Consider the following 124183-nt stretch of genomic DNA (forward strand, 5'->3'; position numbering starts at 1 on the left):
CTTGCAGTGCAAGGGCTGCTGGGGGGGGCTATATCAGGCAAACAGCATTTTGGGGCTGGGCTGGGCTCTGCCCATGCTCTGTGGTCTCTGTGTCCCAGGACACAGACGCGGCTGGGGCTGTCCAAGCTCTCAGCAGCCTCATGACAAAGCCTGGTCTCTTCCTGGGAATGGATGTGGCCCTGTTTCATCATCGGAGAGAGGTGTGGGGAGTCCTGGGGTGCCCTTCTCCAAATCCCCTCTCCCAGCTTGGTCCTGGTCCAGGCGTGTGCTCCCACCTTCACGCCCGCTGCAAAGAAAGCTGCAAACCCTGCTAGTCCCTAACTACCATCATCTTCCTCTGCTTGGCTTTGCAGCCCCCCTCTTCCTCTGCCAGCTGGTTCTGGGATTATGCTGTTGGCTACTATTTGCTGGAGTTTCTGCTCTGGATCAGGTAGGAGCTTGCTCTGGGCAGCGGCTGGGGACAAGCGGGCTCGGGGAGGTTTGTCCAGGGTTGGCCTCATCCAGCTCTGTTTTTCTGCATCTCTACATTGAAACTTGTGTTGCTTTGCTGGGAGTCCTAGGGAAGATGGCAAGGGAGGACTGTGATGCCCGTCCCCAGGGAAGAAGGAGATGCTTGTTCTCTGAGCAATCTCCTGTGCAGGAGCGGGTCTGGGCTGGGATTGATGTCTGGGGCTGCACTGCCCTCTCGTGTGCACAGAGATGGAGCAGCACGCCGAGGCGGCGCGGGTTTGCAGCTGCAAGGGAGCTTTTTGGGGGCTGGTGTTGGCTGTGGGCATGTCCTGAGCACCAGGGTGGAGAGAGGAGATCTAGGCAGGTCCTGGCTGAGAAGCAGGACCCTGGTGGCACAGGAGAGCTGGGCTGGACTCTCTGAAGAGGGAGAAGAGGGACTGTGGTCACTTAGGTCTCTGCCAAGGGGTCCACCATGACACTCCACCCTGTCCCCAGTAGTTCTTGTTCCCCCAGTGCGAGGATCACAGTGCACAGCCTGGGAGGTGCTGAGGTCTCAAGAGGGAGGGAAGATGATGATCGAGCATCCCTTTCCTAGCTTGCAGCAAGAGGAGGAGGAGGGAGCGGAGGGCGAGGGTACAAGGTCCCAGATCAGGTGGGGTGAGCACAGGCGAGCTCCCGCAGGGCTGCAGGACCCCACTGGCTCCAGCACCCTTGGAGGATTGCAGCGTTGCTGCTTTGCTTGCATCCCCTTGAGAGGGCATCCCCTTGCCCAGCATCTCCGACTGTGGCTTGTGGCACCACAGCTCACAGCCTGCCCTTGGCAAAGCCCTGGGCAGCAGCTCTGGGGTCAGATCTCACCTCCTGCTCTCTCCTATGCAGTACCTTCGTACCCAGCTTGGTGTGCTGGATCAACCGCTTCTTCTTCTGGCTCCTCTTCAGTTCCCGGGTGGAGAATATCGCCATCAGCTACAAGATCTTCAACTACGAGTGTCGCTTCAAGCAGCACGTTCAAGACTGGGCCATTCCCATGTAAATCGTAGAATCATAGAACCATTAAGGTTGGAAAAGACCTCCAGGATCACCAAGTCCAACCCCCAACCCAACACCCCCAGGCCTCCCAAACCATGGCCCCAAGTGCCACGGCTGCACGGTGTTTGAACCCCCCCAGGGACGGTGACTCCCCCACCTCTCTGGGCAGCCTGTGCCAGGGCCTGACCCCTCTGGCAGGGAAGGCATTTTCCCTCATATCCCATCTATACGTCCCATGATGCAGCTTGAAGCCATCTCCCTGTCCCTCCCCGGCCGGGCTCAGTGCCCAAATCCCATGCCATCCCCTGCCCGTGCTCTGCCCCAGCCTGGAGCAGAAGCAAAGCCATGGAGAAAGGGACCTGTCTAGGAGGCACCATTCCTATCTGCAAGCTTAGCACGGGGACCCTTCTGCATCCCCACCCTGGGGTACCAAATCCATGCCACACCACGTCTTGGGGTTTTGTGAGCCCAAAGCCATGGCAGGGATGTGCTGGGACATACCAAGCCATTCCCTGAACTAGCATGGGGTCAGGGATGGAGCTGTGGAGGTGGGGATGCAAACCTGAAGGGAGCTGGTTGTGCCCATGCTGGCATTAATGGGCTGGGGGCTTCCCCTGGGCAGAGAGAAGACGAAGGAAGCCTTGCTGGAGCTGAAAGGGGCCTTAGAGAACAACCCCAAGATGGTGGCTCACTACCCTGTGGAGGTGCGCTTTGCTCGGGCGGACGAGATCTGGCTGAGTCCCTGCTTCCAGCGAGACAGCTGCTACATGAACATCATCATGTACAGGTGGGCCACGTCCCCGTTCCACCCCGCTCTCCTCCTCCTCTTCCTCCCCAGGGCAGTGTGCTGGTGCACTGGGGGCTGCACCCAGAGAGCCGGCAGCAGCAAACGCACATCTCAAACACACCAACACCAGCTCTCAGCTGGCACTGGAGAGCTGGACCGAAGGAGCTCCTGCACCTTTGCCCGCTCACCCCTATCAGACACTTGCAGGCACCAAGCCAGAAGGAATGGGGTGGCCTTGGAGCACCCTAGAGCCACCCACCCTTGTTTCTCAAGGATGTTGTCCTACATGAGGGTCCTCTGGCCAAGTGCTGGTGGCATGCTGGTTCCCGGAGGGTTTCCATCACCCGGTGCTGGTCAAAGAGCCCATGATGGGTCCCTGGGGTTGCCCTTCTCCCCAGGTGGGGATTTTTCATAGAGGTTTCCTGAGTGCGCAAATCCCCCCACAGACCCTGTTAATGCCCTCCCTGTCTGACACCCCCTCCCAGGCCCTACGGGAAGAATGTTCCCCGTCTCAACTACTGGCTGACCTACGAGGGCATCATGAAGAAGCACGGTGGGAGACCACACTGGGCAAAGGTACTGATGGCCCCGCTCTGGGAAGAGAGGGTCTGCAGAAGAGCGTCCCTTCCCCTTCTCCATCGTGGCTCCTCAAGGAACGGGGGGTTTGCAGTCGAGTGGGGGTCAGAGAAGGGATCCCACATCAGGCTGGTCCCAGAGGGAGATGGGTGCCTTGAGGAGATGGTGTTCCCCTGTTTGCTACCCCCTCTGGGCACGTAGATAAGGGGGTGGAGGTCCCATCACTTCTGCAGGGGTTTCCCATAGCACATGGTGGTGGGGATCCGGGGCCAGCAACACGTTCCCCAGTGATGGGCAGCCCCCCAACACTTTTGCTTCTTCAGGCCCACAGCTGCACCCGGAAGGACTTTGAGAAGATGTATCCAGCCTTTCCCAAATTCTGCTCTGTCCGGGAGAAGCTGGACCCCACAGGGATCTTCTTGAACACCTACCTGGAAAAGGTGTTTTACTGATGGGGGCTCATCCAGGGGATGGAGGAAAAATCAGCCATCACCCCCAGTTCTTGGGACACGCCAAAGCTCATGGTCCTCTGTGGTCACAAGGTGCTGCACCCCCAGCTCTGCCCTCATCTGTCGTGACAGCAGGCAGCAAGGGCTGGCCCCACGGGCAGGGGCACGCTCTGATCTCCGTGCTAACGGGGCTCTGTGGTGCCTGGAGATCTCTCCTGGAAACCAGAGGCTCGGGGGGGACCATGTCCCTGACCCCCCAAGACCTGTACAGCCCCAAGTGCCTCCTGTCCAAGCCAACATCTCAATAAAGACCTTTCTTTGAGCGGAACTTATCTAAGCCTGTGCTTTCAGCCTGGGTGTGCGTCTGATGGAGGTGCCCAGCCTTGGGTACCGGGGAAGGGGCTTGATGTCCCTGTACAGCCCCACTGCGGGGGTCACGGCTGGGCGCAGAGACCAGAGCCCATTGCACAGCCTGGGGCTGGTGCCATCCGCATCCGTGAGCTCAGGCCATCTCCTGAGCAAGCGCCGGGTTTTGCCCCTGGGGCCGGGCAGCCCCGGCTGTACAGACGCCTGGGGAGCGAGGGGCTGGGGAGCAGCTCCCCAGGGAGGGACCGGGGGGCTCTGGCCGACGGCAGGTTGAACACGAGCCACCAGCGTGCCCTGGCAGCCAAGGGGGCAGCCGTGCCCTGGGGGGCACCGAGCCCTGCATCGCAGCCGGGCGAGGGGGGGATTGTCCCGCTCTGCCCCGCGCTGGGGCGGCCTCACCCCGAGCGCTGTGGGCAGCGTTGGGCGCCGCAGGACATTGGGGGTATAAAGGTACTGGAGAGTGTCCCGAGGGGGCCGCGGGGCTGGGGAAGGGTTTAGAGGGGAAACCGTACGAGGAGCGGCTGGAGTCCCTTGGGTTGTTCAGCTGGAGCAGAGGGGGCCGAGGGCAGCCTCATGGCGCTCTGCAGCCCCCTCCCGAGGGCAGGAGGAGGGGCAGGGCTGGTCTCTGCTCTCTGGTGACCAACGCCAGGCCCCGAGGGATGGCAGGGAGATGTGCCAGGGGAGGGTGAGGCTGGGCATTAGGGGAAGGTCCTTCCCCCAGAGGGTGGTGGAGCCCTGGCACAGGCTCCCCAGGGAGGCATCACGGCACCAGCCTGGCGATATTCCAGAAGCACTTGGCCAAGGCCCTGAGAGACACGGTGTGAATTTGGGGTGTCCTGTGCAGGGACAGGAGCTGGGCTCGATGGTCCTGGTGGGTCCCTCCCAGCTCAGGGCATTCAGTGATTCCCCTCACAGCGGCATGCAGGCAGATTTTGGGAGGAAGGGGCTGCCTGCCAGGTTCACCCCAGCCTGGCTCATGTTGGTGTAAGGGAAGCCACGCACGGGCAGATGCGCTGTGCCCTTGCCCAGGTGGGACTGCAGCTGCCCCACGCTGCCAAAACTTGCAGGAGATGCTCCTCAGGATCCGTTGGGGTGATGCTCATGCTCCTGCCCCTCCTCTCCTAAAAACCATCCCTGCTAGGCTGAGCTGAACGGTGCCGGTCTGAGCCCTGTTGGCATCACCAAGAAATGGGGAAGGGGACTTGGGTTTCTCCAAAGGAGCGGCAGGATTCCTCAGGATGGCCAGGACAGATGGACACCAAGTTGATAATGCTTTTAGAGAGACACCATCGCAGCACCATGCAGCCTCCCTGCCCTGCAGGGGCGTGTAGGAAGTGAGTGCAAGATTTTATGGGAGAGGAGAGTGACACTTATCCCCAAAACTTGTGGCACTGGTTGGTTTGACCCTCTCCCACTCCCCGCAGCTTCACAAGCACCATGGCCTGGGTGTCTGGTGGCATGGCCAGGATTGCTGGTGTGCAAGACAGAGGATGAGGAGCACCAGCAGTGATGACTCTGGGGTTGCCCTTGATGGACGATGACAACCCATTCATGGGCAGATGTTCTTTGACTTCCAGAACCATCGGCTGGCGCCAGGGTGGGAATGCTGCAGCTCCTGCATCTTACGGAGCCCAGGTCACTCAAGGCAAGATGCTGGAGTCATGTCCAAGGTCATCTAACAAACCTGGTGGTCCAGCCATGTTTGAGCAAATGGATTAAGGAATGCGGGAGGAAGGTTTCAGCGAACGCCTGGGTGTCACTGCTGGTCCCCAGGAGCACCAGGGGTGAGACAACAGGGAGATGCTGGAAAAAGTGCATCATCTCGGGGGAAAAAATGCAGGCGTGGTGGCTCTTCCTTGTGACAGGTCTGGTGGTGTCTCCCAGAAGCTGGTTGTTCGCTGGTTTCCAGCCCTTGGAGGCGGGTGGGGGGTAAGGACTGCAAGTTTGGTTTCTAGCTCTCAAATTTATGCACGATCTTGAACGTGCAACGTGAGGGCAACCTACAGAGGAAGGTCGGTTGTTTTTTGAAAAGATAGTTTAAAAGTGGGAAGAGGGAGAGGGTGAAGATTCAAAGGAGTGAGCTGGCCACCTTCCCAGGAGGAAGGTTTTATACAGCCTCAGATTTTGCTGCGGTTTCGTTTCTGCTGTGCAAGAGGGGTTTCTGACAACTCTATAAATCTGAAGCTATGAGGTTGCATAAACTTATATACATTTCAATTTCTTTTGTCATGGGCTTCTTTTGTGGTAATGCTTCGTCTTCCTATCTAGTTAATATTTGAATGACTGTAGTTTGTCTAGATAATATGCCTGATTAATTAACACTGGATTTATTGAAAGTAACTTTTGGGAAGATTTCTTTCCAAGGACACGGTTTAAGTCTCTCAGCGCCTCTATTGCAGATTGTTGGGCTTGGTTTTCTTAGAGAAACTTGAGCCTCATTAAACCCAAGAGACTCTTTGAACTCTTGGAAAATTAAACTGACATTGTTGTCTCAGAACTCAGGCTTTCAACCACGGGTGTGCTGCATCGAATGTTTGTTTAGCTTGGTGGTGTAAAAAGGCAGATGCTATTTTATATTTCTCCACAAATTCTTTCATGATTTTCTCTGTATAATCATGTCGCTGGAGTATCCACAGGTTCTACACCAAGTATTTTAGGTGAAAAAAAGTCCAATCAAAATCACTCACAAAAAATTATACACGGTATAAAAGAGCAAATATAATTCCAATTCTAATCCTAATCCTAATTATATTTGCTCTTTTATTCTTTCTAATATTAGTCCAGGTTTAAAGTTATAATTCTCTGTTATCTCTAGGACTACTGTGATTAGCGGCACACATAAGGGTAGCGGCGTATCCAGGATGTGACAATTATAGAATAATAGAATCATTTAGGTTGGAAAAGACCCTTGTGATCATCTAGTCTGCCCATAAACCCAACACGGCCAAGCCCACCACTAAACCATGTCCCGAAGCACCACATGTCTTTTAAATACCTCCAGGGATGGTGACTCCACCACCTCCCCGGGCAGCCTGTGCCAGTGCTTGATAACCCTTTTGGTGAAGAAATTTTTCCTAATATCCAGCCTAAACCTCCCCTGGAGCAGCCTGGGGCCGTTTCCTCTTGTCCTATCGCTTGATATTCAGAAGAGACTGACACCCACCATGGTCTTGCTTTATCTCTTTGCAAGGAAGTGTCTGTTTAAAATTAAATTTCACATCTGCTCTGGAGTCTCTCGTCAGTCTCCGTGTCTCCAGCAAGTCCCTGCTTTCTCCCACTCTGGTGCATTAAATCATGCACCCACCAGTGGAGCTGCCCCTATTCCTAAGGACACTTCAAGGGTAAGCCTGCGAAGAAGCCAGAAACGCAAATCATCATAAAAGTCCTGCTGTGACCCCGGAGGAGGCAGCGGTGATGTCCTTCCACGTCAAGGCAGTGAGGAACGTGACGGTGCTCCTCCCTTCCCTTCAGGAGGATCTTGCAATGTTATATTTTCCTGGAGCCACCATCTTCTGACCTGCGTGCAGCCCAGTTTCCACTAAACGATATCACCCCACCACCCACTTACGGTCACCCCTGGTTTGGTGCTGGTCTATTAGGACAGTGGGACGAAGACTCAGAAAACGAGCTGAGTTCAGGGGGATCCTGCACCGCATCCTCTGTCACGGTGAACATCGCTGGGAGCGGGTCCTGTGATTCTGCACCTGGTGCGTGGTGGTACCCCTGGCGGAGAGGAGACCCAGACAGTCACTCTTAGCATCTCCTCTCTGTCCAGGGATGCTGGGAGTGTGGCCGCCTCCTCCAGCAACCCCAGCCCAGGACCCCCCTGGCTGGCTGCTGGAGCCCAGCCCAGCGACCCAAGGTCTCTGCCCCAGCTGAGGGATGCTGCTGCGGGTGCTGCTTTCCCGTTTGCAGGGTCAGCCAGCGGCAAAGCTGAGCCCGTGTCCGAGACACACGCACAGGACACCCTCTGGGATCGCAGCCACATATATGTTTGCGGGTCCCTCGAGCACCGGCATGGCCCCCCTGTCACCCCGGCGCCCCTGCCCGGATCCCTGCATCCCCGAATCACCGGCCGGCCCAGCTCAGTGCTCACTGCAAACCCACAGCACCCACACACTCGTCCCATGGGCACCCCACGCTTGTGGGTCCACCTGGGTACCAGCAGGGACCACCCCCACCTGCCTGATACCCCCACCCAGACCCGAGGCTGTCCTGCTCGTGGCTGGCTTGAGGTTTTCTGGTGAATTCACATGTGCACCCCAGGTGCACCAGGACTGGGGGATACAGGGACTGGGATTGGGGGGATACAGGGACTGGGATTGGGGGATACAGGGACTGGGATTGGGGGAATACAGACACCAGGACTGGAGAGATGCAGACACTGGGATTGGAGGATACAGACACCAGGACTGGGGGGATACAGGCACTGGGACTGGGGGGATACAGGCACTGGGATTGGGGGGACGCAGACACCGGGACTGGGGGGATACAGGCACTTGGATTGGGGGGATACAGACAGTGGGGGCTGGGGGGATACAGACACTTTGCTCCCCAGCGTCTGGCACCAGACACCACACTGCCCCGCTCCAGCCACCAGTACAGAGCCCCTCACTCACCTCATTCACACTGGTCCCCCCAGGAGCTGGTTTTGGGGACACACATTGTTCCTATCCCAGTAGCTGGAGGTTAAAGACTCCCACTCACTCCAGTTGCTGCACAGGGACTCCACTGGCTCCAGCATCTGACGGCATGGCCCAGGAGCACCCACACCCCTGGTCTGACTCCAGTAGCTGCCCCCAAACCCACTCCCACACAGAGGTCTCACCAGTAAGTGGCACTGGGTCCTTGCAACACAGCATAGTGGATGAGATTTAGGGTTTAGGCTTTGAAGGCATCTTCCATGGCTGGCATAAAAGGGGAATTTAACATAAACTGAGGCGTATTTTTTTTGATTTTGTGTCTCTCAGGTAGCTTCGTGTGCAAAATGGGAGGCAGGCGCCTGAGATTTGGTGATACGAATGTTCCCCCTGAGCTCAAGGGCTTTTGTTTCTAACAGGAGCAGCTGACAGACAAGGGGGTTGGTTAAATAAGTGCTTTCCCAGGGCTGTCAGAGACGATCTTTGGTTGGCGAAGCCTCTAGAGACAACTAGAGAACTGATGCACTAATGAGAAATTCGCTTTCACCTGAAAAGGTGGCAATGCTGATTTACTGAAAGCTGGAAATAAATGTGCAAGAGAGGCCAAAATCCTGAAGGTGGGGAGGATGAGGCTCTGAAGGGCTGTGAGTATGGAAAAGCCATGGTGCCTGCTGACCCCGAGGAGATGCTCGGCTTGGGAGATGCCTCCCTAAGAGGGAGACACAGATCTGCAGACACAGCTCTGACCCTCTAACCATGCCTTCCCTCCAGATAAAAAGATGCAAGAAGATCTAAAGGGCATTCTGGATCAGTCTGTGGAGGAGCTGTCGAATTCACCTCCAAACAGCCTGCCTCGGACAAGAAAGGGGATCGAATACCTCGAGTGAGTTGTCAGATGTTTTTTTTCCCGAAAGGCCATCTTTTGGATTAATATGAATTCTCCATGAAGTCTGGCCATTATCTAGCAGCTTCTGATCACTCTGAACTCTCCCTTTGCTCTGTGTTTGTGTCCAGTTTGCCTTCCTAGCCACCTCCGCTTTAATTCTCCACTCTATATGCAAGAACCATAGGAGGTAACTTGGTGGTGGGGACGACCCCTGATTCAGAATCGCTTAATAAAAAAGAACCCACGTCAGATCACTCTGCTGCAGGATTATATTCGAAAGGAAGAGGTTTTTGTGCGTGGTGAAGCAGCCGGCTCTTGCCTCAGCTCTGGCTTTGCAGCATTGCACAGGGTTGCAGTGTGGAGCAACCTCACTGCTGAAGTAGGATGGGAAGAAACTGAGCTTTAGTAGGAAAGCGAAGAGGTGCTGGGGGAGGTGGGTGAAGCAAAGAGGTCCATTACGTTGTCCTTAGCGCGGATCTGGGGACAAGACGTAAGCGAGCTCCTTTGGTACGTGGTTCTTTCAGCTTCCGAGTGACTCCATAGCTCTGCACAAGGCTGATCTCGCGTACAGGTCAGCGCCCGGCAGTATTGGAAGGGGAAGATGCTCAACAAGGAAGAAACAGGTGACTTTGAGGTTTTCTCTCTGCGTGCAGCAGGCAGGGATGCTGCGCAGGCTTGCTGATGAAGCTAACCCTGTGGGAGGAGTGGGAATAGCACCTGGGTTTGGACAGGTCCCTGGGAATTTCCTTTCCTCTTCCTCCTCCTTCCTCCATCCTTCAAATTAGTGATTAAAAATAGCGCAGGGGCAAGAGACGATCCCTTGAGCACAGCCTGGCCTTGCACCCCCACAATGCTTCCTCATCAGAGGCAGCGTATCTGGAAACCTTTTGCGTTCCCCAGTTCCTGCACAGAATCACAGAATCATTAAGGTTGGAAAAGACCTCTAGGATCATCAAGTCCAACCCCCAACCCAACAATTCCCTGTCTCCTAAAATCATTCAGATGTCCCATGTTGAATCCAGAGCATTCCTGGGCTTGCACCTGGGCATTGTACCATGCCAAACACCTTGCACTGCTACTGGGTACTGAAAATGGAATTGCATTAAAACCACCTGAAGCATTTTTGATGTTGCTTTTGCTAAAACCCTTCTGGCTTGGCATGGGTTTTTGCCTTGTTCTCTCCTCTTTGGAAAGCCTGTTCTTCTCTTTCATTCCGCTCAATGTTGGAGTGCTGGCCATATAATTATTCTACTACCTTTTCATCCCAATATTATTGCTTTCCCAGTCCTTCAGAACTAGGACCCATTGCTATAACCAAGATGAGACCTTCAGCATGAGCCTGCACTGGCTATGAATTTATCCGGTCCTTTGCTCATCCACAAAAATCTTTTTCAGTACTTTTTTTTTTTCCCTCATGCAATATCCCATCCCCAAGGTGATTATATAGTTCTGTGGGACCAACCCTAGTCCTGGTGGTACCCACATCCCCACTACATTGGACCAGTTCTTGCGCCTACGTGGTTATGTGCTAAACCAGACCAGGCGACTGGTGTGGAAGAAGGCAAATCCTTAAAGCCTTTCTCGAGCTTCAGGATCTCCCACGAGCCTTCTCAGGCCGCTGTTTGTGAAATGCTGATGTCCCAGATGTTCTGCAGGAGGAAGGAGCTTGCTTGGGGTCTTCTAGAGGTGTGCTGCCTCCTCGCACTGCTAGCTCCACCTTGCTCGCACAGTTTCAGAGATCCCGAAGCTGAAAGAGTGCATCCAGGTTTTTTATGTAGAGCAGAAAAGGAACATACTGATGGATTATGTGGCAGAGGTTTTGGTCATTTTCTTACTGATTCAGAGTCTCCAGTCCAACCAAGATGCACAGATCTGTCCAGAACAACCTCAGAGAATACCACTATTTTCCCTTTGCTGGGCAGGTGGGAACGGCTCCAGACAGAGGAACAGTTTTCTTCTAGGTGTTTCTGAGCAATATGTCCCTGGGCTGGGGGAAGTGGTGGGGGAACTGGGGCAGCACTGGTTGCACTGGTTGCGGGGACACTTGCAGGGTTATGTTTATATTGCATCCAGCGCGAGGTGTTCACTGATTTCTATCCCTGTTGTCCATTTACTTCAGTACCAGCATGTGAAAAAAAGCCACTTGACAGACTTAATTATGCAGAAGATCGTTGATCTGGAGGAAGATATTGAGAAATGTTTTATACCTCCCAAACAGCCACTCAGCGAAGACGTAGGTTGCTTCATCCCAGAAGTTGCATAAAAGGAGTATCCACAAGAACCTCAATGTGACTATAAAGCAGTTTATTTGGAACCCTAGAATAATTTAGTTTGGAAAAGACCTTTGGAGGTCTGCGGCGATGGCTAACACCAACACTAGGTCTGGCTGCCCCAGACGTTGTGCAGGTAATTTTGAGGATCTCCAAGGTGGGAGTCTCCGCTGGGCCGGGTGGCATTGGTGCCCTAAAGCCAGCCAGCTCGGTGGGATGTCTCCCATCCTGGCTGGGTGGAGAGAGGGCTGACAGGGGAGATGGGGGACCTCAGTGCGCCAGTCCCTGGGTGACCTTGGGCAGACCGCTAAGGTGTGTGCCAGACCCACACAGCCACGCAGAGGGGACTGAAATGCTCTCGTTCCAGCAGCAGATCCTCCATAGCCCCTTTCAGCTGCTGCCCAAGGCTAAAGGCACCGTAGTTCAATGGAAAAACACCTCCCAGTGCTGAAAGTCTTCTCCTGCACAGGTTTGCTTGTGCCTAAGCACCGGCAAGTGGCATTCCTTTGCTTGCCCCTGTAGGAAGACTTAGCTGGGTGGCAGCTGGCCCTGGCAGGAGGCATGCTGGAGTCCCTTGCAGAGTCTTAGAAGTCTGCAGATGTGAAGACCATTACTTGCTTTTTCCTTTCTGAATTGCCTGGAATTTGAATGCAAACTCCACTGAATGCAAAATGCGTTTTGGATGCGCGTCCTCGGGGCTGGGATGAGGAGCTCTGCTCCCTCCTTGCACAACTTCCCCTCGTTCGACGTGGTCGAGGATGACCCCCTCGAGCAGAGTGAGAGCAAGCCAGACTCTGTAACTAAAGCAGTGACCTGGAAGAAGAGGGAAATGTGTTGCCGGATTAAAGCCCAATTCAGATGCAACAACCACGGGATGAAACACTGCAAAAGCACATGGCAGCTTTACGGCTGTGGCTTTGCGGTGGCTGCTGCAGAACGTGCTGAGACACGATGCTTCCTACGCCCTTGCAAGGCAGCCGTGTGTGCCGAGGCAGGGCATTGCTTCCTCTGCAAGGCCAGCTGCTAAACATCGGTGCTGTGGCTGAACCCCGGTGGGCAGCTCAGCAGCACCCAGCTGCTCGCTCGCCCACCCCTGGTCAGATGGGGGAGAGAATCAGACATGTAAAGTGCAAAAACTCCTGGGCTGAGGTAAAATGAGTTAACCAGTTATCACAGGACCCTGAAACCCATGAACAAGGGGGTGGGGTGTACACGTCCCGGACCTTCGGCCAGAAGAGGGTCATCAACGACTCCCTGGCTCAGCAGATCTAAGAAAAACATGACATGACTTTTGGAAGCATATTTGGTTGAGAGATTCCTTTTCCTGCGTGAAGTCAAAGGGTGCAGAAAGGGGCCTCGAGGTGCCACGGCTCATCCCCTGTCCCACAGCAGGATGGAGGGTCCAGCCCGTTTCTGATGGGTTTTTGTCCAACCTCCAGTATCAAGGACCTCGCAGCCTCCCTAGGCAACCTGCTCCATCACTCCCTGAACCCTTGCACTAGAGAACTTCTCCTAACATCTAACCTGAATGCCCCAGTCCTTTTATTCCTCAGGGTTATGGAAATAGGCTGTTGCCTTCTGCTTCTCAGTGTCCTTCCCTGTGTTGGAAGACTCTTGTGTTTCCCCTCAGCCTTTTCATGGTTGAACAAATCCCAATTTTCAGTCCTTCCTTGCCTGTCCCCAGCGTGTCTCCAAGGTGCGTTTCCCTGAAGCGCGGTGCAAAACCTGGTGTTGCTCCTCCGAGGAGAAAGGCTTGTGCAGTGGGATGCCCTGCTCCAGGGTACCTTCTCACCTCGTACACACCCTGGGGCTGTCACCTATTTTTATATCCAATGCTCTATCATTGCCTTGCTGCCCTTTAAACCCTGCTGCTGCCGGCCAGCTCTTCCCCAGGCAGCATTTGCAGCTCGTGTGCGTGGCTCCACACGTACCTGCCTGGCCGGAGAGCGCCCAGTGCTATTTGCCTTCCCGCCACCTTATACAAAATCGTATTTTCTTGTAGCCAAAGCCAAACTGGTTGGCGTGAGTAGCCCAATCCAGCCAGCCCAGCGTCATCTTTGCTTGTGAATTAGCCGTATTTGCCCGCAGAGGGGATGGAGTGAGGTCGCGCAGAGAGCAGTTAGGAGGAGGATTTAATGGGAAGGTGGGACAGACTGTGGTGCTCAGCTGCAAGGCTTGGGCAGACAAGTGTGTTGAGCAGCACCTTGCACTTGGTCAGTCCCTTTTACCCCCTTTTTTCCCCATTTTCTCTTGCTTGTTCTTCCCCGTTCACGTCGATCCCTCCTAGTCCCCTCTCAAATAACTCACCCCAATTAAGTTTTCCCTAATTATTTTAGTTTTACTACATGCGTACCCAAATTTGGTGTTTCTCATATCTTTACCTACAATATCTGGGCCTTGTAGGGTGTTGCTGATATGGGCACCTGGTCACTGACGCCTTGCAAGACTCTGCTCCACCAACGGTCCCCCAGACTCCTGTGGGGCTCCCAGTGAAGTTTGACCATCCCCCTCAAGGACCCATGAAATTTTAGGGTGATCTCTAACTTTGGTCAGCTTCTCCCTTTCCTAGGTGTCATGTTCAGCAGTTTCTCCTGCCATGCCCAGCAGCTTCTCATGGTCTGTTCAGGTGGCAGCACCTCAGACCATAGCTGCCTGCCCACGTATGTTCACACCCTTGGCACCAAGCATGGTCAGCAGATATAAAACCAGAGATAGTTTGTGCTTCAGACAGCTTGAGATTTGCATGGCAGACAGGAAACAGAAAGATGGGGACAGAAAAGAGAGACGCTAGAAGACGGTGAATAACAACAGCTAAAATGAAGACTAGTTTTCATCCGGTCACTTGCTTAACCTGAAGGTCACTGTGCCTCCTGCGGCTCCTGGTTGCCCAGTGTCCAGCAGACTTGGGGGCAGGGAAATGCCACAGCACCCCAAAATCTGCACCCATTGCATGTTGTGAGTGACTTGAAGTCCATCAAGTGGGACATGAACGTCATCCCAACCTCTGTGTCCTGGAGGAGACCTGCTCAGGCCGTTGCCGCAGGACCAGGAGAGCTTCCTCCAGCCAAGATGGACCAGGGTAGCACTTGTATCTTCAGGTTTTAGAAAGGGACAATTTGTGCCCAGCATTTGCTCCTTTTCAAATAATAATAAAAAAGTAACTAAGGCCACATCCTCAGTTGACTATCAAAAGGAAGTTTCCACTTTCTGGGACCGTGGAAATCATGCTGCTCGGCTTGCTTTGTCCCAGCCTGCATTCCTGTGGCTTCCCCTTGGCTTCCTGCTCCATCAGGGTGGGGAGACAGTGGATGACACCTTTTCCTCTGTCCTCAGTGAATTTATGATCCCAACAGGATCCAGATGGGAGCCAGGTCCGCACTGAAAGCCTGCCCACGCAGCAGCAACTGCAGAAAGCCAGGATGAAGTAGCCGGTGGTTGACATGAAATAGAAGCTCCGGTTCCTTCAGCAGGAGGTACGCTCGCCTCGCGAGGGGAGAGGGACGGTGCCTGCGAGGGGCTGTGCAGGCAAGAAGGAGCGCTAGAAGACGGGGAAAGCGCAGCCTTTGTAGGACCTGTTGGGGTGATTAGTTCTGTTTCAAGGTCCTGTAGAGGTGAGAAAGGGAGATATGAGATGTTCCACCTTGACTTTAGCAAGCGTGGTATTGAGGAGGGTGTGGAGTCCCTGCCCTTGTTCTTGTACCCAGGCATAAAACTTCCCAGCTGGACATTAGACTAGACTAGACCAGAATATTTTCTGCTGGAAGGGACATCTTCCATGTTAAATCAGAGCGCAATGGAGAGGTGATGCCCGCCGGCACCAGCTGTTCCAGCCATCTGTTGAATGCCACACTTTCATTTAGCTCGTCTTTATGAGGCTATTATCAGGTTGATAGCGTAGATCATATTTTTATGACTGAAGTGATGGTGGCAAACATTTGAAGTTATTCTTGCAGACAGACTTCATTATCAGGGAGACTGAAAGTCATCGTCTAGAAGGAAGCAGGAATCTACCACTCCCTTGCTGCATCCCTTCAAAACGACCGGCTGCCGTGCTATAAAGGTATGACCAGTCACCTCCTCTTTTCTTAATTTTATACTGAAGGTACTTTTGATTTTTAAAGAATAACCCCAATATAGGCTCAGAAGAAGAGCCCGGGCTTACAATCTGCCTGTTGAAAGGCTGGGAAGGAATCCACAGGGCAAAAGGATCACTTGGTCATCAACTCAGAGAGATTTCTGAAGTCCAAAGTAGGTCATGCTCAAATACAGAAAATCAGCTGCCTGTTTTACCTTAATTCACTAATTCTTGTAAAGTAAGGAGGTTTTTTTTCTAGAATTAATTCATTGTGATTTGTCTGTCTTCAAAGGATTTCCCTCATGTCTCCTTTAGCATCCTGAAGTAGTAAGCTCATGAATTTGTTAGTGCCTTCCTCTCCCATCGGTAGGTGGCATACTCAGAAAATGGAAAAGTTAAAAACCCAGAATCCAGAAGTCTGAGGTTTGCTTTAGGGGGACACCTTAATTACTGGATTAGTTAATTCTGAAAGTGGATTGCTGGGCCAGTTAGCCAAGCCTAAGCTGGAAAGTGTCCCAGAGATGGGTCACCTGCGATACAACGGTGTAAAGCACTGCATTTTCCTTTCCCAAACCACACCACCGGCTCTCCTCCCCTTGGGCATCTTGGGTCTGGATCTGAGTGTGACAGTCACCACTTCAGGATCACAGGGTCACAGAATGCCCTGAGCTGGGAGGGACCCACAAGGACCATCGAGCCCAGCTCCTGTCCCTGCACAGGACACCCCAAATTCACACCGTGTCTCTGGGGGCCTTGGCCAAGCGCTGCTTGAATATCGCCAGGCTGGTGCCGTGATGCCCCCCTGGGGAGCCTGTGCCAGGGCTCCACCACCCTCTGGGGGAAGGACCTTCCCCTAATGCCCAGCCTCACCCTCCCCTGGCACAGCTCCCTGCCGTTCACTTTACTGACAGCTGCCGCCAGGCAAAGTGGAGCACAAGCCTACAAGAGGATGCAAACCATCCTCAGCAAGAGTATAAAGAGAGAGTTGGAAAGGGGACTGTTTGAAAAAGTGCAGGCGAGCATGAGAAGGCGCTTCCAGGACCTGAGGGTAAGTTGTGCACCTTCTTGTTCCTTGGGAACTCTTTACAGCCATTGGCAGTGTTTGGGGGTAGAGAGCAATGGCTTAAAAAAGGATCTGGTGAGCACATGCGTGGTAGTGTAAAGGCATCTCCTTGCAAGACGTTGGCATCAGGAGGATCTCATGTACACTGGGAGGCCACCGCTGGCATTGCTTTTGTGGCAGGAGTAATCTCCGGTGGTCCCCAGAAGCATTATTAATGTTGTTAATCCATTACGGCTGCTCACCGGTGTCAATCCAGCTTAGCTAAAGACACTGATGTGAGTCTGAGCCACATACCTAAGGGTCTGCCCACAAACGTCTAACTTGACTAGCAGTTTTTATCCATAGTTGGCACCTACATCACTCCTATCCTCAAATTAGTTAATGATTTGGGCTTTAGAGTAGCTCAAAGCTGCTGCCTCTGCATCTCAGAGCTCCTCAGACCCAGCAGGCAGTAAGAGGGTGGTCTGGGGGGCTGGTGGGGTGAAAGCCTCCTGCTCATGTGCTCGGCCGTGTGATGGCTGCAGGTGGAGATCACCAAGAAGGAGAAGGACTTCAATGTGCTCAGCCTTGCCTTTTGGCCACGGACCAACTCAGCAGCGAGCTGCCAGGTACGGTCCCAGCGCACGGGTTTGGGGGGGATGTTTCGTGCAGTGCCTGCGGCCCCCAGTCCTGCACCCTTGCTTTGGAGGTGCGGCAGGGACGGGCTACAGGGCAACAGGACCTCCCAGCTGTGGCAATGCCCAGAAGCTGCCCGCTCTCATGCAAGTCGCCTTTGTCTTGCCGTGCTCCAATTCCCAAACCTTTAAACACCAAATAACCAAGCCCCGCAGGAGAAATGAACTCAGTGAGTATGGTGGATCATTTCACGAGCAAGGAAAGGTGACAGGTGAACCAGGTGTCCTTAATGGACTCCTTTTTTTCTTTTTTTCAGACTTGCAGAATGAGTTCTTCTTCACCCATTGCCGTTCACGAGAACCAGAGATGCTTGGAGTGCTGCAGGGATCATCTCAGATGATTCGGTTTTATTATTCACGTCGGTGACTTGCTCTCTTTACTCCTTGGGTTCATAAGCAATCACCTCAGGTGAATTCGTCCCCCCTAAAAAAGCATTTCCAAGGTATTTGGTATGCATTTTATGATATTGCATGAGTCCCGTGCAAAGCCCAAGCACCTTTGCCCTGCATGCCATGATGAGTCCCGCACCCTTCAGCACTGACCCTCCATCCCAAGGTTGCTCTGACCTTGACTCCTCGTGCTGGGTATCACCCTGGGCCGTGGGGTTGATGCTGTCCCAGGAGGAGCAGGATCAGGGTGTCCGTGACTCTGACCAGGCTATTGGGGTCCCCCCAGCTATCACACCTCTGTGCTCCTTCATGCTTGTGGGTACAAGCCTTTCACCCTATAACCCACCATGCTCATGTGCCAGATGTATCCCGATTTTATCTGCTTATACCTCTTTTGATACTTTGGATTTTGATAGTAAAATAAAAATGTTCAGAGCAAACCTGGAGGTATTACCATCCCTGGAGGTATTTAAAAGACGTGTAGACGTGGCACTTTAGGGCAAGGTTTCAGAAGCCTGGGGGTGTTGGGTTGATGGTTCAACTTGATGATCCTAGAGGTCTTTAACAACCTTAATGATTCTGTGATTCTAAACTTGCTTATACTTAGCGTGCTGCCGTGAAAGGCACGCTTGGATAAAACCAGCCCCACAGAGCTGCTTGGGAAGGGCTTGCTGCTGCAAAATGACCCGATGAAATGGGTTTGATGTTTCCAGAGGAAAGCAAGGCAGAACCTCTGGGGTCTTCAAAGGAGAAATGGCACCAGAAGACAACCAGCCTCGCAGGGGGGTTTTAACAGCGAGGAGAACACTGTAATGGTGAAGGAAAATCTCCTGAGAGATGGAGAAATATCTGGAGGGAGCACTGAGAAAAAGCTAAGTGGGGAGGACAGGAGTGCAAAAGCAAACACAGGGAAAAGCTGTGCAATACCTTGTGGAAAAGCTCTGTTGTGGGAAGCGTGTGCCCATTGATCATTAACCTGCTGCAGCGTCGTGAAAAAGCGCCTGTGTCGAGTTTCTTGTTTGAAATCCAGGGCAACTTCTGTACAAGCTGTACAAGCAACGGCCCCAGGCTGCGCCAGGGCAGGTTTAGGTTGGGTGTGAGGGAAAATGCCTTCCCTGCCAGAGGGGTCAGGCCCTGGCACAGGCTGCCCAGAGAGGTGGGGGAGTCACCGTCCCTGGGGGGGTTCAAACACCGTGCAGCCGTGGCACTTGGGGCCATGGTTTGGGAGGCCTGGGGGTGTTGGGTTAGGGGTTGGACTTGGTGATCCTGGAGGTCTTTTCCAACCTTAATGACTCTATGATTCCGTGATTCTAATTAGTGTTAAGGCTGGTTATGGCCCTTCAGTCAGAGCGGGATGCTGTGCCCAGGTATGGCGTGGGGGTCCTGACCAAAGGCCCAGCCCCAGGGTTGCTTTGGAGAGGAGAGAGTTTAGCAGGTTGGCTGTGGCCGGCTGGCTGTGCTCTGGCCAAAAATCAGCCCTGGTCAGGTTTAGTATAGCCCTAGAGCCCTGTCTATGGTACAATGAGAAAGGAGCCCATGAATGTCTTTTTTGGGGTGGGGGCACTGCTGCATGTGTAATGTGGGAGCAAGTGACGGTTGAGCCCCTGTGAGCTGGTTTTGCTCCCTTGGATGCTTCCCAGGTGGGGCACCAGCCTGACCCAGCTTTATGCTCACTGAAAGCAGCTCCAGGGCTGACCCTGCCTTCACACCTGGGCCAAAAGCCAAGCAGCCAAATTGCTGGGGGGGCCCAAGCTTCAGGCATCCTGGGGTGGGCTTGGAGGCAGTGGGGATGCTTGGCCATGGGTCTTCTGGACCCCTCCAGGCTTGTCTACATCAAGGAGCAAGCCTTCTCCTGGCTTTTCATCCTCAAATCTTGCATATCTTCACCATCCCCCTGATATTCATAGGGTATAAAATCATTTTCCCTCCTCTGCTGCTGATCCAGCACCCCAGGGCAGCTGTGCTGGAGGCTTCTGAGGCTGACAAAGCTGCCCTGTGCTAGGACCAGCCATCGAAGGGGTGCGTGGTGAGCACTGGTCATAGTCCAGTGCCTGAGCAATGACACAAGTGACATCAGCTGGAAAAATGCCTTAATTACCTTCTTTTTCTCCCTCAAGCCATTCCTGAAATACAGACGTCTTTAAGACCTTATCACTGCGCCTCTGAGTACAGATGGGTTGTGGAAAACCAGGGGCAACCTGGGGATGGTGAGGACTTTGGGACGGGTCGACTGAAATGGCAGGGGCTCAGGGTGAGAGGGCAGCCTGTGCCATCATCTGCTCTGCTTCTGCAAGCGTAGGAGGGGACTTCCCCAGGCTTCTGCCGCCCTCTGCCCTGTCCTTCACACCAGCTCCTGTCAAGTTATTCTGCTTTCACTCACTTGCAGATTTCTGGAGGGTAAAGCTTTCCAAGTTTAACCAGCTGCCAGGACCTGAGAAGTCACAGCATCTTTTAAACCTCATTTCTTAACAGAGGAATTGGTTTTTTAGAGTTTCTCCGCTTTGCTCAAGGACAAAGCATGTCATCACCACAGGGGAGTGGGGATGGGATGCCTGCACAAAGGTTTCTTCCCCCAGATATACCATTCATTTTAGGGAGCTACCCTTATGGCAGCGTGTCCATCATGCCCATCTTGCTCTGCTCTTTCTGCACTTTCCTTAAATGTCCAACACAAACCACAGCCAGGAGCGATTTGCCTGGCTAGGGGGACTTTGGGGCCGACCCAAGGTTTGCTATGGCCTCCCCCCTTGGGCAGAGGCTGTCCTCAGGGATTATGGAGACCTGAATTCAGCTGTACATTTCCTTTTTTTCCTAAAGAAATCTGGGATCTTGATATGGGCAAAAAACCTGGAAGCTTTGGATCACAAATAGGACCGATGTCCTCTCCCGTGCTCGCTTATGGGGATGGAAAATCCTCCTCCCCAGTATTTGAAATGTCGCTTTTTTATTCTGTTTCAGAAATCTCCAGGCTAAGAGACTGTGTCAGGAGGCTCTACCTGAAACCTGATACAAGATTATATGGAGGAAATTCTTGTTATTTTCTCCTTGGTGGATGTCTACAACCGCCTCAGGTACAACGTGGTATTGGTTGGGCGTAGTCTCCGGCAGAGCTGGGCTCGTCCTGGCAACGGCCTCTGCACGCTCAGTCTTTCTCTGATCATTGAGCTAGGTAGCCAACACCCTCATCCTTCTCGGGAAACAAATGCAAAGCCTTTCCTCGTACATTGGATTGAGCTAAACAGGGATTTATTGCATGAACAGGGACAATTCTATTGCTTTCCCCTCCGCAGTCCTCGTTTAACTTTAAGCTGCCCAGGAGTTTCCAAGGGAGAAAAATGCCAGGGCACATTGGCATCGCACCAGGCAGCTGTGCCAAGGGTTGTGTCATCCTGCTCTTGCAGGATCAGCCCCTCCAGCAGGAAGGGCTGGGTGAGTACGTGAAAGTTGAGATCCAGGCGCTGAAGAAGTCAGGTCTTTGCCCACATGGAAGTCCCTCTCTCTAACAGGGTGAAGTCTGCAAGAGGTGCATGCAAGAGAAACCTGGACAAGATCTTCCTCGTGAGCAGCACAAGCCTGATGCTTTCTCTGAGGCTGGATAAGTTGATTTTGTTTCCTGTCCTGCAATTGCCTTCACCATCAGCTCAGTTTCTATCACCCATAGACATCACTGACAAATTCCTTGAGGTCTATGAGGACGAGACAGTATATTCTTGCTGCCTATTCAGTGTCACGATAGCTGGGCAATATAATTTTGATGTTCTGTAAAGCGCAGGGATGTCAAAGAGATTCCATGCCTAAAGCAGGAGGTCAGAGACCTGCCCCGGTTGCTCCACAGTTACATGCCAGCAGCATTAGCCAGGTCTTGGGAAGTCTTTAGGTGGTGCTGCCAGGAGCAGGGAGTTGAATTCGATGATCCTTATGGGTCCCTTCCAACTTGAGATATTTTAAATGCACTAGACAAAGACGGTCATGAACAAGGCCATGCCTGATTTCCTCCCACCCAGTAGCAAGTTCTTCCAGGGCTCGTTCTTCAGCAGGACTCCTGGAAAGAGCAGGACTATTGCAATGCCAGGACGAGCTCGGAGAGGGGCATCACACGTCCCTACAGCTGTATGCTCTTCTTCAAGGAGATGGTGCTCAGCTGGGGACAAGTATGAAAATGAAGGCAACCCTGCTGGTTTCCTCTGCAAGCTCCTCTGGGCCTGGGTTTTGTTGGGGCTGGATGCTTGGCTTTCTTGCTAAAGCACTGGCTGGGGCATGGGGCAAGGCATGGGAGACCCATCATCTGAGCTGTGCTGGTGCTTTGGGTTTCTCCTACAGCCAGTGAAGGGAGAGGCTCTACAGGAGGTAGTTTAAGCCCTACCTGTTTTAGGGCAGGATGAATTATCCTGCAGAGATCTTTATTTTGTGCTCAGGAAGGCTGCTAGTGGCCAAAGGAGGCTGCAGGAGGATGAAGCAAAGGCAGAGGGTTTCTGGCTGTCCTCTCCATAGACTGAGACAAGCAGGAATGACCTGGGGATCCAGGTGCAAAAAGATAACGATGAGATGTATAAAAGGGCAGAAGAAGATGGGGTTTCTTTTGTTTTGGTTTTTTTTTTTCCTGGGCAGTTACATAAAAATTGCATTGCCACCAGGAATTTTGACATTTTTTAAGTCACCACTTGTTTTTTAGTAGAAGAAAAGCAACAAATGCGCTAATTCTCTTGCTAAAGCCAAATAAACACAACAAAGCAATATCTCATAAGCCATGCTTTTGGCTTGGCAGGACAAGATGACCCAACTCTCATCCTTGATAAAACAACTCTAAGAACAAGAACTTTTTGTGTCCCGGTACATCTTGTCTTCATTCCCTCAGTAATACACGGATCTGGTGAAATGTTTACTGTCATCTAACCTTGCCTGGTCTCTTCTCAAATACCCCGACAAAACTAAGCTTGGAAACTCTTCTGCAGGCAACCTGGTCCGGGAAGCTCAGGTCTTTCTTCCTCCCCAAGAAACCTAATATTTCATGACGTTGTTGAGTTACCGAGCGAACTAAAACGCTCTCACCGTTATTCATTTACTTAGGCAAAGCTTGTAATTGACTTATGTGTCTCAGCAACTCGCTCGTCTCTCCCCCAGTGCTTCTAATCTTCCCACAGCCAACATCACCCAGCCTTTCTTTACCTGGAAAACCAGGACTGCATTAGCAGTGCAACATAGAAACCACAGCGGCGTTTGCAACCCCATCCTTTTCTGTTCTGTGTTTTACATGGGTTCAGACAGAGTAAGAAAGAAAATTACTATCTTCCTGTCTCCCGTTCCCCAAGGAAAAGAAGAAAGTTAATTCATCTTGTGTCTTCTGGTAAAAGAAACTTGCCTTGGCCGGCAAAGAATAAAACATCAATGATCAAATCCTCAGCCTGGGTTGGCCTAGGGGTAGGATCCGAACATTGATCTAGAGGCACCGTCAGCGGCACCCCCGATCTGTGCCAACCCCTTGCATTGGAGCTCCCCTACCCTGCTGTCGCCTCAATCCTCCCGTGCCTGGGAAAGCAGTGACCCCAGGAGAGATGGCGAGCAGGGGGAAGCCCATCATCCTCCTAATGGTCAGTCAGGAGGCACCTCTGATAACCAGTAGTTATTGATTCAGCATTGGGCGCAGCAGAACTGGGTTTAATGCTGAGCCACAGTCAGCTCCTGCTTCATCCCTGGGGCAACACTAGATGTTTGTGACACGACCTGCTAGAAGGTAATGGAAAGTAGATGGGAACCCCAGGTGACCAGAGCATGATGGATTTGGTCCTAAGCTTGAGAGCTAATAATAATACCCTGCACTGCAAGGAGATCCTAGCTGTGTGGCCGGGTACGTCCAGCCCAAGATACAAACTCAGCCTTTAGAAGTCTGTGCAGTACATGCCTTTGAGGCCATGCTATTAAAACACCGGTCAAGTCAGCTTGAAGACACGTTCATTGTTATTACGGGCACCTGGAACTGGAAAACTCACACATGCACACAAATTTCTGCCCGCTGGCCTAAGGACACCGCCAGCATGCCTCGGTGTGGGGGGGTGGGAGCATCACTCAGCTGCCGCAGCCTGGATCCCTGTGCACCGTTTGGCCTGTTGGCCAGAGACCACTGCTCTAGCGAATGTCTTTAGCGGTGTAGGTGCAGCCCAATATCCCTCAATTTTACCGTCTCATTCTCCGTAACGACCTGGTGTGCTCCGCCTGCCCCCGGGCTTGGAAGTGTTCGGATTCTGCTGGCAAACGAGGCTTTGGAGAGATGCTGGTAAACACATGACAATGATTCCTGCAGACGAACATCATCATGAAAGCCCTTGAAAAAGAACTTCTGAGAAAGAAGAGTATCTATGAGTCCCTTGTGTTTTCCATCCGCAGTTCCTTATCGCTGTGTTATGAAGGTAGGACTGGTTCTCCATCTAATTCTGCATCCGCCACTCTGAGTTTGCTTGTCTGGCCCTGGGGCACGTTTCCCCAGCTCTTGCATTGGGTCTAGGTTCAGAAGCCTTTAGTTTCACTGGCTGAAGGAGGATGTGTAAATTCATGCCTTTGGGTCATGTGTTCGGTGGGTGACAACCTTATTTCCAGAGAAAATGTTTGAGTTCCAAAACCTACTGCATAAATCCCGTGTCTTGTTGATGCTGTTGTCCCATCCCTTGACTGTCAAACCACATAAACCCATCATGCTTCTCTTGTGGGTCAACTGGAGGCTCTTCATCCCCCAGATGGAGAGGGGCTGGGGAGGAGAGACCTTGCCAAAGGCTACTGGGGAAAGCTGGAGGGGAAGCGGAAGGGGGTAGCTTGAAGGTTTTGGTGTTGAATAAAGGAGGTTTTTAGGTTGGGAAGAGGTGGAAATCTTCCACCGGCTGGTTCCCGGGCAGCATGGCTTTAGCATCAACAACAGCATGTTGATGTTTCCCACCATTGCAAGAGAACCTGCTCAGATCAGCGGGAGGGAGACACATGAGCGGATAAAAACCCATCTGGAACAGGACATTGAGGTGGAGGTAGAGAGGGAGATGTTTGAAGAAGCAAAGGAGAAGATGAAGAGTCAGTTCCAGGATCTGAAGGTGAGTGATGCTTCAAAACCTTCTGTTGTCAACCTGGAAAGTGTGATAGACAAATGAATGGCTGGATCCGTGGCCACTGCAGAATGATTTTAATGCTTGGTGAAATTTTATGGCCTGGCTGGGAGGTAAGCGCTGAGATGACAGAGCGATGGTGCGAGATGCAGGTTGTTCTGCGATGTTATAAATGTGACAGTCTTTGGAAACTTCAACGAGAAAATGAGCTCTTGATCAGCTTCAGCTGATTTTTGTTGGGATTCAGTTCCCTCGTTGTCCCCAAACCCAGCTTTGCCGTCCTTACTTAACAAGCAAAATTACAGGTTTCTAGGTAGTAATTTCCTAGCTTCGTCCCATCCTTTCGTGATTTCTGACCTCATAGGAGCTCTTCTATCACCTCTGGCCATTCCGATCATTCTTGTGGGTTTAAACCTGACGGGTTTAGGCTGTGATCACACACACCAAGACTCATCGCAGTTATTGGAGTGAAGTTCCTTTACATTGGCCAACAATCTGGCACGCCAGCTTGACCGGAGATGATGTACACCTAGGCGGGATGTAGACTCACCTAATAAACTCCGCATCTGCTTTGGGTATGGAAGGTCAGTTTTGATGCTTCCCCAGCAGGTTTTTTGGGTAAGGATCATAGAATCATTAAGGTTGGAAAAGATCATTAGGATCATCAAGTCCAACCGCCAACCCAACACGACGTTGGTGTTGCATGGTATGGGCATGGTACGCCCGGGTCAAAGCGACCGTCACTACCTTAACAACCTTGGCACTCCCAGCAGATAATAGTGCAAACGGGGGGTTCCTGGCTCCGTCATCTGACGCCTGACGCTGTCGTCTCCGCCATCGCAGGAGCACATCACCGAGATGCTGGAGAAGGACTTTTCCAACATGCTCAGCCTCGCCTTTCATCCGTGGGACCGACTGGTTGGGCTGCTGCCAGGTAAGGTCCAGCTTCTCCTCTCTGGGATGAACGTGGTGGGTGGAAGAGGGTTTGGGGACAGGCCTAGAGGGCTGTCTTTTTCCACCATGTATTCCTAAATAAACAGCTGGGGTCCACGACCGCTGAGCACACTTGCATGTTCCCATTCATTTCTACTGAATCTGTTATCATTTTCTTCCCCTTCTCCAAAAAAACAGAGGCCAACAGCTAAATCTGTTTTATTTTGCTCTTCTCCTTGCAGCTCTCCAGAGGAACACCGAGAAATCCAGGCTTTGCCAAAATCCCTGTGGCAACTGGACCAAAAAGACCTGCAAGAAGAGTCTTTCTTTGCCTTTTTTTTTAAATAAAAAAAGTAATTTTGGGGGGCTTCTATCATTAATTGCTTTTAAGCAACCAGTTCATCGCTTTTCTGTGTTGACCATCATGCAAGCGGGAATTTTAGAGACGTTATGGGTTAGATTCAACAGCTTAAACGCAGGTTCATAAGAACCCAGGAGGGTGCAGATCTCTTCTAGGTCCCATGTCACATCTGCCAGCCCCTCACGAAGGGGCTTCTCCCCACGCTGGCCTCGTTTGGAGAGCACTGGAGCTGCCTCAGCTGCTTTGTTAAACATCTTTTAGGAAATAGGACAATAGATGACGTGTGTGAGTTTAATTGCATTTATACTAGAAGTTAGTCGTAACTTGTGCATAGCTTTTTTCCTCTTTTTATAAAGGTAAATCCCTTTTTTCCTCATGCATTTCAGTTTCCCAGTAGAAACCAGCAGGGCGAGACTCACCTATGCCTGAATCGAACCCAGAACCATCCAGTGGCGTGTTTATTGCATGGTGTACGAACCAAGAAGGCTGCAAAGATGCAGCACTCTGCTGGAAATTACCTGAAATTTAATAGAATATTGACCTTTTTGGATTATATGTGGCCGGTTTGGATTTTTTTTAATGCAAAAGAAGTAACCAGGCAGGTTGGGTGTTTTGTATTAAAATGAAACCTTGGGAATACTCTACAATAATTGCCCTTTTTGCCGCAGCTTCGGTTTCCCTGGGGCAACTTTTGCAGATGTTTGGCCAGGCCGGAATGGAGCATGCTTTGATGGTGCTTTGTCCCAGACCTTCGGGGTGTCTTTGGTAGCTGTCCCAAGGGGTCAGGGGTGGCTGTGAGGGGCGGCTGCCACAGACTCACGTTGTACCGTGGTGTGAGGAGACCTGCAGCCGTGTGGTCGCGCCCCTGGAAACTTTCATCCTGATGGAAGAAGTGATGTGTGTGTCCTCAGCATGGTACCACGGCTGGAGATGCCCCTGGGCAAGGAGCACTGGCCTTTCTCCCCCCAGGTCTTGCCATCCTTCTTCCAGGTCTAGGTCTTGGTCCCGGTATGTTTATGGCTTCCACAAAGGTGTGTTGCCGAGGCCTGTCTGATGGCACCTGGGGGTCCAAGTGGCTCATCGTGTGATGCAGCATGCTCAGCTCTCCTGGCCCCGTCAACCCTATGGGTGGTGAAACAGCCGTGAGCCAGCACTGACCCCACCGTCCCGGGCTGTCCAGTGCTCGCTCACACCCATGCACACCCACCCCAGGGAGACAGCAGTCACCCTCCTGATGGTGCCACTGGGCCAAGCCAGTCCCCCTCCCACCCTGGAGAGAGAGGCTCCTGCCCCCGGGATGCTCCTGCCCTGGTCCCGAGGAATGCTCCTGCCCCCGGGATGCCCCTGTCCCGGTCCCGAGGGATGCTCCTGCCCCCGGGATGCTCCTGCCCCGGTCCCGAGGGATGCTCCTGCCCCCGGGATGCTCCTGCCCCGGTCCCGAGGGATGCTCCTGCCCCCGGGATGCTCCTGCCCCGGTCCCGAGGGATGCTCCTGCCCCCGGGATGCTCCTGCCCCGGTCCTCCCGCCCCTCCCCAGCTCCTCACGACCGGGGGTGGGGGGGCGAGGCCGGCGAATGGGCGTCGGGGGCGGCCCCGGGAGGTGGGGTGGGGGTGGGGGAGGGCATGGGGAGCCCGGCCCCCCTCCCGTTCCCCGCCTACAAAACCGTCCCGGCCGAGCGGTCCTTGCTCACAGCCTCTCGGCTCCGCAGCCGCCCCCACGCATCACCCACCCGCGGGGACCGCCCCCCCCCTCCCCACCCATGGGAGACGGCCCGGGAGCGGCGGCCCCTCTGCGCCCGTGGGGAGCTGGCGGTGAGGTCGGGGGGTCCCCTTGCTGTCCTCGCCCCCCTGCCCCGGCCACCATGGCGCAGCCCGGGGACTGAGCGAGGAGGTGGAGGAAGGACCCACGGGAAACTCGCTGCCGCGTGGGTCCGCCCAGAAGGTGAGTGGCATCGCGGCGGGGAGAGCTCAGGGGATTTTCCGTGGGGAAAGGGGACACGCAGCTCCGGGAGAGGGGAGGCCCGTGGGGTGGGCGCGGGGGGACCGGGGTCTCCCCAAGCATCCCTGCGTGGGCAGCCGCCACCCACGGGTCCTGCCACTGCCCCCCTGGTCCTGACTCCCCCGTGCTGCGAGACGCCCCGGTTACACGGGTGGTGTCTCCCCCGTGGGAGTGGGGCTGGGGGCTGGGGATGCTGTTCCCAAACAGGGAGGCCCCTGCTCAGCATGCTCCCAGCTGGTGGGGTGGGGGGGAGGTGGCAGGAGCTGGGGGTCCCCACGGAGCACAGCACCCATGTGCTGACAGCGAGGGGTGGCTGGAGCTGAGGCAGTAGCAGGGGTGCTGGGGATGAGTTTGGGAGCGCTCAGCAGATCCCACTTAGAGGGTGAGTTTAACTCCTTCCACACCAGAGCCCTGCTGGGGGCTGATTCCCCATGGCCGGGGATGAAACAAGTCCTGGGGGGCTTGCATGCATGCACTGAGCCCCCATAGCCCCAGCGCTGGGGAAGGACAGACATCCCGGAGCGGACACCAAGCAGGCTGGACATCTGCAGGGCACGTGGTTGGGTGTGGGTAGGTGGTAGGAGCCCCTTCTTGGCCAACCAGCAAGGGGTCTGTGTTGGTGGTGAGCTGCAAACACGCAGGTAGGACTAGGTGGTGGTGGCCTCGTGGTCCTGCTGAGCTTGTCCCCCAGCTTCTCCCTGCGTTTGCGGAGAGGATCTGACCCTTGTCTGGGGCACGGCCAAGCCCAGCCTGGGCCATGGGCAAGTCAAGAAACCGCACGCCGAGCTGTGGCGGTCAGCTTTGCCAAGCGAGAGCGGAGGGGGTCCCTTGGCGGCAGGTCTGTGTCCCCTGCACCAGCCCACGCCATGCTGCACTGGACCATGGTGCCAGAGCCATGCAGGGTACAGGATTAGCCAGGATCGGGCCCTTGCCACGTCAGGATGGCCACCGAGCACCATCTCACGTGCTTGTTCTGCTCCACCAGCAGCAGGAGGATGGAGAACAAAGCCATGTACCTTCACACCTTCAATGAGAGGGAGAATGGCTCCATCTTCGAGGAGCCCTTCGAGGGAAGGAGCCTTTCCAAACTGAACCTCTGCGAGGACGGTGAGTCCACGTGCAGTTTGGGGGGGGGTGCTTTGAACCTGGTGGCAGAAACCTGGAGAGCTTCTGGGGGGCACCGGGGGACTTGGATCGCTCAGGGAGCAGCTGAGTGATTTGGCCCCACAGAGGCAAAGGTGTCTGGCCTGACTTCGGTGCTCAGCTCCAGCTGTGGGTCCCGGGGAACCAGGGCAGAGGAGCAATCCCTGCCCCAGGAAGGGAGGGTGCCTTGGTGGAAGTAGCACCATGATAAATGTGTGTCCCAACCAGAGCGGGGAAATTCTCCCCTCCTGCTGGCACGGCCTCACTGGGAGAAACACTCATGGAATCCCATGGCAAGGAGGTTCCTGTGCCTCCTCTCCTGTCCCCGCTTTCTGTTCCGACACAGGGATGACAGGGCCAGGGCACCACGGACCTCTCAGGGTGCCCAGGATCTCATTTGGTTCTGCCACTGATCAGGGTTGCGCTTCAGGGAAAGTCACTTTACTTGCTAGAGGTTGATTATTTTTTTTTTTTGCATTTTTTGGGGTTGTTTTTTCCTTCTCTAAGCCTCTGGGTCTCTTGCACGTGGTCTTGTCCAGAGGTGCCATGCAGTGGGATGGCAGTACCGGGACTGTGCACGGTGGGACCCGCTTGCACTTCCCATACACCATAGCTGGCCTCTATCTCCGCTGTGGACCTGCTGAGCTCTTTTCCTTAGCTCTCGCCCCATAAAACGCTGTCTGTGTTTCACCAGCTCCAGGTTTGGTCCCCAAGCAAACAGCTCTGATGAGTTTTTCCCCAGGCCTTTGCAGCCCTGCTGGGAGAGACCAGGGTGGTGGAGTTGGGTGCTCAAGCAAAGCTCTGAGGTCCCCTTCGCTGTCAGCTTCGCTCAGAGACCTGTGGGGCTGCTGGGGAACCCGGTCCTGTTCTGAGCAGGCTTCCCAGCACTGCTGTGCCCCACCACAAGCATGGGATCGGTGTGATGGGGGACTCACCTGCCTGCTTTTGGGCACGTGGGACATCCCTGGGATGTGATGGAGAGCCCTGGGTGTTTCCAGAGGGCAGCCCGTGTGCCAGGATGGGCTGTATCCGTGTCCTGAGTGAGCTGGGAACGCCCAACCCTGGCCAGATTGCTTTTGGGTCCTTGCACAGGCTCACGGTGCTTATTGCAAGAGATGTGATGTTGCCGTGTGGGTGTCTTCTCCTCCCCTCCAGCTCCCGGGATGGGGACAGCTTTGAGTCCGGAGGGCGAATTTCCCATCCAGGTGAAAGCTGAGTCTTGACGCCCTTCCCCATGTCACCCTGCGAGGGACCCCCTGCTCGCCGCGGCACGGCTGCTCCTGCCTCTGCCCACCTTCCTGCTGCCGGCTGGTGAAATCCAGCAGCCACCCCACCTTCCTGCAGCAGAAAGAGGGGCAGATCCTACCCACGGGCTGACCCTGTGCTCTGCCCGCGCCGCAAACGTGGCAGGGGGCCGGCGGAGCCCGGAGGGAGCGATGCTGGAAGAGATGGGAGGGAAGGGTTGGTGTCTTCTAGGGCCAAGGCCACCACCCCTAGCAGAGACCTTCCACTCACACGGAGTCATGGCAGGGAGGGTTCAGGGTTTCTCCTTGGCTTTGGTATTTTTGTGGCAGGTTGCCCTGGATGTCTCAGGGCAAAGCTGCTCATCCATAACTCGCCTCGATGGAGAGCTGGTGCTCCAAGGAACCTCATTCCCACTGGTGAAGCTGCTGGAAGGAGACTTGTGGGGCTCTGTCTGGTCTGCAGCCACACAGGGCAGGGGCAAGGTCAACCCTGAGAGCTCCATCATGAAGATGGGACCAGCTGAGTCCCTCCTGGGCTCGTGGAAAATGCTCGGCGTGGGGCTGAGGGCTGGTGTGGCCGCCTGTTGCTTGCCATGACCCCCAGGAGAGCGGCCCTGGACCTTCCCCCAGGGCTCGGGGGACGACAAGTCCTGGCTGCTTTCAGCCTCCCACCTTCTGCACCCCCACTGGCGGGGCGGGCCACAGCTCCAGCTCCCCCGGGCATGGGCAGGGGGAAGAAATATTTGCTTTTTCCCTTGGTTACTGGCCGGAGCCCGCCCGTGGGCTCCTCGGAGCGGGTGTTGTGAAAAGCCTGCTTACGCAGCTGCGGTCCCTCCTGCTCTTCCGAGAGCAGCAAAGAGGAGTGGGTGGTTCGGGGCTCGGGGCCAGCTCCTCCCGGAGTCTCCCAGGACCTGATATAAGTGTTAATGTCAGAAAAATATTGCAGCTTTCCTCATTCTGAAACCCTCGGCTCCATCTGTTTGGCCGGTGACAGCAAATGGGAACCGCGTGTGGGTAATGAATTGCAGATGGAGGGGTCCCGGAGGAGCGGCACCGCCTTTTGCACCTGAGCTGGGGCGCCTCGAGCACCCCACATCCCCGCGGGATCCCCTCTGGGTGTCAGCGAGCCTGACCTCAGCGCTTTATCATTTCAGAGCCCCAAAATGGAGCGGAGTTAAACGATACACCCAGCGTAACCCTTCACTGGCTGGAGGCTTTTGCAAGCCTCTGTGTCTTCCAGCGGGACAGACACACGGGCTGTCAGCTGGGGAAGGGTAAGGGTGCAGTGGGGAGGGGTCCCTGCCAGGCTAGGGATACCCCAAACCTGCTGTACCTCCTCTGGCACACCAAGTGCCAGCTTGGTCCCCCAGGGAGCTGAGCTCCTGCCCCATGGCTGGGGGGTGGGATGCGGTGAGGTCCCAAAGCCCAGCAGGGGTGGGCTCGGCTGGAGGTGGGCATTGCTCATGGCCGTGGGTGAGTGTGATCTCCTCCCCAGGTTTGGCTTCGAGGCCATGATTCACCTGCTTCACCCTTTCCGCAGGGCTGGTGCAGGCTCTGGAGCAGTGCTACGCTGTGCCTCGGGGCTTAAAGGGCAGAAAGCAATGGGATGGAGGCACCCAAATGTCAAGGGCGTGGGAGTTTTGGACTCTTCCTCCACCTTTTGTTGGTGTCTCCCTGGAGACATCTCAGATCAGGCCAGGGGCAAAACTTGGCAGCACTAGTTGACCTGGCATGAAGTTGTTGGTTCTCAGCTGCTTTCAGAAACCTTGTGTTTCTGCAAGGGTTCAACACAAAAATGCAGGCGCCCAATGCCCTGCACCCCATCCCAGCAGCACGCGGTCACCCAGAGAGCGGCGGCATCAGGCTGAAGCATTACTGCAGCCTTGGGGCTGGGGACCGAGGGATGCGGGGTCTGTATCCAGATCAGGCTCTGGCTTCCAATTAAGACCACGACCTGGCCCAGATTTCAACATAAAGCTTCAGCTTTGAACATGTGCAAAGCCCAAAACCAGATGACTTCTCCCTGCCGCTGGGCTCATGGCACGGGAGCCTTTCCTCATCTTTCCTTGCGCTTTCCTCCTGGCTATTTTATTCATAAACACCCCCTTCCTTCACACGCAGCTCTTGCTGCTCGGGGCTCCTGGCAGTGTCCGCGAGGAGCTGGATCACAGCTGGCGCAGGTTTGGGCAAGGGGGGGCTGTCAGGGATGTCAGGATCTAGGCATCTTAGAATTGTAGAGTGGTTTGGGTGGGAAGGGACCTTTAGAGGCCACCCAGCCCAACCCCCTGCCGTGAGCAGGGACACCTTCAGCCAGAGCAGGTTGCTCAGAGCCCCGTCCAGCCTGGCCTTGGGTGTTCCCAGGGATGGGGCATCGACCGCCTCTCGGGGCAGCCTGGGCCAGGCTTTCACCGCCCTCAGCGTGAACAGTTCCTTCCTTCTCTCTAGTCTGAATCTCCCCTCTTTCAGTTTAAGACCATCACCCCTTGTCCTGTCTTCCCCCATCCCCTCATTGCTGCCTGCCTCCTGCCTGGCAGGGACAGTCGCAAGGCTGCAGGCAGGGAAGGCAGGGGATGGGGTGATGGGTGGGAGCTGGAGGGGCGACAGCTCAGCAAGGGTGGGTGATGCCGATGTTTCCCTACCTGGGATCCCCAGCAGGCCCTTTGCACCCCAGCTCTGCCCATACAGGAGGGGAGATGTGTGCATGCTGCAGCTGGGCTGCCTGCCCCCAACCCAGACCCCATAGCACCAGCATGGGCAGGATCAGGCCCGCCCCTGCCTACTGCATTGCTGATGGTGGCCCGGCTGCATGCGAGCCTTCACCTGGGAGCGTGGGCTTGTGCCAGCATTGATGGTCCCAACTCAGGGAAAGCCATGCGGATCCAGGGCATGCAGAGCTGTGCCTGCACCCACAAGGGTGCTGGCATTATATTTGCAATATGTTTTCCCAGTGGGAGGTGGAGCCCAGGCGGGTTGGGTGCATCATGCTCTCCCTGACACCTCGCTCTGTCCCCCAGGTCCCGGGAGGAGGATGAAGGCAGCAGGACGCTGCGGCTGGCTGGGCTCCTTGGCAGCACTGAAGTATGCTGTGGTGGGACTCTACCTCCTCGTCTTCCTCATCCTCGTCGGGGTCTTCATCCTCGCAGGTAAGGGCTGAGCCTGGGTCCTCCCTCCGTGGCGCAGCGGTACCCCAGGGTGATGCTCCCCCGTGCAGGAGCTCGGTGCAATGTGAACCGTGTGTGGCTGTGGGCATGGCATCATGCTTCTGCTGCAGAGGTGTTCGGGAGGGTTTTCCATGCCATCCAGGGGAGGAAAATACGGGATCCAGGAGAAGCGGGGTGTGGAGGCGATGCCTGCCTCGGTTTGCAGCCACCGGTGGCTGCAAACCGAGGCAGGCATCGCCTCCTCACCATGTTTCCAGCTTCATGGGCACAACGACCTGAGCCCACACCGGCTCCATTCTGCACGTCTGGAGTGGTTTTGATTTAAGCTTTGAGGCTGGAGTTGCTTGAGGGTCCAAGCATCATGTGCTGGGGATGGGGAGGCTCAGGAGCTCCATGTTCAAGGCTCAGACCATTCCCGTCACTACGTCATGGCTGCTGGGTTGGAACCAACCCCCCATTTTGCTTGGGGCAAGGATAAGCCCCGGCTCCATCAGCGATGGAGATGCATGCCGGGTGTTATCCTTCCGTGGCACATCCCACAGGGGTCCTGCCTCCCTTCTCCGGCTTTTTGGTGAGCGCAGGGATGGGAAAGCTGCTCGCAAATGCCTGTAATTGCTCCGAGTCCCAGCTCATCCCTGCATACACATCCCATGTGGGCCACGTCGCCGCCAGCTTATTTTCCCCCTTGGCCTGCTGGAAGCCGTTTGGGAAGATGCCTGGTTTAACCCACAGTCCCAGTACCCCATCCTTGCACCCATACCCCCCCGACCCGTGGTGGTCTCTGCAGGGTGGGGGGGCTTGGATGGATGCCTCAGCGGGCACAGGTGAGCAATGCCACCGCCAAGGACCAGCTCCTTGCTTCCCACCCACCTCCTTCCCGGCTTTAACCCCAGCATCCATGGAGGGTAGGGATATGGGGGACCCCCTTTCCAGCCCCAAATCTCCACTAGCTGCTCTCGAGGGCTGGGCAGGGCTGAGCGCTGCCCCCGCACCATCCGTTCGGGATGATTTGCTGTGCTTTGCCTGTGCCTTGCCTGCTGCAGGCAGCTGGGAGGGTGATGGATTTCCTGTTTGACTCCAGCTGCGGGAATGCCAGCACCATGAAGGCAGCCTCTGTCTTTTGCAAAGGGTGGATTTAGTTTTTTCCTGGGCTGGCAAAGGGACAGAGAAGGTTTTGCTGGAATTTTGAAGCCTCTCCCACTTATTTCTTGCATTACATTGTTTTAATGTTGTTGTTGGCCTGTGAAACCCTGAGCGAGGGATGCCATGAATTGTGCAAAGAGCTCAGGACAGGCGCTCTCGTCCTGGACTGAGATACAGCTGCTCACCCGAAAGCAGCTCCAGCAATAACAATAACATTATGGCATCAGCTGACGGCGGGGAGAGCTGGAGGTTTACGGTCATGGGCATCTTCAAAGCCCCACCTCCTGGAGTCCCGTGACTGGCAGGATTTCAGCTTTCAGTAAGACCCCAGTAAAAACCACCTTACCCCCCCTGGTTTGTGGACCACAATCTTGGAAAAGAGAGGAAAATGAAGAGGAAAATAATCTCTTCCATTATTGCTTTCTGCTTGTCTTGAACTTTAAGCCAAGCCTCTGGCTTTGGATGTAGCTGACTCAAGCGCTGGAGCCAGCTGTGCCGACGGCGGGTGCCCGGAGCCGTCTTATCACATCCAGGAAAACCACAGGCTGGTCTTGCAACATAGTGAAGAGACCGCATCCAGCTGGGAGCCTCGCGCAGCCCAGGGGGACAGCCCTGGTGGTCCCTGGCTTCAGGTGTCTGTGGCTGAAACCTCAACGTTGGAGCTGGTGGTCCTCAGAGGATGAGGACTGGGTGTTCATGTGCACCCTCAACCATGGAGGGCTGGGTTTTTCCACGGAAAATCCCACTTTGTGCTACTGGAGACCAGACACCAGCTTGCCAGAGCTGAGACTTTCTGCCCAGCATCCCTCGTCACCCATCAGAGGGGAAGGTGTGCAGAAAGAACCAACATTTAGTGAAGTAGACTTGCTTTCACCTGCTCCTTGGGCCGGGGAGAGCCGACCACGATGCTGGAAGAAGAATGTCACCGATGCCATCCCTGTCCTCCCCCAGCAGCAGTGAGGTCCCTGCTCAGAGCAGGTCCCACCTGGGACGGATGAGTGCTGGGTGTCCAGCTCATTCCAGACCCGATGCTCTTTGGAGAAGGATGTGGAGCTGTGATACCCCCAACTGCTCCCCGAAAAGCAACTCTCACCACGCTATCCACTGACGGGGGGCTGTGCCCCTGGTCCATGCCCTCCACTGCCAGCATCCCTTCATCCCAGGGCCAGCAACGCGGAGCAGGGATGCTCCACCTGGCTTGCTCTGCTCCTTCCCATCCTGGCCATGGAAAAGGAGGAAAAATCCCAAAGGGGAAGCGCGTACGCATGCAGACACGCACAGAAACATGCATGTGCGTGCAACCACACACAGGCCCACCCCGTGGGGCTGGGGCACTGCAGAGGAGACCACCCCCCTGGAGGTAACCCCCCAACACGTGCTGGTGTCCCCGGCACATGAACCTCATGGTTTTGGCGAGGCAGCTCCCCCAGGCATCGTTTTGAAGCCAGCTTGGGCAGGTGTCCTGCGACTCACAACACGCTCCATGGAAATGGGTTAGAACATGAGTAAACTGCTAAAAATACTGTGAACCACCTCAGAGCTGTGGAAACAGGATGTATTCAGCAACTGAGCCGGGGTGGCTTCAATGCAGCCTGCTTTTAATATCCTCTCTTGCAGGCCTGGCAGCAGTTTTCTGGCTCCTGAGGATGCACACTCCCATTCTCCCTGCCCCCCCACCCACTAAAAAGGTACCTAGCCCAAGGTTAGGACTTCACACTTGGCTTTTTTGCAAGGTCTGGGTTAAATCCCAGCCACCTGCGTGCTCAGACCTGCATTTTGGTGTTGGAACCCAAATCCCCGCCTGGCCCCACGCCCGTGCACCCCAGGCACCCAGCCCTGAGCTGCTCCGCAGTGAGAGTCCAGGCAGGGCTCGTTGGGACGCGGCGAAGGAGCCAAGTGCCTTTGTGTGGGCATCTGAACCATGCATATGGATGGGCATCCAACCTGCACCCCGTCTCCATGCTCATATTTGCACTGAGAGTGACCATGTTTCCACGCTTGGTACCCCTGGGTGCCTGGAAGAAGCACCCATGGAAATGAGCACCCTCCGTTTCAAGAGCTGTAGCCCCAAAACTCATGCTCTGAAGATGGTGGTGGATGAGGGTGATAGTCCCAGCCCCACGGCCAGCCATCGTGTGAACGCTCCCTGGTCAGCTCCAGCGCAAACACCTCCCGCTCCTCGTGAGCTGGCTCCAAAGCAGGTCTGTGCCTGCAGCCAGCATCTTCCTGGGACACGGAGCAAACCTACGGTGCCGAAAAGCTGCCGGCAGCGGGGCCCTGCGTCCTTGTGGTGTGCGTGCTTGTCCCCTCTGCAGGGCTCCTCGGGGACAAGTCACATGAAAGTTATTAGCAGGAGCGTGAGGGCACAGGTCACATTCCTCGTCAACCCCAGCAAAGCGGTGGATTCCGTCAAGGCTGGATTACCTCTGCCAGAGCTGATGGCCTGCAGGGACAAAATGCTCCCCTGGAGCAAGCTGGGAGGAGCTGCCTGTGGTCCCCGTTGTGCAAAAATGTGTGTGTGTGTGTGCGCGCACAGCTCAGGGTGCATGTGCACAGGTTGCAACGCGGATGTGCAGCGAGGGCAGGTGCGCGCGCGCACCTTTGCATGGAATCATTCAGGTTGGAAGAGACCTCCAGGATCACCAAGTCCAACCCCCAACCCAACACCCCCAGGCCTCCCAAACCATGGCCCCAAGTGCCACGGCTGCACGGTGTTTGAACCCCCCCAGGGACGGTGACGCCCCCACCTCTCTGGGCAGCCTGTGCCAGGGCCTGACCCCTCTGGCAGGGAAGGCATTTTCCCTCACACCCAACCTAAACCTGCCCTGACGCAGCCTGGGGCTGTTTCCTCTCGTCCTGTCCCTGGTGCCTTGGGAGCAGAGACCAGCCCCCCCTCACTCCAGCCCCTCTCAGGCAGCTGCAGAGAGCGAGAAGGGCTCCCCTCAGCCCCCTCTTCTCCAGGCTAAACCCCCCCAGCCCCCTCAGCCGCCCCCCAGCACACTTGTGCTCCAGACCCTGCCCCAGCCCCGCTGCCCTTCTCTGGACACGCTCCAGCCCCTCCAGGCCCTTCTTGTCCCGAGGGGCCCAAACCTGAGCCCAGCATTCGAGGTGGGGCCTCCCCAGGGCCGAGCACAGGGGCCCCATCCCTGCCCGGCCCCTGCTGGCCACACCAGTGCTGACACAAGCCCGGGGGCTGGTGGCCTCCTTGGCCACCCGGGCACTGCTGGCTCATGCCCAGCCGGCTGTCAGCCAGCACCCCCAGGGCCTTCTCCGCCGGGCACTTCCCAGCCCCTCTGCCCCAGGCCTGGGGCGCTGCCTGGGGTCGGTGTGACCCAAGGGCATCACGCCGTGTGCGTGTATGTCTGGGGTAGGAGCACAGGGGTTTCTTGCAGACCTTTTCTCCTTCAAACACTGGTGGGGGCAGCAGCCAGGAAAATGGCATGTCCCCGAAACAAATAGCAGGAGGGAGCGTCTGCTCGCGGAGCCCTTCGGGGACTGGGTGCCTCTGTACGTGTGCTGTGCACGCGTGTGCCGCGTGCGTTCGGGTGCGTGCAGGCCCTGCGTGTGCACGCGTGAGCTGTGTGCTTGCATTTATGCATGTGCTCCAGGCTCTCAGCAACTCTGTGACTCACCAGCTCTTGATTTCAGGCAAAGGACAGAAAGCGAGGAGGGTGTCAGTGGCCCACAATGCCCACGTTCTGCTCCTCTGGCTCAGCCCTGTGCCTGCAGCCCTGGCCCGCCGCTTTGCCTGCTGAGCGGGGCAACGTCCATCTGCAGCAGGATTAGTCCATCCTACCAAGCCAGCAAGTAAAAAGTTGGAGGCAGAAGATGTGGGAGGCGGGAGAGCTGCTGGCACGCACAGGCACGCACAGAGCAGCCCAAGGCTGGAGGTGTTGGTGCTTGGAAGCTTCCCGGCGTGGTTTTGGCTGCGGGATGCGCCGGAGCAGCCTCGGTTGCTCTCGGGTTGGTGGCTGCGGTGCCAGGGCTGGGCACAGGAGAGCTGTGGGGATCCCAGCTAGTTATTGGAAGTGATTTATGGGAACGTGGGGAACTCTGCAGGCTTTGCCACTAACCGCAGGTGCAAAGGGGGAAGCTTGCCCGTGCTTCCCAGCCCTCGGCCTCCGCAGGACCTGCAATCTGGGTTATACCTCCTTGCGCTGGCCACACAGGCTTGCTTGGCTGCTTTCCCTGTTGTGAACCCCCACAGGCAAAGGCTCCCCCGAGGCGGTGCCAGCTGGGTGCCTGGCACAGCAGGGACAGGTGATAACTGGTGACATTGAGATGTTCCCCCTGCGGTGATGCAAGTGACAAGCAGGGACATGCAGAGGGGACCAAACAACGTCCCCATGCCCCAAGAGGAGAGCTCTGAGCTGGCACGCTGCAGCCCAGCCTGGGAAGCTGAGAGTCCAGTGGCAGGATTAATTAATGGGGGCTAATTACTGGAGGAAAGATGCCTTTAGTGCCTGGAAGATGCTCAGCTCCTCTGTTATGGCACCGCCAGCCCGTGGCAGAGCTGGGGGGGGTGGCTGCTCGCCCCCACGGTGCTCCCAGAGCCCCCTCTCTGGGCACAGTGGGTCCCCCCCGGTCCCCTTGCTGGGGCACCCAGCACCACCACTGCCAGCGGCCCCGAGCCCGGGGGGGGGCTGAAGCCCTTCGTGTGTGCGCGGCTGCTTTCACCCTCTCCTTACTCCTGCGATTTTAATTCAAACCAAATGGTTTCGCTCAGTTTCTCCTCCGTGGAAATGAGGGGGTGAGCTGCCAGGCCGGTCCCACGCCAGCCCGCGGCGTCGCGCCAGCCAAAGCCCAACCACGGCTTAAAGAACAATGGGGATTATTTTATTTTGTTTTATTTAATTTTTTTAAATCTCATTATTGATGTGGGTTTGGTTTTGAGTCCCCCACCCCAGGCTGCGTTGGAGACCTAGCGTCGATTCAAGGCGGAGGAAGAAGATGATATTCCCTGCCTGGATCAGTGTTTTTGGGGCGCACCAAGGCGTACACCCTGGTGACGGGCTCCAGGATCATGCTTTACCGGGTGCTACTGGGCTTGCTGGGCAAAGCGTTGCTGGAGCAGTGCTAGGAGCGGCTGAGAGCAAAAGGATCCCCCCTGAATTTCCAGGTTCCCCCTCCGAACCCCATCCCGGTGCTCTGGGAGCTGGTGCGAGGCCAGGAGGGGTTTGGAGTGGGTGCCTGGATGGCCAGGAGCTCTCTGCCACCAGGGATGCCGAGGGGCAAAGGATAATCCTGAGCCGGGGCGGGTTTCCTCCCTTAGGAAGAGCCCTGGCCACCCCCGCGTGCGGGATGCGGTACTTGGAGGCTGAGAGCAAACCGCACCCAGAGCCGTGGAGACCTGCCAAGCCAGGTCTTACAGAGCGAGGGGCTGAGCTCAGGCCCAGGATCAGCGGCCGGAAGGGAAACCTGGTTGTTAAAATTAAAATTAAAACCTCAGTGGGGGAAGAAGGAGTTTTAAAGGTCTGGTTTTTTAGGAAAGGGAAGCGGATGCTGTTAGCAGACAGTCCTCTGACCAGAGGCAAGCACAGGCCAGGCGAAGCCACGAGGCGGAGCTTCGTAGCACCGTGATCCATCTGGCAAAGCCCAGAGCTGCTGGGAGCCTTTGCTGTCCTTCCTGAGGAGGTGCCTCCTTCTCCAGGCCTTCAGCAACCAACCTCCTTCTCCAACCATGGAGAAAACCATGGGGCCAAAGAGGGGCTGATGGGATGAACCTTTTGGGGTTTGAGGTGGGGCTTCCACCTTCAAGCACCGAGGAAGAGGGGGATGTCCAAGTGCTCCAAGGGTCTCCTCCTCCAGTGTTGCACATCTCAGAAGGGTCCCTGCCTCCATGGATGGTTTCTGATGTCCCCTCCTCTCCATCCCTTGCAGTCTCCAGACCACAGACTTCCCCCGAGGACCTGAAGGCGCTGATGGGGAACGTCAACCACCTCAATGAGAGCTTTCGGGACATGCAGCTGAAGCTGCTGCACCTACCTCTGAAGGGGGACATGCTGGATCACATCTGGAGGCTCCAGGACCTCCTGCAGAACCACTCGGACTCCTTGTTCCTCATGACAGGGTCACTGCAGAAGCTGGAAGGGCTCCTCTGGAGCCTGCAGACCCAGGCCAGCCAAACTGACAAGGCAGTGTCCAACCTCTGGGACAGTTTGACCCAGCAGAGCGACGCGGCTCAGCAGGAGATGTACAAGCTCTCCGTGGAAGGCAACAGCAGCCGGCTGCTGCTGCAGCACCACGACCACCTCCTGGGCCACCTGGGCAGCAGGGTGGAGAGCCTGAGCGACCAGATGACGGCCATGAATGGGGCCATGGACACCATGAACAGGACCTTCTCCTACGACGTGAACATCCACCATACCCGCATCCAGGACCTGCAGGTGTTGATCAGCAACGCCACCGAAGACGCCCGGCAGATGCGCCTCATCCACATAGCCATGGAGGAGCAGCTGAAGCACGAGCTGGCCATCCTCAACAACGTGACGGAGGACCTGCGGCTGAAGGACTGGGAGCACTCCGTCGCACTGAAGAACATCTCCGTGATACGGGGTAAGCCGAGCACCTCTTGTATGCAGCTCCCTCGCTGGTGCATGAAGTTGTGAGGAGGGGGGTGGCCTCGGTGCTTTGGGTGGTGGTGGAAATGGTCCCTGTGGCATGGGGATGTCCTGTGGGGATGTCTCAGGTACTGTTTGGTGTATCAAATCCACCTGGCATTACAGTTTAGGTGTCTGCAGTGTTCAGAGGTCTCTATCACCTTAGACTCTTGGACTCTCCAAAGGCTCCTCCATCCACATTAGGAAGAAAGCTCCCACGGTTCCCTCAAATATGCCAGGAAAACCTCCGCCAGGTCCCTCCTGATGATGAAAGTGAACCAGACCGAGCGCAGCAGGGATGGTGGGATTTCTGCCCTGATTTGCACCGCAGTGATCAAGCAGAAGGCTGCCCCCCAGTACCCTCAGTCATTGTCAATCACATAATCAGCTTTGCTGTACGTCCCCTTTACTTCATTTCCCCCCTCCCATCTTCTCCTCCTTTACCACCCTCAGTGCCTCCCAAATCGTAGAATCATCGAATCACGGAAGGGTTTGGGTGGGAAGGGACCGCTAAAGGCCACCCAGCCCAACCCCCTGCCGTGAGCAGGGACACCTTCAGCCAGAGCAGGTTGCTCAGAGCCCCGTCCAGCCTGGCCTTGGGTGTTCCCAGGGACGGGGCATCGACCACCTCTCGGGGCAGCCTGGGCCAGGCTTTCACCGCCCGCATCATGGTGAAACAAAGAACCCATCCCTGCTAACTCTTGACCGTTGACTCTAGTTGTGCTGATCCCCTTTTCTTGGTATTTATATGGTCGCCTCAGTAATCCCCACCTCAGTCTGCTGAGCATCCACTCCCTTTTTCTCAATTATCTGCAAGGTCCAAGCATTTGTCACACCATTATCTCATGAGCGTAGCTGTATGGCCAGGGTTCACCATCTGCTTGGACATTTCTTCCTTTCTGATGTCAGGAATTTCCAGCTGTTTTGTATCTCTTGCTGCTGTGGGATCACCTACTTCTCTGCACCCCACAGCACTAGATCTCCTAGGAGAGCCCAGCTCCAAGGGGACCAGCTCAGGTGGAGATGCCTACACTGGAGAAACCCACGTCTGCTGTGGTGGACCCCAGTCTGGTTGCCTGATGTAAGGGGTTCCTCTGTGCTGCACCAAGGCAGAGGTGGCTTTTGCTCCAAAGATCTTAAAGGCTGAAGTAGGAGAGGGAGTGAAGGGAGCTGCACTCCTTGGGAGCAGCTTGGCTTCATGGGATGATGGGGAAGGGCTCTTCAGGAACAGGGGCAACTGAACGGGGCTGTGATGGGAGACAGCAAAGTCATGAGCATCTTCATGATTTATGGCACAAGAGCAAAGGGGGAACCTGATGAAGTGGTGGGCAGCAAGCCCAGGAGAGGCTCAGCCCACATCCCACCTTTTCACCCAGCCAGAGCTTCTTGCTGCAGGACTTTGTGGAGGCAGAAACCCAAGCAGGTCCAAAAGGAGCTAGACAAATTCACGCAGGACACATCTGCGGCTGTTAAATGCCATGACCTGATCACAGTCCCAGTGAATGAACTGGCCATGGGAGGGGGAAAAACCATGAAGAAACACAGAAGAGCCCAGCGCAAGCTCTTGGGGGCAGAGCACGAGTTGGGGGGCTGTTGCTGTCTCACTTCTAGGCTGATGGTTTGCATTGGCGGAGATGCAACGGGCTGTTGCTCATTTCTGGTGCTTCCAGTTGAAATGCCAGATGGGGAAGGAAGAGGCTGATGCCAAGGTGTTTGCTCCCTCAGGCTGTCTGCTCAGCCGAGAGGGGACAGATGTGCTTTCAACCGCAGCAGCTACATCTCCCCACTCAGGCCAACCATCACCCTTGGGTACCAGCAGCTCACTGGGGTCATTTCCCTGGTCCTTGGGGGACGTTGGCTCATGAAGCCTGGTTTGGGGCTGCTGGGACCACATTGCACCCACTGCTTTGAGGTTTTCACAGCTGCCCACTGACCCCCACGCCCTCTCTTCCCCCCACTGCCATGGGGAGGACATCACCCTCTCTTGGATTAAGCCACTGAGGAAGGGGACTGTCATGGAGCCCAACACCCATGCGCCACGTTACTCCAATGAACATGAGCAGAAAGCAAAACAAATCCCCTCCCAACAGTCCAGCACCTGATTTTTCAGCTGCTCTGACACATTCCTGGCAGCCCCCACCTCCCTTTCCCCCCCTCCCTCCCCCCTCCCCACTTGCTGTCGGCAGCGATGGGTCATAGATAATTTAGAGCCTTGTGCCCAACTGGCTTTACCCCAGCCCCAAATCTGCTTGGATGAATCCACTGTGCTTCCAGGTGGATTTGCACCAGCAGAGCCAGTCCTGGGCCATGCAGGGCTGCCTGCCTGGGGGTGCATCTTCCTTCCCCCCAAGACCTTATCTACCCCAGGCTCTGGCTTTTTTGAGGCTGTCTGCTGGTGATGGCTGCTTGGGGAGGTGCCCCGGGCTCGTCTCCAGCAGCTGACCATGCCAAGCAGCTCACATGTCTTGGAGAGGGCTCGGCCTCGCAGCGCCGAGGGGCTTTGGGTCTTAAATAACGGTATCACCGGGATGGGGGGATGCCCAGGATCATCCACCGCCCGCCCGGAGCCGCTTGCACAACTCGCTGGGTGGGATGTGCTGGCTCGCAGCAAGTCTGGCGGGGTGATTGCAACGGTCCCATCTGGTTGTCAGATCCGTGCATGTCATGAAAGTCCTCATCCTGATGGTTTTGGAGGGTTTTTCCCCTCCGCTGAAGCAGCAAACAGCCCAGCCCTGTGCAGGCGGGAGGGCGAAGCAGGGGTGCATCTGGGCTGGGGTTTTCTTTCCTGAGTGCAAACCTCAGACACTGTGGGGTGGGGACCAGCTTGGCATGGTGTCTGCAGTGCTGCTCGGCCTCTCCCAACCACCCCTCCCAGTTCTCCTCCATCCTCCACTCCAGCTCCTCCCTGTGTCCCATCCCACCAGCTGTCCCTGGGGATGGGATGACCTCTGCTCATGGAGCAGCCTGGATGTATCCAAGAGGAGATGTTCAGGTGGCTGATGGACCACAGGGCTCAGTACTGTGAGCTCTGAAGGATGAAGGCCAAAACCAGGAGCCAGCAGACAGGATCAGGCCTATGATCTGCCCATCCCCAAGCCCTGTTTCTAACCCCAGGCATTAGGGAAAGGGAATAAGGGACAACATGTCTCTTCCCTGGTGTGTTCTCCCAGCCTCCAGCTCTTACAGAGCAGATGAGATTGTCTGTTGCCCATGGTCATCCTCCATGAAACTTAGTTCCCTTCTTATCCTGTCCATGCCCTTGACCTCCCCGATGTCCCATGGGATGGTTTTCCGAGGTGGTGGAAGAGATGAGATGAGATCATATAATAGAATCACAGAAGGGTTTGGGTGGGAAGGGACTGCTAAAGGCCACCCAGCCCAACCCCCTGCCGTGAGCAGGGACACCTTCAGCCAGAGCAGGTTGCTCAGAGCCCCGTCCAGCCTGGCCTTGAGTGTTCCCAGGGACGGGGCCTAAGATGAGATGAGACAAGACGAGATGAGACGAGAAGGTGGCAGAGGACTGGGGGTCTGCAGCTGGTTTTTAAGGAGGAAGGGCAGCTCCAACCCCCATCCCACCGAGACGTGCCCTGAGCAGGCAGCTCCCATGTCCCTTCCAGGGTTAACAACTGAGGTGGGGCCCTAGTATGGATTATTTCCCAGTGTGCCCATAAAACCAGAGCAGATGGAAGTTGTCGGAGCTGCCCCCGCACAGGGGACCTCAGCCGAGCCGTGCTGGAGCCGGCGTGGGGGAAGCAAGACCTTTCGTGTCAGCAGTAGTTTTGCTCCAGTGCCATTGGCGTGGGACCCCTTCCCTTCAGAGAGGATGCCTGGGGCAAAGTCAGGGTGATGAAACAGGAGACCTTTCCTTGGTGGCTCCCACCGCAGATGTTTCCAGGGTTGCTTTTAGTTTTGCTTCTGGTGGGAAAGCGTCTGTTTTGTTTAAGCAAGTGGTTTTCAGCAGCCCAACCTTTAATGTGCTGGGGAGCAGGCGGGGAGGGAAGAACTCGACCCAAACCCAGGAGCACGGCTGGGTCATGCAGAGTTTTCACTGCTCATCCTGGGACACCTGGGGCCTTCAGGCAGGAAATATGCGGGTAGGAAAACCCCTTTGCCTTGTCACTCCCACTGCTACCCATCAAATTCACTATCACCTCTGTACAGCCATGGATTTCTGGCAGGCTCTGCTTTCTGTAATGCCCTGTAGGCTGAAATTAATGGTATCAGTATATTTTAGTTTTGTACTTCTACATTCTCCATTAGTTCCTTATTTCAGATGGGGATGGGTGATACGGGGCAGCCCAAACATACCCACATTATTCCACTTTAACAAAGTGGCATGACTTGACCGTCCCTCTTACTCTTTTGGGGCACTGAAAATCAGTGGCTGTACTTAACACCATCTATTTATGCCATCAGGTGCTTCCTATTGCTTATTTATTTGCCCATTAATTCAGCTTTTCAAACTCCAGCAGGCAAGTAAGCGGATTTAAGTATATATAGTTTTACCATGAGGGCGGTGAAAGCCTGGCCCAGGCTGCCCCGAGAGGTGGTCGATGCCCCATCCCTGGGAACACCCAAGGCCAGGCTGGACGGGGCTCTGAGCAACCTGCTCTGGCTGAAGGTGTCCCTGCTCACGGCAGGGGGTTGGGCTGGGTGGCCTTTAGCGGTCCCTTCCCACCCAAACCCTTCTGTGATTCTATTTAATGGCTGTTGTGTAACACCCGTCTTTATTGCTGTGGGGATGACAACTATTTCACCAGCCATGCCAGCACCCTCATACAGTGCACACCTCGCCTGGATCCTGCCCCACATCCCATTGTGGAGCAAATCTTGAATGTTACTGGGCCTTCTGCATCGTGGAGAATCCCAGCTCTCCTCCCCAGGGCCAGGCAACGTCCCTGCTGTGTGTGGTTCCTCTTTTTCCCCCCCACCAGAAAATGCCTCCTCATTGTACTCAGCCCTCCCGGGCGTCCATTGTTCTTCGCATCCTTTTGTTTTGCCAACAGGAGGCATTTCCCCAGGGCCTAGGGCCCATCCCTGCATTCCCTCAGCGCCCAGGGATGTACGTTGTCCAGGGAAGAGGAAACCCAGGGCAAGCTCATGCAATATCTCCCCATAGTCCCCTACCAGCCCCGACCATCTCCAGCTCGGCCGTTTCCTGAGCTTGCTGTGGTTTGTCTGCTCAGGAACCCGTTAATTCCTGCATAATATTTGCAGATCCTAATTACCCTTTCATTAGGATTGCTAAACAGCCCCCCTCTTCCTCTCCTGATCCTTTCACACTCCCACGTCGCCTGTAGCCGCGGCTGGTTGTTTGCTTTCGGCACAACTGCGAGTTTATGGCTGTTGGGGTTTCTAGGAAAACAGCGTTTAACAGTTTCCAATTATCACCCTGGCTTAGTAGGACAAAGACCGAATGACCCCTCCAGGCCTCTCTCTGCCCTCTTTTCTATCATCCCATGAGTAATTTTTTTTTTTTTCTGTTCAAATTCTTTCTTCCAATTGATTTAGCTCATAATTGTTTTCAGCTTTGCGGACTTGGCCCTTCGCAGGCTGAGGAATATAACTCTGTTCCTGGGTTGAACTTTCTGCTCGCTCACAAGAGTTTACACTGAAAAGCAATCACCGATGGCTGGTTCCTGATGAGATCAGTGATGCAAATCTCCTCCTAAAGGTTCATCTCAATATTTCCAGAACACATTTTTTTGTTTTCTTTTTTTCTTAATGTTACTTCACTGGAGATGTCACAACTTTGGGTCAAAAGGGAATTCCAGGAGGTTGGAATTTTCCCATAGAAAATTCCTCAGGTGGAAGCGCAGGAGCTGCAAGGCGACGTTTTCGGGCACACGAGACCGGTTGAGGGAGTTGTGTTTGGCCTTTAAAATCCACAGGTCACAGAAGGCGGCTGCTGGCAAGCTCCCTCGCTGTCACCTTGCTCCTGTCTGCGGGGGTCTGTGTTTGTGAGAGGTCCCTCAAACGATGACGGCCGGTGAAGGGTGGGTGGGTGCGCGCACCCACGCATCTGCTGCGCGGCTGCAAAGCTGGAGTGCGATGGCCGCATTCCAATACCTGTTGTGTTTCAGGGCCACCAGGACCCAAAGGAGACCAAGGCAATGAAGGGATGGAGGGTGAACCTGGTCTTCCCGGCCTGCCTGGGCTGCGAGGTGAGGAACAACATGTCCAAGGTGCCCATAACCCTGCAGGCCTTCACCCAGAGTCTGTAGAGTCAACGGGATGACTCCTGGTGACTTCCCAACATTGGGACCCTTGGGACGTCCCTTGCACAAGCCTTGAAGAACAACAGGATTAACGTGCTGCCCCATCTCCTGCCAGACTGCCAGTCTTTAGGGGCCAAAAGTCTCTCTCATCTCCCAGCGGGCCTCAGGACAGCAAGAGCCGCAAGGGTCCGTCACCTGCAGGTTGATGCCCCCAGGCTCCTTTGACACAGCCACCCAGCTCAGGTTTGTGCAGGAGCTGGCCACCGAGCCGTGCTCACTAAATCTGAGCCTTTGCAAGGTGCCGGGGCTGGCCCCGCTGCCTGCACCCTCCCGGCAGCACACAGGGACCCGGCGCGGGGTGCCTCCAGCCTGGCAGAGGGGACTTGGCCACCAGCTGCAGCATTGAGGCTTTTCATAGGACACTTTATTTAATGTCAAGAATGTCAATTTTTTTTCCCCTTCTTAATTCCAACCATTGTTTTTGAGAGAAATTCAATTTAAAAACCCACAGAAGACACCCCCCACCCCGAGAAACAAGGCTCGGCTTGAGCCTGTTTCTAATTTTAAGCCAAACTTAGAAATACTGGCTTTGCATCCAAGAGCCGGGGATGGCACAGAGGCGATGGAGGATGCCCTTTGCTGAGGACTTTCTGTCCCCAGGAGGCTCTTTCCCACTGAGGATCCATCCTGCCTGGGACATAGACCTCCCTCTCCATCCCAGAGGATGTCCAGCCCTGCCTTCACCTGGACAGCTAAAGCCAGACCCACGTAGGACTATCAGCGCCAGAGTCAGGTTCAGCTCCCCAGCCCCGTGCATCTGAGCTGCCAGTATTAGGATGGGCTTAAAACCTCATATTTTGGTACCCCATTTCCCCCTGCTCCCCGGCGGGCGGCAGGACCAGCCAAGTTAGGCAGAGCCAGCCTGGAAACTCGATCGCTCTCTGAAAGCCCTTCTCAGCGCTGGCTGCCCGTGCTTGTTTCACCGACAGCTATATTTTTTTGCGTTGACAGATTCATGGCTGTTTTTCTTGGGTGTAACAAGCATCAGAAATATATCGTCTGGCTTGTTTCCTTTTTTCTTTTTTTTTTTTTTTTCAGTTTTAAACAGAAAACCAAAACAACCTCTGGAGGCTTCACCTTCGGGAAGAGCTGCTGAAAGGGCCACTATTTTTAGGTCTTTCTCTGTCTTGCTTTCTCTGGTGCTTTTCTGGATGTGGTTACGGCACCAGCCCTTTGGATATGAGAAGGTCAGGTTCAGGTGCAGCCAGGCGTTGCGAAGCATCCCTGGTAAATCCCCTTTTGCACAGCACATCTGCCATCCTGCCTCTGCCCCAGCTCCTCTTCCCAAATACTAAGCCAGGTCCTAACACGCTGCAGGATCCCCCCTGGGCGGGAGGCGAGGTTTTGCCCGAACACAGCAGGGAAAGAATTAAGCCCCAGACCATGTCCACTGGAGCTGGTGCCCAAATTCCTCCTGGCAGCTTTTTTTCCTCCTAAACCAGTGGAAAATATTGACTAAGTTTGGAAAAGCTCTGCCCAGGAGGGGCGCAAGGCGCAGTGCCAAGGGAAGCCAGGGCTCCCTCTGTGTGGGCAGGGGAGACCAGCGGCATCGTGCCGGGCAGGGGGTCGAGCTCGGATGCTGGAGGAGCTCTATCCGAAGGGCTTCTCCCCCAGGAGCTTCAGATCTGACCCAAGCACAGGCTTGGGCTGAGTCCCTGATGAGTCAGTTTGGTGGGACCACCCCTGAGTCCCACCAGAGCCCACCACCAGCACAGGGGTCCCTCCCTCCACCTCCCCTGGCCTGCATGGACGGAGGTCACCTCTGGGGCTTGGACGTGACCTGTACGAAGGAAGCCCAAGTTCCCAGACTGAAAACCCTGTTTCCTACCTCCTGGAGGTCAGGGGTGCTCAGATAAGGAGTTTTAATCCAAACCCTGCTCAAATAAACAGCAAACCCGCCTGGTCAGTGTGCACGGATGCAACGGACCAGCAGTTCGTGCTGGCCACATCATGTCTCCTTGGGTTCTCTGCTCCACCCTGGATCCTGGCCTTTCCTCCTTGGTCTCCAGCTTTGGAGCTCAGTTACCTTATTCTGAGCCTTAAGATGCTCTCTGGGTTAAATCTGTCCTGTATCCAGGGGCAGGTGCAGAAGGAGAAGGTGGGCTGGACTCTCAGGTGTCTCCTGATGGTTCCTGACTTCTGGCAAAGAACCAGAGACCACCTGGCATGTCTGCTGGCAAGCAGGACACGTGTGTGTGCGCGCACACATCTGGTTTGTGTAGGTCTCTGCTGCGACAGGGTAATTTTCATAGAATCACAGAATCATTAAGGTTGGGAAAGACCTCTAGCATCATCAAGTCCAACCCCCAACCCAACAATACCATGTCTCCTAATTTTTTGCCTCTTTGTCCTCGCTCCAGGGCTACCAGGGGAGAGAGGACCACCAGGACCACGTGGCTTGAAAGGGGACCAAGGAGACCTTGGTCCTCCAGGTCCAGTGGGAATGCGGGGATTCAAAGGTAAGGACCAGCCTCTGCACATGCTGCCGGGTGGGTCGCCTGGTCTGGCTGGGCTTGCTGGGCAGCAAACTGGCTCTGGAGACCACTGGCACGAGGGGCAGAGTCACGGGTGTGAGAGCGGTGGGTCGCCTGGCTTGGGACCCACCTGGAGCTCCTGGGGGTGGGGAGGAAACCTTGCTGAGCCGGGAGCGTGCACACCGAGACCTTCCCACCACGGCACAGGAGCGGAGGGAGTGCGGGGACTGGAGGGAGAAGGGCAGAACGACTGGGTCTGTGATGCTCCTCAGCACGGGCAGCGCCGCCTGCACCAGGCGCTCACCAGAGCCCTGCGGGGACCTGCCCGGTGGCCCTCCCCTGCTTGCCTCCGCCGGTGTTTTAGGAATAGCCTTGTGTTTGTTTTCTGGCGACCTTTTCTGGCTCGCTGTGGTTTTGCAGCGCCTCACCACACCCCGGCTGAGAGCAGGGGGAAGCTGTGGGTGTGGGAAGTGGCCACGCACCTATTTAGCAGGACAGATCTGTCCCAGCAGACCTTTTAAAAGAAGTTCCGTGCCACAACCTAAAACAGGATGGATAATCCCAAAACGTGCTCTTTTTGCCTCAAAATACCATGTGGGCAGGGAGGAAGAGCCCAGCCCAAAGAAGCAGCACCTCCCTGGGCAGAGCCAAAGGGGCCCAAAACGGTGCGCTCCCCTCATCCCATGCTTGTGGGTGATGCCGACCTGGGACGTGGCTACACTGGCCACCAGGACCTGGGCCCGTGGCCACAGAGCAGACTCTGGGTCTGGAAAATGCCCGGACCCCTGCAGGCAGCGCTCCGGGCAGGGGGTGTTGCTCTGTTATTTGTCTTACAAGCTCTTGCTTTCGTGCAGCGGGCGCCTTGGGTGAATTGCACGTGTGAAAGCTGAAGGAAAATGTCCTCTTAAATTGTCCATTTAATCTGTCCATTTAATTATCCATTAAATCTGCCCATTTAATGCCCTCTCTCTCCTCTATCTGCAAACTTGGCATCGAGCTGGCCAGAATTGGTGTCAGGTTTTCCGGTATGCCCTCCAAAGTGCTGGCCACAGCCAGGGGCAGGGGTTGGGGTGAGACCCCCATGTCATGTCTGATGGCCCATCCTTTATGTGTGGTGGCCATCTCCTGTACCTCGCACACCACCAGAAAACCTCTTGTTGTCTACGAGCAGGAGTACGTCTTCCATCCCTCTCCACTTCATGGTGTCTTTAGGAGAAGGACCTTTCCTAGGGACACACCATCCCAGTGCCAGTGCCTCCCAGTGCAGCCCCAGGAAGCTTTAGGTCCAGGCAGAAAGGAGATGCAGGAGATGAGATGCTGCTGGTGGCCTCCCTCCGTAGCGAGGGAGCAGCATGAAGCTCCCAGAGCTGCAGCCCAAGGCAAGAAGGTCTCCTGCAGGATTAGCACCTCTGCTCTTTCCCTCAAGCCATCGCTGCTGTCATCACTTGCCTTACTGACATGATGGCTCCGTTCATCCCACCGCTCTCCCAGTCACCCCAGTCCAGGCACAAGCTGAGATCCTGGGGCCCATTAGCTGCTGGAGATGGCTCTCCAGGCCACGTGGCTGGTTAGATGATATTTATGCAGTGCTGTGTAGTCTTGAAGAAGGCTGCTGGGTGCTATTTCCATCACCCCATCCCATCTAACTGGAAGACCAGGGTTTCTGGGCTGATGCAGCTGGGACAAGTCTCCGTTCTCCGACCAAGGCAGAGGCTGCCGGGGGGACACAGAGCCCTACGTACTGCAAGAATAAAGAAACCAGCATGTCATGCTTGTTTTCCAGCGCCACCTCTTCCGTTTTTTGGAGGTAACTCTGGCCTGCAAGATTGCAATATCGTGTTGTGGGGGTGCAGGACTTCATCCAAGCTGCGGGGTGAAAATGCTAGTCCTGATGCTGCAGGAGGTCAAACCAACCCCTGGGTACGTCCCTGGCACGAGCCTTGCACAGGCGTGAGCGCTGCAGGGACGGGTGCTAACGCAAGGGAGATGTCGGTGCCGAGATGTTCCTGGCAGCGCATCAAACGCCAAGGTCTGCCAACCAAAACCACAACGCGCTTTGGGACCGCGGTTTCCTTTCCTCCCCCGGAGCAGAGGAAAGTGGGCTTTTCTCACTGGCCGGTGCCAAGCACTCATTAGACAAGCAAATTATCCCAAGGAGCCTGGGCCAGTTGAATAAAGGTTCAGTAGAGGACCAAGACTTGATGCCAAGATTTTTTCTGCAAAGCGCATCCCCAGGGGACATATCCCTTCTGGAGAGAAGAGGTTGATGGGCTTCTGCATCACATTTCCAGCCCTAAGACAAAGATGTTAATAGCTGCTGTGCTGGGCCAGTGCTGAGATGTGTTAACAGACCCCGCGGTGGGCATCACAGCTCCAGCAAGGAGCTCTCCGGAGACACAGCGCAGCAGATGAAGCCTTTCTCCAGTGCTAACCAGCCCAGGAGGTGGTGGAGACCACACCCAGCACAGCCCCTGCCTCCAGGGAAGAGCTGTGGCCGTGCCACAGTAGTAGAGCATCAACCCCCACAAGCGTGGTGACCCTTCCCCAAAGCAAGTCTGCATCTCCAGAGCCCTTGCCTGGGGAGATGAAGCGCTTCTGCTCTTGGTTTTGGGAGGCGATGGGTCGGATGGCATGCCAAAAGGTCAGTGGATCTTTGCCATGTGGTGCATTGCTTCTACCTATCATCCTTTCAGTGGTGTAGAGTAATCCCCGTATCTGAGGAGGCCTCTTGTTGTGAAGAAGATTCATCTGTCTCCAGGGCTCTACCTGCCATGGCCTTGATGCACCCGCTTCCTCATGCGTTTCTTGGAGGCATCCTTGGTTTGGGGTGAGGATGACTCTGCAGCAGCAAGGCCATCAGGCGTTCCCCCCGGGGGGGTGGCCCACCCCCAGGTCCCACCAGAGCCCACCGCCAGCACAAGGGTCCCTCCCTCCACCTCCCCTTGCTGGCCCATGTGGATGAAGGTCAACAACTCCATGGCTTGGATGTATCCTCTACAAAAGGACCCCAAACTACAGCCCCCATTTCCCACCTCCTGGAGGTCAGGGGTGCTCAGATAAGGGGGTTTTATCCAACCCCCTCTCCAGTAAATGGCAAACCATGCTGGCAGCAAGCACTGAATTTCTACGGTTTATGGGATTCTCTGAAATTTATAGGAAACAGACACTGAGCCAGGCAACGGTCCAAGCCCAGGCTTTAAGTAAGGGCCTGTTTTTCTGCAGCACTACTCCTACATATCTGTAATGACTTTCTTCTGAGCACAGGAGAGCTATCGGTTCCCCGGGAAATGCAGCCTGTCCTGGGACGGGGGGCATCTGGGGCGGATGAGCCCCCTCACCAAAAATTCTGGGTCAAACCATCTCACAGAGATGGGCTGACCTGCTCGAGGGAGAGCTTTTCCTCTCCTCAGCAGGGTCCTGAGTATTTTCCCTTGTTGATATTTTCCTATCCTTGATGCATTTTCCCTCAAAATTGCCCCAGTGGAGTATTATTTTCCTCATTTCCAAATGGGGAAAATTATTCTGGAAAATAAGCGTGTATCAGTCGTCTTCTTCACTCTTCCATGGAGAACATCATGCAGGGAACATGTTCAGGAGGAAACAGCAGTGAATGAGCCAAGGTAGGGATGGGTAATTTATAGATAAATTCAGGGCAATAAGAGAAGTCCCCTTCCTAAACACCACGTGCAGGCAAGGAGGAGTTTTTGGCCTGTTGCTGAAGGCAGAATATGTTTCTGCGTGTGAAGATGGGGGTTTGGCAGCTTCTCCTGGCGTTTGCTCCAAGACCATGGTGGTCCACCTCACCCTACAGACCCAGGAGCTCTTTCCGCCCTCCTCCATTGATGTCCTCTCTGATGAGCTTTGCAGCTTTTGTGCGCTGCCTCTCTCATCGGCGCTGATTTTCGGAGCAGCGATGATGTCCAGGAGCAGGACGTTGGTGGGGACCGAGCTTCTGCCATGGGAAGAGCTGAGGGTCACTTGTCACGGCATCTGTGCCAAAACTGCGTGCGCAGTCCAGAAGAAACAGACCAAGATGCACCGATTCTCCCGCAGCGGGAAACGGCCGAGCGAGACCTTGGCGCTCGTTGGGTGAAGGCCCTGTGCAGAACCTCATGGCAGGACCAGCGGTGATGCCAGTAAGGGCTCTCCTGAACTTGTGGGCTCTGTCCCAGCCCCGAGGCTTTCTCCTTTCCAGCTCACAGGGGCTTTGTCCCCAGCCAGGGATGCTCCTCAGCCATGACACCTCAGGGGAGCTGGGCTTGACCCCAGAGTGGCGCCAGCAAGCGGTGCCACCGAAGGGGCTGTCCTCTCTGCTCACCAGAGAGCTTCTGCAGGGAAAAGAGGGATGGGAAGATGGGAAAAAGAGAAAATAAGAAGAAAAGCCTTCCAGGAGAGCGAGGAAATGAAGGAGCTTGGAGGATTGCATGGGAAAAGCCAAGGCAGAGAGGGAAGGATAAGGCCGAGGGGATGGGATGTGTTTTAAAGCACCGGTGCGAATCTGTTGGCATCATCCATAAAACGCTTCTTTCTTTTAAAGGGTCTTTCCTCAGCCAGATGTCTATGAAGCTAAGAAAAAAAAGACCAAACAACAAAATAACCCAGCTTATGCCTAATGCAGTAGCACAGGTCGGGGATGGGGAGGAGAAGGACACCTAGAACGGTGAGCTTTTGGTTAGACCCACTAACCCATCCCAAAGCAGCATCAGCTCCGACCATGGGCTCTTCCCCAGCAGCGTTTGGGATGGGTCCAGCCACAGAGCCCATTCCACCAGCTCCTCCTTCCCCATCCATAACCGGTTCCTGCTCCTCAAGAGGCTCTGGACCCATTTTTAACAGTTCAGCATCTTTAAGCTGAGCCCATCTGCTGCTTTTTGGAGACAGGGGTGTGCTCTGTTGGCTAATGACACCCACATCAGGGCTCCCAGGCGGGCAGCACCTGGCCCTGGGGCTGTGCGGCTGGGCGTCTCGCCCTGCCTGGGCCAGGAGCCCCTGGTTTCCCCCACAACATTCCCAGCTGCTGGAGACGTCTCACCACCGGCTTCGCTGCCTTCTGCCAGCCGTGCCTTTACACAGCATCATCAAATCACAGAAGGGTTTGGGTGGGAAGGGACCGCTAAAGGCCACCCAGCCCAACCCCCTGCCGTGAGCAGGGACACCTTCAGCCAGAGCAGGTTGCTCAGAGCCCCGTCCAGCCTGGCCTTGGGTGTTCCCAGGGATGGGGCATCGACCGCCTCTCGGGGCAGCCTGTTCCTCTTGCAGTGGTGCAGTACAGTTCAATTTGTGACGAATTTTTTTGCCTTGGTCTTTTCCTTAAGTATTTCTAACCATTTCTGATAGGTGAGCTCTCCCATCATTAAAGTATTTCCTTTCCCTGCAGCATCTGCATCAAATGCACCCCCCTGCATTTGAGGGTGCCAGAGCAGGGGCACAGGCTGCCCAGAGAGGCTGTGGGGTCCCTTCCCTGGAGACATTCACCCCCCGCCTGGACGCGGCCCTGTGCCCCTGCTCTGGGGGTGCCTGCTCACGCAGGGGGTGGGACAGGGTGAGCTCCAGGGGGCCCTTCCAACCCCCCCCAGTCTGGGATTCTTTGATCTCTAAAGTCCCCGACTTGTCCCAGTTGCTGTCACCTCCCTGAGACCAGCAACGATACAGCAGTTGAGTTATCTACCCGAGGAGTTTCAGCCCACAGTGTTTCTGCCCAGCACAGCCGATACATTCCTGTTCCTCCAGCTCCACCTTTCCACCTTCACCTCTCTCCGTCGTTCCTATCGGATGCAGTCCAAACGCTGCAGGGAGAGCACCTCTGCTCTGGAAGAGCCGGGTTTTTGGGGACAAGCACAAAAGAGCCATAACGGTTGCTTTCCAGCCCCCTTTTCCTCTGGGCTGGGGAAGGAAGGTGGCGGCGAGCATGGGCTGCCCCAGCGTCCCAGTACCATCACGTGCCGGCGAGCAGCATCTCTGGCCTCCCTCCCGCTGCTCGGGGGGCTGTTGTCATCTGGTTCCCATCAGCGGGGCAGGCTGCAGGCAGCTTTCCTCCATCTGACACAGCTGCGGCTGCCCAGGGGAGCAATCCCATCTTCCCAGAGCCTCCAAGTTAAAGGGCAAGAATTTCCTGCACGCTTTTTTTTTTGTTTTATTTTATTTTATTATTTTATTTTATAAGAAATTTCTGAGAGCGTGTGTGTTATTTGTTGTTCTTACACGGAGACAAAAGCGGAGGACATGTCGAAGCGGGGCCATGCTGCAGGGCTGGGGCTTGCCTGGAGCATCGCGGGCTGGAGCAGCCCCCCAGCCCCTTCCCTCTGCAGCCTCGGGGCGAAGCCAGGACCAGCAAAGCCAAGCCTATGGCCCCGCTCAGGATGGTGTTTTCAGTGGTGCGCACCGCAGGAAAACACGGCTGCTGCCTGCCAGGAGCAAAGCCGGAGCGTGGGCAGGGGTTAAGGGAGATGGTGGGGTGCAGGCAGAGGCAGCCCATGCTCACGAGAGGTGGGGAAAGCCAAGCCATGACACAGATAATTATTGAGCTCATTATTTTTATATGGAAATAGGCGTGGTTTTAAAGGCAGTCTGTTTACCCAGCTGGCCTGAGCCCCCCAGCATCGTTGCCTTTCGATGGCTACAGGGTTTGGTTCAGCAGATCTGCTCCTGAGGAGGCACCAGCTGGGTGTGGGACAGGGCGATGCTCCATCGAGGCTGCGGGAAACCACATCCCTGTCCCCAATCCCTGCAAAATGAAGCTTTTTTAGCCCTAAATAGTGTTTTTTTAGCCCCAGATTCAGGGTTTGCTTTCCTTTATTCCTGCTCCGCTGCTGCCTGGCAGCCAGGGCTCGGCTGTTCAGGGTGGGGGGCTCCATCCTCCCTCTGCTACGGGACGTGCACCCCAGGAGGACTTTTGAGGGATTCCCTTCTCCCATCCTTACCCTGCACCCCGAGCAGGGCGATATTGCACACCCCCAGCGCCCCCCAGCGAGGGGGCACCCAGGGCAGCCCCCCACTGCAGGTGCAGAGGGCAAGAGCCACTTTGGGCATGAAATACAAACCCAGGGAGCAGCTGGAGCCGCCTGGGATGAACATGCACGAAGCCATGTTTTCCCAGGGCTGGGCTGGTTTTACATTTAAACAGAAGCTTCCCAGGAGAAGCCGGGGGAGTGAGAAGGTGGGTCCCATCATCATGCAGCACGGCCAGGGGGTCAAAAGAAGGGCTTTGTGCCTCAGTTTCCCCAACTGATAAAGCCCTCCAAGAGCTGCAGACACACAACATTAGCTAAAAGCAGGATATCCAGTAAAAATCTGATTTTAGCAAGATTTATTCCCTGTGCCCTTTCTTTTACCAGGTGACCGAGGTCCAAAGGGAGAGAAGGGGGACCGAGGCGGCGGCGCAGGTAAGCGCTCACTCGCGGTGCGCCGGGCAGGGTTTTGGCGGTGTTCGGGGGGTTTGGAGCCCGCAGGACAAATGCCTGCGGCAAAGCAGGCAGGAAAGCAGTGGTCGCTGCCAGGACAAGGCTGCTGAGCCCCGTCTCGGGTTTTCCTGCCTGGGCAAGGAGGTGGGAGGGATGCAAGGACCAAGGATGCTCAAGGAAAGTGGTCATGGTGTTAAGGCAGAGCCAAGCAGGGGGAAGCGCCTTGCTCTGCAGCGCCAGGAGCCCTTGGTGTGCGAGACCCCAGCCAGGCTGACGGGGCTGGATTGAGGATGCCCGAAGCCTGCTGGGACTTTCTGCGCCCCCCTTCTTCCCGGGGAACAAATAGGATCAAGGTCAGGGCTGAGCTCGCCCACCCACGCAGGTGTTTTCCCAGCAAAGAGCATCACCACCGCCCCGGGGATAGCCCGGAGCTGGCAGCAAGAGGGACGAGGGGCTCAAAGGACACATCTCTTCCACCCATCGCCCCGTGGCAGGATTGGCCCAAGGAAGCGATTTTCCAGGTCTTAAAGATGGAAATGCCCATTTGGATGGAGGCACCCGGGCCACGCCGCGCTGCCGACCGCGGCCGTGCCTGGCGGCGCTGCCGTTGCTTCGGGATTCCCTCTGGGGCCAAGACCAGCACGTGCCCGCCCATCCCCAGCGTTGGCAAGGCAAGAAATGCCAGGGAATGAGCCCAGGGCTGGCTCCTGCCCACCGTCTGCTGCGCTACAGCTGTGCCGTGCAGGGAGCTCGTCCCTGGATCCCTGGAGATGCTGATGGTTTCCTCCAGGCTTTGGACATCATCCCTCCCGCCTCAGGCACCCACGCAGGGGCTCCAGGTCCATGCCGCCGGCCACCACAACGCCCAAACGGTGCCAAGCAAGAGCGAGGATGCAGCAGGGTTAGAAGGGGAGCGGCAGCAGAGGCGGCTGGGAGCACCACAGCGGGATGCACCAGCACCCCAGCAAGGACCGAGGACCCCAGCCCCCTCCAGCCGCTGCTTGGTGGGCGAGCACAGCTCGTCCCCATCCGCAACCTACAAATGACAGGGTATAACACTATTTAATTTCCACATTTCCCCCCTTGGAAACTTGATGTTCGCATCCATATTCCCAAACCAGGGGGACCCGAGCGGAGCAGGGGCAGCGGGAGAGGGCGGAAGGGGAGCCCAGGGAGCCAGGGGCAGATGGTCTCCATTACCAGGGGGGAGATGCTATCTCAGCCCAGCTGCAAAGAATCAGGCCCTTGTTTTCTCGGCCACCGGGGGTTATTTCTCCTCTTTAGCTTTTCCTTTCTTGTTTTGCTCTTGTTTTGGGAGCTGGGCAAGGGGGGAGGTCAGGGGCTTTGGAAGTAATTGCTGCAGCAAAAACAAATGCACATGCACAGGATGAGAAAGAAACGACGCTTTTGGGGTTTATTGTGTATGTTGGAGAGGGAAGGGGCCAGGGAGCTGCTCTGAGATGGACGAGGCCGGGCCATTTCGCAGGCAGGGGGTTGCTGCAGGCAGAGAGCAGGGCTGGGATGCGCCTGCGCTGCTCTGGAGCTGCAGCCCGGGAGGGCCTGATCCTGGACAACCTTCTGCAGCACAACGAGGTGGACAATCTGGTTTTGGTGCCAGTGCATCTCCTGATGGTTCCGCCGGCTCCCCGGGGCCAGGACCAGAACACAGCCCTGATTCCAGCTGCAGATTTTGCAGAGTCCCCAGGGCCCGTGGGCGCTGAAACAGCCCTGGGCTGGGCTGGGCTGGGCTGAACTGGGCTGCGGGGCTGTTTCGGGCAGCTGGCACTGGTTTGGGAGGAGACTTCTGGGTTTTATTAGCTTTTATTAGACCTCTCAGCAATGCTTGTTAGAGGCTAAGTCAAAGGACTGTGGCCAGGGCTCACGCGGCTGAGCTCTGTGGCTTTATTAGCAGCCCTCACCCTGGTGATTAATGGGAACATCCCGGTGGTGCCTGGATCCCTGCCCCGATTGCACATCTCTTCCCCTCCTCGGAGCAGGGGTCGTTGTCCTCCAGCACGCACAGGCTCTGATGAGCATCCAGCGGAGAGCCAGGGCGAGGACAGACTCGCAGGAGGGGGAACGAGGACATTGGGACGAGCAGCTGGCTTCGTCTGGAGATATGGAGCTGCTCCTGGACAGGATGAGCAACCGGCTGATGTTGGATATAGGGAGCTGGTCCTGGATGTCGGGTCACCTGCCTGCTCTCCTGGCACCAGGGAAGGCTGGCGGCTTTGGAGGCAGAGCTGGATGGTTTTACAGAGGGGATTACTGCCTGCCGGGGGGCTCCAGCTCCCCGCCTCGGGCTCGGTCCCCGCAGCCGTTTAGCTATTGCAGTGCTGGCGGCCAGGGCGGTCGAACACGTGGAGCTGGGAAGGTGGCACTGCGTGGCTCGCCACCTCGACCTGAGCAGTGGAGGAGAAGTGCTGGACCCCAGGTTTTCCTGGCCGCATCCCGCCTGGAGCAGGGCGGTTGGGCTGGCTCCCTAGCAGGGGACGCTGGTGCTGGACCCGGCACAAGCTCGGCTTGGCAGGAGCAGCTCCCCTGGCAGCTCTAGGCAGTGTCCAGAGCTCCGGCACATGTGTTCGACTCAGAAGAGTCACTTCATCCAGCCCTCGGATGACACCACCCCTAGGGTGAGCCAAGGCAGCTGCCTCGGCAAAGCTGCACAACGGCTGGGAGGAGATATCCCATCCCAGGGACCGGCTGGGTTTCATTACCAGGATTCGTTGAAGACAACAGTTGGCAGCATCCCAAACGAGACCCTCGGCTGAGCTGTGATGCCACCTCTCCAGGTCCATGGCGGAGCTGTGCAAAATACAAGCGAGATGGTTCAGGGACGGCACAGGATGTTTCCTGGCTCCTCTGTGAACCCGGTGCTCTGCCCAGATCCAGGAAAACACGCTCAGGGTTTCCAGCCCCCTTCTTGAGCCTGACCCTGAGTGGGACCTGGAAGTGGGAGATGGGTCAGTGCCGAGGCCAAGCAAGGACTGTGCTTTCTGGAGGTCATTGGAAGAGGTGGCCCTGTTCCCACTGGGAGTGAGCCAGGGAAAACCCAGAGCCTGAAACATGAAAAAAAAAACCCAACAACTTTTGTGCAGGTCCCAGCCAGGCAGCAGTGCCAAAACCCGTTGCATCTCTGTGCAGCAGGTCCCAAACACTGCTTCGGTCTTGAAATGTCCCGTTAACCCTGCACCTCCCAGCTCTGAGAGCCTGGGGCAGGCTGGGACCCTGCTTTGCCCACCTTGGCCAATGTCGTGGTCACCAGCTTAATTGGCCAAGGTGCCAGAAGAGACCTCAGCCAAGCACGGCTGCCTGCGACTTCCCACCACCACGGAGTTAAAACAGATGTTGGACCAATGTCAGATTTTACCCGACTCTTGGCAAATCCCTCCGCAATGGTCACCTCTGGGTGAGCCGGAGACCTTTTGGGCTCATCACTTGAGAAGCTGCCATGGTCCGTGTACCGGCCAAATCACAGACGAGAAGGTTTTTGTTCCATTTTACATTGCTGGGGCTTGGCTGGCAGCTGTGGTTGTGGTGGTGTGGAAGTGGGGCGCAGCCCCCTGACCCCTTCTCCACCAGGGACCAGCATGGGATGAGCTGGAGCGTTGACGGTCATCAAGGAGGAGACCTCAGTCTGCCTGGAAATGCTTCACGCAGCAATCCAAACCCCATTTATCTTCGCGTTTGAGAAGTAATGTCATCGAGCATTTCTAATGGGAACGTGTGTTTTGATGGGGGGGGGGGAACCAACCCAAACCCAAACCCTGGCTTTGAGAAAATGGCTTTAAATAAAAATCTCCGAGCAGCTGCAATACAACCTTTCTTGGGGGAGCCCAGCTCCGCGCTCGGCTGCCATCCCAGCCCGCGGTGAGTCATGGAGCGAGCCCAGCTGCCTGACAGCGATTTTTCTCCATTCAACCCCTTTCTCATCCCAAATAATGGGATTTGTGGTGTGTTCCGCTCGCTGGGTTTCCTTGGCTGGGGGCGGAGGAAGAACTGTTGTGGTTTGGTTCTTCAGTTCTTCAGTCGTTCCCCTGTCAGACGAACCCCCCCGACCCCCCGCCCCCCGCCTCTCCCTGGCTGAAGAATGAAGGATGACCATGCTGGTCTCGCCTAGTGGGAGGGTGGTGATGGGGGGAGGAAGGCTGAGCAGCCACAGACAGGCAACTGGGAGCACAGGGATCAATGCCACAGTGGGGAGGGCGACAAGCCACATCCCCCCACCCCAGTCTGGCATTTTGCACCGACATGAGCCTCCCCTTGCCATCCCCTCAAGCATGAAGTCAGGGTCCACCTTGGCAGCGTGGACTTGGTCTGGCGTCCTGTGTCCAGGCTGAAAGACCCTCCTCACCACCTGCGGCCCCCTTTCATAGTCCCTTGGGAAACTCTGTGCCCTGATTCTGCTGGCATCTCACTCCTCCTGTTGGTTGCTCAGGTCTCTCTTATCGCAAGCCTGAGCTGTCTCCATTTGGTCTCACCTTGATGGCTTCAGGACCAGTCCTTGCTCGGTGCCTGCCCTCCCCGCAGCAGTTTTAGGCTGCAAACAGGTTGCCCATCTTAGCATGACCATTGCAAGGCTCAGCCTCCCCCAGCGAAGCCCTGGGTTTGATGGGGACCCCTCCAGCACCGCACCCAGCAGTGGTGAGATGTCCCCAGGTCTCCTGGAGGTGCATCACCCAGTGCTTTCTGCAGCCGCGCTCACCACGGAGAGGGCAGGGAAGGTGGTCCAAGGCGGACGAGGGACGGCGCTTGGAGATGCCACCATGCCCTCTCCGACCTCCCTCTCTCTCCCCACCAGCAGCTGCCGAGGAAGAGTTGATTCGGCTGGTGAACGGCTCCGGCTCCCACGAGGGACGGGTGGAGGTCTTCTACGACCGACGTTGGGGCACGGTGTGCGACGACGGCTGGGACAAGAAGGATGGAGACGTGGTGTGCCGGATGCTGGGCTTCCGAGGCGCCGAGGAGGTGTACCGCATGGCCCGGTTCGGCCAAGGTAAGACCCTTGTGGGGTCCCCTCCCCTCACCCAGCACAGATACCTGAGGCCAGCCCATAAATAAACCAGAGACCCCCAAAAATGTGCCTGGAGGCGTCCGGCATGGCCCCCACAAGCAGGACAGGGGCTGTGGTGGCCTGAGAAGCTTCAGTCTGGTCGAGCACCGGTTTATTCAGCACGGCCAGCCCCGGGTGGCTCCAAATATTTTGGCGTTGGCTTGCAGGACTGCGTGCGAGCACATCGCTGGCGCTGGCCCAGGCGGCTCCTTCCCCTGCCCCGGCTCCCTCGGCGCGCACGCCCTGCTGCACGCTGACTCAGCACCGGAGAACCGTCCCTGGGCTTGTTGTTTTTGAGCGAACTCTTTGGGGTTTTTTTCAGCCGGATGTGACTTTTGAGATCTATTTTTCTTTTTAGAATAACAAAAGGGAAAAACAAGGAAAAGCTTTTAAAAACAGAGGGGAAATGTCAGGAACACTTTGGAGGGCGGAGGGGTGGCCTTTGGCCCCAAACCGTTGGGTTGGGGTGTTTCTGCCCAGACCAGCTCTTTCCACGTAGGCTTTTTAATTCCCTGAGTGCTCGCGGCCGCTGAGGAGATGATGGCTAGCAAAAGCAGGTAGCCACCGCTGCCATCATCTAGCCATGAACATGCCAGGTGGCCAGACCTTCTCTGCAAGCACCCTTCCAAGAGTTGGCATCCTTCACACCAGCCTTGGGAGACCACAGAGCTTGTTTCACTACCAGTGCCTTTGTTGCCCACGCCTGGGTTTCTTCCCCCTGTCTCCCACCTGGGTCCTCTGCCACCCCCCGAAGGTGGGACAGTGGCTTTGGGGTCCTGGCATGCCATCATCCAGAGCCTGCGCTGGGGGAAAGGCTTGGCTTGGGGTGTCCCAACCGGGAAGAGCTGCTGCTCCTCCTCCCGTGACCCCCTCGGGAGCAACGAAAGCACCCAAATCCCCCAACCCAGCAGCCTGCAGATGCCCAGCCGATGCAGACACCCAGCCCCAAAGGTCCTGCCTCACCACGGTGCCACCTTTGGTCATCCTCGATGGGGCAGGACAACCCTATCGATGCCCCATCGAGCGTGGTACGTCCAGTGCCTTGCCACGGCCACAACCCCCCACATGATGGGGGCTGGTGTCTCTCCCGGGGTTGTTTCCTCCAGAACAAGGATTGTGCGTCCCCAGGGGCTTGGTAGCCCCAAAAATCTGGGGCTACCCCAGTGCCACGTGCTAGATGGACTGTGCTGCACCTGGCTCCTGTGTGGACAGACAGGGGTCTGTGTTTCCATGGGGTGAATGGGGAGAATCATCAAATCACAGAAGGGTTTGGGTGGGGAGGGACCTTTAGAGGCCACCCAGCCCAACCCCCTGCCATGAGCAGGGACACCTTCAGCCAGAGCAGGTTGCTCAGAGCCCCGTCCAGCCTGGCCTTGGGTGTTCCCAGGGATGGGGCATCGACCGCCTCTCGGGGCAGCCTGGGCCAGGCTTTCACCGCCCTCAGCGTGAACAATTCCTTCCTTCTCTCTAGTCTGAATCTCCCCTCCTTTAGTTTAAACCCATCTCCCCTTGTCCTGTCGCTGCAGGCCCTGCTAAAATGTCTGTCCCCTCCTTTCTTATCAGCCCCTTCAAGCCCTGAGAGGCCGCAATAAGGTCTCCCCGCAGCCTCCCCTTCCCCGGCTGCACAACCCCAGCTCTCCCAGCCGGGCCTCGCAGCAGAGGGGCTCCAGCCCTCGGAGCATTTCTGTGCCCCCTCTGGCCCCGCTCCCACAGCCCCGTGTCTGTCCCGTGCTGAGGAGCCCCGAGCTGGAGGCGGCGCTGCAGGGGGGTCTCACAGAGCGGGGCAGAGGGGCAGAGCCCCCTCCCTCGCCCGGCTGCCCACGCTGCTGGGGATGCAGCCCGGGGCACGGCTGGGGGTCTGGGCTGCGAGCGCACGTTGCCGGCTCCTGTCCAGCTTTTCACCCCCAGCACCCCCAAGTCCTTCTGGGCAGGGCTGCTCCCCACCCCTCCATCCCCCAGCCTGGGCTGATCCCGGGGGCTGCCCCGACCCCTGTGCAGGGCCCTGCACTTGGCCTTGTTGAACCTCATGAGGTTCACAAGGGCCCATCGAGGTCCCTTGGACGACCTCCCGTCCCTCTAGAGCACGTCAACCCACCGCTCAGCCTGGGGTCATCAGCAAACCTGGCTCCCACCACAGGCCATTGACGAGGATAGTAGATAGCGTTGGTCCCAGTAGGGACCCTGAGGGACACCTTGCGTTACTATAAATAGTGCCCCTGGAAAAAAAAAACAAACAACCACAAAGATAACGGAGGGTTTTGCCAACTGGGAGGCTCGGGCTGGGGACCGGACCCCCACCCCATCCCGGAGGCCCCAACCCCGGCACGCAGCTTTGGTTTGCGACGACGGGGAATTAGGACGCGCCATGAGAATTCACACCGAGCGGGAGAGGCTGGGATGGAAAAATGTAAAATTCCAAGAGTCATTATTTATTCTCGCGCGTGGGGCGTCCCAGCCAAATCGGGGCACCCGAATGTGGTTTCACAGGGGGTGCTTCTCCCCTCCAAGCCTTCAGGGACACCCCGACAGGACTAATCCCCAGCACCCACGTTACCAGTGACTGATCACAGGAAAACTTTGCAAAGCAACTCTATTTTTGCAGCATTCTCGCTGCTTTCCTATCGATCCAGACGTCCCTGGAGCCGGTCTTGCTTGAATTCCTGATCTCCGACACCGGGCTATGCCGGGAGGGTCTCAAAGCCGGTTTGGGGGTGGGGGGCTATAGGATGCTGCCGTTATCTCGCTTGTCCAGGGGCATCCTTCATCCCCCACGGACAGCTTGAAGCTTCCAAGAAGCAAAATCCTTATTTCTAGTCCATCAGTTTGTTTTACTTAAGCATGAAAAATACAAAAATCTCCAGTAAATCTCCAAAACCTCTTTACAATACAGCGTTTAATGTGAGCGAATATAGATTTTACCAAAATGAATACGCATTCCTATTAAGAAGGATCGATACAATAGTTAAGGGAGGGAATTTTCCTAATGGCTTTATCCTGGTGATGCAGCGATGCCCGTGGTTGGAGGGGATCCACCGAGGCGCCGGTGCCGGTGCCGCTCACCGCGTCCCTGTTTTTGCAGGCACGGGGAGGATCTGGATGGACGACGTCTCCTGCAAGGGGACAGAGGAGAGCCTTCTGCACTGCAGCTTCTCCAGCTGGGGCAAAACCAACTGCGGCCACGCCGAGGACGCCGGCGTGAAATGCCTGATGCCGTGATTTTGGGCGGGGCGGGGGGGGAGATGGCACCCCCAGGCTGGCTGCGGGGGTCCGGGGAGGCTCGGCCCACCCCGTGGATCTCACCTGTGCTTCCTGAAATGGTTTTATTATTAGAGAAATAAATGCCTTTTTATTATTCTCTACCCTGCTGGTGCAGCCACGCTCGGAGGGGGTGGGGAGGGGTTCAAAGAGCAATGGGGATTCATGGGGGTCCGGGGAGGGGATGAGGGGGGGACTATAAATACAAACCCTGGGTCTGGCTCCCACCCACAGAGACACCCTCCTCCCAGGGCTTGGGGACCCCTCTGAGAGCCCCAAAGGGCTTGGGGACCCCATGAAGGTCCCCCAAAGGATTAGGAACCTTGGTGAACCCCAGAGATGCCCCCCTCCATGACCTGGGGGTCCTGCAGAGACCCCCCCAAAGGGGCTGGCAATGCCACGAAGATCCTGCCAAGGACTTGGGGACCCCACAGACCCCCAAACGTCCACCCCCAAGGGTGTGGGGAACCCACGGAGGCCCTTCCCCACAGGCTTGAGGACCCCATGGAGACCCCCACATGGGCTTTGGGGACCCAGCTGCATGTTAGGGATTCCCCGAAGGACTTGGGGGCCCCAAACAGGCTCCCCCTAAAAGCCTTGGGAATCCCACAGAGACCCCCCCCCAAAGTCTTGGTGACCCTGGTGCCCACCCTGGAGCTCCGAGGACCCCTCTCAGATGCCCCCCAAGGCCTTGGGGACACAACAGACCCCCCTAGAAGCACCTGGGGACTTTTCCGCCCCCCCAAAACTCCCCCTCGGAGCTTGGGGACACCCTGAGGCCCACCCCGACAGCGCCCCTAGACCCCGCCCACACAGCCCCGCCCCCGGCCTGACCACGCCCCCTCCTCTGCGTTTCGCCATGTTTGTCCGCGCGCGGCCGCTGTAGCGGAGCGGGGCGGGGGCGGGGCCGGGCCGGGGCGGGGCCGGAGCGGGGCGGGGGCGGGGCGGGGGCGGGGGCGGGGCGGGGGCGGAGTCGGAGTTCCCGCGCGCGCGATTCAAACAGCGGCGGCAGGTAACGGTTGTGGGATCGGTTTGCGGGTAATTGGGGATCTCCGGCACTTCCAGAGAGGGCGCCCAGGGGTGCTCCCCTCACCCCCAAACCTGGGGTCCCCCCTCGGCCCCAGGGACACACAGCCCCACCCCCAGAGATGGCACCCGGGGGACCCTCCTTCACCCCAAACCTGGGACCTTCTGCCACCCCCAGAGATGTCACCCAGGGTGCTACCCTCACCCCCAAACCTGGGGCTCCCCTCGAACCCAGGGATGGCACCCAGAGAACCCCCTCACCCCCAGAGGTGGCACACAGGGACCACCCCCCTCACTCCCAGAGATGGCACCCAGAGGTCCTTCCCTCACCCCAACCCTGGGACCCCCCTCATCCCCAGAGATGGCATCTAAGGATGCCCCCCTCACCCCCAGAGATGGTGCCCAGGGACCCCCCTTCACCTCAAACCTGGGACCCTCTGCCAACCCCAGAGATGGCAGCCAGGGGTCCTCTCCTGCCCCCACCCAGACCTGGAACCCCCCCCTCACCCCCAGAGGTGGCACACAGGGGTGTTCCCCTCACCCCCAAACCTGGGACCCCACTCACCCCTGAGATGGGACCCTCAGCCCCACCGTGCCCTGGTGCTGAGGGGGGGGGTGGGGGTCCCTGTCCTAGTGGGACCAGCCTGGGGACACTCCCCCCGCCCCCAGCTCCTGCTCCCCAGTCCTTCTGAGCGGTTCCCCCCAGCATTTCGGGGGGGCGGAGGTGTAATAACGTCCCCCCTCTGCCGTAGGCGTCGGGACGGTTTGCAGCGATGGAAACCTTCAAGTCTCACAACAACCTGTCCCACGAGGAGAAACCCGGTGAGTCGCGTTCAGGTGCGAGCCCTAAATCTTTCCAGAGGGGCTGGCGGGGAAAGCGGGTGCTTTGCTGGGGGGTCAAACCGGCCTCTCAGGGCGGGTGTCACGGTTTCACCCCCGTGGGCAGCTCAGCCGCTCGCTCGCTGATCCCCCGTGGGACGGGGGAGAGAATCACCAGGGTAAAAGTGGGAAAACTGGTGGGTTGAGATAAAAAACCAGTTTAATCGGTAAAGCAAAAGCTGTGCGCGCAAGCGAAGCAACCTCGGGAATTTGTTCGCCGCTTCCCATCGGACAGGGGGGGTGTTTGGACACCCCCGTCCCGTCTAGCGGTGACTTGGGAAGGCAAATGCCATTGCTCCGAATGTGTGTGGTCCCCCCCCTTTCCTCCTCTTCCTCCCCAGCTTTCTTGCTGAGCGTGATGTTGGACGGCATGGGACGTCCCTGCTCTCAGGTGGGGTCCGTTGTCCCACCTGTGTCCTTTCCCACCTCCTCGGGAGAAGCAGAAAAGGCCTTGACGCTGTGTGAGCGTGGCTCAGCAATAACGAAACCATCCCTGGGTAACCCACAACGTTTTACTCTCACATCCAAAACCCAGCGCTGTGGAGAAAATCAGCTCTGTCCCAGCCAAACCCAGGATAGTTGCTCAGCCTGGAGAGTAGATGGGACCAAAAAGCTGCGCCTAAGATCAGGCTTGAACGTAAAATGCCGCACAGCATTCACAGGGAGCTCTCCTGGGTGAGGAGCCTGCTGAGGGCGGTAGTGACAGCTCAGTGGGGCTGGTGTTTGGTAAGGAACTGGGGCAGGGGGTTGGAAAGGACCTTCTCTAACATCTGAAACTCGTTCTGCACATAGCACGGCACGTGTGGGAGAGCGGTTTGTAATGAGAGAGCATCAGAGCTCCTAGTGAGAATCATGGAATCGTTAAAGTTGGAGAAGACCTCCAGGATCACCAAGTCCAACCCCAACCCAACACCCCCAGGCCTCCCAAACCCTGGCCCCAAGTGCCACGGCTGCACGGTGTTTGCCCCAGCCCCGCTGCCCTTCTCTGGACACGCTCCAGCCCCTCCAGGCCCTTCTTGTCCCGAGGGGCCCAAACCTGAGCCCAGCACTCGAGGTGGGGCCTCCCCAGGGCCGAGCACAGGGGCCCCATCCCTGCCCGGCTCCTGCTGGCCACCCCAGTGCTGACACAAGCCCGGGGGCTGGTGGCCTCCTTGGCCACCCGGGCACTGCTGGCTCATGCCCAGCCGGCTGTCAGCCAGCACCCCCAGGGCCTTCTCCGCCGGGCACTTCCCAGCCCCTCTGCCCCAGGCCTTGCACAGGGAACCACAGAATCAAAGAAAGCTTTGATTTCTAAGAAACACTTCCCAAGAAATCAAGGGAAGCTGCGAAGCTGCTGCTTGCTGTTTGATCTGCTGCATGGGGCTGGGTTTCTCTTTTCTTTTTAGACAGGGGGCCAGTTTCCGTCACTATCCCAGCCTCTCCCTTCATGCAGAAGCTTGGATACGGCACTGGGGTCAGCGTCTACTTGATGAAAAGGTATGTGTGAGAGCGCAGGGGCGAGGCGGTGCTCCGGAGTGGGGCTTGGCATCCTTTTTTTTCTTCTAGAATAATATAGGGGATGGAAAGCGATTGAGCTCTGAGCAAGAAAGTGCCTCCCGCACCCCTTCAAATGGGCGCGGGCTTGTGGAAGGGCTGTGGGATTTCCAGCTTTCCCACGTGTGCTGGATGCGTCGGTGCTGGGAAGGAGCCTGTTGTTTTGGGATGACCCCATCAGCCATTCCCTAGCCTGGAATTGAGGTGTTTGGGGGATGTTCCTGGCTCTTTTTTGGCCTCCTGGGCAAGCTGCTTCCTTCCCTGAGCCTCGGCTCCTCCACCTGGAAATGAGCATCGATACAGCCTCCTTTTCTAAAACGCTTGAAAATTCAGTGGAGGGGCGCTGTATACGGGCGAAGCGTTGCTCTGCACCTCTGCGGTGTGCACATTAGCAAACTTTGGTTTATTTTAGCATTGGTCTTTATTAATTCCACAAAATGAAGGCGGGTGCTCTCCAGAATAGCTCCTCGGTGACCTGTGCAAGCTTTAACCGTGGTGCCGCTTACAAAGAGAGCTGAGACGTGTGGGTTTTCTCCTGCAGATCTCCCAGAGGTTTGTCTCGCTCCCCTTGGGCTGTGAAGAAAATTAATTCCAAATGCAACAGGAGCCAGCAAAGCATCTATCAGCAGAGACTGAACGAAGAAGCCAAGATCTTGAAAAACCTCCAGCACCCGAACATCGTGGGTAAGTTTCCAGCACAGCCTGCGCCGCTTAAATTGCAAACCGAGATGTTGGAGCCAACTCTGGAGCCAGCTGATGGCACACGAGGCTGCTGCTGGGTTTCTCTACCCTCCCTGGCTCTGGGCTCCTCTCAAACCGAGGGCTGGGGGCTACAGACCTCCTCGGCTGGCTCTGGAAGTCTGGAGCCCTGGGGCGTGACAGCTGGGAGAGCGCACAGGGGGAGAATCACTGCGTGCTTCCCCATCCTTACCCTTCTGAGATGGGTTGCTGGGCTGCCTGTGCCTTTTGTAGGATCATTAAGGCTGGAAAAGACCTAAGATCAAGTCCAACCCCCAACCCAACACCCCCAGGCCTCCCAAACCATGGCCCCAAGTGCCACGGCTGCACGGTGTTTGAACCCCCCCAGGGACGGTGACACCCCCACCTCTCTGGGCAGCCTGTGCCAGGGCCTGACCCCTCTGGCAGGGAAGGCATTTTCCCTCACACCCAACCTAACCCTCCCCTGACGCAGCCTGGGGCCGGTTCCTCTCGCCCTGTCACTGGTGACTTGGGAGCAGAGACCAGCCCCCCCCTCACTCCAGCCCCTCTCAGGCAGCTGCAGAGAGCGAGAAGGGCTCCCCTCAGCCCCCTCTTCTCCAGGCTAAACCCCCCCAGCCCCCTCAGCCGCCCCCCAGCACACTTGTGCTCCAGACCCTGCCCCAGCCCCGCTGCCCTTCTCTGGACACACTCCAGCCCCTCCAGGCCCTTCTTGTCCCGAGGGGCCCAAACCTGAGCCCAGCACTCGAGGTGGGGCCTCCCCAGGGCCGAGCACAGGGGCCCCATCCCTGCCCGGCTCCTGCTGGCCACACCAGGGCTGACACAAGCCCAGGGTCTGGTGGCCTCCTTGGCCACCCGGGCACTGCTGGCTCACCAGTGCCGAGTACAGGGGCACTGGATAAGACTTTTGCTACACCATTATGCAAAACACTGCAATTGATAACTCCACCTGAAGGATATTGTTTACAGACAGGACTAAAACGTGGAGGAAGAAAGATTTACCTGAGACCCGATTACTTAAGCCCATATGCACATCAGTCTTTACCTTTGTGAAATGGCCCCTGTGAGACAAGGGCTTGGCTTTCCCAAACGTCCCCCTGCTCTTTGTCTCTTACCTCTGCAACTGGAGATATGGGCCCTGCAGATCTGCTGCCGCTCTCCTCCCTCCTTTCTCCTGCAAAGATCGGGGTGAACCTCCCCGGTGCGGGGTGCGGAGGTGACCTGGGAAGCAACAGGGTGGGTGTTTGTGGGCTTTCCTGGAGGAGGGAGCTCCTTTACCTTGCCCAGGTCTCCACGGACATCCCTGTGGCTTCACCTCGCCATGTAAAGTGTGAGCCGGGTCCCCCCGGGATGTGAATTTGTTTGGGGTTGTTGCAGCTCCAAATGCTGTGATTCCATCGGGCCGACGAGCCCGTGGAAATGCTGGTGGCTGCTCTGGCTCTCTAACAAATCGATCTGTGTTGGAAGGTTACCGTGCGTTCACTGAGGCCAACGACGGAAGCATGTGTCTGGCCATGGAGTACGGAGGAGAAAAATCTCTCAACGACTTAATCGATGAGCGAAGCGCAAAAGGGTTGGGCGCTTTCCCTGCTGCCACGATTTTCAAAGTCGCCTTGAGCATGGCGAGGGGGCTGAAGGTACGTTGAATGTCCTGCGTGGAATCGCGTACGCTGGTGACGCTGGAAAAATAAATGAATTAGGTGTGCGAGAAGGCCCCGCCGGCAGATGGAGAGCAGATGCTGTGACGCTTTGTATAAGGCCTTGGTGGTTTGTTTTTACCAGGGTGCTGGACAGACTCAGGTGAAAACAGTCCTGAAATTTGAGATTGAAGTAATAAAAAAGAGACACAACAGGGTTTTTGTCACAAATATCCTGCTGCCCTCCCCTGGGGCTACCTGCTGGCCCTGCTCGCTAGCCGGCTGCTGGCTCCTGCCTCCTTATTGCTGCGCCAGGCGGCTGCAGGAACCTGGTCTTGGCAGTGAAAATGCATAGCCGATGCCCGTGGCTGCCGGCTGGTGCCGCTTGCGTGCCTCTTGTCGCCGAGCTGCGGCGTTGTCTTTAGGGGAAAAGGGGAAATGGAGATGGTCTAAATCACAGCACGGCTTCTGAGCCTCCCCCCGGGCTGTGCCAGCCTTCAGGGTAAAGCAGAGGCTGCCCCGGCAGCGTGTCCTGTGCTGTTGCTGCCGAGGCGACGCAGCTCTGAGCTCCCAGGAGCTTGGCCGTCAGCTAATGCTCACGCTTCGCCCCCCGCTCTCAAGTGCTCGTTGCTGGAGGCGCTTCTCGCAGCCTTTCACTAAAAGGCTCCAAAACTAGGCCGGGTGGAACAACGTGCCCTGCATTTTTTACGTGTTACAGGTAGGTGTTGACCCATCCTCGAGGTTTTAAGGTTAAAAATGTTAAACATTAAGAAGTTGGTGCTTTGTGGTCCGAGCCCGATGGTTCTGCCTCTCCGTAGCTGTATCTGTAAGCAGGTGTTGATGGCTCCTCTCTGCCTTTTAGTATCTTCACAACGATAAGAAGCTGCTCCACGGAGATATCAAGTCTTCAAACGTGGTCATTAAAGGCGACTTTGAAGCCGTCAAGATCTGCGATGTGGGCGTGTCCCTGCCCCTGGATGAGAACATGACCGGTAGGTCGGGAAGGGGACCGGGATGCTTGGTGGCTGCCGGAGTCGGTTCTGGGAGCCGAGCGAACGCGCTGACCCCTCCGTGCCCGGGGAGGGAAGGGCTGGCTCGTGGTTTGCACCCTGCGTGGGTGAAGGGGATCTCTGGAAAGCCCAGCTTTAATCTTCCAGCCTTGTGACGTCCGTCTCGTGCCCTTCCACGCTCGTACGTTCACTCCCGTGGGCAGCAGCGCCGTCGTACGCGGGATGCTGGATCGGGCCCCCTTGAGGAGACGCTTTTGCCAGAGAGTTCAGTAAATGAATCTTTCTCGTAGGGTTAGAAGGAAGCACGGGCCAAATGCAAGCGTTATAAAGACTTCATGTAAACGAGAAGCAGATGTCTAATGGCGTCGTGGCTTGGCTGTGAACAGCAGGAATGTGTTTCGGTTAATTACAAGAACGCTTTTCTCTGCCGCTTTACACAGCGCTTGGGCCTGCGACAGCCTCATGATTTATAAAGCTGCTCTATTACATTTTTTATTAGTAGCTGTTCACTTTTATAAGGAGCAAGAGAGCTGGAGGCAGCGCCCCAGCGTAATCTCCCGGAGAAGAGAGTGGTTAAAATATCACTTTCTGGGCTGGTGTAACAGGAAGAATTCTTCTCCACCCAGCCCTGATCTTGGCTTTGCCTCCTCGTGGTCTCGAGGAGACGACGAGCACCCACCGATGGCGAGGAGGCCGGGTCCCCGTCCGTGTGGCAGCCAAGGATTAAAGTGCAACAGCCTGTGAAGTGCTGAGGGATTTTGGCGTTCGCTTCTCGTTACAAGCTGGGCTTTGAAGATCAGCTCGGCAAGAGGAAAGTTTCTTGAACAGCTGAGATTTGCTGACAGCTCCGGAATTTGCTAGGGAGAGCGGGGGGGGATATGTGGCACCCTCCCCTTGGGAGCAGTGCCTGTAGTTAAGAGAGGGATATAAGGGATCAAGTCAGAGCTGGTGCTTCCTTCATCGGGCTGAGAGCCCATCGCTTCAACTCTCCCAAGGCTAATTAAGATCAAGGAGGCGTTAAATTGAACAAACTGGTGAGAGCTTGGTGTGTGCTGAGGTAAAGAAAATAGAAGGACTGCGTGGCTGGCAGGAGGCTGCCGGAGCCCCGCGAGCACCAGCTTTGTCCCCGCCGGCGTTGGGCTGAGGAAGGCGCCCTGTGAGGGCTGGCACCGTGGTCCTGCCTCCCCGGGGGGTCCAGGCTGGGGAAAGGAAACGCCTGGGTAAAACGCAGGTAATCTCTCAGTTCTCTCCGTGCTCTGCGTCACCTCAGACGCTTCCCCGTGAAATCTCCTCGCAGAGGTTTCTCCGCAGCCCCTGATGTGCGTTGCTGGGCTTGCGGAGAAGCCCGAGTCCGGCTGTGTCTGGCAGTGCTGCAGAGCAAACTGCAGGTTACAGGGGACTCGAGACTACACAGAAGTGAAAGAAAAATGGGTTCAGGCCCCCAAAAGATCCTGCCCTGTGGCTTTAGCAGGCCCGAGCTGACCGACAGGCTAAATCCTGCGTGGTGAGCTGTGACTGTGTCTTGCTGTGCCTGCGGGCACTCAAGCTGTCTCGTTTCCTTCCAGTGAGCGACCCAGAGATGTACTACATCGGCACCGAGCCCTGGAAGCCCAAGGAAGCTCTGGAGGATGACGGCGTGATCACCGACAAGGCCGACATCTTCGCTTTCGGGCTGACTCTCTGGGAAATGATGACCCTCTCCGTGCCCCACGTCAACCTGGGCGATGACTCTGATGACGAAGGTTTGTTTCTATACTTTGCTGGTGAACAACAACTCCTAGAAATGCTTTCCTCTCCCAGTAGGATTGATTTTTACAGCGTGTGTTAGCACCCCCACAGTGCTGGGGCTCACTTGGATGCCAGCCGAAGGGCTGCATCCGATCTGTCTGTGCCTGCTGCGTCTCCCAGCCCGGCCTGCCGTCCCGGGGAGCTCGCTGGGGAGCGCGCTGCAGCACGGAGGTGCTCAGCACCGCCCCGAGGCTGCTCCGCAGCGGGTGCAGGGGGCTGGGCTGCTTTCACCTTCATTTAGCTTTTTAACTCCAAATGAGAAGTGGATAAATGATGGGAAATAATCACTGCAAACCAGCGCTCTTGAAGCGCTCCAGCTGCTCGTCCAACAGCTGGAGAGAGCTCCTTGAAATTTGCTTGTCAAGATTCCCGTCAGCACGGTTTGGTAGGTTTGAAAGATGTCCCTGAGCCTGGCCGCTGCTCCCCCGAGAGCCCCGCAGTGTGCTGGGCCGTGCTCCCGCTCCGTCCCGCACCCACGCGGCGTAGGAGCAGCCCGCCAGGCTGTGGCTGCTTGGTGGCTGCTGCTTCGATACTGCCAAAATGATGGGGCCAGAAGAGCTTCAAATTATACTGGGCTTGAAATGGCTCACAAAAAAGTAGCTGAGGCAGCTGAGACTTTCAGAAAGGAGAAGCTCAAGGAAATGTGCGGTGCCCAGGCCAAGGGTGCTCGGGGCTGGACCCGGGCTGCCAAACACCTGCTCCCTCTGAGAAAGCACGGGGGCGGCAGTTTGAGTTACGCTGGGCACCTCCTGCGAGCCCAAGTGGGGATTTGTCATAGAAGCATAAAATTGTTTAGGTTGGAAAAGACCTCCAGAATCAAGTCCAACCCCAACCCAGGCCTCCCAAACCATGGCCCCAAGTGCCACGGCTGCACGGTGTTTGAACCCCCCCAGGGACGGTGACTCCCCCACCTCTCTGGGCAGCCTGTGCCAACCCCTGACCCCTCTGGCAGGGAAGGCATTTTCCCTCACACCCAACCTAACCCTCCCCTGACGCAGCCTGGGGCCGGTTCCTCTCGTCCTGTCACTGGTGACTTGGGAGCAGAGACCAGCCCCCCCCTCACTCCAGCCCCTCTCAGGCAGCTGCAGAGAGCGAGAAGGGCTCCCCTCAGCCCCCTCTTCTCCAGGCTAAACCCCCCCAGCCCCCTCAGCCGCCCCCCAGCACACTTGTGCTCCAGACCCTGCCCCAGCCCCGCTGCCCTTCTCTGGACACGCTCCAGCCCCTCAAGGCCCTTCTTGTCCCGAGGGGCCCAAACCTGAGCCCAGCACTCGAGGACTCGAGGTGGGGCCTCCCCAGGGCCGAGCACAGGGGCCCCATCCCTGCCCGGCTCCTGCTGGCCACACCAGTGCTGACACAAGCCCGGGGGCTGGTGGCCTCCTTGGCCACCCCCTCGTTTGGAGTTGCACCCAGCAGACAAGGCAGAGGCAAGGGGATGGGATGGGCAGGGGATGCTACAGCTGCCTGTAGACAGATCTGCACCCTGGAGCGAAACAGAGCTAAAAATCCTACAGCCTGTGCTGGGAAAACCCCTCTTGCTCCAGCCTTTGCGCTGGCACAGACCTGCAGGCTGGTTTGTGTTTTCTTGCTTGGTCTCCAGGCAGCAGGGGCATTTTTTTCCTCTCTCCTGCTCTCCACATCTCCTGGCTGCAGAGATTTTTCCCAGACAGCTCTGCAGGGGTGACTCAGAGCTATTCTGCTGAGAGAAAGGGTTTAGATACAGCTTCAAAATAAGTGACTTAAGCCAAGGGGAAAGTAATGATGTGTCCCAGGCAGTAATTAGTGCTAACAAAGGAATAGCCAAGCTGCCACCAAGATCATGTCCCACCGCGCCCCTGCAAGGCAGGAATGGGGGTGCTGGTGGACAAAAAAATGGGCCGTGAGCCAGCCATGTGCACTCACAGCCCAGAAAGCCACCCATCCCCCGGGCTGCATCCCCAGCAGCGCGGGCAGCCGGGCCAGGGAGGGGGCTCTGCCCCTCTGCCCCGCTCTGTGAGACCCCCCTGCAGCGCCGCCTCCAGCTCGGGGCTCCTCAGCACGGGACAGACACGGGGCTGTGGGAGCGGGGCCAGAGGGGGCACAGAAATGCTCCGAGGGCTGGAGCCCCCCTGCTGCGAGGCCGGGCTGGGAGAGGCTGGGGTTGTGCAGCCGGGGAAGGGGAGGCTGCGGGGAGACCTTATTGCGGCCTTTCGGGGCCTGAAGGGGCTGATAAGAAAGGTGGGGACAGACGTTTTAGCAGGGCCTGTAGCGACAGGACAAGGGGAGATGGGTTTAAACTAAAGGAGGGGAGATTCAGACTAGAGAGAAGGAAGGAATTGTTCACGCTGAGGGCGGTGAAAGCCTGGCCCAGGCTGCCCCGAGAGGCGGTCGATGCCCCATCCCTGGGAACACCCAAGGCCAGGCTGGACGGGGCTCTGAGCAACCTGCTCTGGCTGAAGGTGTCCCTGCTCACGGCAGGGGGTTGGGCTGGGTGGCCTTTAGCGGTCCCTCCCCACCCAAACCCTTCTGTGATTCGATGAGTGGCGCCTGGGGTACAAAGCCCCATGATCCGAGGGGGCAGAGCAGTTTCCAGCACCCTTCTCACCCCCTTTTCCACCTCCTTATCCAGATGGGTGTTCTGATGAAGGGGACAGCTTTGACGAGGAAGCATATTATGCAGCCCTGGGAACCCGCCCTGCCCTCAACATGGAGGAACTAGATGCCTCCTACCAGTGCATGATCGACCTCTTCTCTGTCTGCACCAGCGAGGAGCCCAAGAAGCGCCCCTCGGCCGCGTGCATCGTGGAAGCCTTGGAGGCAATTCTGCCCCAGGAATAAAAGCCTCGGAGCTCCTCCACTCGCACTGTGGCGCTTTGCTGCCCCTGAGCTCCATGGCAGGGCTGCAGGAGCTCAGGGACTGAATTTAGAAGTTACTCCTGCAGCATCTATACTTCTAATAGTAAAAACCAGAGTCTAAACTTATGAAAAGCACTAATCCCTAGTTTAAGGAGATTCCTCTAGATCCCCTCCTACCTGGATTTAGATCCTAAATAAGCTACATGGTCTGCACAGTACTTGTGCTTTTAGCTGTCGTGTCACAGCAGCTTTAAAACTCTTCCTTTGATGTTGGTGTTGGATTAAAAGTTATTTTGTTTTCTTAAGCACCGCTTTTACACTGAGATTTTCTTTTCCTATGGGGCTAAGGAAAACAACAGGTTGGTACACAGAACGGTACTGCGTAGAAGAGGGTGCAAGGTTAATAAAAAAACAATTTATTGGAGATTTATTAAAGAAAACCCTGGTGGTTTGGGAAATTCCTGCCCTTGGCTGCCTGGAAACAACGAGGTTGCAACACATACTTGTCCTCTTCCCCCACGCAGCCACTGCTCCCTTCTCTGAACTCCTCCAAGCAGGAGAGCGACAGAAGGGTCCCCACGGCTCTCCTCTGCACAGAAACAAGAGCTCGAGCAGCAGCATTTCACACATTTTATTGAGCGGGCAACCCCCGGGGCAGCTTCCCCTGCAGCCCACCACCGGGAGGGTGGGAAATCCTGCCCCGAGTCGCGCCGTTTAAGACATCTCATACTCTGTGCATAGATTTAAGGCTTCTACCCTGCCCTTTACAGCGCACACACGCTGCGGAGAGCTCAGAACTACATACCCACACATCAGGGAGAAAACAACCATCTTTATATTAATTAAACCTCTTAAAGAAATTAAGTTACTCACAATAAAATTTCATTTCAGAAGAAACAAACCTACCTGAAATCCAAGCAAGGTTTCACGGCACACACTAAAATACAACTCTGTACACAAAGTGACACGTTCTCCCCCAGCTCGCGCACAGGGAGAGGAAGGACCAGCGCTCAGCAGGAAAACAGCTTTTAGCCAGGTTAAAAATGCTTATTAATTTAAACATAAAATTCTTTTAGATTATTTAAACAAACCTCAGCTTCTAATAAGTTGAACTCAGTTGTTATAAATAAAATTGTAAACAAGGAAGTTGGGGATTTGGCAGTAGTTCATCGCAAAGAGCTTGCCGTCCGGTGTCGGGTCGGAGAAGGCGATTTCTTCGGTGCTCAGGTAGCAGCCGTACATGAAGGTGCTCCTGAAAGAGAGAGCAGAGCTATCGGCGCGCTGCAAGCAGCCGCTGCTTTACCTGCAGCGGTGCCCCCCGCCCGCAGCCCTCCGCTGCACGGAGATCTTATTTCGCTTTGCTTTCAAACCAGAGAAGGGAGTTGAGATGCCAGTTTGCCCTCTGGTTTTCTGGCGTAATCAGGAACCAGGAGGCATTTTAAACTTAGCAAGAAGGATCGTGTAAGACCAAATCACAGAATCATTAAGGTTCGAAAAGACCTCCAGGATCAACAAGTCCAACCCCAACCCAACACCCCCAGGCCTCCTAAACCATGGCCCCAGGTGCCACGGCTGCACGGTGTTTGAACCCCCCCAGGGACGGTGACTCCCCCACCTCTCTGGGCAGCCTGTGCCAACCCCTGACCCCTCTGGCAGGGAAGGCATTTTCCCTCACACCCAACCTAAACCTCCCCTGACGCAGCCTGGGGCCGGTTCCTCTCGCCCTGTCACTGGTGACTTGGGAGCAGAGACCAGCCCCCCCCTCACTCCAGCCCCTCTCAGGCAGCTGCAGAGAGCGAGAAGGGCTCCCCTCAGCCCCCCCTTCTCCAGGCTAAACCCCCCCAGCCCCCTCAGCCGCCCCCCAGCACACTTGTGCTCCAGACCCTGCCCCAGCCCCGCTGCCCTTCTCTGGACACGCTCCAGCCCCTCCAGGCCCTTCTTGTCCCGAGGGGCCCAAACCTGAGCCCAGCACTCGAGGTGGGGCCTCCCCAGGGCCGAGCACAGGGGCCCCATCCCTGCCCGGCTCCTGCTGGCCACACCAGGGCTGACACAAGCCCGGGGGCTGGTGGCCTCCTTGGCCACCTGGGCACTGCTGGCTCATGCCCAGCCAGCAAATACAGGCAGAAAACCTGCAAACACAGTTTTACATGATAACCCAGAGCTTTTGGTTAAATATCTCAGAGTGGTTCTCGAGTGAAGCCCACCACGGCCATGCCAGGGCCCCCATGGGCACCCATGGGTCACCTGGGTGCAGCGGGCTGGCACATCCCGTGGGTTTGGAAGGTGTCACACAGGTAGCATGTGAAACACTGACCCTGGGAAGAAGCTGAGACCAAACACTGGCTGACGAATCCTCAGAATACTGAGCTCCAGATTCAATCACGTAGGATTAAATAGGAATATACACATACGTACTTAAGTACTTTACCTGTCTGTATTTGATACACATGCAGTGATCAGAGGGGACACTAAGACGACACATGCTACCAGAGGCTCACGGGCTACCGAGCTCAGCCTCAAGGCAGTCCTTAACCACAGCCGAGGGGAAGTTTTTAAGTCTTTGGTTTGGTCCCAGCTTGAAAAGCTTGGAATTTCCTGCCTGGAAAAACTAAAGTGTTTGGGCCCATCAACTTGTCCAGTTGAGAGACAATATTTTTTTTCCCCCAACGAGGACAATTTCTCTTGGAAAATCGGGTCCATGTAGCTCTGTGTTCCTGTTATACCCAGCGGTTACAGCTTGGCCCACGCTTGTGTCAGATTTTAAGTAGAACTATTACTTAAATATCAGATATACAGAGAATATCTGTCTGCTTGATACCCTTCCGCTGCGAGGTGGGGATTTCAGACTTGCTGAATGATATAAATTTACCCCTTTCCACAAGTTCCTTCTAAACACTTTTTGCTGCCATCATCAGGGGTTTTTTCCCCCCCCTGCAAGGACAAACCCTGGCTCCCCGCCGCCCTCCCGCCGCTCCCTACCTGACCACGTCCACCATGCGACGGGCGATGCCCTTCCTGCGCCTCAGGCCAAACACCCAGATCCTGCTGATGCCGCAGACGGCAGGCTCCGGCTCGGTGGAGCAGCGCCAAGCCCGGTGGTGCTGCAGCGCGTCCCGGCCGGGGGACAGCGCAGGTTCCGGCTCCGACAGCACCCGGAAAGCCTGCGGGGATGAGCAGAGGCATCAAACTGCTCCTTCCCGATGGGACGCAGAGCCACGGAGCCTCCCGTGCCCCCAGCCTCGCCCTCTGCCCTCTCTGACAGGGCAGAGCACCGCGTAAGCCCAAACCAGGGTCAGATGGAAGCTCGCAGCAGTATCAGCCGTGCGAACCCAGCTAACTCCTGCTAGCAACATCTCACCTTGATAAAAACACGAGCTTTTCCTTAATTTCTTTTTTTAATTGTCTTTTTTTGGGGCGGATTTTTTGTTTGTTTTTTATTTCCTTAGTTTTATTTGCCGCCATCCTGTGCTAAGCCAGGATTCCCAACACACAGGCTTGCGCAGTGATTAGCCCGTCACGTCACCCCCTCCCCACACAACTAACACCACGTACCTGCTTGATCGATTCAGCCACTAAGCACCCAACGACCATCTCGTTGGACACAAACAAGTATGTTTTAGTCTTGGCTGGGCAGCGCAAAGAAACTTGCTTGAATCCCAATTCGTTATCTACAATTTCTCGCACATCATCTGCCTAAGAAAACAAAACCAGAGAGAGGCGCATTAGGAACTAATGGTCTTTGATGTGAAAGCTGTCAGAAAGGGGACTTCTTCCCCCTATTAAGCCTGTCCTTACACAAGACCAGGCTCTAATTTTGCAGAGAACATTAAAGAACAGGCTCTCGCTCATGTCTTTGTCCCTCCACACCTCTCACAGAGCGCACCCAGCTCTCGCCCCAGTCTTTGGGATGGAAAGCATCAGGTTTTGTTGGTTGTTTAAGAACAAGAGCTTCCGGGCAGGGGGCAGGGTTAGGAGGCATCGGGGTGGGCATCCACAGCAATGTGGATCGCCGCCACGGCCCCGCTCGCCTCTCCTGCTTGCCCCCTGCACTGGCAAGCGATGTATGATCACGCACTGAGGTAGTTCTGGGAGCTGAGCCAGCAGAAAGTTAATCTCCAATATAAACCCCAAAATAAACAAACATGTACCTTCTTGACGGCATATTTTGGGTCATTTGGAAGAATCAATACGATTTTCCCATCCCAGAACTCGGCCACAACCCGTTCTTTCTTCCAACCCTGCCACAGAGGAGGGGGAGGAGGGGCAGGAAAAAAACCCAAACAAACAACAAGTTAGTGGCCTAGCAAGAGAGAGGAAGTGATTCAGTGCAGACTCTGGCAGATGAAGCTGTAATCTGAACCGCTTCAGCTTTCAGGAATAAAGTCAAGTCACATTCATCAAACTGATGAAGGCCGACAGTTGCTGGAACGGCCTAATTCACGCTTTAACCTCCCCTCTGGGTGGCAAAAACATTCCCCTGCACATGCCTCGACTTCGTACCTGGATATTGCGGCGCACCACCTCCCCGCCTCGCCTTCAGCCGAGCTGCAGCGCAGCCGTCGCCTTACCAGGTATCTCAGTCCCTCGAGGAATCTCTCGTGGTGCTGGATGTGCTGGGCTTCATCCTCTGGGCTAGCGGCCGTGTAGATCATGCCGCACGACTTGCAAACTATGGCACCAAAATGCTTCTGACCAGCATCCTAGTGACAAACAGAGACAGTTAAGCGCTTTGAAGCCATTCAAAACCACGCTTGGTTTAAGGAATGAGTTTGAGAATTGGTTCTGGTAACAATCATCAAAGCTTCGAGTATTTGCTTTCATTTGAGTTTGTGAAGAGGAGGATGAGCCTTTGCTTATTTGCAGGATATTTAGACCTGCACAGCATTAAATCACGCAGGGAAGACAATGAATGCATTATTTGGAATGAGCCTTGAAACAGACCAGCAACATCCTCACTGAGGAACCGATGTAGAAGAGCACCACAAAAAAACCAGAGGAAAACCCCATATGGTCTTTCCATGAGTTACCTAAAAAATGACTTTGCTTTTACCTCTGTCAGTACACAGGGAGGCGAAGAGAAGGAACCCAACGCCAGTTGTGCAAGCAAAGAGCAGATTGCTCTCTAAGTAGTGAGGGGAAGTAAAGTCTGGTTTGTTAAGGACTTGCCTTATTTCCCTGCGCTGGCCACTACTGCTTTCCCTTCCCCACGTCCCAGTTCGGGCTTCCCCATGGTGTCACGGCACCCACAGGCTGTCCCTCGTGGGCCCAGCAGCTACGACACGCAGCCGAGCCGTGCCGGGCAGGGTTGGAGCTCGGGGCTCGTTCAGGGGCGCTGCTGCTTTCCTCTCAGCACAGGCACTCATCGGGTTCCTCCCTCCCACAGGGACCAGTTTTCAAAACACTCCAAAATCTGTATATCTGTGAGGTCTCAACTTTGACAGAAAAAGCATCCAAACGACTCAAAAGGTGCTAGAAAGGGCAGATTAGCAGACGAGAGCGATCACATAAGCCCTTCTCCCTCAGGAAACAGGCTTGAAAATGTCTGCATGTCACCAAGTGAGAACAAATGGTTTATTGAAACATTACTCATCGCTGAGGGCGTATTTTCTGGAAACGCATACGCGTGACGGCTGCACGACACGCGAGCCTTCAGCAACACCGCTTGGCCTCCTCCTGCTCCCAGATCCGTACTCCGCAGCGAAGGGGAAACAGCAGGAAGGCAGCCGCGGAGCTAAAGAGGCGCCCGCTCGTTACCAGAGCAAGCTCCTTTCGGGCTCGGCTCTCGGTCGCACATTCCTGCTCCTGTGCTGCCCTGGCTGCCGTTCGCTGCTGCGGTTGCGGTGCTGCGCTGACTCTGCTCGCTCAGAGGGCCAGGAAGCCGTGGGAAAGGAAAATTATCCGGCCAAACTCGCTCCTATAGCATCCATACAGGCTTGGCCGAGCTCCCTTTTGGGCTTTTTAATTTTTTTCCCCCATTATTACGTTCCATAAATCTCTTCTGAATTCTAAAACGTAATAAAGCACTAGTCCCAGGCAAACTATAACAACCTATTTCCTAGCTACTCCCTGTCCTAGTCTAGTGCTAAGTGTGTTAATCTCTGCCCCGTTACAGTCATCACAGAGTGGTTGGTTTGAGGTTTGCACGTAAGGAAATCTACTTATCGGTTAGCCTCAAGACATATTTCTTGTTTCCTCACCACCAAGCCACCCCTCTGAGGACCCGGAATGCCCCGATGGGAACCTTACAATGATCATCTGATCGCTGGAATGCTTGCAGAGCTCTTTCGCCTTCTTGCTTTTCTGCAAGGTGTGAGATGTTTTTGCAGGTGGGCTGGACCCAAATGGAGAAGTCAGTTCATCCAGCGCAGCCTGCGCCCTGAAAATCATTCCAGAGATGAAAATTAGTCACTGCAGAGAAAAACTAATATTACATGTCGGGTACCAGGGCAGGGTGGTGACTTATTATTGAAGACCCCAAACTAAGCCACGTAGAGCAAAGCTTAGAAACGTAGAATCATTAAGGTTGGAAAAGACCTCCAGGATCATCAAGTCCAACCCCAACCCAACACCCCCAGGCCTCCCAAACCATGGCCCCAAGTGCCACGGCTGCACGGTGTTTGAACCCCCCCAGGGACGGTGACGCCCCCACCTCTCTGGGCAGCCTGTGCCAGGGCCTGACCCCTCTGGCAGGGAAGGCATTTTCCCTCACACCCAACCTAAACCTCCCCTGACGCAGCCTGGGGCCGGTTCCTCTCGTCCTGTCACTGATGACTTGGGAGCAGAGACCAGCCCCCCCCTCACTCCAGCCCCTCTCAGGCAGCTGCAGAGAGCGAGAAGGGCTCCCCTCAGCCCCCTCTTCTCCAGGCTAAACCCCCCCAGCCCCCTCAGCCGCCCCCCAGCACACTTGTGCTCCAGACCCTGCCCCAGCCCCGCTGCCCTTCTCTGGACACGCTCCAGCCCCTCCAGGCCCTTCTTGTCCCGAGGGGCCCAAACCTGAGCCCAGCATTCGAGGTGGGGCCTCCCCAGGGCCGAGCACAGGGGCCCCATCCCTGCCCGGCTCCTGCTGGCCACACCAGGGCTGACACAAGCCCGGGGGCTGGTGGCCTCCTTGGCCACCCGGGCACTGCTGGCTCATGCCCAGCCGGCTGTCAGCCAGCACCCCCAGGGCCTTCTCCGCCGGGCACTTCCCAGCCCCTCTGCCCCAGGCCTGGGGCGCTGCCTGGGGTTGGGGTGACCCAAGGGCAGGACCCGGCACTGGGCCTTGTGAAACCTCACACAACTGGCCTCGGCCCATCGATGCAGCCTGCCCAGGTCCCTCTGCAGAGCCTTCCGACCCTTGTGACAGCTGTGCTGCCAGCTCCTCTGGGGGAGGGAGGAGGGAGTGAAGGAGAGGGGCTCTAGGAAGAGTCACAGTTGCACAGAAGCTAAATAACTCTTCATTAAGCACCTCTCCCCCTTCAACACGCATCCTGTTGCCAGGATATCAGAAATTCATCAGCTCCTTGAACAAAGGGATACACAACAAACCGAGGAGCAGGGGGCCAGGTTATGAAGTAAGGAAACAGCAAGTGAAGAAATAGGTGCCCACTTCCAACAGCTCCCTCCCCAAACCGCTGCTTACGTGCGTCTGGACACCCAAAATGCTCCCGCGCAGGCTCAGGGTTTTGCGGCAGCAAGCTGCTCAGCTCTGGCGACCCTGCACCTGAGTCCAACCGGGAGCCAAAAAACCTAGTCTTAACAGTCCCACAGACATGCTCCTAACTTGTTCCACTTGTATGTAAAGTTACAGGTACGATCACATGCCCAAAATGCGCCTACCCCCGGGTGGGTTGAGGAGCCCCATGGGTTTGTGAAGTCCCCAGTGGCTCACAGGGAGATGTGGCTGTGAGTACCTGGGGAGGTCAGCCCAGCTGGCAGAGGGAGCATGTGCCTCGCAGCGTGACCACACTGCAACCCACGGTACCGTGGCTCTGTCTGAGCAGCACAGGGGTCTGCGGTCCTTTGGGCAGTGGGATACACGGCAAGGCTAAGGGTCCTGCCCTGCCAGGCTCAGCGGGGGAGGTAGCATCATCTGAAATCATCTTACAAAGCTTCAAGTGTTCCCGTTTTGTGAGGAAAGCTGACTAGAGCGCACACCACATCAGCGCCACTCTCCCCTCAAGGAGAAAAAAGGAAGAAAAACTGAACTCCAATAACCCATGAACCATTTCATCTAGGATTTGATCAAGGTATACTAGAACTCAGGACAAGGTTTTGGCCGAGAATCACCACTGCTTGAGCTCAAGCCCACACCCCACCTACCCCTGAGGCCCCCTCTCCCCCCACAGTCACTGCTTCACCACCACGAGTCCCAGCCCCTCATGCCAACACCACCTTCAGACCCCGGGATCAGCAGCATCTTGGGAAGAACCCCTCGGTGCTGGAGCTAAGCTCTCCTCTGCCATCTAGCAGGGACGGCTTCCCAAAGAGGGGAGCAGGCTGAAGCAAGGCCAAGAGGAATTTTTCAGATTTAGATATGGAGGATTTATATGAATTTTTAGAGTTTCATCTCGGGCTTCGCGAGCTTCAGCGAAGCACAGCGTTAGGGGTGTTACTAATTGCACATGGAACTAATTTAGAGCTACACCAAACAATATTATAGATTTGGATACTAAGGAGAATTTCCAAAGCACAGATTTCATGTAGGAAAAGCTTGCGCTCATCAGCTTCCCACGAGGCAACTGCAAATCCAAGACATTTTCAGTTAATCACAAACACCAGGATTTCCACACATTCCAGGGTCCCACTTGCACCACGGAAGGTATTTGAAAAGCCACATGAGGAAGCGAAGCAAGTGTTGCAATCGGATCTCTCTTTCAACACTTCTGTGGCAGAGGGCTACAGTAGCACAACAAGTCTTGGAAGGTTTATTTTGGCTCTTTTAGGAGCAACTTTAAGTGGTGGGGTTTTTTTTATGGTTGCAACAAACTCGGCTCAGAATGCTTTTATTGCTAACGAAATGTATAAAGTTGATTCAATGTGGGAGAGGGATTAGTGGCTCTGGTTCTTGCATGGGAAAATAAGTCTTCTTTCATGGGAAGTCTATGAATGCGACAGCAAATTAATTGAAGAAATAAACTCGTCGGAAGCACAGACATCAGGTAGCAGAATTACACCTTACGAATAAAGAGGCTCAGGGCTTGCAAGTCATGTGTCAAGATTGTGCTTTTTACAGATGCAAAAAGCAAACTTCACGTTTCAAATCATCGAACCTTAGAATCACAGAAGGGTTTGGGTGGGAAGGGACCGCTAAAGGCCACCCAGCCCAACCCCCTGCCGTGAGCAGGGACACCTTCAGCCAGAGCAGGTTGCTCAGAGCCCCGTCCAGCCTGGCCTTGGGTGTTCCCAGGGATGGGGCATCGACCGCCTCTCGGGGCAGCCTGGGCCAGGCTTTCACCGCCCTCAGCGTGAACAATTCCCTCCTTCTCTCTAGTCTGAATCTCCCCTCCTTTAGTTTAAACCCATCTCCCCTTGTCCTGTCGCTGCAGGCCCTGCTAAAGAGGTTGCCCCCACGTGCTCGCACTTCATTTCCATCACAGCGAATATCAAACATCGCCCAGCAGGTTTATGAAATACCCCCTCAGGTGAGGACGGGAAGAGGAGCAGATGCTTCCATTAATCCTTTTCACCCATTTTTATGGCAACTACTGTCTTGTCTTCGGCACCTGGATCAAAACTTGTGAGCATGCTGCAACCTAGCACTGCTTACTAAGATTTCTCGGGTTAAAAAAGCACAACATGAAGCACACCTGAGCAGCGCAGTTACTGGTCTTCGCACTTCAGGTGATTTCTGCATAGCACACATACTTCTCGGGGTACTAAAACTGCAGGTGTTGGTCAGTGTTAGCCACAGCGCTGCAATATTTACAAAAGCATCTCACGGGAAGAGTTACTATAGGAAAGCAATGAACCGGATGGCAGCGAGGGATCGGTCTGACACTAGATTTAAAGGTCGTGGGTATTCTGCACCACCAGCACCAGGCAGGTAAACAAGCCTTCTGCAATCTTTAGCTTGTACAACTTTAACAAGCCAGTGCCTTCCCCAAAAGTGAGTCATTTCAACAGTTTAAAAATTAATACTGTAGGCTAAACTGGTAAAGGAGGTCAAGCATGACAGAGGCAGAGAAGCTGCCAGTTCCTGCAAGAGCCCCAGACCGGCCTGAGCAGAGTCACTGACCTGCCCCGTCAGCCTTTCCAGCATTACTCAACGAGGAACCCACAGTTTAACTGGCCCAGTTTAACACAGAGTGGAATTTTCACACAGCTGACATACACAAACTTAAACTCAAAAGGTTGCTTGTAACACAGAAGTACTTCAAGCCTGGCGAGGACGCCCACGCCAGCGGCATCGCTGCCATCCTGGGTGGGGAGGGAGGTGTAGGAATCTCACGAACATGCGTTTGCTGTCCACGGTGCAGACTTAAGCGTACAGACAGAAACCCACACCATTTATTAGACTTGAGCGAGGGACAGCTCATTTATGGCCAGCAGGCAACGTTACACAGCACCGCTGCACTCGCTGAACTGTCTGAGTGAAAACAATTCGTTTTGACAACTCTGGTACCCACTCAAAAGTCGTAGTTAGTGCTCTTGAGGGTCTCTGGTCTGGCTGAGGGAGGGTGCAGGCCCCCGATGAAGAGCCAGTACATAAAGACTGAAAGTTACTGCTCATTGTGGACACTCCAGGTACGGAGACAGGCCATGCAGAAGCAGTATAAATCAATAAACCCCTCTACGTGGCTCAGAAGACACCAAGGCTGTGCCAGCCCTGGTGATGAAGATATCCTGATACAGCCCCCCCTTGTTCTAATGATTTTATCATTAGCAACAGCTAAGAGAAAACCAATATTTCCTTTTTAGTTCAAAAAGTAAAGCCCATCAGCTCAATAATATGTACAAATTCACAAGTAAAATCTACTACAGGCAGTAAGCATGTATTTCCTTATTCACAGCCTAGAATCCCCCTAAACCAATGCAAATTTAATCTTTCATCTTCTCTTTAAACAAAAAAAAGAAACCCAACCCAAACAAACCCAAACCACCCTCAGAGTCCCAGACCTTACAAGGGCTGGGACAAAGCTAAGCTATTATTTTTAAAACTAGTATGTTTTTTTTAAAAAAAAAAAAACAAACAAACAACCACGATTATTCTGCAGATACGACACTTCTGATCATTCTTGGAGAGACTTGGCAAAGATTAGCCTACCTCTTCTTGCTGGTGGGAGGTGCGCTGAATATGGGGTAGACAACGGCATTTGCAGGAGACACTGGAAAAGAGGAGTGAAGTTATTGCGGTTTAGAATCCTTCTTAGCTGCAGAACACATTAATACAGGGAAACAAATTCACACACCAATGAGACTTCAAAATGACACGCAACGGTGAAACTGAACTCTAAAGAGCTTAATGAGTACTGGGATGCTGTTGATGCTGCAGGATATCAAGGCTATGCCCAGGAGTGGTGTCCAGCCATAATTACCTTCAATCCACCTAAGCACACCGATCAGGCTGTCCGGTGCTTTCCCTTCTCATACTGGAATTATGAAGCATTATATCACGCAGAAATTGCTGCTGCAGTAGCTTAGTGTTTCCTTGGCCATTAATTAGAGTGTTAATCAAGCAGAGCTTTCTCCATTTGCCATTATTTTGGCTAAGGCAGCCTGAACCTAGAGCTCCTTCATCCCAGAGAAGCTGGGAAGTGGCAGGCCCAGCACTAGGTTACAGCATACAAGCTGCGAGTTTTAGGATAACTTAGCAAAGACTTCTGTAAATAAAACCAAACAAATTGTTAGTTAGGAATATATTTTCCCTCAAGTGCAGATGTTTAGGTACTAGACTGCTTTATGCTCTCGTATTTCGACTGCATTCACAAACAGACAGAATTCTTACGAATTACAGAAAAAGCATGTACAGAAAGTAAGATAAAGTACTTGAGCAGAAAAATGGCCCTAAAAGCCTCCCAAAAACATACCATGAAGATGAACCCGTTGTTCCTAGGAAATAGGACAGAATAAAAAAGCCTCTCGTTAATGTCAGTGGTGGAAAAGATTGTGAGAAGTCACGAAGACAACACTAATAAACAACAAAAAGCCTCCGGCTTCCTAGAAACACAGGATCTTAGAGGGCCAAGGCACTTCTTGGGAAAGGCCCCAGCAGGCAAATCATGTCAGGCAATCTTTGGGAACGTGATGGCAGCAGCCTTACAAACAGGTGGGAAACACCATAAGAGGGGTCTTTTATACAGAGCTGCAGACGGCGGACAGAAAAGCGGCTGGCAGCACAGCGCGTGCTGCTCCGCAGGGCAAGAGGAGGAGGAGGCACAGCAGAGAAAGGGTGACCTTCAAGAAAACAGACTTCACTGAGTTCCAAAGCGGATAAATAAATTCCCCTGTGAAGCAAGACTTAAAGGGGAGGGAGTGGGGGAAGGCTCAGGAGCGCTGGCAATTTCTCCAAGAAACAGATTAAGACCAGATGTGCCAGAAAGGAGTGGAGTAAGAGGCAAAACACTGAGGCTAAATCATGACTCCTTCTCTGACTGGAAACCCAAGGCGTCACACTGGGAGTGGAACCCAGGGGAAAGCAGAGCAGCAATGTGAAGGACCGAAAGCAGAAACACCAAACTGCAAGATGAGCTCTACCTGGAAAGGCCACGGAAGCAGGAAAGCATCCTGGAACAGCAAGGGGAAAACCCAGGAGTTCTGGCTACCAAAAAGAGGAGGAAACACTAAAACCGGAGGACAAAACATTCAGCGCCTTTTTATTTCAGCCACAAATAAAAGAACTGGTTGTGCTGACATCGGTAGCACAATTAAGACACGAAGGAGCTATGAACTTCCACGGCTGGGGAACGGTGTGAAGAGGACTCTCAGATAAATTAGCCGTTTTCAGACTAGCAAGGATTGACTTAACCCAGGGCCTGCTGAGGCTAGGATAGGGAATGCTGCCTGTTTTTAAAAGGGAAAACGGAGAAACCAGGAAATTAGGATAAAATAACACGACCTCAACTTCTGCAAACATACTGGCACACATTAGTGCATACTTGGGAGATGAGACAGCAGGTAGAGGCCAACGCATTATTTTGCCTTAATAATATTTAAGCAACCTATTTTCTTCTCTGTTATCACTTGTTATTCCCAAGAGGGAAAATAATAAACGTCTTAAAATTAATATATAACTTCTGAAAATTCCCTTGCGTTAGGAGGGAAATATTGTCTCTGTAAACCAACCCTAAGAAAAGGAGCAAAGCTGGGGGAGTGGAGGGGGAATATCACATTCAAATAGTTCTTGTTAATAATCCCCTGCTGAAACAAGAAGGGTAGAGCGGAGTTTCCTCGGTGACCATCAGGAGTGAACAATAACATATGCTTATAGCTCTGTAGATAATAGCTAACCCATAGGGGCATTTAAGAGTTAAATTTAAAAAGCATTTTTACATTGCAAACGGGCAGAAACAAATTGATCGAAATATGGGTAAGGGGAACCACTACGCTTAACAACAAGCCAGGGCAAAATAAGAGAGGGGGATCAAACCTCTGGGCAGCAGCTGCACATAAAACACTTGGGTTATTGTCGGCCTCAAGCCAAAGGCATCTCAAACGCAAAGTTTCCTGTGGAAATGTATGCCTTCCCTGCGTGTGGAATGTATTCATCACTCCCTTCCTGCTAACCAGTGCTGGTAAGGCTCAGGTGCAGCTCTGCCCGGGAGTACCGTGCCAGAGGCACGACTCAGGCTGGAGAAAGCAGAGAACTGGAAGAGTCAGAGGCCTAAAAATCAAGACTTAGAAAGGAAAGCTGAAAGAATCTGGGTAATGGTCCGGGGAGAAAGGAATGGGGGAAAACTTAATAACAGAATTCAAATACAGCAGTTTCCCAAATCTTACTGGGAACAGGCTATGTAGTAAAGCAAAGAGGAAAGAGAGGTTAGACACCCTATTTTATCCTTTTTTTTATCCTATAAAAACTCCTCAACATTCAAACAGATTTGGCGGGGAGGCAGCAGAATCTCCATCCTTCCTGTCCAGCTTGTTAAAACACTAAGCGATAGGACGAGATGGGAGTTCAGCAGAGCTGATCCTGCTGGGGAGAAGCAGGTAACCCAAGAGATTTTTCAAAGTCCGTTCCACCTCATTTTCCTACAGCAACAAGTCATAGACCAAGACACGTATGATCCAACTTACCTCGCTTACCCACCTCACGTGGGGATTGGCTTGAAAGAATAACACAATCATCTGACTCGCAGGTCGTAGAACCGATTTCATCAACATCCTATAAATTAAGATAATTTTTTTTTTAGGGCAAAAAGAAAACTCTCCAGTTAAGCTCTCAGACAGCGGCTACGGAATCACATCTAGTTCAAGTGACCTCCACGACGAGCATTAACTGACGTTACAAAGCGTTACTAATGGCTTTATCGTCCAATAAGAGAACGCGGTCTTCACAGACTAACCATCTCACCGTTATTAAAGTTACACCCGAACACTGAATCCAAAAGTGGTGCTGAACACGTTGCACCCCAGCACCGAGGAAGAATTCATTTCCTGCAGGTTACTCGCAGCCCTGAGGAGTTCCATCGACGCTTCTCCTCCACCTGCCCTTGACCGAGCTGTTGACAAACCGCCATCGTGCTTTTTTGATTCTCAACACCTTAACGCCTGCTTCTGCCCTGCTCCTGTTTTAGTGCAGGATGTGTGGGGGGGGTTATTTGGTTTTTAAGTAAATCTTAACTACAGAGGTTTGTATGGTCTCCCCCCCTCAGCATTTCTGGGACTCTGCTTCATTCTCTGCAGACAGAGAACGCGCCTCCCCAGCTTTTGGAAGCCTCTCAGACGTTCGGTAAAAACAAAAGTTTGCCAAAGTGATTTTTGCCTCAAACTCTGCTCTTTTTGTAGCTGACAAGTGTGTTATTTCCCATCTTGTCAGGAGCCCCAGACAGTCACCAGGTAAAGCAACCGGCTGTAGCAGAACCTGAGGCTAGATCAAGGCCAGACTTGGTCTGTACCCAGTTTGCAGTAACAAAGTCACTAAGTTCCCTTTTCAAACGCTCCGCGCTTCTGGTTCTCCTCTGAGAACTAGTTTGCCAATCCAAAAAACTGCCACTGCGGCAGAACCAAACGCTTTCACCTGTTTTTTTTTTTCTTTACTGCATGTGCAAGATGAGATCGCACAAGCTAACATTTGTGTTTTATTAACGCCTCGTTGTAAAAACATATTGACAATCAAGTCAGGAATGCAAGAGAGACGCTAAAATAGCGCAGGTGAACAAAGGAGGCAATAAACTGGCCTTTATTGAGCCGACACAGGAATATAAAACCCATTAGCCCTATAAAAACAGCTTCCCATCTTGTTCACTGCTTCAACGCCCAGTGTAGCACACCACGGTAGCATTCCACTGGTTTTTCCTGCTTTCCAATATTTCAGATGCCAGAACGCAACAGCAAGTTATGACATTAAGTGCAATAAAAGGGTTTGCAAACCTGTTCTGAATCTGTATTTGCGCTCGTCTCGTTGCCACCCTCACCTTCCGCACCTGAGCCCGGCATTAGACAGCGATATCCATGCCCCAAGCTAAACAACTCTCTGGCAAATCATAAAATTAAAAGCGAGGCCTGGCAAGCATTAACTGGTTGGCAATAAGTGAGACTCATCGCAAAGTTTAACCATTCTGGCATGGCTAAACACGTTTGCATGTGAATCAAGTGTATGTTTAAAAAAAAAACAACACAATAAAACTTTCCTATCACCAGAAATATTCACTGCTAAGGTAGCAAAGCATAAAAATTGCTCATATGCCTTCAAACACAGACCTGCCTGCTGTTCTTCAAACACGGAGCAGCTCAGAAAATTCGTTGTTGCTTTGTTAAAGCATGAGAACCCGGGGCTTGGTCTCTCTTCCTTAGCAAAGGGAGCTGCAGCACAGGCACGCAGAGTTTCTGCTGAGAAAATAATCGCTAAAACAATAACCCCGGAGCAGCCCAAAGCCTGCTAGAGCAGCTCGAATTACAGCCCAGGCTGCTCCCGCAAGCAACATCTACTGACCCATGCGAAATCTCTGCATAGAGACACTCTAGAAACAGTTTTGCTTTCTCTGTCCAACTACTGCACCAGCCGAGAAGCACGTGGCTGGGGAAAAAGAAGAAAGGCTTCGAGGATCACGGCAACAGGATGCACAAAGCGCGTCCTTCCTCCAGCTTTGAACAGGTAACGTTTTGAAGACAGACCAATTACCTAGGGAGAACCCCTGGCTGCGGGCTCGACCTCCCCCAAAACTCAGCAAAGTCAAACTTGGCACTTACTACATTTATTAAGAAAGAAAAAAAAATAGGGACATTTAAAAACTTCTTTTCAGCTTTGCTGTTTTTCCATGGGGAGAAAAAAGAACATATTGTCTTTTGCAAAAACATCACACAGGAAGCTTTCCTTTCAGCTGCTGTAAATTCAGTCCCAGAATCCCAGGCTGGTGGGGGCTGGAAGGGCCCTCTGGAGCTCACCCCGTCCCACCCCCTGCTGGAGCAGGCACCCCCAGAGCAGGGGCACAGGGCCGCGGCCAGGCGGGGGGTGAATGTCTCCAGGGAAGGGACCCCACAGCCTCTCTGGGCAGCCTGTGCCCCTGCTCTGGCACCCGCACAGGGAAGGGGTTTGTCCTCATGTTCAGGGGGAGCTTCCCGTGTTCCAGCTTGTGCCCGTGGCCCCTTGGCCTGGCGTTGGGCACCGCTGAAAAGAGCCCGGCCCCATCCCCCTGACACCCACCCTTCAGATATTTATAGGCACTGATGAGATCCCCCCTCAGCCTTCTCTTCTCCAGGCTGAACAGACCCAGGTCTCTCAGCCTTTCCTCACCAGGGAGATGCTCCAGCCCCTGATCCCCTTGGCAGCTCTGCGCTGGCCTTGCTCCAGCAGTTCCCTGCCCTTCTTGCACTGGGGGGCCCAGAACTGGCCGCAGCCCCCCAGGTGTGGCCTCACTGGGGCAGAGCAGAGGGGGAGGAGAACCTCCCTCGCCCTGCTGCCCACACACCTTTCCATGCCCCCCAGGGCACCGCTGGCCCCCTTGGCCCCAAGGGCCCGGTGCTGGCTCAGGGTCCCCTCGCTGCCCCCCAGCACCCCCAGGGCCTCTCAGCAGAGCCGCTCTCCAGCAGGTCCCCCCCAGCCTGTGCTGGTGCGGGGGGCTGTTCCTCCCCAGGGGCAGGACCTGGCACTGGCTCTGGTTGAATTCCCTGAGGCTCCCCCGGGCCCAGCTCTCCAGCCTGGCCAGCTCTCGCTGGGTGCCAGCACAGCCTCTGGTGCATCAGCCGCCCCTCCCAGCTCGGTACCGTCAGCGAACTTGCTGAGGTTACGCTCTGTCCCATCGTCCAGGTCACTGATGGATCTATCAAACAGGTCAGGGCCCAGCACAGACCCCTGGGGAACACTGCTAGTTATGGGTCTCCAGCCAGACCCTGCCCCAGTGACCACGACCCTCTGAGTCCTGTCGTTGAGCCAGTTCCCAACCCACCTCGCTGTCCTCTCATCTAACCCGCACTTCCTAAGCTTGTCCATGAGGACGCTATGGGAGACAGTGTCGAATGCCTCACTGGGGTAGAGGTAGACAACACCCACTGCTCTCCCTTCGTCGACCCAGCCAGTCACGCCGCTGTAGAAGGCTGTCAGGTTGGTCAGGCATGAGCTTCCCTTGGTGAATGCACGTTGCCTACTTGTGATAACCTTCTTTTCCTCTACACGCCTGGAGATGACCTCCAGGATGAACTGCTCCATCGCTTCTCTGGGGATGGAGGTGAGGCTGACTGGCCTAGAGTTTCCCAACTATTTCACTACAGCACAGAGCTAGTGGGAGACAGGGATGCTGACAAGAACTTCCTCAAAGTTTTCCACAGTTTGATGCCTTCATAAGGCAGGAATAAATCTGTGAAAGTTTTCCTAGGCAAAATCCACTAATAGATGTAAATAAACAGCCTAGGCCCGAGCAACTGGAGCACGTGTTACTTGCGGCTCACTCAAACTCTGCGTGTGTCACCCGAACGCCCCCGCTGCTCCCAACGCCACCCCTGCTTACCACGTTCTCCGCATCGTTCTCTCCAGCAGCTGCAGACCAGGGTGTGCAAAAGGGACCGGAGGCGCTTCCGCTTTTCTGCGGAGATGTTCTTCCTTCGCACGCCACATCTGTCTCTTGATTTGCACAGTCAGTAAAGCCCTCCCTGTTTTCATTTTCCTTCTTCTGAGGCACAGGAATACTTCTCAATACACCGCCTGCCTTAAGAATTTTCTTTCTATCAGCTGAATTGGACTTTGTAGTTGTCAGGGGTCCGGGGCGATCGTTCTCTTGCAGAGATCTGGGGGGTCCCTGGGGCGACTTGGCGTCTACAACTGGTTTTTTAGAGTGCGATTTCTTCCTGGCAGAAAAGAACGCCGCTCCCAACTGGAGCTTCAGGGCTGGTTTAACTGTCATGCTCAGGACTCGGAAAGGCGAATCCATCTTCTTTTTTATGAGGCAATTCACATTCTCTTTCTCCACACTGGGTTTTCCCACCGGGAGCTCTCCCTTCACCTTCTTCGGCATTTTGGGGGCAGTTTTGCCATGCTTGGAGCTGGCTGTGTGCTTGGCTGGCTTTGAGCTTTCTGCGTTCCTGCTCAAGTTCGTGTTCATCTTCTCAGTCCTGCTGGCAGCTGGGAGATTTTCATCCCTGTTCCTCCCACCCGAAGAGCAGTTCTTGTTCAATTGCTTCCTCTCAAGAGGAGTAAGGTATCGCTTTTCCTTGCTATAAAAAGACATCACAGGCACAAGGGGCTTGTACGAGGAAGCGGCCTTTGGGGATAATTTCCTCAGGGACTCCCTCTGTGCAGCTGTGGGAACACTGGCTGCCTGAAGGGGTGAAACATCCAGCCTCCTCGACAGCGCCGGCTTCACCGGGACGGCCTCATTTTCTTTCATCTCATCGCTGGAGCTCGATGACCATTTTATTTGGGAAGCAAACCAATTATTTCTTGATTTCTTGAGTGGAGACAGACCTTCAGCAGAGCCTATCATCATTTTTTTCCACAGGATTCTCAAAGGCTAAGGGTGAACTGTAAAAATAATTACAGAGCGAAACATCACATCTATTATTGAACACTTTTAAATTATTACTTTACTTAAATAACACTTCATTTTTACTCAGCCTGGTTGCTTCTCCTGGTAGATGCCCTGGAATAAATACAAATATCAAATACCAAAATATAATACACAAAAATCTAAAGGCCTAAGACAGTCTTTTTCATTTTTTTAAACAGCAAATCTATTTTCCTGCCTGAACTTGTTAAAGCACCTGGGAACAACAGTCATTCTACTTTCTGGAACGTTGCTGACAGGATCAGCCCTATTCATGCTTAAGAAGGGAAAAAAAAACCCCACCACATTTGATTTGTTTCAGGCCAACTCTGTCGACTCAGATTTGTGCCTCCGAAAAAGCTCGTGCACCTCCCACCACCCTACATAAGGCTGGTAAGGCCGGGGGGATCTCACAATATTGAACACCAGTTTCTGAAAGGCACGCACAGAAATCTTACTCTAACAGCTATTTCAGAGTCTAAAACCTCATCGGTAAATCTCTAACGGCTTCTGAGCCTACGGCCCAAGAGGAGATACACGTTCATAGGAAGAACACATTCAGCCGTCCCTAGTTGTAACGTATTTAGCTCCTTCACTCCTGGTCTTTCCCCTCCCCGCCCTGAAATTTTTGTGGGGGGAGTACAGGACAAGCATAAGAAAAATCTGTTTAACTGGTAGAGTTGTGAAAGAGAAACAAGCTATTCTTTCAGATCTAAAGCTCCGCTTTTTGTTCGTGGCCAGTGGCTTCTCCTCCACTAGATTTAGGGAAAAAAAAAAAAATCTATCATTTTTTAGGTATATGTTACAAAGGAACTATTTTTCTATTAACAGTAGAAGACTACTCAGATAATTTGTGCAGACCTCAGTATTTATGTACTGTACGTCAGAGCCCTGTCAAATGGGAAAGGCTGAGGCTTTACCACACAGGAACGCAAACGTCAGGGGTTTTATTTCTGAAGTTTCTAAACAATCAGGTTTTAGGTTTCTGCTGGTATTGTGACTTTCTCAAGGCTAGGTCTGCAGGCAAACGTCGTGTACGGGGATACGCACTTGACGAAGGTGGCTGCCAAAACGAGATACCTTGCTTTAATAAAAGAAAAATATAACTGCCCTTAAGCAGCCTCCTAACGTGGGCCTGCAGAGTATCAGCTCAGCGCAACGGCTTTTTCTCATGTCTAATTCCGAGCGATGCTACAGAGTGGAGATCCCTCTTTGGTTTCCCTACGTATTAGATAAAATCTCTCAAGATGCCCAGTACAACATAAAAATGATACAAGCCACTGAATAATAAACATAGGCTGACAGTACTGCGTCTCAGAACCACCTTAATTATTTTTTCCACTCTACATTAAAAGTTCTCAAGGATTTTAAACATCTATTTTATTCCATGTCCAGCAGTTAAGGTGTTTTTATTAGGAAAAAAACAAGATCTATGAAAAGATAACATACCCATCTGTATTGGAAGAATGACGGCTCCTTTTCTGTGGGGTAACGGCTGCCATGTCTTCACCAGAGCGCCTACAAGAACACATTTTTAATACCTTAAAACAGATTTCCAATAAGAAAAAAAACAAGTGAAAAAAAACTTAGTAAAGAAGAAAAAGAACATGAGGGACTGGGGAGAAAAGCCTAGTGCAACACAGGGCTGTGTTTCAGTTGAGCATAAGCCATAAAACAAGCACAGACAGAAAAGATCAAGAGGCTGAGGCCAAATCCAATTCTGCCATCATGGACAAACACATCCTGAAGTCCTTTTTCTAGAGTCAGATAATTCGGAAAAAAGTTTTGGAATGATAGAATTGTTTAGGTTGGAAAAGACCTCTAAGATTGAGTTCAACCCCCAACCCAACACCCCCAGGCCTCCCAAACCATGGCCCCAAGTGCCACGGCTGCACGGTGTTTGAACCCCCCCAGGGACGGTGACGCCCCCACCTCTCTGGGCAGCCTGTGCCAGGGCCTGACCCCTCTGGCAGGGAAGGCATTTTCCCTCACACCCAACCTAACCCTCCCCTGACGCAGCCTGAGGCCGTTCCCTCTCGTCCTGTCCCTGGTGACCTGGGAGCAGAGACCAACCCCCCCTCACTCCAGCCCCTCTCAGGCAGCTGCAGAGAGCGAGAAGGGCTCCCCTCAGCCCCCTCTTCTCCAGGCTAAACCCCCCCAGCCCCCTCAGCCGCCCCCCAGCACACTTGTGCTCCAGACCCTGCCCCAGCCCCGCTGCCCTTCTCTGGACACGCTCCAGCCCCTCCAGGCCCTTCTTGTCCCGAGGGGCCCAAACCTGAGCCCAGCACTCGAGGTGGGGCCTCCCCAGGGCCGAGCACAGGGGCCCCATCCCTGCCCGGCTCCTGCTGGCCACACTATCCCCAATACAAGCCATTTTACTTTCCATTTCTCACACTCCTCTCACAAAGCTTGTTCCAGACCTCACTGACACTACTCCTAGAAGCCTGCTTGCTCCTCCTATATCCATGGTCAGTTTATTCCCATGAGGACTTCACATTGGCATTCACCTTCCAGCCAAGACTGCTCTTTACCCAACAGACTTTTAGAGTTTCTCTCCCAGCTCCCTTCTTGCCAAATACCACAACCTACGCTTTTTTAGCCTTTGTTAACACAGCCGCCATTTAAACTGGTTTAACACTCAACGCTGTTGGTTCCATCTCTTCCAGCTTGATAAAATTATCATACAATATTTGCTTTTGTGTTATGTGGCATTTCATAACTGAAATTCCAGAGTAAACAAGTATCCTGTATCCAAAAGAACGAATAATAAATATTTATAAACTGCTAGAACACCACAGAGATTAATTTATTCAATAATCTGCCAGCAGGGGGAAGAACCTGCCGGCGTTAATGCATTGCTGGTTTTGGGGAAGCAGTGACCGGTGACAGCCCAGACACGACAAGCTGTCGTCAAGCCCAGGAGCACCAAGGACACGAGCAGTGGCAGAGGATCGAGCCAGGAGCTGCGTGGCTGCAGCAGGAGCCGCACAACCTCAGCACAGAGCAGTGCTGGCAGAGGGGAACTTCAGGAGGCGGCGGGCAATGCCTCAGAGGCACAGGGCAGCAATAACAAGCCTGTGGGTAGCTGGGAAATAAGATATCGGGTGCAGATGAAAGGGAGGAGATGAGTCAAGGACACGCTGTTGGCAGGAGAGTCCAGGTGCACGCGTGGGGGGAGCAATCCTTAGAATTTGCACTAGTAACCTGAGGATCCCACAAACCCTGCAGAGCAGCTCCCGCTTACACACACCCCTTCCCAAAACGTTCATAGTCCAGGTGCCAGCCAGCCCCTCGCCCCAGTATTGCATCAGGCCTTCATCCCAGCACCCCACAGGCACCCGCACCCTTCTGGGGCACCAGCCCCTTACCCCAGCACCCCCACACTTCTCCCACCCCTCCCCAGAACCTGACCAAAGCCTCCCACACCTCCCTGACCCCACCAGAACCTGACCAAAGCCTCCCACAGCCCCCAGAAGCCCCCTCCCCACACCAGGGCCTGGTCCCAACTGCCCCGCCATCACCCCCACACCACCCCAGCCCCCCAACCCACCCGCACCAGAACGTAGGGCCTGGTGCAACTCACCAAACCCCTAATCCGGGACCCCCCAGACCTCACACACACACACCCGAAGCCCACACCAGGCCCGGGGGCCAGCGACGTCCCCCTCAGCCCACACCCAGGCGCCGCAGAACCGCGCCAGGCCCTGACACCCGCACCCCTCGCTCCCCCTGACACAAACCCTACGTCCCGGCACGGCACCAAAGCCAAGCCGCCCCCTCCCGAGCCCCCCGCCCTCTCCCGGCCCCGCCACCCCCAGCCCGGCCACCCTCCCTCCCTCACCTCAGCGCCGCCGCCGCCACCGCCACCGCTCCCGCGTCTTCGAACCCGCGCGCCTTACTCCCGCTCGCCTCGCCCTCCTCTTTCCATTGGACCGAAAGCCTCGTCGCTCACACATACTTCATCGCCATTGGCCTAAATACGCTTTGCACCCGCCCTGCCCGTTTTGCAGCCAATCCGATGGCAGAGATCGCCACACAGGTCCCCCGAGAGACTCCAACTCCCAGCGTACCTCGCGAGCGCAGGGCCACGGCCGGACGGGGAGCGCGCGGTGGCTGACGGGAGTTGTAGTCCGTGCGCCGTGCACTGGGGCCAAAGGGCCTCAAGGGGGGGCAATATTTTGGCATATGAAGGGGTGGAATGAATTAAGGGGCGTTTACGAAGGTTAAGGGGATGCTACGGGGGTGACCATCAGTGATTTTGCTTTTAAAATGCCCTTTGCTCCGTTAAAAAAACGCTCCCGTCAATGAAACGGGAGGAGGGTGGGCCGCTGAGGGGGCCTGTAAGGGGTCACAGGGCGGCGGCAACTCCACGGAGGCTCCCCACGGAGGCTCCTCGCTGAGGCCCTCCCATGGGCTCCAAGCATACTGTGGAGACCATTTACGCGTATTCAGAAAAAAATAAATAAACTGTGTCCGGGCCCCCCGCACCCCCACACATACACTGCACAGGAGGAACTTCGCGCATGCGCATATGGTCGGGGAGACACGCTCGCTGCAGAGGTGCGCATGCGCAACGCTGTGTGCCAGCACTGCTCGAAGCATGCGCAACGCTCCTACTGGCTTCACCGCCCGGCTTGTTAGCTCATGCGTAAGGGTAGGGCCAACGCGTTCGCCCCGTACTGCGCATGCGGCGTGGCTCCGTGCGCATGCGCTGTGCTCCCCACTTCCGCCCCGTCGCCAGGCGCCGCCGGAGCTGGGTCGCGGCAGCTGTGTGGAGCCTCGGGCCCCGCGGGCTGAGGAGCCGCTGCCGCCATCGCCATGGTGTTTTACTTCACCTCCAATGGTGAGTGGGTGAGGGGAGAGTGGCCTTAGCGCCTGCGCGGGGCGGCCTGTGGCGGGCCGGGCCCCACCTCTGTGAGGGAACGCTGGGCCGCGCCCGGTCCCTCAGCGAGCGGCGCCGCCTGGTAACGGCGCAGCCGCCACCCCTCTGAGCACCCCCGTTAGCCCTGTCCCTCCCTTTCTGCGAGCCCCGGGGCTGGGCCGGAATCAGCGACAGTTTAAAGTCATTGCAGGAGCTGCGGGGTTCCCTGCGCTGAGGAACCGCTCAGCAGCTGTTAACAACAGCTTTGAATAAATTAACAGCATCGGTGAGTGACTTCTGAAGAGCTTTCTCAAGTGCACCGCTGTCAGAAGTTGGAGGGAAGGCAAAAGATGTAAATCGTCTCATTATTTTTCCTTTGATCATAGAGTCACAGAATGCCCTGAGCTGGAAGGGACCCACCAGGACCATCGAGCCCAGCTCCTGTCCCTGCACAGGACACCCCAAATTCACACCGTGTCTCTGGGGGCCTTGGCCAAGTGCTGCTTGAATATCGCCAGGCTGGTGCCGTGATGCCTCCCTGGGGAGCCTGTGCCAGGGCTCCACCACCCTCTGGGGGAAGGGCCTTCTCCTAATGCCCAGCCTAACCCTCCCCTGGCACATCTCCCTGCCATTCCCTCGGGGCCTGGCGTTGGTCACCAGAGAGCAGAGACCAGCCCTGCCCCTCCTCCTGCCCTCGGGAGGGAGCTGCAGAGCGCCATGAGGCTGCCCTCGGCCTCCTCTGCTCCAGCTGAACAACCCAAGGGACTTCAGCCCCTCCTCGTACGGTTTCCCCTCTAAACCCTTCCCCAACTCTGCGGCCCCCTCGGGACACTCTCCAGTACCTTTATACCCCCAATGTCCTGCGGCGCCCAACGCTGCCCACAGCACTCGGGGTGAGGCCGCCCCAGCGCGGGGCAGAGCGGGACAATCCCCCCCCTCGCCCGGCTGCGATGCAGGGCTCGGTGCCCCCCAGGGCACGGCTGCCCCCTTGGCTGCCAGGGCACGCTGGTGGCTCGTGTTCAACCTGCCATCGGCCAGAGCCCCCCGGTCCCTCCCTGGGGAGCTGCTCCCCAGGCGTCTGTACAGCCGGGGCTGCCCTGCCCCAGGGGCAAAACCTGGCACTTGCCCTTGTTAAACTCCATATGGCTGGTGATTGCCCAGCTCTGCGGTGTGTCCAGACCCCTCTGCAGGGCCTCTCTGCCCTCGGGAGTATCAACAGCTCCTCCCAGTTTTGCATCATCAGCAACCTTAATTAGTATTCTTAATTGACACAGGCAGATCTCTTTTGCTTGCCCGTACAAAAAGGGTAGCCACTTCCAAAGCATCAGAAATCTGTGGTTTGATGCAGTATGGGCTGGTGATACAGAGGTACAGGAATATTCCTGTTTGGTCATTTCACTAGTGTATAACTTGTGAAAGTTTCAGCATGATTTTCACCCTTTGCCCACTGTATCCACAAGCTAGAATTGCACAGCATTCCTATCCTCAGTCCTAGAGGTGACACTCGTTAATGAGAAGGATTTGAGCGTCTGGCTGCTTGATTTTCCTTGGGCAAGGCAAGACTTAACAGTCTGTGAATGTTTCTTAAAATAAATTTGTTCTTGGGATTTGTTTAAAACCCTTTTTTGCTTTGCTGTGGGAAGGCAGGCCCTTTATACACCCAGCGGACAGCTGCACTGGCTGTGTTGGTCACTTAATCTGATGCTCAGATGCAAGTAATTTCTGCTGAGAGCAGGCTGCTAGTGAGAAGTTGAGAGACTTTCCTGGACGTGGGCCTTTTTCTGGAGAGAAAAGGGCCAAACACAGTGCCCGACAGACACATAGGGTAACTCGGGGGGTACGAGGAGTGGACAAGCTGCAGGTAACTCTGCAAATGATGTGAACAATATCCTTTATTTTTAACTGACAGTTCCGCAGAGGGCTTGTGACACGCTGTAATCAGTTGTGCTGCCAGGGAGAGGTCTACAATAACGAGGCTATCGCGGTTTGCCTAAAATGTGTGGCACTGTTACTGCGCGTGTTAAATTATATGGGTTGGAAGTAATCTCCTGCTCGGTTATGTTGGCATTCCCCTACTCTTTTGGTAGGATGGACTTCATTTTCATGGACCCATCACTAATGCAACTCTATTTTTGAGCATTTAATTTTACACTTACAGATAGTGCCTGTAGTCATGATGATCTCACATTTCCTGTGTGTCCAGCGAGGACTTTTTCCAATCTTTAACTCCCACAGGCATCTAATCCTTTCATATTTTGAATTCTCATTTCATAGAATAGAATCACAGAATCATTCAGGTTGGAAAAGACCTCCAGGATCATCAAGTCCACCCCCCAACCCAACACCCCCAGGCCTCCCAAACCATGGCCCCAAGTGCCACGGCTGCACGGTGCTTGAACCCCCCCAGGGACGGTGACTCCCCCACCTCTCTGGGCAGCCTGTGCCAGGGCCTGACCCCTCTGGCAGGGAAGGCATTTTCCCTCACATCCAACCTAAACCTCCCCTGACGCAGCCTGGGGCCGGTTCCTCTCGTCCTGTCACTGGTGACTTGGGAGCAGAGACCAGCCCCCCCCTCACTCCAGCCCCTCTCAGGCAGCTGCAGAGAGCGAGAAGGGCTCCCCTCAGCCCCCCCTTCTCCAGGCTAAACCCCCCCAGCCCCCTCAGCCGCCCCCCAGCACACTTGTGCTCCAGACCCTGCCCCAGCCCCGCTGCCCTTCTCTGGACACGCTCCAGCCCCTCCAGGCCCTTCTTGTCCCGAGGGGCCCAAACCTGAGCCGAGGGGCCCCATCCCTGCCCGGCTCCTGCTGGCCACACCAGTGCTGACACAAGCCCGGGGGCTGGTGGCCTCCTTGGCCACCCGGGCACTGCTGGCTCATGCCCAGCCGGCTGTCAGCCAGCACCCCCAGGGCCTTCTCCACCGGGCACTTCCCAGCCCCTCTGCCCCAAGGCTGCTGGCCTTGAAGGGACACGTGTTTGGTTTCCCAGAGCTGGCAGTTTCTTTACTGCGTGATGGAATGAGCCCTAAAGAAGAGAAGGACGTTATTTCAAGTGTCCTGAAAAGGCATAGATGAGACAAACGAGTCACCAGCTGCTGTTCATGCAACCTCAGTCTTTCCATTGAATTTTAATCCTCCCCGGCTACCTGGGAGAAGCTCACATTGGACTTCTGGTACTGTGGGGAAGCGAGGGCCAGGCAGATGAGCTGTCTGACTCAAGGCCACGCAGAGAGTTAATCACATACTGTAAATAGGATGTCAGCCTTTCTGGCTTGCAGATATCTGCTTAATCAAACGGATTATACAATTACACAGGTACAATCTTGTAAGAGGGCAAAAAACCCCCCCCACCTTGGATACAAGGAGTTGGCGTGAATCTGAGGAGTGTTGCTTAGCATGAATCTGAGGGGTGTTGTATATGTTTAGTTAGCATGAATCTAAGGGATATTGTGTGTGATTAAGTTAGCGTGAATATAGACTCCTTTTTGATTAATCATTGTTAATCTAGGGCTAGGGCCGAGATGTCTTGGCCATCAGCTCACTCATTTAATTAATGACAAGCGTGGTTTGTTGTTTTTTTGGGGGGGAAGAAAAGTGAGTGAGAATTTCTAAGAGAGAATATTTTTAAGTTGTTTCAGTGGAACAGGAGTTAGGATGCCCCGTCCATCAAGACCACCAAAGACCCCTGAAGTAAGGAAAGCATGTGTGGAAGAAACCGAAGCGGAGCCAAGAAGCATGACTCAGTGCCAAATATATAACTTATGTAGATTAGAATGAATATGTATTAGGTAGAATATGTATGGACCTATTGTATAAATATGATAAGGTTTAAGGCTTTGGGGTGCTTGATTTGTGGAAACCCACTGTGCACCCAGGCTTGCGCAACCCTGAAATAAATTAGCAACGTCTCTCCTGAGGGTGTGATTATTGGCTCATGGCTCACCAGGGGGCAGACCCGCTTTTCAGATAACCACCTGAACCACCTAGATGTGGGGGGTGTTTTGCCCAGAAAGCTGTTCCTTGCCGCATAATCTTCCTTGGAGAGCAGTGGAAATGCTTCTTTCCAAAGTCCTTTGAAGCATTTGGGATAAAATCTGGAGGAAACGCAAAACAATCTTCATTTGGCCTCCCTGGAGGGACGTGGGAGGGAGCAGTTTTCATCCTAATTTCTGTGACCAAGACTGGTGTGTTCATCATTCCTTACACAATTTGTCCAAACCATTTTTGATTTGTTTTTCTCTTTCTATCCTGCAGTCGTTCCTTCCGTTTACACCATTTACATGGGAAAAGATAAGTACGAAAGTAAGTACATTAATGTAATGATGCCCAACAGATTGGGTTTAGATTTGTGGGGATTTAAGGTCATTTTGAAAAGGTGTCTTTGTCTTAACTTGAAATACTCTTTGAATACTTGTCTGCACTTGCAAGTGATTCTGACTTACCCCTTTGAAACCCACCGTGGTACTTTTAGTTAGGAGAAATACATTTGTCACTCCTCTAGGCAGAGTAACTGCCTTCTGATACAAGGGAAAACTAAATTAAGTGCAAAAAAAAAAAATCTGTCTATAGAAAAATACTGTTTTTCAGGTTGTGTCTGCTAACATCTTGCAAATCAACCGTACGTTTCCCTGCTCAGTCTGCGTTTCTCCCCTCTCCAGGGATCATTCGTACTCCGTAGGTTTCCCGCACCCTTTTCCTCACGGTGAGGGTTACGGTTCTGCTGTTCCTCCTGGTTCCGCAGCAGTGAAACCCAGGCGTCCCACTCCAAGGGAAAAGTGTTAGTGCCCCTGTTTTGAACACTTGCCCTGAAAGCCTCCCCCCATTAGATTGGTATTTGAAGAAACATATTTTCACTTAAAAAATTCCTAAACGCTAGAGAGGTGGAAAGGGATGGACGTGGGGTGTATTCAGGGTTTTGGTTGTCACCTCCGGCTTCCCAAAGCCGCTGCCTGCTCCCAAAATGGTGGCTCCTGGCATACCTGGAGCCGGCAGGAGCAGCATTAAAGCCCTTTTCTTTCCGTTCAGCCACCGTGAAACGGCTGAGCAACGGGAGGGCTCCTGCTCTTGTCACGTACTTCGATTTGTTGTTGATGAGGTCCTGGGCTTTGCTCATTGATACTTTTATTCCTACAGATGAAGACCTAATAAAGTATGGCTGGCCTGAAGATATTTGGTAGGTACTGAAACAAACCGCCTTCCCTTATGCGACTGAGTTGAAGGATTGTAACAACCCTCTCACACCCACCGGCACTGGAGTGTCTCTTTTCCCAAGGCCACTTAGCACTTTAGAGGCAATCCCAGGGCGGAGGTGGATTGCAGCAGACCCAGGTGCAGGTGTTGGGACCCTGCTGATTCTGAATTCATTCCCCTCTGTCACGATCCACTGTTGGGTTGAACAGTTTGGCGGTGGGGCGCATGCCCGGTACTGTCGCTAGAAGGTTCTGGAGGGTCCGAGCCCCCCCCGTATGTTGCCAGTCGGCCTTGGGCCCGGGCATACGCGTGGAGAACGAGCACTCCGAGATAACGGGGTGCACATTCCTGCCGGGTCGACCTTGGTGATTAAACTGTTCTGCTCAGCTGCCGGAGTGATCGGGCTTTAGTAGTGAAACTTGCCCGCCAGCAACGTTGAGACAAGTTTCTAGTCCCTGACACCAGCCCGTGGCTCAACATTGGTGGCGAATATAGAGACAGTGGTGAGAGAAAGAACAGAAAGGCAGAAAGATTAGATCAATAACAAAGATTTTAGCTATGAAAGCCAAAACGTTGTAGTAATATCAACTCTAAACAAGGCCAATGCCTAACATCCGTAACAATTCAGTTTTCAATTAAAAAAAAACCAGACTGGGGAGACAAACAGTTCATGCAATTTGCTCTGTGGGTGACACAGGCTGATGTACAGCTCGGATTTGTTTAACTCCATCCTGTGACACCGTGGGTACAAACTGCGTATTTGCGACAACACATTGGGTTAAATGAAACACGGGATGACACACGGCAAAACCAGTAACATTGCTAGAGCACACAGTAGGTAAAATAAGATTCGTTTAACCCAACGCCCTCCCGGAAGCCAGGGGAGCGTATCAACACTCCAGCCTTCCCAGGTTTGGGCAGGAACATGGGCTAATTTCCGTGTTCCAGCAGTAATTTGTTTTACAACCTTGCCATTGTCATCTATCTTTAAACAGCAATTAGAATCATTCGATTTCCCACAGATTCTGCCTTCTTTGGCTAGTAGGTAGTCGAGAACCATGTGATGCTGATAAATTGCAGCCTGCATTTGGGTTGCCTGATCTGCCACTAGGTCAAGGGCCTCAGCTGTTTGGTTGGTGATAATTCCTAATACAGCTTGCAGCGGGATAATACGATTTGGGTTGTAAATGGGTTCTCAAGCACCACTAACCCATTCATTAGGGTTCCACGTTGCGGGTCCACACACCTTTACCCCAGGACTGGCCCATCAGTGAGGGAGGGATCAATAATTTTGGATCATTTTCCTGCTTTAAATCATATACTTGAACACCTAAATGATTTCTGCCTGTTTCTGAGAGTAAGAAAAACAAGGGACGGATCACCCCAACACAACACATCCCTGACCAGTTTGCTGGCAGCACTTCATACGCGCGGTTTCCCCATATCCAACAGTGTCCCTCGAGGGCCACTGATCCATTGGCAAAGGGTCCTCTCCGATGTTCCACACGGGGTGAAGGGTCAAAATAAGGGGTAGGTTCTAAACCAAGTGGGCCACTTTCAACACAACAATACAGCGATTCCTTTGTGGTGTTTTCACAACAGGGTTTGTCTGAACAAAGCTCTTCCCATGTTGCCCTCCAACGGGGCCAATCTATTCTATCACAATATTACAGTTATAAGCTCCTGCTTCCTGGTCCCAAATACAATCGTGGCCTAAGTGTCACCTCGATTTGCATCAAGCGTAAGAGTCCAAAATCTGGGAAATGCGTTCGTGTATCCCTCATCATTCACCCAGGCACAGGGGCGTATGAAGTCATCCTTTTTATGTGGCTCTTCCCCCACCCAAACGGCTATGCTTACATTCTGATACGTCCACTCGCACGGGCTGTTGCCCACAAAGGGCCCATCCTTTTGTGTTCCAGCCAAGCACTATTTATTTACCTTTCTCGGGAAATTTTATGTGCCATGGTGAATCACGTGAGCTTTCCCACGTTTTGTTCCTTTCGCTTCGCTGTATCTGCTCACCGACCGTTTCGGCAGCAAAGGGATAGCTACCCAGGGCCAACTTAAGGACCAAAAAGCCCTCTGCATATCCAGCATTTCGTGAGGTTGTAAACACCTGCCATTTGTTTGGCCAATTGCATGACAGAATTCTGCATATCATTCCCTTCATCCCCAAAGTCTCTGAGGGGGTAACTAATCCAGGGGACACAGTCCATACGATACACCCAAACATCAAAATTCACATTCTGCTCTGCAAATCCAGCCTAAGCTTACAAATGTTAAAAAAAATGATTACAAAACCACAAATGGTTACATCAATCAAATGTTGATCTTACCAGGCTCGGTCTCGTTCCCACGGAGGTCTCCTGTGAAATGAAACAAAACATCGACTCGCCCTGCTTGGGCTTCGTCTGCACAGTTAAAATGAGGGGACAATCCAGCGAGTGTTAAGTTTGTGCTCCTTTCCCCAGGCACCTTTAGCCTTCCAGGCATGCCTAGTAAGGGCTCCAGCGAGCACGGGGGGGACGGCCCCGATGGTAACACACTCCGTACTGCCACTAGCTCTCCCGCTTGGGCACTGCACTCTCCTTTGGTTATTATTTCCCTCTTGGTACCCACATTAACAGCCACAGCCCAATACTTCCACTGTTGACCCTCTCGCTTGGCAGAGGCGGCTGTGAACCACACATTTCGCAGCTCCTCTGAAAAGGGTGGAGCAAGTTTAACAACAAAAGGCGGGGGGTACCCTCGTCCAGAACGTTTGTCACTTCTTCCTATATGTTTAACACCTTTGGGGCACCTTCAGTGACGGAAAAAACACTACAGTAATGTTCAATTTTAGCATACCATTTTCTCACAGTCTCCCTTTGGGCCACCCCGTCAGGGGGAGGGGTCCCTGCTAACACAGGTCTAATTACCTTAAGTGCCCCCTTAAAACTATAGGTTGTTGGTGTATGGTTTGCTCCGTTTCTCTAAGGGCTAAGCTCACTACAAACAAACCTTTTCCCAGCTGGAGTATTGCTTTTGGGCATCCTTAAAACTTCTAGAATAAAACCCAGTCGGTCGGATAGGACCTTCTGGTCCCTTCTGCCAAAACTGAATTAATTCCTGCACTACATCCCCCCCACATCCACACTTTCCTTCCCGACCGCGGATGGTCCGGGGTTGTTGTCCCTCCTAGAGCGGCCGTAATTCTTCCTCCGTAGAACTTGAAGACGATCATCGTTATCGTCCTTATACAAATGCTCTGCTTTAACCCGTGGATACACGAGGGAGGTTTCTACAGTTTCCCTCGCCTTCTGCAAGTCTCCCTAAGGGTAAACCTGCCGTATCCCTTTCTCCGAAAGCTTCACCTCTACCTCCGCCAGTGTCCCCGCTTCCCTCAGGAGTTAATCCTCAATTCCTCCTTTAATATGGAATTTTGATTTCTCTCCTCCTCCAACACTTGCTTCTTTTCCTTCAGTTGCGCCTGCAGTGACCTTGTGACCATCTGCAGTGAGTCTGTTATGGCGGCGGCTTGACAAAGCCGCCGTTTCTTATCTTCCACCGCCGCTGCCGGACTCGCTCCCAGTACTGCACAGATTATAGCTTTTCCTTTCCCCAGTCTAACCTCCGCTTCTTTCTGCAGCACCCTTATCCTGTCTACCACACCCTGCGGTTGAAACCAATGGGTTTTTGCCCAATCTTGTCCCTGGGGTGAGGGACGAGATTGGTGTGCCGCCAAAAGATCGTATAGTTTATTTATCCCTTCCACCAGTGAGGAGACGTAATCGCCGGCATCCACTGCCCTCTGAACGGCCATCTTACTTAACACAAAGGGGCGATATCGCCCTGAGGGGGCCACAGCTTAATATTCCAAGTTGCCCCTATTCACCCTCAGGAGGTTACACATTAATATTGCACTTTCTGTTCTCCGAGAATCCTGCCGGCTACGGCAATTTAAAATGTCACGACCCACTGTTGGGTTTGGCAGAGGTTAAACCCCCTTGCTTTCCAACTGGCCTCAGATAATTCTGGGAGGTTGGGGGCGGCTGGGCTTAACTTCTGATTAACGCCAATGTATTATCGTCACCAGGTTCCTTTTACGTTCTCGGGAACAGAATTAAGACTCAAAACGGAGTCAAGTGCCAAGTCGTGTTATTTGGCCCGAAATAGATACAGGAGAGAAAAGCAAAGAAAGAGGAAAAAAAAAGGTGAAAAAGGGAACGAGAGGGAGAGAGGGAGGGAGAGAGCGGGGCTGTCGCGATAGCTATCACCACGGATCTGCGGCGGTCCGTCCGGCCTGGGCGCAGGGGGAGTCCAGGCGTCCGATGCCTCTTTGGAGCCGGTGGAGGGGGGGATGTTCCAGAACACGCCCCGTCGTCTCCGCTGCTTTCCCCTTTTATAAGGTTGCTCTCTTGAGTAGTCAGTAACTGCTCTGCGTACCCCTGCCTCCCACTCGGCGGTGGGGCGCATGCCCGGTACTGTCGCTGGAAGGTTCTGGAGGGTCCGAGCCCCCCCCCGCATGTTGCCAGTCGGCCTTGGGCCCGGGCATACGCGCGGAGGACGAGCACTCCGAGATAACGGGGTGCACATTCCTGCCGGGTCGACCTTGGTGATTAAACCGTTCTGCTCAGCTGCCGGAGTGATCGGGCTTTAGTAGTGAAACTTGCCCGCCAGCAACGTTGAGACAAGTTTCTAGTCCCTGACACCCTCCATCCCTCGCTTCGTTCATCATAAGAGCTGGTCCCTTCGTGAAGCTTTTTGGGGTTTATCTGTGCGTGGAGCTGCTGGAGCAGCAGTAACTCCACACACAGATGTTTGTCTTTCAGAATATAGGTGCTTGCTTGCTGTTGCTCTTAGTGTGTTTGGGAAATGGGCAGAGTTAAATGGGAAAGGCAGCCAGGTATTTGTAAGAGAGCACCTCCCGAGTCAAGCAGGAGTAGCAGCTCCTGGATATCCCCGTGCACGGACAAGCGAAACCAGCAAAACCAAAAGACTACCAGGATGAGGAGAGCGGCGGCACAAACCTGTGAAATCATGGAGCAGCCAGACGGGGCCTGGGGATGGAGCCAGAAGTTTTCTGAGCAATAGTAAATGCTATGCTTAGAGAAAACTGCCTGTTGCCTCCCAGTGCCTTTTCCTCTGTGTGTGCTCCGTGTCCCCGCTGCGTGCGCTGTGGGCAAGCGCTGGCCTGTCCGGGAAAACAGCTGTCGCTGTCTCGGGAGTCGGAGCCGGTGAGCAGGAGCAGAGGAGTTTGATGTTGTGATTCCTGCTGGGTGAAAGCTGGGTCTGCTCCAAGCAGACCTGCTAGAGCTGTGGCCAGATGGGCAAAAGGCAGCGCTCTGACATGTGTGGGTTGGTTTTGGCTCGTAAGATCTCATCAGAAGAGAAATCCAAGAGAAGGGGAGTTCCCGATCCTGTCAGCAGCAGCTGGTGGCATCTTTGCTGGCTGGATCAGTCCATAAAGCTTCCATCCCGAGGAGGTTTGTGAGATGTTTACGAAGGAGGTAGCTTGCTTTCAGGCGCTATCGCACAGGCAGATGTGTTGCAGCTGCTGCCCTCTCCTTCGCTGACAGCTTGTAGCAAGAATCACAATGTGGGTTATGCTCCTTCTCGCTTTTCAGGGTGGCTTTGCCGGGACGAGCTGAGGCGTCTCGGTAGGTTTGAACAGGTAGTAGCTAACGTGCCCCGTAGAGGTCGTTTTGTCAGCAGGCAGCTAACTGGCAGGGGAGTATTTCTTCTGTTCTAGCAGAAGAGATTGTACTTCAGCTCAACAACGCTTTGTTGTAGCAGTATCGCATTCGTTTTCTGTCTCGTGTTTGTCCCATCACTACAGAATTTAAGGTATGTCTATACTGTTATTTAGTAGCGACCTTGAAATGCATCCTCAAATTGCCTGAACCACGAAAGTCATCTTTTCCCCATCTCTCGTATCTTGTGGCTCACACCAACACCATCCGTGTTGCTTTTTTTCGTACCCTAGTGCCACCTCAACGAAATACCGTAGGTCCTCTTGCGGAGGCCTCCTGGGAATTGTTAGCCTAACAGTGCCTGGCACCTTTTAGACTTACTCCTGCTTAAGGAGGATCCAGTGGAACGAGGGCAGGAGGCTCAGGAGGTACGAGCGAGAGTTCGTATGTTGGTGCTGGAGCATTTTCTGTCTTGCATCAGGAAGGGAAAAGGTCTCGTTACATTAAAAAGAAAGCGGTGGAAAGAAAGGTTGGGAGGTGAGATCAGTTCCCCCCGCTCTGTCCTTGGAAGTTTGCAGGGTTGGAGTGAGCATTGATCGGGGCAGGGCTTAAAAATAGGTGATAAAGGTAGAAACACAGTCAGGTTAGAAGAGGTCTGGAGAGCTGAAGCCATCGAGGAGCTGAGCGGCCGTGCTGTCAGGAGGGACTGGAGAGGAGAGCGCTCCTCCCGCTGGTGGGGAGAGGTCTGGGGGGTGATCGAGGCTTGTGAAATCTCAGAGGGAGTGGATGAAGTGAACACAGAACTGGTGTTCCCCTGCCATCGGGACTGGCACCCCCTGAAGCCACAAGCTCCGGCGCTGTTCCTGCTGTTGGCGGCAGAGCACGGGGCTCCGTGGACGGTTCTGCTGACCGCTGAGAAACTGGGGTTTGGTTTAGATGCTCTGTGGGGTGAGACCAGTCATGTCCGTGGCGTAACTAGTGGCACCTGCTGCAGGGGTCATGAGTTTGCTGTTTCTCTTATGGATAAATAGACCAAAATGCCACATGCATGGGCTCATCCTGTGAGTGTTGCCTCCATGTAGTATAGCATTTAGAAGGGAAAAAAGGGAGGTTTTTATTTTTTCACTCTCCCATTGAGAGGACTGCTGTTCCTTGAAGGGTGGGCTCAATCACTTGCCTGCTTTTAAGCATGTGTATAATGAATGTTTCTCTACTTTTGTCGTCCGTGGAGTGGCTGTTTCATCACTTATTAGGAAGTAAATCTTTCAGAACAGATCAGCATCTCTCATCCTCCGTTAAATGTGCTTTTTTTTTATTCTGTAGGTTTCATGTGGATAAACTCTCGTCAGCACACGTGTACCTTCGGTTACACAAGGTAATCCTGTGACGTATATTTAAAAACATTAACATCCACCCGCATAAGAAGACTCTCTTTGCTCATGTGCAAAGCCTGCGGGGGTCCCTAAGGGTGCAGGTAACCACTGGTGTGGGGAGACTGAATTTACAGCCTCCATTACCAAATAATATGGGGAGGAGTGGGAATTTTAATGTGGCCCAACAGAACAATTGATTCCTGGCTTGACACCAAGTGTGTGTCGAGGAACCATCACCCCACTCAAATGGGGAGAATACTTTTGGGAAAAGCAGGGTGCAAATCACTCGTGGTGCTTCAAGCCTCTCCTTACAAATGCTGCGGAAGACTCCAGTCTTCAAAAATGTGGAGCATAGAGGTCCTGGGTGTGCTTGCAGAGCATCACGCCCTGCGTCCTGGCCATGGCAGGTATTTGTGTGCTCGTCAGTCTCAGAATCCCAGACTGGTGGGGGCTGGAAGGGCCCTCTGGAGCTCACCCCGTCCCACCCCTGCTGGAGCAGGCACCCCCAGAGCAGGGGCACAGGGCCGCATCCAGGCGGGGGGTGAATGTCTCCAGGGAAGGGACCCCACAGCCTCTCTGGGCAGCCTGTGCCCCTGCTCTGGCACCCGCACAGGGAAGGGGTTTGTCCTCATGTTCAGGGGGAGCTTCCCGTGTTCCAGCTTGTGCCCGTGGCCCCTTGGCCTGGCGCTGGGCACCACTGAAAAGAGCCCGGCCCCATCCCCCTGACACCCACCCTTCAGATATTTATAGGCACTGATGAGATCCCCCTCAGCCTTCTCTCCCCCCCAGCCCCCCGCCGCAAGCCGCTCACGTTGCCTTGCTCTCTCACAGGGGCAGACAGTGGATGACATTCCTAAAGAAGTTTTGATAGACTGCGCCCATCTAGTGAAGGCGAATAGCATTCAAGGTAATACTGACTCCCAGGAGATCGGCATGAGGTGCTTGTGACGTTTCTGGTCCTCACGAGTGTGTGTTTTTTGGGATCAAAACGTTTGTGACGTTTCTGCTGTGGTGCTCTCTGTTAAGCCTGCGCCTGCAGGTCTTACGGGAAGCAGATGTCGCTTGCAGCTGCTGGGGCTGCCTCTTATGCTTTCATAAGGAGGGATTTTAAATCTCCGAAATTCCCGTTTGTGCCTCCGTATTGCTGGCTGAGCCAGGGAGGCCGTGCAGTCTCTTCTCTAACACCACCTTGGGGCCCCCTTCCATAGGAATCGCTCCTCTGGCAAGGACGGTCTCCATCTGGAGTTCGTTAACGCTGCCGCAGCGCTCGTGTTACTGCAGAAAATGATGTTGTGGTGTTCTTCCATTTCACTGTAACACTGGAAGGACTTCTCTGTTTTCTTCTTTCTTGCCTAGCTAGTAATGTTTGTGACAAGAATAACTGCCGGTTTCCGTGCGCATGGGAGGCGCTGAGACCTCCTGCAGCAGGGAGAGAACTGCAATGTTTCCCTCCTTCCTTTCTCCCCTGCGTCCTAGGTTGCAAGATGAACAACGTCAACGTGGTGTACACGCCGTGGACTAACCTGAAGAAGACCGCGGATATGGATGTGGGGCAGATCGGCTTTCACAGGCAGAAGGATGTGAGTGTTTGCTGCAAGGCAGCGACGGTGACCTGGCGGCAGACTCTAACGTTTCCGTATTTATAGCTGGGTGGATTGTCTTCAGCGTTTGCCCTACAGCCAGGGAATCGTCTGCTCCTGAGAGATCCCGGGGCATGTTTGGTCTTGCCTGAACATCACCTGAAAACCCATGGTTGATCGTCAGCCTGCAGCATAGTGTAGCCTGCACAGCACGTGTTTCTAAACTGCGGCACGGTGTAGCTGATGAGTCTTTGCTGACGCCGAATGGTGTCACGCGTCAGGCTGTGCTATTCGCTTGAATTTATCTCTGCGGAAATCATCTTATTGCAGCTGAAGGGCCTGCATATGAGCAGTCACTTCAGATCAGCTCACAGGCAGTAGTATAATCACACGTCCGGAAGGGCTCAGGACTTGAACTTGCTGTGCAGAGCAGGGCTGCGTGGGGTCCTGGAGATGTCTGTTGCTGGGTTGGCTCTGCTGTCTCTGCTCTGAGAGCTGTCTCGCCCTGGTGCTGCCTCTGAATTTGTGAAACCTGGTAAAAGGCGGAGCTGCGTGGCTTTGGTGTAGGGTCAAAGCAGTCTACTAAGCTATTGCCAAGCCTGACCTAGTGTCCCCAGGTAGTGTTATGCTTAAATTTTGGTTGAGTAGCTTGGCTCCTGGGAGAGAGGCTCTCTAGAGATGCCGTTGTTTGCTTAAAACCGGTCTGTACCAGGGCAAGAAATGCTAAAAACCCTGCAGTCAACAAGCAGCACGTGAGCTTCTCTCCTAAAACGGACCCCAGAAACCTTGTGCCACCTCTTCAGGAATCAGCAGAGGCTGGTTCTTGTCTCTTGGCCTCTTTGTTGAAGCATGTGCCAAGAAACGAAATTAGTAATGCTTATGTACTTAGCAATGCTTACGATTATTAGCTATGTGCTTCTGAGTGTTGGGAGGGGGCCTCTCTCCGCTGTTACACAACCTGCTGAATAGGCCTCGGTGGCGGCGATTTTCCTTAGCGTCTGGTTTTGTGGGATCCAGCCATGTGTAAAGTGGAAATAGGGTGTTTTCTTTCCATTGAGAAAGTGCCAGAATAAAAGTATTTTTTTATAAGGACCACAGTTCTTTGCACTCCAAAGGTGAAAATGCTGACAGTGGAGAAGAAGGTGAATGAGATCCTGAACCGGCTAGAGAAGACAAAAGTGGAGCGCTTCCCAGACCTGGCTGCTGAGAAGGAAGCCCGGGACAGAGAGGAGAGGAATGAGAAAAAAGCCCAGATCCAAGAGATGAAGCGGAAGGAAAAGGAAGAGATGAAGAAGAAGAAAGAGCTGGAAGAACTTAGGTAAGTAATAAAATTGTGGTGCCAACTTCTAACTTGTGCAGTTTTCATCGGTGCTGGGAGGGAGTCGTGGGTCAGCAGTTTCTCTTTAGTAGTCGGCCCTCGGTGTTCAGCTGGCGTGGGCGTCTGCATGGCCCAGCAATTTCCTTTGTCTTTAGAATAAATCTGTGCAGAGACAGGAGTTGGACTTTTGATGATCCTTGTGGGTCCCTTCCAACTCGGGACATTCTGTGATCCTATGAAATGCGTTTTCCCCATTTTTTTCCTAAAATAAACCTGGATGTTAAACCATTGTTAAAAGAAAGGACTGTGTCTTTTCAAACCTGTTCCTAACTCGGGTGAAATGGGGCAAGCCGCTTGGCTCGCTCTGCCATAGGGATGGCAGCAACTGCTTCCAGCTTTGCGCGGGCTTCGGAAAGCACCGAGCCTTCGCTAGAGTTCTTCGGCCATCTCTTGCATCACTGACATTAGCTACAGTGTGTGAATCCTCAGTCGCACGCTCCTTTAAACACAGAATGAGGCACGGTGTTTTGAAATGTCACATTGACCTTTCTGTCCTTGCCGCAGCGTGAGTGAGCTCATTCCTTAGTACCAACGGCCCTGTACGGACGCGCTGGACACAGCTGCTGGCTGGCCCCAAAAGCTCACTTTTAAGCCTTAGTGAGTCGTGTTCATCTGTAAATGACAGCGTAAACCAGAATTTGAAAAACTCTGGGATTTCCTGAGTAATTCAACACATGGGAAGCTCAGAAAAGAGGGCTTAGAGAAGCAAACTAAGCTGAGGAGACTGAAAACTAAACCAGGCATGTCTGTGCTGCAGAACAAGGGGCCTGCCTGCTTATTTAACCTTGCCCCAGAGCTGCCTCTTGGCCATCCCCCAAAGTAAAGGATTTTCTACCTCCTGGGATGATCTAGCTGGTAGTTCCTGAACAAAGCTGTGGAGAAGCAGTCTGCGTAGTGCCTGGGCTTTCTCAGGTTGTTTTAATTAGCCAAAGAGGATGAAGAAGCGAGTGCTTGTCTAGCCTGCCTGAGTTCAGAAAGGAAAAAAAATGTGTTTTTCTGGGACTCGGTCCTGTTTTATCAAAACACCTCACTGTTGGTGGGTTTTGAAAACATGTCATGCAAGATAATGTCATTTCCCTTCCAGGAGCTACTCATCGTTAATGAAGGCTGAGAACATGTCCTCCAATCAGGTAAGTGCCGGCTGATGCCCACAGAAAACCTTTCAGAGACGGCTGAAATTCAATGCGGGATCGTGATGGCACAGCTCCCACACTGCAGTCTGGCTTTGGTGGCTCCTGCATGACAGAGCACGTCTCCGTCACCCCTTCTCCCTGAAGGGCATTGCCACTTTCCTCCCCTTTCGGAGAGGGCCCTGTTGCCTGTACATCAGCCAGACGGAGCCTGTGCTGCTGGAAGTGTGTGCACAGCCCTCCCGGTCCCCTTCCCACGAAGCCAAAGAACGAGTAGAGATTTAGGAGGCACACACCAGACCTGACTCTTCTTGGGAGCTGTTTGGGCATAACCTGGCTCGTGAGCGGAGGAGGTCTCCCCGGTGGCAACCATGACCTGCCTGTACCACCTTGTTACTTCGGGGGTCGTGATCACTGGGGCAGGGTCTGGCTGGAGACCCATAACTAGCGGTGTTCCCCAGGGGTCTGTGCTGGGCCCTGCCCTGTTTGATAGATCCATCAGTGACCTGGACGATGGGACAGAGCGTAACCTCAGCAAGTTCGCTGACGGTACCGAGCTGGGAGGGGCGGCTGATGCACCAGAGGCTGTGCTGGCACCCAGCGAGAGCTGGCCAGGCTGGAGAGCTGGGCCCGGGGGAACCTCAGGGAATTCAACCAGAGCCAGTGCCAGGCCCTGCCCCTGGGGAGGAACAGCCCCCCGCACCAGCACAGGCTGGGGGGGACCTGCTGGAGAGCGGCTCTGCTGAGAGGCCCTGGGGGTGCTGGGGGGCAGCGAGGGGACCCTGAGCCAGCACCGGGCCCTTGGGGCCAAGGGGGCCAGCGGTGTCCTGGGGGGCATGGAAAGGCGTGTGGGCAGCAGGGCGAGGGAGGTTCTCCTCCCCCTCTGCTCTGCCCCAGTGAGGCCACATCTGGGGGGCTGCGGCCAGTTCTGGGCCCCCCAGTGCAAGAAGGGCAGGGAGCTGCTGGAGCAAGGCCAGGGCAGAGCTGCCAAGGGGATCAGGGGCTGGAGCATCTCCCTCGTGAGGAAAGGCTGAGAGACCTGGGTCTGTTCAGCCTGGAGAAGAGAAGGCTGAGGGGGGATCTCATCAGTGCCTATAAATATCTGCAGGGTGGGTGTCAGGAGGATGGGGCCGGGCTCTTTTCAGCGGTGCCCAACGCCAGGCCAAGGGGCCACGGGCACAAGCTGGAACACGGGAAGCTCCCCCTGAACATGAGGACAAACCCCTTCCCTGTGCGGGTGCCAGAGCAGGGGCACAGGCTGCCCAGAGAGGCTGTGGGGTCCCTTCCCTGGAGACATTCACCCCCCGCCTGGATGCGGCCCTGTGCCCCTGCTCTGGGGGTGCCTGCTCCAGCAGGGGTGGGACGGGGTGAGCTCCAGAGGGCCCTTCCAGCCCCCACCAGTCTGGGATTCTGTGAAGGGAGGGGGGGCAAATGCATATTTTTAACAGGAGGTAAACTGGAGATGTACAGACAACAGTCTGGGGAGGGATGAGCGTAGGTGCTGAGGGCCAGAAGAGGAAGCCTGAAGGGATGTGCTTGCAGAGAGCAAGCAGGCGTCACCCCGGGGCCTGGAGCAGCATAGCGTGGCTGCAGGCTGATGGAGAAGGAGCAAAAGCAGGGAGGAACACAGGCCAGCAGGGGGGAAATGAGAAAATGATCACAGGAGGGCTGGGGGCTGAAGTTCAGAAGAGGTCCTGACATGCACTGGATGCACCTGTGCTTTGCCTGAGGTCTGGCGCATCCACAGCTTCCTCCGTGGTGGGACCTTGGGCAAACAGGTCTTGGAGCCCCTCTGAGTGACTCTCAGTTTAAAATCCACCCTTTGCATCCAAGTCCCAGACTACCTATTTAGAGAAGCGTGTGGTTTTCAAGAATTCTTGATTTTTCCTCCTGGTTGGCATGCAGATCCCCTTTGAAACTTGAACTGGGTTGAAGTACGAGCGTCTCCTGACAGGCACAAGCAGGCTGTGCCCGATCAGTGACGCTTGCCGGGGAGAGGCATGGCAGAAATGCTGTGCAGGGGGTCTCCTCCGCTCAGCACCTGACCCCCGCGTGATGCCAGACTGCTTTCCTTCTCCCGAGCTGGAAAGAAGCTCAGGTTGTGATCCGGCGATGGTCCGCGGGGCTGCTGGTGGACCTGGTCTCTGGTTCCTCCCAGGTCGCAGCAGATGGGCTGCAAACAGCCGCTGCGGTTTCACAACGCAGAGCCTCGCTCAGGGCTCTTCCCGCTTCAGAGCTGCCGTTGTGTGCGTTTGGTCTGATTTCGTGGTGTTTGTACTGTAACGGCAGGAAACCACAATAAATGGCAGCTCTGAAATCCTGCTGAAGGCACCGCTTCTCCATTTTCCGTTTGAATGTGCACAATGGTCCTGATTTGTCTCTCTTCCCACAGGATGGCAACGATTCGGATGACTTTATGTAAATAAAGTCTCTCTCCTTTCTCAATCATGAGGTGGTTTGGGATGTCTTAATATGTCATCATCGCTAAGAATGCCAAAAAACAAAAAAACACCCAAAAAAGTGAACTCTGACGCCATTTCTTCAGAACCTGGTTGGTTCTCCCGGCAGCCTGACCAGCTCTGTGCCACGGACACCTTCTGAAGGGAGAAGACCTGTATGCCTGCACATGCATCTCTTTTTTTTCAGGGACGTGGGTGGAAGGAAGAGAATTGACTTTCAGTTCGATAAAGACGATAATATTTATTCTAGGGAAGGGGTTGGTGTAGCTTTGTATCCAATGAGATTTAAAGAAAAGACACCAAACCGTGCTGTCTCACCGCTGGCCCGGCAGCGGAGCGTCTCGGAAACGGTTGCCGTTAACTCGCCGTCGCCGGTACGTGCGCGAGCCCCAGCGCGACGCTGCTGACTGCGTAACGTCCCTCTTCGCGCTGGCGGCGGTCAGCAAAGCTGGGGGACCCCGCTGCCGTTGCGGGGTGTAAATTTGGAGAAGCTCACAGCTTCCTTGCAGACCGCCCCGGCCCGTGCTGGCAGTAAATCTGGTGGCTCCTCATTAAATACAGAGCTACAGATGATGAAGACTGAGCTCGGCTGTTGTTGCAGCCTACTTGATCTGCGCCTTTAGCGCAGAATAAGAATAGCCCCACGGCGTATCTTCTTTTAAATTACGCGCAATTCCTGGGCTGTTCCTCGGAAACCTTCTCTGGAGAGAGAAGTCTGTGAAGAATTGAGCTTTGCGCAGCATCTACGCCTGTCTCGGCCAGAGCTCTGTAAGATTTTGTGGATGAGCCTGTATGAAACAGTCACGGTAATCCTTGCAGCCCCTGTATATACATGTCACGATTAAATTCATACCATGCTGGTAAATGTGCTGCTAGGTGGGAGTTACCTGCTGCGCTCGCACCTCTGAGAGGGAGCGGAGCTGTGAGGGTCCACGGACCATGAGCGGGGACAGCAAAAGTCCAGGGAATTCTGTTTTTGCGGTACATCTCGATGCCGCAAGCTTGGCTGCAGCCTCGGCGGCGCAGGAGCTGGGGGAAGAGCCCCCTCTGCCTCTGGCACTGCTTCTCCCCAGTGGGGGTCAGGCTGTGCATCCTCTTGCTGCTCGTGTCCTGTCTCGCCTCAGGCTGACCTTGAATCTAGGGGGACTCCAGCTAAGGCACCCCAAACTCTCCCCAGCGTCCCACCGCTTTAGGGACCTGGCATGTGAGCTGGCCCAGGGCCTGGGTGGGGGTGAACCACCCCGGGGCCGATGGGGAAACTGAGGCACGGTGCAGCGACTGGTTTTCCTCCCCCTCCCAGCTGCTCCTGGCAGGGGCAGGGGAGAAGGCAGGAGTCCAGGAAGCCCCCGTGGGGCAGGGCGGGGGACGAGGAGCTGGAGGGACCCCACCTCACCCTGCAGACTCGACGCCGTCGGGTTTCCCTCCTCCCCGCCATCAATGGGCCCTTTCACGGGTGTTGGCTGGGGCCGGCGACCTGAAAGCCGGTCCTGAGCTGCGCCGCCATCAGCAACGCCCGCGGCCGCAGCCCTGCAGCTGCAAACTGTTGTGCTTGGCTGCGGCGCCCGCCCGGCGCCTCCGGCGTCCTGCGGCGTTTATCGATGGCCGATGTCACCTGCGCATCGCTGCCTGCGGGCTGCGTGTCCCCAGGCACCCTGCGCATGGCTGCCCGGGCGTTGTGTGTCCCCCAGCACCGGGTGTGTCGCTGCCGTGGGGCCTCGTGGCCCCAAGCACCCCGCGTATCACCACCTGCGGGCTGCGTGTCCCCAGGCACCCTGCGCATCGCTGCCTGGGGGCCACGTGTCCCAGAGCACCCTGCGCATGGCCGCCCATGCGTTGTGTGTCCCCACCACCCTGTGTGATCGCTGCCATGGGGCCACGTATCCCCGGCACCCTGAGAATCGCTGCTTGGGGGCCATGTGTCCCCGGGGGCACCCTGTGCATCACTGTCTGTGCGCTGCGCGTCCCTGGGCACCCTGTGCATGGCTGCCATGGGGCCACACGTCCCAAAGCATGGCTGTCCCCTGGGGCCATGTGTCCCCAGCACCCTGAGCACAGCTGCCATGGGGCTGTGTGTCCCTGGGCACCCTGTGCATGGCTGCCATGGGGCTGTGTGACCCTGGGCACCCCGTGCATGGCTGCCATGGGGCTGTGTGCCCCTGGGCACCCCGTGCATGGCTGCCATGGGGCTGTGTGACTGTGGGAACCCTGTGCCTCGCTGCCATGGGGCTGTGTGTCCCTGGGCACCCTGTGCATGGCTGCCATGGGTCTGTGTGTCCCTGGGCACCCTGTGCATGGCTGCCATGGGGCTGTGTGACCCTGGGCACCCCGTGCATGGCTGCCATGGGGCTGTGTGCCCCTGGGCACCCTGTGTACAGCTGCCATGGGGCTGTGTGTCCCTGGGCACCCTGTGCATGGCTGCCATGGGGCTGTGTGTCCCTGGGCACCCTGTGCATGGCTGCCATGGGGCTGTGTGTCCCTGGGCACCCTGTGCCTCGCTGCCATGGGGCTGTGTGACCCTGGGCACCCTGTGCCTCGCTGCCATGGGTCTGTGTGACCCTGGGCACCCTGTGCCTCGCTGCCATGGGGCTGTGTGACCCTGGGCACCCTCTGCACAGCTGCCATGGGGCTGTGTGACCCTGGGCACCCTGTGTACAGCTGCCATGGGGCTGTGTGTCCCTGGGCACCCTGTGTACAGCTGCCATGGGGCTGTGTGCCCCTGGGCACCCCGTGCATGGCTGCCATGGGGCTGTGTGTCCCTGGGCACCCTGTGTACAGCTGCCATGGGGCTGTGTGCCCCTGGGCACCCTGTGCATGGCTGCCATGGGGCTGTGTGTCCCTGGGCACCCTGTGCCTCGCTGCCATGGGGCTGTGTGTCCCTGGGCACCCCATGCTGCCATGGGGCCAGGAGGTGCTGTGTCCACGCCATCCTTCCACGAGACTGTTTAGGACAACCCTTCTGGAAGGACAGGGACGGGGAGAGGCCGTGCAGCCCAGCCGTCCCGCTCCCCTCCGTGCCCACCCCACCGGCCAGCAGCAGCCAAGAATAACCCCCTTGAAGGCGAGCGTTCCCGGCTGCCGTCAGCAATTCCCACCCAGCCCTTCCCCGCCTCCGCTCCTCGTTTATTTATTAATCCTTTTGCTCCCAGCTCTGAAATCCTATCGCCCACCCTCGCCACCGCCCGGAAAGCGCAGCTTTGCCCCGTACCAGGCAGGGAAAACCCATGCCTTTGCACATTTTTCGCAGGCCCGGGGGAGGACGCGGCCGCCCATCCACAAACACCAGCACAGCCGCTGCCCAATGTTACGCTGCGGCCGCTCCCTGCCAGACGTGCTCCGGCTTTCCGCGGACGCAGGAGTTTGGGAAGGGCTGAGGAGGTCAGGGTGGGGGTTACAGCATGGCCAGGACCTGCCCAGTTGGGGGAAACTGAGGCACGGAGCAGTGCTGGGCATGGCCGAGGCTCCGGCTCCGGTGATAATCGCACACTGCGGTGTGGCACTCACGGCCCCAAGGGCCCACCAGCTTGGGTTGGGGTACCACCCCCCCAATCAGCACCCCCTCGGGGCAGGGGGGCTCAGGGCTTTATCCTGATCCCCAGAGCCCCAGCGATCCCAGCCACTGCCTGGGGGCCTGTCTCCCTGCACCCCATCCATGTAATGAGTTGTCAGGTCTCTGCTCCCCCCCCACCCCCTGCTCAGAGCCCCCCACCCCCCACTCTGTGCTGCCTCTCCAACCGCGGCAGCTACAAACCAGGACCGGGGCCACGTTGGCCCGTGTTAATAACCATCCCCGGGCTGTTTCTGCGATGAAAACAGGAAATTGCTTTGCCAACAGCAATAAAACCGCCGGGCCGGTGGGATCCTGTGCCCTGGGCAGGGCTGGGCACGGGGCTCCCCGAGCTGGGGCACCCGCCGGCGGAGGGGATGGGGCCGGTGGGGCCGGGCTGGCTGTTCTCCCCAGCACCGTGATGCTCTTGGTACCGGCTGCGCCCCCTCCCCGCCCACCCCCGGCTCTGGTGGGGTCCCCCCACAGCCAGGCCTCGGGGACCCTGGCTTTGGGTCGCAGAGGAGGTGACACCCATCCCTTTGACACTGGGGGTCCGTCTCACCGCAGGGCCCAGTTCGGGAAACTGAGGCACGGAGCGGAGCAGTGACGCGCCTTCCCGGCTGTGGTGGGGGTCTGGGCTGCGACCCTGCCCCCTCCCCAGGGCGGGGGGGGAGGGGG

At 55.1% G+C, this 124183-nt stretch overlaps 5 protein-coding genes across 12 annotated transcripts in view; 4 read left to right on the forward strand and 1 right to left on the reverse strand.

The window, feature by feature from the left end:
* The window catches only part of LOC104043759 (L-gulonolactone oxidase-like), a 20326-nt gene extending 16707 nt beyond the window's left edge, over positions 1–3619 (forward strand). For both annotated transcript variants that reach the window (XM_064448370.1, XM_064448371.1), the window contains exons 9-13: positions 354–430; positions 1330–1479; positions 2102–2266; positions 2752–2842; positions 3166–3619. In XM_064448370.1, the coding sequence (XP_064304440.1) occupies positions 354–430; positions 1330–1479; positions 2102–2266; positions 2752–2842; positions 3166–3294 (612 nt within the window). In that variant the 3' untranslated portion in view covers positions 3295–3619. The remainder of the gene's footprint in view (positions 1–353; positions 431–1329; positions 1480–2101; positions 2267–2751; positions 2843–3165) is intronic.
* Positions 3620–27690: 24071 nt separating this feature from the next.
* SCARA5 (scavenger receptor class A member 5) lies at positions 27691–65886 on the forward strand. Of its 3 annotated transcripts, none has more exons than XM_064448373.1 (9): positions 27691–27975; positions 29018–29139; positions 33434–33562; positions 40604–41278; positions 47406–47486; positions 49961–50059; positions 57409–57456; positions 62276–62470; positions 65607–65886. In XM_064448373.1, the coding sequence occupies exons 2-9, from the start codon at positions 29028–29030 to the stop codon at positions 65741–65743; spliced, it is 1476 nt and encodes a 491-aa protein (XP_064304443.1). In that variant the 5' UTR covers positions 27691–27975; positions 29018–29027; the 3' UTR covers positions 65744–65886. The 3 variants fall into 3 exon arrangements, with proteins under 3 accessions (XP_064304443.1, XP_064304442.1, XP_064304444.1); XM_064448372.1 differs by having other exon boundaries at positions 29021–29139; XM_064448374.1 differs by having other exon boundaries at positions 29021–29139; positions 62279–62470.
* Positions 65887–66741: 855 nt separating this feature from the next.
* PBK (PDZ binding kinase) lies at positions 66742–77509 on the forward strand. 4 transcript variants are annotated; one of them, XM_064448375.1, is made up of 8 exons: positions 66742–66794; positions 67561–67645; positions 69073–69163; positions 69762–69904; positions 71405–71574; positions 72437–72566; positions 74150–74326; positions 76978–77509. In XM_064448375.1, the coding sequence occupies exons 2-8, from the start codon at positions 67582–67584 to the stop codon at positions 77184–77186; spliced, it is 984 nt and encodes a 327-aa protein (XP_064304445.1). In that variant the 5' UTR covers positions 66742–66794; positions 67561–67581; the 3' UTR covers positions 77187–77509. The 4 variants fall into 4 exon arrangements, with proteins under 4 accessions (XP_064304445.1, XP_064304447.1, XP_064304448.1 ...); XM_064448377.1 differs by having other exon boundaries at positions 67561–67630; XM_064448378.1 differs by lacking the exon at positions 66742–66794 and adding an exon at positions 66798–66820 and having other exon boundaries at positions 67561–67630.
* A 507-nt stretch (positions 77510–78016) lies between these two features.
* ESCO2 (establishment of sister chromatid cohesion N-acetyltransferase 2) lies at positions 78017–100902 on the reverse strand. Its single transcript, XM_064448381.1, is given in 12 exon segments — positions 78017–78456; positions 80184–80365; positions 80757–80897; positions 81353–81442; positions 81773–81904; positions 83451–83580; positions 88450–88510; positions 91419–91506; positions 95288–96271; positions 96273–96297; positions 97769–97837; positions 100820–100902. Coding segments are annotated over 12 exon segments (2109 nt in total). The 5' UTR covers positions 100888–100902; the 3' UTR covers positions 78017–78317.
* A 117-nt stretch (positions 100903–101019) lies between these two features.
* CCDC25 (coiled-coil domain containing 25) lies at positions 101020–120210 on the forward strand. Of its 2 annotated transcripts, none has more exons than XM_064448379.1 (9): positions 101020–101162; positions 105431–105478; positions 106310–106349; positions 113365–113416; positions 114246–114321; positions 114891–114994; positions 116110–116312; positions 117457–117502; positions 119661–119947. In XM_064448379.1, exons 1-9 carry the CDS (start codon positions 101138–101140, stop codon positions 119802–119804), a joined length of 738 nt encoding a protein of 245 aa, XP_064304449.1. In that variant the 5' UTR covers positions 101020–101137; the 3' UTR covers positions 119805–119947. The 2 variants fall into 2 exon arrangements, with proteins under 2 accessions (XP_064304449.1, XP_064304450.1); XM_064448380.1 differs by having other exon boundaries at positions 101021–101162; positions 119895–120210.
* Positions 120211–124183: the final 3973 nt, after the last annotated feature.

Source organism: Phalacrocorax carbo, chromosome 3, assembly GCF_963921805.1.
Source record: "Phalacrocorax carbo chromosome 3, bPhaCar2.1, whole genome shotgun sequence".
NCBI classification, from domain to species: domain Eukaryota; kingdom Metazoa; phylum Chordata; class Aves; order Suliformes; family Phalacrocoracidae; genus Phalacrocorax; species Phalacrocorax carbo.

What these genes read in the sequence shown, in the direction of transcription:
- CCDC25 (XM_064448379.1), top strand. Translation starts at nt 101,138, where the DNA reads ATGGTGTTTTACTTCACCTCCAATG. An exon ending in GGCTGGCCTGAAGATATTTG is followed by an intron (nt 106,350 to 113,364) that starts GTAGGTACTGAA and finishes TTTATTCTGTAG; the next exon opens with GTTTCATGTGGATAAACTCT. An exon ending in TGTACCTTCGGTTACACAAG is followed by an intron (nt 113,417 to 114,245) that starts GTAATCCTGTGA and finishes GCTCTCTCACAG; the next exon opens with GGGCAGACAGTGGATGACAT.
- SCARA5 (XM_064448373.1), top strand. Translation starts at nt 29,028, where the DNA reads ATGGAGAACAAAGCCATGTACCTTCACACCTTCAATGAGAGGGAGAAT. An exon ending in CGGGGTCTTCATCCTCGCAG is followed by an intron (nt 33,563 to 40,603) that starts GTAAGGGCTGAG and finishes CATCCCTTGCAG; the next exon opens with TCTCCAGACCACAGACTTCC. An exon ending in CATGGCCCGGTTCGGCCAAG is followed by an intron (nt 62,471 to 65,606) that starts GTAAGACCCTTG and finishes CTGTTTTTGCAG; the next exon opens with GCACGGGGAGGATCTGGATG.
- PBK (XM_064448375.1), top strand. Translation starts at nt 67,582, where the DNA reads ATGGAAACCTTCAAGTCTCACAACAACCTGTCCCACGAGGAGAAACCC. An exon ending in CCAGCACCCGAACATCGTGG is followed by an intron (nt 69,905 to 71,404) that starts GTAAGTTTCCAG and finishes CTGTGTTGGAAG; the next exon opens with GTTACCGTGCGTTCACTGAG. An exon ending in GCATGGCGAGGGGGCTGAAG is followed by an intron (nt 71,575 to 72,436) that starts GTACGTTGAATG and finishes TCTGCCTTTTAG; the next exon opens with TATCTTCACAACGATAAGAA.